Here is a 103955-nt window from a genome sequence, read left to right as displayed (position 1 = left end):
GTCTAAACCAGCTCAGTTGATAATCCCCAAACACGTCATTATGTCACAGTACCTGTCTAATGTAGCTACCTACTTTGTACTATCTAATAAGGTCACCTGTACCAGCAGTTTGGATATCTCCAAATATGTCATTTGTGCATTAGTTCCCTGCAACACTGCATTCCATCACATCAAGAAGTAATGTTCACTTGAGCTGACCTCACAATTATTCACATCAGAGCACACAGTTACATATACAAGGCTATTGACAACCTGACATCTCCATTGTAGCACATTGCTGTTTACTAAAGCAATATTGCATCTGCCATGATCCTGCAGGATTCCTGTAATGTCAGAAAACCAGCTTTTTGGAAGATCTTGCAACGTTCTTGCAGGATCATTTGCCTGGGACATATAATCTCTTGATAACTTGCATTTGGATCATCACTGCTCCGTACATAATTGTTCAGTATTGATTCACTTATCATTGTTAACTCAGCCATCATGGATAACTGGCTTGTTTAGTTGATGTACAGTTGTAGCTGGGTAAGAATGACCATCATTACAACTTGTGTTACAAGCAACCCAGGAGCAATCTTGTGAACTGTAGTTATACCCTAATAGTCAGTTGTTCTAATAGGGTAGACTTCAGATAAGAATTAACCTCTAAATATTAAAATTCCTCAAATTCTGTTAAAAAGATCATTTGCACACTGAGCACAGGACTTGACAGTGTCTCCACATGTACACTCAAACTACTCTAATAGTGTGATCAATCTACTACTACATGTACAGTGTATAAAGTACAAGTAAAGGAAAGGATTGCAAGGAAAGACCAGTACTAGTACCAGCATCAGTAGCTACTAGACTAGTGTTGTGATCATCTGGTTTTGATCCTGCATCATCATTACCCAGCTGGCCATTGTGCCACCCTATAGGTCTCTGATATTACTAAGAAACCTCCTGGCATATTAGAAACCTCCGGTTAGGACCTGCTGAATAATTTATATCAGGGATATTAACTGTGCAGTATTTAGCTAAAACCTAGCTTGTTGATTGTGGGTTTCAAAAATGTAACACTAGTAATAGTTAACACCAAACCATGTTCTAAGTTGGTTAAGAACTACACCCTCAGTTCTTCATAATTTTAGAAACATCGGCTTTGCCTCGAAACCATGCATGAAGAACCTTGGGCTGGGTTACTAACCTATACTTGGAAATTCTTTGATCTTTGGGAGAGAAGTCTTTAAATCACTAAGAAACCATTTTCTCTAAAGTGATTAGAGATCTCCTATATAGCAATCAGGTATCTGTGTATCTCCAGTTGAGGGAGTCTCATACCTCACTAATGATCACATGATCTACTATGCCTCCCTAGATCAGTGAGCTTTAGATAACAATCATTTTGTGTTATGCAAGGTATGGATGTTATACTTAACCCACAATCAATCCATCTATCTACTATATAGCATTAATAACCTCCAGACCACCGAATTAATAGAAAATAATAGCTCCACTGGGTCCACCCTCAAAACACCCTCATCAAACATTTACTGGTGGGGTTGATAATAGAGAAACTAGTACTTAATGATTGTAACTGTATAGGGCTAGAATATTAAACACTTCTTCTTGTCCTGTACATGTACACTAGCTACTATGTCAAACCTTCTGCTGGCATACCCAGTTAATATCACATACTGAATCATTACAAATCAATTCTGTATTGAAAGACCATTCTTCTTTAAGTTGATCTAGCAACTACTGATGTTGATCACTTGATCTAGCTGCCACTGATGTTGATCACTTGTTTGATCTAGCACTGATGTTGATCACTTGCTTGATCTAGCAACCACTGATGTTGATCACTTGCTTGCTAGCTACTACTGATGTTGAAGGATCATTTGTTCAGTCAAAATTGCTACAAAATTTAATCTCATTATTGGCTATATTGAGGGGTAGGTAACAAGCCAAAATCGTCTACGAAATTTCAAAGGTGACTGCTCATATTTCATCTTTCAAGACAAACTTCAATTAAATTTCTCCATAAACTTCAGTAATTTCAAAATTAGTAAATCCGTAAATTTTAGACTCTGTAAAATTCCATAAAATTTTGTAACATTTTCTTGATCGTCAAATTTCATCTTTCAAACTGCACATATTAGTGACACCCATACACCATAGTGACAACCACACATCTTAGTGACACCCACACACCATAGTGACACCCACACACCATAGTGACACCCATACACCATAGTGACAACCACACATCTTAGTGACACCCATACACCATAGTGACAACCACATGCCTTAGTGACACCCATACACCATAGTGACACCCACACACCATAGTGACACCCATACACCATAGTGACACCCACACATCTTAGTGACACCCACACACCTTAGTGACACCCACACACCATAGTGACAACCACACATCTTAGTGACACCCATACACCATAGTGACAACCACACATCTTAGTGACACCAATACACCATAGTGACAACCACACATCTTAGTGACACCCATACACCATAGTGACAACCACACATCTTAGTGACACCCACACACCATAGTGACAACCACACATCTTAGTGACACCAATACACCATAGTGACAACCACACATCTTAGTGACACCCACACACCATAGTGACAACCACACATCTTAGTGACACCCACACACCATAGTGACAACCACACATCTTAGTGACACCCATACACCATAGTGACAACCACACATCTTAGTGACACCCACACACCATAGTGACAACCACACATCTTAGTGACACCCATACACCATAGTGACAACCACACATCTTAGTGACACCCACACACCATAGTGACAACCACACATCTTAGTGACACCCACACACCATAGTGACAACCACACATCTTAGTGACACCCACACACCATAGTGACAACCACACATCTTAGTGACACCCACACACCATAGTGACAACCACACATCTTAGTGACACCCACACACCATAGTGACCACACATCTTAGTGACACCCACACACCATAGTGACAACCACACATCTTAGTGACACCCACACACCATAGTGACAACCGCACATCTTAGTGACACCCATACACCATAGTGACAACCACACATCTTAGTGACACCCATACACCATAGTGACAACCACACATCTTAGTGACACCCACACACCATAGTGACAACCACACATCTTAGTGACACCCATACACCATAGTGACAACTACACATCTTAGTGACACCCATACACCAGTGACAACCACATGCCTTAGTGACAACCACACACCATAGTTCACACATAACACAAAATGTTGTACTGAGAGACATCACTCAATTATAAGCTTAAGTGCACAATTCAGCTGCAATACTGTTAAAATTGTGGTGGGTGATGCCACCTCTATATATTTCTAAAAATCAAGCAGGTGTTAACAACACCCCTAAGGGGTGTTATAGCCACTTCCATCGCTCTGTAGCACCCTCGTGAATAAAATCCCACAATTAAAAGTTTCTTTGATAGATTAATAGGAGTACACAATATACAAATTGTTTAGAAAGACGAGCAAGTGTTTTTGTGATCCATTACTGGTTGAGGAATTAAGAGACTCCACCACCATTAAAGCTTCTGAAAAATAAAATGAATCAATCAAAGTGTATTACTATAACACCTGTTGGTGTTACATTTCTTGTAACATATTAGCACTACTCTGTAACACCCTGCAAGTATCATCCTAACACCTTTAGGGTGGTATATTTAAACATATTAGCACTACTCTGTAACACCCTGCAAGTATCATCCCAACACCTTTAGGGTGGTATATTTAAACATATTAGCACTACTCTGTAACACCCTGCAAGTATCATCCCAACACCTTTAGGGTGGTATATTTAAACATATTAGCACTACTCTGTAACACCCTGCAAGTATCATCCCAACACCTTTAGGGTGGTATATTTAAACATATTAGCACTACTCTGTAACACCCTGCAAGTATCATCCCAACACCTTTAGGGTGGTATATTTAAACATGTAAGTGAATCCTTGCTATGATTACTCCCGAATATTTAACAGTGAATTATCATAAATGAATTTATTGGTCCACGCAATATAGCACAGTCGTTTATAAAACAACTTTAGAAATATAAAAAAGATTGGGAGTATACTGAATGGGTTATAGCAACATGACTGTTCAATATTATACAACGGTAATGTTACAAAATGGGAAAGGTCCACGCTGAACACTCAGCTACCAACTCAAAATTTAATGCACCATCAAGGAATTGCTTGTATCACGACGAGTTTCAGCAGCAATTGGTGTTGACTTCTTCACCTTCTTGCTTTCCACATAAGCTAAACTTTGTTTGGTAGGAGGACCGGCTTCTTCAGTTGGGCTTATTACAAAACTTTGATCGCTATGATTGTCATCATTAAAATCATCACGTAGTCGTTCCATTGACTCTGTATGGTGTACCCTCTTGTTATGGCGACAGTGTACTATGTACAACAATAGTATCAGGATTAGTAGAACCATGGACAGAGTTATAGCTGTTGTTAGGACGATCCCATAAATGCCTGGCTTGGTGCTTGATGATGTACTATAACTACAATCCACTGTATCTGTGAACAACAAATAGGTGATGGCTGTGTTGAGACAATAACTTGTAATGTTATAAGTCATATGTGACCGGATCCATGCAAGCCACTAAAAGCCAATGAATGAAATATTTCTGTATATTATTAAAATTTTTGTTATTTTAAAAACGTTTTGTTCTTAGCAAAGGAAGGGACTAACAATAACTTGGATATCATCTTATTTGCCTTCACAAAAGGAACTCGAAAATCTTTGTTTTGTTGCAGTAGACCCAAGGATATAAAAGTTATGGGTGTGTTTACGTCACTTCAAAACAATAGTAAGTTATCTTCACTAATTCACCTTTATATGCAGTGAAGAAAAATGATACAAGCTAAAACTAACCCAGTAACTGATTTCCTTATTCATGGCAAACACAACAGTACAAATTCCAACTCCGTATGCCTGTCTATTTTGCTCATTACTGACAAAGTACCTGTACTTTATTTCCCTGTACAAATTGATTTTTCTGTTGTTGCTACTTTGTAGAGCTGTAACTCCCAAAGTTATTGGCACATCAGGCTAGAACTTTGCTAGAGCATATAATTGGCTAAGTAGATAAGAAATAGGAATTCAATATTGCACGATTATGATCCAGCTGTTCATATACGATATCAACAGCACTGGATAATTTTCATTTGTACATGTAAGGGACATACCCCTTTCAAATTTAAGAAATTTGTTATTTCTAGCAGCCCAGGGGCCAGCTACATTGTCTTCCAGCTGTTTGACAACCGTAGAGCTCACCACAGGAAAAGGGTTTTACAATGTTCTCACAGCCACCTGTATTTCAACCAACACAATATGTACGGAACTACGACTAAAGTTTCATTGGATAATGTGTGTCCTTATTCAGAGAGGTTGTTGTTAAGACAGTTACTATAGTACCTCTCATTTCAGGCCCTATCAATTCTGGTTGACTACTGCTTGGACGATTATCTCGTAGCTCACAGGTAGTAGGAGCAAAACCAATCCTTAAGTTCTTCCGATCATAAATGACATCATAACCAGTCAACAGATCAGAGCCAAGAATAATACCGGTTGATCTGCTCTTAATCCCAAACACAAAAAAGTCACAATCATCTCCACATGGTAGATTGAAAGAATCATAATGTAAAGGTGCTACTTGTCTGAGGTACAACTGCAGAGAAGAAGTATGTAATATTACCAGTTAAACAATGTGCACTAAATAACCTTATATGGTGGACACTTTGAGACCAGATGAAATTTTAAAGAGAGGTACATGTCCTTTACATGGAGGGTCCTTTAAGAGAGGTTTCACTTTATTGGTATTTATTACCATGACAATAAAGCTCAAAGGTTGAGCAGCCATTGACATTACAGAACATCATCTAACACTTCCTACTATATTTGGTAATACACTACTAGTATATTAAAAATTGTTAATTTAAGAATGAAGTAGGGATGAAGTAGGGATGAAGTAGGGATGAAGTAGGGATGAAGTAGGGATGAAGTAGGGATGAAGTAGGGATGAAGTAGGGATCCAAGCGATAAAAAATAGTGAAACAAGAGATGAATGATGTCCCTACATTGGCATGTTATATCAATTAGTTTGTTCAATGCCAAAGAAGGGATTTTCTTACTGAGTTATGCTGTAATACCATCATCCATCTCTTGTTTCACTACTTTTTATTGTTCAGGCTGTTCCTTTTTCACACCCCTACTATTACTCTAGCTGTATTTATAATAAAAGGTGAAATATGAAATAATAACAGGCTGACTCGAGATACTCTAACACAGCAATCACCCTAATAGAACAGTCACACAACTTCGTAAATGAAAATTTAAAAATGAAGTGGGGATCCAAGCAAGATAAAAGGTGCAGAGGGCATACACCCGTAGGAATCCCAAAAAAGGCACATCCCACTGGTGAGTTTGTTATTGTGGCGCAAAAATTGTGGCTGTGCACTGCTTTGTTTAGCCTCCAGCCTGACTGACTGTGGTCTGCTTTGTTTAGCCTCCAGCCTGACTGACTGTGGTCTGAGGCAGACAAGTTTCGGTGATTGTTTAAGGGTGCTCTGTACAGTCCGCTTATATGGCTTCCCATGAAATTTAATTTGTTCTATAACTTACGAATGGTTTTAGCAAGTGTCCTGTACTTTTTTACTGGATATAAGCTAACACTAGTACACAGTTTAGTCCAAACCCAACTACTAAATTTGCTTTAGAACATGAGTTACAGTTTTTCCCTTTATACTAGAACTAGTCCTACAGTTTACGCACAAGAGCCTTGATACTTTTATGATACACTATGCTAAACAGCACAATCCATTGTGCGTTTTTATTTTTGTCTTTTAGCTTCTCATTCATCACATATTTATCTTTTGGGTTGACACTCCCAGAAATCCTTTTCTTTATTTCCATGTTGCTCATCATCTGAACTTGCTATTTAAAAATGGCAAACGCTCTTCTTTGGCAAAATTACTAAAGTAGCTTGTGTGAAAATTTCATGTCCATTGGATTAAAAATGATGGAGTAGTTCTAATTTAAGTGAGAGGGTGTAGAATAGCAAGATGCGTACGCTTGTTGCTATGGGATACCTAATTTATGGGTACTAAAATGTGTCAACATGTCACAGACTAATTAAGTGACCAAAATATTTATTTTAGTGCAAAACAGACTATGTCTTGGGAAGCTTTGTACGAACTGTACAGAGCACCCTTACAAATTCTATAACTGGCTGCCAGTAAGTTGGAGTAGTCCATGATATTAAATCACAGTAAAACAATAAGAAGTGTTATATCCCTACTGCTCATTTCCGTTATGGTATCTTGAGCACAATAGGGATATAACACTTCTTATTGTTTTACTGTGATTTAATATCGTGCACTACTCCAGTTTGTTTCAGTACTTTTTATCAAAGTGCTATGGTCCTTACTCTAGTTGAAAATTCCAATTTTTTGTGTACTTGTTTGGTGCTATATTTGGCAATATACTAATGGACAACAATTAGTTTTTCTACTACATTTGGTAATATACTAATGGACAATAAGTAGTATACACAAATAACAGGGATCACATGACTCACTTGTGGAGGAACTTTCACACCAAACTGCAGTGACTGGTTGTTATACAATGGGAAATATAAGATGATGTCAGGGAACATGTCATAAAGATCGTTATTTCCTATACGCCATGCCAACTGCTCATTGCCACTCCAAAAGCTGTCTGTCACGTTAAAGTCTGGATCTTCCTACAATACAAGCACAAAAAATACAAATGAAGCCATATAACAAATCCTAAACATTTAAAAGTACACAAATAGTTTACCTAACAGTAGCAGTCTGTGACAGAGGATAAAGATCATTTCATAAAGGCAAATTAAATATAAGTAAAAATCAAGAAATCAAGATCTAAACACCAAATCAAGATCTAAACATCAATTTAAAATGTTTATTGACATTTGATGAATTAAAAGTTGTCGACCTCACGTAATAGTGGTGATAGTTGTCAACCTCACGTAATAGTGGTGATAGTTGTCAACCTCACGCAATAGTGGTGATAGTTGTCAACCTCACGTAATAGTGGTGATAGTTGTCAACCTCACGCAATAGTGGTGATAGTTGTCAACCTCACGTAATAGTGGTGATAGTTGTCAACCTCACGTAATAGTGGTGATAGTTGTCAACCTCACGTAATAGTGGTGATAGTTGTCAACCTCACGTAATAGTGGTGATAGTTGTCAACCTCACGTAATAGTGGTGATAGTTGTCAACCTCACGTAATAGTGGTGATAGTTGTCAACCTCACGTAATAGTGGTGATAGTTGTCAACCTCACGTAATAGTGGTGATAGTTGTCAACCTCACGTAATAGTGGTGATAGTTGTCAACCTCACGTAATAGTGGTGATAGTTGTCAACCTCACGTAATAGTGGTGATAGTTGTCAACCTCACGTAATAGTGGTGATAGTTGTCAACCTCACGTAATAAGTGGTGATAGTTGTCAACCTCACGTAATAGTGGTGATAGTTGTCAACCTCACGTAATAGTGGTGATAGTTGTCACGGTGATAGTTGTCAACCTCACGTAATAGTGGTGATAGTTGTCACGGTGATAGTTGTCAACCTCACGTAATAGTGGTGATAGTTGGTACAAACATGAGGATTTTGTCTGACATGACAGCCCGAGGACCACATATCAGGCAAAAGCCACAATGCTCCATGTTACAGCTAATGTGTAACACTTCTGATCCGATTATGGCTCAGCAGATGGTACAATTGGCCATGATAACTTAAGAGATATCATGGAGAATTTCATATCATGGAGAATTAATATTTCAATCAGTACTACTGATGGCACTAAGGCCTAGACAGGTAAGCTTGCTAGTAGAAAGGTTATTTGTAGGGTGGACATTTTGTGTTGTCAGTGATGTGGGTGTGATCTGTATTCAAAAACATGCAGAAAAGCTTGCTACAGCACTAGTTTTCACCTTAGCTGAACATTTTACAATTTATAGGATAGCAAGGATAACAAAATGCTTTCTATCTGAGTAGTTTATTGTGATTGGTTTTCCTGACCAAATCCAAGTGATGCATACTGATCATGTGAGTATTAATCAATCCCTAAAATTGACTTTTCACTGCCCAGTTGTAGCCCAGGTAACTGCGCTATATTGTAAATGTAGCCCAGCTGGCTCCTTTGAGCTGAGGTGTGAAAGTTTTACATAATAAATTCCCTTTTGTCAAAATTTCCTGTTCTGATAACCTTTGTCAATTTCAAACCAGAAGGTTGTCAGGTTATTTAAGTTAGAGTTAAAGCACCGCCGTGTGTGTACGGAAAATACAGTATGAGGGGGTGTGTCGAGAGGCTAATACAGCATGAGGCGAAGCCGAGTGCTGTATTTGCCTCGAGATACCCCCCCGAGTACTGTATTTTTTGTACACACAAGCAAGGCGGTACTTTAATTAATTAAGTGTTATATTGTACTTCCTGGTCGCGTCTGGCTCGGAGCAATTTTCTCTAGTGCTCAAACCGCTGCGATTTTCGGTGATAAGGATATCAGTAAGTGTTTAACTATTCTATTTCTAGTCGTAGAACTAACTAATAGGATTAGTTTAGCGATTTACAATGTCACGCACATGATCAGTCGTGCTGTCTTAGTGGAGTCATGTTTAAAAAGCTTCGTGATCAGACGATCAGTAAGTGTTTATACAATCTATTCCTAGCCGTAGAACGAACTCGTAGGATTAGTTTGGCTGGTTTTAGCAATTTACAGTGTTGTTTACGTAACATTCCACAAATAAATTCTCCACATAACTGTACTGTATTTGCCCAATTAGCTGCATAACTGTACTGTATGACTCACACAGTACAGTTATGCAGTTGATTAGTACTGTATGGAGAATACGATACGCGGCATCGCTTTGATCCTCCCACGCAAAGTATAATATACTGGTTTGGAGAATAGTGTGTCTGTCCACACCCACTAGAGCTGTACCAATATGGGTTTTTGGCATGTACCGATATCTGATTTGGATACCACCAAAAGAAGCTGATAACTGATAGTCAATCCAATATTTGCATTACAAACAAGTCATAGATAATCTATGCAAAACATGTGGATATATTCATTGCTCACTCTATGCCTGTGGTGATAGCAGCTTCGTTTACTATTGTACAATCCAGACAATTAGGCACCCACAACATTTTTATGCATACTCCCATGAAGCCTTAAACAGATATTTCTGCATTACTCCACATTTTATGCGCTTTTGTGAAGGCTGGTACAGTAGGTTTCCTTGGATATCCTGTGACTGTTCTTTTATATTGCAAAGGTACTATATAACTGCTCTGATAAACTTTCCAGCAACAAACACTATAGAATCACGAGTACTTGTATGGCTTCTCGTAGCGTAGTGCTTGTTGTACAGTGAACAATAAGCCACTCCCACTAAACAGCCACATGGATAACGTAAAAAACCAATATTATAATCCACGTATATACAAACTATTGCTGTATAAATATCGATTGCGATATCGGTCCTCCTACTGTTCTGTACTGATACCGATATTGGTAAAAGATGCCATATCAGTGGCCGATATATTTTGGCCAATCTAATTATCGGTATAGCTCTAACACCCACATGAGCAAACAAGCATTGAGCTACAGAAAATTAAAGTTGTGTATGTACTGTGTAAGGGTTCTGTTATTGCGGTGTTTACTTGAGAAAGTGCTAACTGGGTAGCATGACATTAACTGGGTAGCATGACATTAACTTATTACACAGTGTTTTGTTGGCACAGCCAAAATCCTATTAAAACAATTACACAGAACTTGAGATACAAAAATAGTCTGTAAATACTGCTCAATCATGATCAACTAGCTAGTTCACATGTACACACTGCTATCACTCACCTTGCATTTCTCCTTCAATATCTTAACAATGGCATCAAACATGACCTCATTAATGTATATATCACTGGTACCACTGTCTACTATTGTAGAATCTCTGTTGAGCTGTTACCATAGCAACCATGTAACTATGACAATGTGGTCATCACTAACCTCACTACATTCTAATGGTAACATTGTCCCGGCAATTGAGATGTTGCTTAGCAACACATTGTAGAACTGTTCCTTGACAATCGGTGTATACATATAGTTGCCATGGTGATGACTATCATCAGTACCTCCTAATATCTGATGAACAAGGATGTTAATGTGATCACATGATTTATGCCACACCCACCAGTTCACCACCTGAGGGTACAACTGTATCACCAAACACATCCCGGGCTGGACACAGCTTCATTGAGAAGAGATCAGAAATGTTGTACTCTTGTTGTATTGCTGTATACACTGACTGTATCCCATTGGGACTAGGCTGTAAAGTGAAGGAGTTATTATCCACTTGACTTATCATTAGAAATTAAATTTGCACTTGATGACCACCTCATTACCCTCATCCTCATTAAAGCACTTAATATTGTACAAACTACACACAGACACACTACACACACACAGACAGACACACACGCACCTTCAACAGGCTATCATAACCTATTCCAAGTATTCCTTGCCAGTCAGTAATATCACTGAAGAAGTTCACAGATGTTTCAATTATTGCTACGGAGACGTTGTTCAAAGTAAGGCTGCCTAGCAACACCCTATCATATCCCATATATCCACTGAACTTTCCCTGGGAATATTCAATGGCGACTTTCTTACTTGCATTGTGGAACGTTCTGGACCTGTTGAAGTGTGTAACAGTGAATGATGTAGTGTGTGATGTAGTGTGTAACAGTGAATGATGTAGTGTGTGATGTAGTCTGTAACAGTGAATGATGTAGTGTGTGATGTAGTGTGTAACAGTGAATGATGTAGTGTGTGATGTAGTGTGTAACAGTGAATGATGTAGTGTGCAACAGTGTGTGTAACACTTACAGGTGTGGTGTATGACAGTGTGTAACAGTGACGGGTGTGGTGTGTGACAGTGTGTAACAGTGAATGATGTGTGTGCAACAGTGTGTGTAATACTTTCATGTGTGGTGTGTGACAGTGTATAAAAGTGATGGGTGTGGTGTGTGACAGTAAGGGTTGTAGTGTGTAACAGTGAGGGTTGTAATGTGTAACAGTGAGGGTTGTAGTGTGTAACGGTGAGGGGTGAAGTGTGTAACAGTGAGGGTTGTAGTGTGTAACAGTGAGGGGTGCAATGTCACAGCTTACACAATTAGAGATATACTTACTGTTTGGGGTTGAACTTGCGACCAGTAGTTTGTGTTGGCCCGGCAACCACTAAGTTGCTACTGCCAGTGTCTACTAACAGACGGAGCTGTAAAATGATTGGACAAATTAATATATATGACAATTATGTCATACTCACCAAAACAGGGGGAGTCCCTATGCTGACATCCAAGTAGAACCCTGTATCTGGGTCACCTCGTAATTCCAACCTTTCAAGGGAATTCCCCATGTTTACCATCACCAAGACAACAGCAAAGTAAACCAATACAAGCATCTCTCCTACATGAAGTGGACCACACAACTAGTAGGGAAACAAGGGAGGCCACCTACACTTGCAGATATGTGACTGGATCTGCAAAAACCTGACACAATCGCGCATTTTTCGAATTCCTGTTTATTAAATATTTATAAATTTATTTAGCCAAGTGTACCCTCTGGCAAAGTTTTAGCTTCATATGCCAATAACTTTGGGAGTTACAGCCCTACAAAGTAGCAACAACAGAAAAATCAATTTGTACAGCAAGTATAGGGAAAATACATTACAGGTGCCTACAAAATCAGTTGTAACTTGCCAACGAATGGCAATGTGTTCAATGCTTTATACTGATTTTAGGCTCGTGCAATTGTGGTGGGTTTTCACAGATCTGGTCACATATATTAGAGAACATTTAATCCCTAATTCAGTCTATTCCCAAGGGGATTAAAATATATTCACTATCAAACTTAAAATTCATAATTTTTCCTTATACTTGTTTGTTTACATTTTGCAACATTATCGTTCACACAAAGGAATGATCAATTACAAATGGAAACAGCGCAGACACTGAAATCATTTTAATAAAAAATATATGATGAATCTGACATTAGAACGGAAAGAATGGTGCATGGCTTATTGTTTATACCTGAACAAGTTCCCCAGATATCAAATACTGAAATAGCAAAGTGGCCACTACGTTTTATTTTCAGCTATGTTCAGCCCACTACACAGTGTTACACAGTGTTACATAGTGCTACAAAGAAACACTAGAAGGACCTCTGCAGTAAATCCAGTCATAATGAAAAACTTGGATGATTCCCATCAAATGTAGGGAAGCCATCATGTGGTGCTACCATGAATTGACACTTTTTGCTGTCAGCAAAGATGAATGGGACACAAAGGAGGACACTGGTAAGTCCATGAAGAATGCATTGTAGTACTGCAGTATGCCAAAAGGCACATGTCCAGCTGAAGCAACGTTGAACAGTGAAAAATCAAGCTCGTAGCCTTAGTTACGCTTGTCTGAAGACATCAGGCAATCACTCAGTAGAAAATTCTAATTTTAAAAAAATCCATAGCAACTTGAAGCATTTCGAGTTGATCTGAAAGCTTGTTTGGGCTTAGTTTTACCTAACCAATACCGTCTCATCGTTGTCAGGGAAAGTTGAGGCTAGTTTTTGGGTGTTTTTCCGCACACCCAAACCATTGTGGTCTACTATACAGTACTATCATACTATATGATGAGTTTGACAGGACATAAGTCATATTTGACAGGTCAAATAGCAAATATCACCTAAATATACCACTGTACGTTATAGCTAAAGCACTGCCGTGTGTGACTGAGATACTGATCTGATTATCAGTGGAACATAGTTTGTATAACCATCTTCTATCTATACACGAGAGAACTTCCTTTAGCCTATAATTATGTCTTCATATCAACAACACATTTCATATCAACAGCTTTGAATGCTAATTGCTTATCATGTCACACTGAAACAGGTAAATAAATGTCTAGTAATCGTGTTGTACTGCTTTAGCCATTTTACAAATCAGTTGATCAAGTAATGCCCAGTTGATCAAGTTGATCACGCCATATCAGGTACATGTCATCAGGTGTAATAATTCACAAGGGACTTCCTCACATTACACCTGAAATAACATTTCTGATGAAATAACATGATGGGATATCATTACTTGTTACTATAGTAACAAACACTAGGATAATAAGATTTCAGGAAGACCTGTTACCATCAGTGTATCACATTTCAGTACTGAATGTCTTCCATCATATAATGTGTCAAGGTTTAAAATATTACTGAATGAAGTGATGGGGGTATTTTGGCAGTGAATAACCATCAAAACATTCCATCACAGACAGACTTCCTTTAACAGAACCACTATACAGTGGATCCTTCCATATAAGGACTTCTATTGTCTGGGTACCTCCATTGTCTGGACAGCCATGTTTATTGATATTGACCATAATGAAGTTTTGTTCAGATGAAAGGACGAGCCTAAAGGTTATTGTTTACCTGTTTGGTGGCTTGTCTATTCTACTAATAGTAACTACCACTTGGTTGCTAGGTAATAATGCATTATACAGTCAGGGGAGTGACCATGAATGCTCTGTAGTGACTTCCCCCTCTACCCACTAAACTGCATAGCACTACCTGATATCAATAACAACACTACTTGTATTTGAGTTACAGTCACTATAATATGTTATTCTTAGTTATGGACATTTCTGAGATACAGACGGTAGTATGTACCAGACCACCCGGATAAGAGAAGTTCCACTGTAACAAGGACGATTTCTCAACCAAGGCCCAGAGGTGTGTATATGTGGCCAAATGCTTTTTAATTCCAAAGATTCTGCTACAGAGAAGTGTTCACTACTCATCAACTATCACTGTTACCATGGAAAATAATTTACTGTACTTGTAATGACGTGATTAACATTTTCAAATAAAACACATCAAGACGATAGGAATATTTCTGGTATGCAAATAGTTTGATATAACTGATCAAGTCTTTTCTTCCCACACACGACAGTTACTCATACAAAACAGACCCCCCCTCCCCCATACCATTAATATGTGATGATGTCATTGTTAATTGTACAGGTGATAGTGTGGTAGATATTTGACCTACTATTAACAACAGTTACCAATACAAGGTATATAACTCCATGAAGGAAAAACATCTTAGAGCACTCCAACAATAAACATAAAGTAGGGATTTTCCCACATTGCTACAATGCCAAACAGGGCACATTGCTAGTTGATCACACATTGCTAGTTGATCACACATTGCTAGTTGATCACACAGACATCAATGTGCTGTATAGACCCTGTATAGCGGGATTTAGTAGCGAGAAATTTTTTAACAAATGCTAAATTAAAATTTTGCATCAGTTTTAATTAGATGTCATAAATATTTATTGGGTGACTGAAATAAAATTACGCGAGGTGCTTAGTGTCAGAGTTGAACATGTCTATTATCAATTACTTATCAAAAGGGAAGGATCCGTTGTGCTGAACTTTCAGCATCTATCATAGCCTTCCCATGCAATCATTGTAACAAATCACAAAGTCGAGCTTGTACCATCACGATCTTCGGACAGACAGAAATAGAGCAATGTGTATGACGACAAACTACGAGGCCACAGCTGTTAGTTGATACTTGTTGCAGTGCACGCACGATACAAATTTTTGCAGAGTTGAAAATGGGCGAGGTTATAATTTAGCAGTTGTTCTTATTCGCTAAATTTTATGTCACTAATGTTTTAATTCGCAGCCTTTTGTGGACGCTACAAAAATTCGCTATACTGTACAGTAGAGCAACTTGAGTGTTACAAACTGTTGTAGTATAGCCACTTTTACGAGGTTTCAGTACACCAGAGGGGTTTGTCACTGGTATATTTGTGGTCCATACCTTGAGTTGTAAGAATGTAGTATCACCTAGCAACCAAATGGTAGTTATTGCTAGTACAATATAAACAAGACCAGCTCAGACTGGTTCACCTTTGTACTTTGAAAGGACATTGTTCTGCCTATGGTTCGGAAATGGCAGGAATTTGTCCATTGTCGTACCATTTTCATCAGCTTATAGCTACCATATTTCTTGTTTCACTACATTTTATTGTAGAAACTCTACTTCATTTTTCAATTAATAATTTTTATTTTTATTACACTAGTTTGTTGGTAGAGCATAACACGTGTTGCTGTGACTGTTGTATTAGAGTATCTCATCACCCAGTAGATTAAACTAGAGGGTGTAGTACAAAACCTTGTTTTCTATGAAGCTAGATCATTGAGGGGTGTGGTCTCAACACTGATCACTAGAGGTGTGGTGACATGTTCTGATCATTGAGGGGTGGTCTCAACACTGATCACTAGAGGTGTGGTGGTGACATGCTCTGATCATTGAGGGGTGTGGTCTCAACACTGATCACTAGAGGTGTGGTGACATGTTCTGATCATTGAGGGGTGTGGTCTCAACACTGATCACTAGAGGTGTGGTGGTGACATGCTCTGATCATTGAGGGGTGTGGTCTCAACACTGATCACTAGAGGTGTGGTGACATGTTCTGATCATTGAGGGGTGTGGTCTCAACACTGATCACTAGAGGTGTGGTGACAGCTCTGATCATTGAGGGGTGTGGTCTCAACACTGATCACTAGAGGTGTGGTGACATGTTCTGATCATTGAGGGGTGTGGTCTCAACACTGATCACTAGAGGTGTGGTGGTGACATGCTCTGATCATTAAGGGGTGTGGCCTATGGTGATCGTTTTACATCAGCTGCTATCAGCACCTCAGATAGTTTGGTGGCATCTAAACATACCTCTTACAGGGGAAGTGATGATAAAGAAATTTAATGCCTTGGTGTTGCTGGCATGAAGAAGACAATCATTCTTATATGAAGTACTATCCCACTAGGAACTTGTGAGAAGGGTAGGCCTGTATCTTTTAATTGAAGACAAAAGGAATAGTTCAGAATGCACATCCCACCTGTTGGTTTGTTGTTGTGGCGTAAAATGGTGACCGTGCACAGCTCTGCTGTCTTCTAGACTTGCAACTGTGGTCACTGAGGCAAACAAACTCAAGTTTTGGTGATGCATTCTTAAAATTCTACATCCAGTTGCCTGTTCTCTTGCTTTTTGATGTTAGATGGAGTAAGACTACTCTGTAAAGGTGATTTTCATCCTGTATGATTTTTCCATGACACAACATTTTAGCAGTATGTATCACTATAGGGGTGAACCCTACTAAACAAGTAAAGGGCTCAAGCTCGGGCTCAAGGAGCCTCATGATGTACGTGTACAATTTTACTACATACCAAAACTGACTATACTATAACACACAAATTAGACCAGCTACTGCCAATAGAATTCTTAAAATCGTTGAACGTGGGAGTATTAACGAGGTCCAGCATGAAGGGCAGGTCTAGTAGTACAAGGAGAATGCTTATCTTCACACTAAAGTATTAAGTGGTGAGGGAGGAATAGTCTACTATAACTTAATTGCTACATCATTGGAGGGTGATACTCGAGAGTGTCACCCTACACCACAGCTAGTCTACGGAATCGTGGGCTCTATTATCTATGTAGCCCGTCCCACAGTTCGTACACTATACAAGTATACAACACTCACCAGTCACCGATCGTCGTCAGTTGAACAGGACTAAGCTTCGCAAAATACCAGGAGAATACCGCAAATACAATTATAGGGGAAATAATTAAATCACGAGACCACCAAAATTAAATTACATTTTAAAGCGCGCATATTAGAGATGTCGAAGCGCAAGTCAATACGCAAGGAGCAGGACTCCACTCCTAGTAGCAAGAAGACCGCTAAACAATACGACGAATATGCAGATGTCACTAACGACGATCTACGCATGCGACTAAAAGAAGCGGGGGAGGACCCTGGACCTATTAACGATGGAAACAGGTTAATAATCGTAACCTGTGGCGTCACAACACGTCACACTGTATAGAGATCTTTATGTGAGGCTATTAATGAAGAAAGAAAGTGCTGCCACGCCCCTTAAGACTCTGGCCACTACCCGTATACTGACCGCTACACCTACCTCTTCCCAAAGCCCTACTAGCAGTAGCCTGATTGGACGAAGTGGAGGGGGGAGGGGCACTAAGAAGGTAGCCACACCCACTATAACTTGTACTGTTGCTATCACCTAGTTTCAGAACAAGACAACCGAGACCAAAGGATTGGTAGCTGCTGTGTATACTCCTTTTGGTGATGACGGGTGAGTGAGGATCATGTGATCTGTGGGATCATGTGATCTATAGAGTAATGGCAGTTTGTTTGTACACCAGGTAGTCCCCTATGGTACATATCCAAATGTGATACCTGAAATTGATGAGGTAAATGAGGGTATTTCCGGACACTCTTTGATAAAATCACTCTAACATCGTACTCACAATGAGTTAAGACAAACTCTAGGAATCGTTTTAAAGCCTATCTTATGGTGCATCTGCAGTACAAATTTCATTTCGATACAACCAACTGCTGAGGAGTTATGAGCTGAAATTTAACAGCGTGTAAAAATGCAACATGCGGCTAATTCTGGACACTTCAAATAACAAGCATGCAGCGCCTTCCACAGGTTACTAATCGTCTGTCGAAGTATGGAGACTAAAGTACCACTCATCTGTAGCTTATAAATCAAGTAGAAAGTTCATACCCTTTGGGAGAAAGCAACGGTGCGTATTTTTAAAAGTTTATGTAATTCAAAAATATTTTCTTTGTATTTCAACCGAACAGCTGCTGAAAAATCGACTGCCACTCCGTCTGTGCTGCATGGATTATTATGATTTTTGCTATGCAATTACCCGAGGGTATGGTCTTTCTGTAAATCTTTGAAAATTGAAAATATGAGCTTGGGTTGCCTAACATTTTTAAAATTTTTGAACAAAACTACCTGTGATTGCATTACAAATATGTGTTAAACTTCAAGGTGGAATAATGGATTCACTTCAATTTTGGTTTGTAGATAAGCCATAGGACGCTGCATTAGCACACCAAATTATAGGCCCAGGGATTCTACCATTGTTGAGAACGGTCTAAGTGTCCGGAATTAGCTGCAGTTAACTTACTTTATTACGAACCGATATGTAAACTTACCAATATATTATAAGCTTCAAATTTACCAATACTGATATATTTTAAGTGTTGAGTTGCATCCAAACATAAAAGGGTTCAGTATGGACGCTACATTAATGTAAAAACATAATGAAGAAAAGCTAAAAAGGTATTGATTGCCAAAACGTTTTTGTAGAAAGGAAAGAAAGTGAAAGACTAGTGAAGGAAGGTCTGAGCAACTTGCCACTTTCAAACAGCAATTTTAGCTTCCCCACAAGATCAAGTATACAGAAAGCTGAGCAATTGTAGTACTTGTTGAAATATCTGATTGGTGCACTGTAATTACAAAGACCTATTGTCACATTAACAAAATAGTGTACTAGTGTTTGTGTATGTTTTGACGATGTATGACCAACCTTTCTGACATCTCACCTAATGGCCACTGACCATACTGTAACTAATATAGTACAATACCCCCTTGATTATCCAACCTCCTCCGTACCAAGACATGTTTAGTCAAACAGTTTGGACTATCAAAAGCTTATTCACTATTCTATATACAGAGCCAGGTAACCAAGTGTTAGGATAATCACTGTATAGGAGGGCTTACTTGTTTAATCCACCCTAAGGCTCTGACAAACCAGTTTTACAGAGTTGTGAGAAAGTGTGTGACTTTGACAGCCATGCAAAACACAGCTATTTGCCACCCAGTGATCCACCACTCAGGCACTAGAGTGTTGTGTAGGCAAATCCTCTTGGGGCAGGGCTAGCAACCCACAGGAGGTCTCACGAAGAGAGGTCGCTGAACTCAAAGTTCTGTGACAGTTGCTTCCCCAGGTACCCATTGATGTTACAGCTGGGTGGGCTGTTTCCCGGCCACCAGAAGAATGTAAACAAAGTTTCTTGCTCAAGGAAACAACAACAGCACCTATTTGGCATAACTGGGAATCGGACTTGGAACCTTTTAATTACTAGGCCGACTTGGTGGGTGACATCAAAGTAATGCAGACAGACAGATGGACAGACAACTTTAGATGCTGAATCTTAACACACTGCCTGTCACTCCATACAACTATGACATCATCTATAAGATAGGACCAGAAATATCATTTATTTTGTGCTAATAAATTGTTGTGAGAAGGAAGGTTGCATCATAGATATACTACTCCTAATAGGGATTGGAAACGTCATCACATTCCAGAAATAGGCTTGTTTTGAATGTTACGGGTGGTTTCTGTAATTTATATCATATACTAATTTAATTGTCCCCTAATGAAGTTTAAAGGTTTGTGAAAGTGATGTAGAACCTAAGTGCAAAGTGTGCTACCATCTTACTACAGTACCGCTACCATCTTACTACAGTACCCAGGGGCGGATCCAGAGTCTGGAAAGAGGGGGGGGGCACCTTGCTGAAAAAAAGTTGAAGAACAAAAAAAAAAAAAAAGGTCACAACAATAATAGCTAGTTATCCTTTACCGAATATATTATATCACGTATGTTATGTAAAATAAAATCCTATTTATAGCTTCCTAAGTAAGCTACACTTCCCATGAACATTGTGACTGCTTTATTAGAGTGATTGGTGATTGACTGCTCTATTAGAGTATCTCGATCTTATATACATTTTTTTAAGGGAGGGGGGGCACGTGCCCCCTGTGTGCCCCCCCCCTGGTACCGCTACCATCTTACTACAGTACCGCTACCATCTTATTACAGTACCACTACCATCTTACTGCAGTACCGCTACCATCTTACTACAGTACCGCTACCATCTTACTACAGTACCGCTACCATCTTACTACAGTACCGCTACCATCTTACTACAGTACCGCTACATCTTACTACAGTACCGCTACCATCTTACTACAGTACCGCTACCATCTTACTGCAGTACCGCTACCATCTTACTACAGTACCGCTACCATCTTACTACAGTACCGCTACCATCTTACTACAGTACCGCTACCATCTTACTACAGTACCGCTACCATCTTACTACAGTACCGCTACCATCTTACTACAGTACCGCTACCATCTTACTACAGTACCGCTACCATCTTACTACAGTACCGCTACCATCTTACTGCAGTACCGCTACCATCTTACTACAGTACCGCTACCATCTTACTGCAGTATCGCTACCATCTTACTGCAGTACCGCTACCATCTTACTACAGTACCGCTACCATCTTACTACAGTACCGCTACCATCTTACTGCACTACCGCTACCATCTTACTACAGTACCGCTACCATCTTACTGCAGTATCGCTACCATCTTACTACAGTACCGCTACCATCTTACTACAGTACCGCTACCATCTTACTACAGTACCGCTACATCTTACTACAGTACCGCTACCATCTTACTGCAGTACTGCTACATCTTATTACAGTATCGCTACCATCTTACTACAGTACCGCTACCATCTTACTGCAGTACCGCTACCATCTTACTACAGTACCGCTACCATCTTATTACAGTATCGCTACCATCTTACTACAGTATCGCTACCATCTTACTGCAGTACCGCTACCATCTTACTACAGTACCGCTACATCTTACTACAGTACCGCTACCATCTTACCACAGTACCGCTACCATCTTACTACAGTACCGCTACATCTTATTACAGTACCGCTACCATCTTACTCCAGTACCGCTACCATCTTACTACAGTACCGCTACCATCTTACTACAGTACCGCTACCATCTTACTACAGTACCGCTACCATCTTACTACAGTACCGCTACCATCTTACTACAGTACCGCTACCATCTTACTACAGTACCGCTACCATCTTACTGCAGTACTGCTACCATCTTACTGCAGTACCGCTACATCACACTTGCTTGAGCAAGTCAATTGTGAGTGATCGAAAATTTGCTAATTAAAGGGGCGTGGTGCTCATTCGCTTGCGAGTATTTATCCCCTATCTCGCACGGTGAATACTTGCGAGCGAAACAAGTGCCACACCCTTGAAATCAGCGATCGCTCGCAATCAACTTGCTTGACCGAGTGCTACGTTACATTTGAGTGGTACCGTAGCTTTGTTCTACAGCTTTGGCATTAGATTAAAACTTGAAAGACAAACGGTTACAGTAGACAGCAGCTGTGCAGAGTTAGGAGAACAGAAACAGGAGGGTACAACAACACCTAGCCAAGTTGTAACCAAGGAAATATGCAGTGTTTAAACTAGAGGTGTGGCTTACAAACCATACTGTTCAATTTTAATGACCAAAGGGTTCTAAAAAGCCACTTATCGTTGATACCAGAAGGCAGGGCCGCCCACAGGGGGGGCAACTGGGGCATTTTGCCCCGGGCCCCAGGAGGCCCCATGAAGGGCCCCCTGAATACCTGTTTAAAAGATCGATATACGCTAATAGAGCAGTCAGATCTAAATACTCTAATAGAGCAGTCACAGTATTCTTCAGAGGAGCAGAGTAGCAAGCTTATAGATAAGGAGATATGGTTGGTGATGGGTATTTTTTATTTTTTTGGTCTTCACCTTACAACTTGGGTGAAGGGCCCCACTTTAACTCTTTGCCCTGGGCCCCTTAATTTCTCTGGGTGGCCCTGCCAGAAGGTGTAACAGCTGCTACAGGAACAGAAACATACCTTGGTGTAGAAGTGATACTGAAACACACCTTGGTGTAGAAGTGATACTGAAACACACCTTGGTGTAGAAGCGATACCGAAACAGCACGATATGACAAGTTTCTTCTGTGGGAAAGGCCAGTCAGTGACTTCCACCAAAGCAACTTGTATCGCTCAACCTTAGAGAATGTTCACATTCTACTAAACCTACACTGATAGTCTACAGTAAAGAGAAATGTTAGTCTTTTCATGCTCTTCAAAGCGGTAGCAAGTGAAACGTGCCTCTTATCTAACCAGTGACATCAATTGTACAGGTAGTATACTAGTAGGGCACGTGACGCCGTTTCCAATCCCTATTAAGAGTCATATATCTATGGTTGCATCACGACCATCAATTGTGTAGTGTTACCAAACCTTCATGTTGTGTTGTTTACTAGAGAGCTTAAGTTGTCTGTATTACCAAAGTATGTCAACCATCTCCTAGCAACTGGTGTACACCATGTGTTTGGTGAGTGTGTTACCATAGTAACTGTTACTATAATTACACTCCCAGTCAATGGAACTACTGGAGAGGGGCTTTCCCTTACCATAGAGGAGCGTAAACAAGTTGCTGTGGAATGGGTACAGGTTGCTAAGGGCCGGTCAGTCACATGATGTAATAGTTGTTACTATGGTTACACACTTTCAGGCTAACAATAATAGTTCATGTTGGTTGTGAGAATCTGAAGAGCTCATGTGACCTAGCAATGCATGCTGAAGCCATAGGAGCTAATGCTATAGCTGTGATGCCACCATCATTCTTCAAGCCTCCTAATATGGGTAGGGATGTTATCATAATGGTGATGTCATTGTGTTACTATTAATAGATTCACTGATACAATATGTAAGGATTGTAGCAGGGGCTGCCCCCAATACCTCGCTATATTATTATCATCTGCCTTCTTGGACTGGAGTGGACTGTAAGTGATGTTATGGTGACACCATTGGTGTGATGTCATATGACATCACTACAGTTCCAATGGAGCAGTTGTTAGATGCTCAGAGTCTCATTCCAACCCTTAAGGGGATCAAATATTCCACACAAGACCTCAGCCAGTTCAGCAGGTGTCTCACTCATTCTGGAGGGAAAATGCAACTCTTCTATGGCTGTGATCAGGTTTGTGCGTATGTGTGTAATGTGCCTGTATAAATATGTGTATGTCTGTACATTCACATTACAATAGCAACTCTTGGGAGCATTAGCTATGGGAGGAGATGCAGCTATCGGCAGGTGGGTGTGTCACATAACCATGGTAACTATCATACACGCCCACAGCACATACAACTATGCTGGCAAGCTATACAATCGTCTGATTGGTGCAATGAACAAAGGAGACCTTATAACTGCCCAGCTGGAACAGGTATTGTGTTACCATGGTGATGTGTTTATTTGTAGTGTTGTTATAGAGACGAGCTCAGTCGATGGTGTGCATTATATTGAAATATGGACATGGTAAGTGATGTAGGAGAGTGAAGTCTTGTTCAGTTGTTTCTATTGACTAATAGCATTACACCATACTGGAGTGTTTAGAGTATCTTGATCAGTACACCATACTGGAGTGTTTAGAGTATCTTGATCAGTACACCATACTGGAGTGTTTAGAGTATCTTGATCAGTACACCATACTGGAGTGTTTAGAGTATCTTGATCAACAGTGTTGGGCAAGTTACTTTTTAAAGTAACTAGTTACATATTACATATTACTTGCAACTCAACTATTTAGTTACAGTTACATATTACCCATAAAATAAAGTAACTATAACAATATTACATATTATATTACTTTGTGTCCACAGCCCTAGGCTGTCATGTGTGAAACTACCACCTTATCATGTGACATGATTGCGTTGTTGGGTGATGTGAAAATCTTGGTTATAAGTGTAAGAAGCTGGTGAATAAGCTTCATTCAGTACTTCGTTTTGGCTAGGCGTTACTCAGAAGTTAACTAACGAGATTAGCAACTTTGTTACTTGTAGTAATAATATTATGTAATATTAGACTCGTTACAGTAACTATATTACTTAGGTAACGCGTTACATTTGTAAGTAAAGTAAATCGAGTTATATTACCCATTTTTCTAGCGTATTTCGTTATATTACTTAGTTACCACAAAAGTAATAATATTACGTAACGCGTTACTCCCAACACTGTTGATCAATACACCATACTGGAGTGTTAGAGTATCTTGATCAGTACACCATACTGGAGTGTTAGAGTATCTTGATCAGTACACCATACTGGAGTGTTGGAGTATCTTGATCAATACACCATACTGGAGTGTTAGAGTATCTTATCAGTACACCATACTGGAGTGTTAGAGTATCTTGATCAATACACCATACTGGAGTGTTAGAGTATCTTGATCAATACACCATACTGGAGTGTTGGAGTATCTTGATCAATACACTAGATCATGTTCAGATTGTTCAGATATTTGACGCTTCCTGTTTTCAACTTGCTACAAGCTATATATTTATCAAATACTCTAATAGAACAGTCACTGCTCTTTTCCACTGTCTCTTTTACCTGCCTCATGGTAACTCTGTCACTATACAAATTTGCTCCTGTTGCCAGACTTGTATTGCTTCAGTCATCAGCTTTTTGTGTATACAGAAACTTGGCACATGGTCACCATTTTACACCACCAAAACAACAGACTTACTGGTGGGATGTACTTTTTGTGGTTCTGACTGGTGTCTGCCTCCTGCATTTTACCATTTCTTTTACCAATTAAATGATCATCGTCTTCTTGCCAGGGAACCATATTAATTTTCTGTATTGACACTTAAGACGCATAATATTATTTAGATATTATTTGAGGCACTTAACGGATTGGTAGCAGCTAGGCTGGGATTATAAAATGATTACAATGGACCATGGTCCCTTAAACATGCCACCACCATCAGTGTTGAGGCCACGCCCCTGGTAAATAGGGTACCAAACATAGCGGTAGTCACAATGACACATGTATTTTATTGCCTTAGCAATGAGTTAATAAAGAGTGGTATGCGTAATATGCTTTGATGTTTGGAAGATAATGAGCTCAAGGCTTAACGTCTTGAAAACCCACCCACATTACAGATAACAGCCATCCACAAGGAAGCTAACCCATCTAGGTGTCCCCATTAGTTTATGAGAGGACAAAACAGATATAAAACACTTACTAAACCACATGTGCTCTGAACAGACTTTTCTGTGACATCTCTGGATTTGTCCATTCCTTGTAACAAACGTAGCTACAATGTTAGACTCTAATCAAATTGTTTTAAGCATGAGGAATACAGTGGTTACACTTGTACTGGCTTGGGTGACTGATCACCTGCTACAGGTTAATAGATCTAGACTTGAAGAGCATAGTAAATCAATGGTAGAAAAATAAGATTTGCAATGCTTAAGGTGTTTTCAGCTAGCAAGTCTCTAACCACTAAGAGCCTACTAGCTGTTTGCCATCATTATCCACTCTAGCCTCATCTTCAAACTGTAACAGTTTCTGTACACCTGCTTTGTTGTGATGTTATAGGCACTTCACACATTTCACTATAGTACTGCTCTCAGCTCCATTTCTAACTTTACTCAGGAAGCAGTGATAAGGTGTGAGCTCAAGCTCTTCACATGTTCAGTCTTCTGACATACAATCCCACAATCACTACCCATATGTGACAGCTGCATCATAAACAAACGCATGTGACACACATACCGTTCGGGCTACCGTAACGAAACAAAGATTTTCAACTTTCCATCATGAGCTGGCGAATAAGAAGGTGTATAGTTTTAATCGATTTGAGTCTTCCATCTTTGAGTAATGGCCTGATAAAAACTTGCATATTTTATTCTTTGTAGCATGTGTAATTTTACGAATTATTTTGTTTGAAAGAAAAACTATTAATTAGTTACAAATAGCGACACACATAAGAGAATGTACAGCTGTTACTTAAAGATTAGCAGTGAAGTGATTCAGTCAAATGAATTGATCCTACCCTCTGCACACACAATGTCAATAGCTGCAGATCCTTTGAATTTCGTTTCTCTCAATACGCATGCTTGTCGGGAGCGTAGGGAGGGAGGGGGGGGGGGGGTTCCAAGGGATCCAGGAACTCCCCCTATAAAATTTAGGCGTCTGCAAGCAGGACCCTAGCACACCATTTAGTGTGGCCAAAATGAGTGAGTAATATAGTGTAATGGCACAGCACAATAATTCAAAAAGCTTGCATTTATCTCTCAAGGAAGGATTTACAGAGGTAACATGAGCCCTCTTCAAAACTTGTTAAGATTGATACACTCTAATAGAGCAGTCAGATATATACTCTAATAGAACATTCATGTAAATATCCATAATGAAGTTTTTCTGACATTCTAACATTAAATACAAAACTGAGCATGACCTTATACTGCTGTAATTTGATGTGCAGTGTTTAAAGATATAGAACTCTAGACTCTCCAGTAATTTATTACTTGTGTTATGTAATATGAATCCATGCCATGCATGTTTGTAGTTATGTTTGATTGTAAGTCATTCCATATGTATCAGTGGATTTATGGTTCCTATACCAGTGAGATATAACCATCACTTACAGATTACTATATGTGTCTCTATGTGTTATACTGTCTGTTTCCACTAGGTAGATTTATCTAGTACTAGCTTCACCCCAGGGGCACTTGTATGCATTATAATTAATATTTGTACCTTTTGCATAAAATATAGCAATTTGGCCCATTAAAATATTGAAAGTCTCTCAGTGGCTTGGAGCTGTGCCTCCAGACCCCTACTTCTGGTAAATCAATATGTTGGAACCCCCTTCAAAATATCCTGACTACACCCCTGCTTGTGCCGGTGAACAAGTTGGGTTTTTGCTGAGACGGTCACAGTTAAGATGGTCCCTTTCTAAGTCAGTTAGGAACCTCGGGTTGGGTTCTTATAAGTAGTGAAACAATAGGCTACATGAGGTCTACTTGGCATATAACAATGTCCTACTTGCTACAATGCCAGGTAAGGATTTTCCCTCATAGCTCTTTTTTTTATCACTGGAACCCTACTTCATTTAAATTATTATACATATCTCTAGTAGTAGTCATGGTAACAGTGATGTCATCATTACAGGTAATGCCATATCAGCAGGTAAACACATCATGAACTTATTAGGAGTTGATGTGGGGCCTCCCCGTCTACCTGTCTTACCAATTGGTGATGAGGACATGAAATTATTAGAAGCACATTTGAAGGATATTGGGTTCTTCACATGGAACTAACTCATGTATTATATTGTGTGATAGTGTCTTGCAATAGATGTTAAAATTGTGTAGTGAAAACGCGCACTTTAGTTCAGTCGTATTTTAGCGCGTATTGTATTAAAGGTAGTGCCTGCGCACAGATGGCGCAAGTACTCCACTTGTTGCGGAGCGCAACGCAAAGCTGGTCGCTGTTGGGAGGTCGTGTGATGACCACACGCAGGTATTCGCTGGGCAGATCAACTAAAGAGTCCTTCATGTGTGAGTAGTGTGGTGTATAGCTGCACGTGATTACATCGTTCCCGCCCCTTTTAAGACACGGACGTGATAGTCAAGCGAGGTCTGGATACTATCCGGATATGTGTGGTACCTACCAAGACTAGTAACAAGGTATGTGGAGTTCCTTCTTGTTGCCTCCACCCCATTCACTATGTGATCAGCACAGGGGATAAGCCCCTGTGCTGAAGTGATGGTCGGCTATATGAGATTGGTGTAGTTTTCGATGTCATCAAACATCACGTGATCTCAGTTCAACATCTCAGTAAAATAATATTAACCATACAAGTTGTCCACCTTTTCCATATTTGGTGGCTATGAAAAATGGTCCAGTATAGTTTAGGCAGGCAAAATTCACAGTTTATCACCAAAAAGAATTGAGGACTATGAGAACTTTGCTTAGCCACTGACTATAGTACATTAACTGACATAGTAACTAGTGTATTGCTAACCGTGTAATGGCTGCTTGGCACCCTCAGTGATGAGAGTTTTCAGTCTTAACTGAAGCCATATGCACACTATTTGTTCATACACACACTGCTGTAGGACGAATGCTTTATTACTTCACAACTCAGCTGTATCTGAATTTATAGAGCAGTATTTCCCCCAAATACGCACTAATACACACACCCCTAAAATGTCTCATAAAAACCACCATAGCAACAATAAAACCCTAACAGTAGAAATTATAAAAAAGCAACTTCCAAACCTGATTTTTAGTCTGACCTCAGTTGCAAAGCTAACTGACTTGTATGACCACTGTATTATGTCACAACGGGGGCTTATGAGCCACCGAAGGAGCTTGAAACTTACACTGCCTGCCAGGTGCCATCACAATCCAAAGTAGAGGTTTTCCCCAATAAGAGTTATACCAATACTAGAGTTAGGCCATATGGGTCACCAATATCTGATATTGATGTCACTGAAAGAAGCCATATAGTTGATTTCATGATTTGATATTTACATTACAAATTAAAGTGTATTCACCTATTATAACACTTACTGTACAATAACACCTACAGGGTGTGTGGAGTATATAATTTCATGGATCTAATATCACATAGCACCTTGAGAAAACCTGAGAGTAAAAGTCATCGATGCTCCTTCCTTACATTCCTATTAAAGCAGCACTCGTTAATAATCAAGCGTCACTACCACAGGATTACTTACTTCAAGTACCTGTGGCCGGCAGACAAGCTCGTGATGGTTTGTTTCATCATGACACGAGGGACCAGGTGTTGTTTGAGGGATTGGTTATTATTTTCAATTAGTTAGTGAATATGCCCATCAAGACACCCACCTTCTTTGTCACACTGCAAAGTTCCCAGTCTAACAATTGCAGTGCTAGTGTTGAGGTGAGGTAAGCTATAACTCAAACAAGATTAAATTTTACACACAAAATTATAGTCTATTGGAGTATGTAGAAGTAAGGGTTGAAATTAAGGCTCCGGATTTAGTTTGTCTGTGTAGTCACTTTGTTACTACTATATTGTGTGAACGATTAGTTTTGCCATATATGGTATACAGTTTGCCCGTACTATATTTGAGGTGTTAACAACAAATGTGACCAACTGCGTTGCCTAGTAACTACCATTTCCCAAGTGATGTTGGGGATTTCTCTTAATTTGTGTTTTTGTCATGGTTACCATAGGTGAAGCCACATATGTATGGTGTTACCAAGGGCCTGAGGGTGATTGCTCATGACAACAATGATCCGATAGACACACTGGACAACCTGTACATAGAGAAGATAGTTCAAGCATACAGTCCATTCCTGACACACCCTGAGGCAAGACCAGAAACTAGCATTTGTATAGCTGCATTTCTTGAGACCTTATTAGGACATTTGTATAATAAACGTGTACACATTTATTATTATATGAGAGATCTGTAACAACCAGCGTCTGGTTGGGTAGGGTGAACCTGGTAGAGTGATCATGAAAAGTATTAGTGTTGAAGAACCACACATCTTTGGGATCTTGGAAATGATACACGCCAGTATTGATATACGGATAAGTTATTCGATAATATCCGGTTAGTCAAGTTTCGATGGTCGAATACAATAATGGGCAAGGTTGGTCATCCATGCTACTAGTAGTGATAATAACGACCCGTTGTTTAGGTTAAGATTCACTACACGCTGTCTAGCGCGCCTAGTACTGTAGTGAAGACGATACAAGCTAACGTAGCTACGCTGGGCTTTATTCAGAGGGGATTACCCGGTCAGCCTGATGGGTGAGAAATCAGTCACGTAATGTACATCACATTGGTGGGATACTGCAGGTACACTGTGGAGATAATGGAGTCACGTGATGGTGTCCCACTGGAGGACATGTCAGCCCCACCCCCCGATGTGGTGTACGTGATTGGCTCTGTTCAGCAATGATTTGATTGGCTCTGTTCAGCAATGATTTGATTGGCTACAATAATACATACATGATTTAAGAGATATTTTGTACATGCTGTGAAATAAATTGTTTCCTGTCCACTGCCTACCTCATCTGAAGATGTACTATCATGTTGTAAGCATTAAAATGTTTTGTTATACTCGTGTGTTGAAGTTGGACTACAGTTAGGGTTATATATTACTAACAGATTTGTACATGTTGATGTGTTTTCTCAGTGTTACTACATGTAGACACCGTGTATACTAGAGGTGTGAAACTGGACAAAATATCATAACCAGTTACCGGGAAAATCATAACTGCCGGTTAAGGGCTTAATGAATTTTTCTTTACTTTTTATGGTGTACTTAAAAATTAAGCAACGTGCAAACCTCTTAACAAACTCCACAAATTAAGGACACAAAACCTCATAACAAAGAAAAACAATTTGGTCCCAACAAGTCTGGTTAATACATTTTTTACCTCTGAAAGAGGAAAACCTATATTACAGCAAAAAATGGCCAAAATTCTGTGTGGTCCTAAAATGTCCACTGCACATAATAATAATTGGTCAATTAATCAGTTAACTTTCACTGTAAGGTAGTTACTGTTAAATTGCAATAAGTTTATTCTAATAGCACAAGCAGTAATTATTATCATTAATATGATCTTGAGGTAACTCCACAATACTGCAATGTCACATGATGCAGTTGTCGAGTATCAGTGAAGGTGTGAACACTTGGTTTGACCTTACTTCTACCAATGACACACACTTTACTACCGTACATGGCACTCAAGCTGTATCTCATCCTACTGCTCACATATCAATTACAGGCCAAATATCCTAAATACACTACAAACACAGTACCACATTATAAATATAACATCCACCCCCAGTCAATGTAGTTGGTTTCCATGGTGATACTTGACTGATGACATATGATCCCCTCCAGTTACCATGGTGATAGTATTATTGCAGTTCTTCATGAGCTTGTTTAGTTTTCAACATTGTTTGTCTATGACATGTTATTGGTTAGTGTGGTACAATAATCAATAACCACTCACAACATCTTATTAATACTCTGTAGTTCCTCCATCTTCTTCTCTGCCTTACTGATCCACTCTTGATAACGCTCACCCCACTGTTGCCGTAGCTACATGGGCGACACCCCACCAATGTAATAATGGCCATTGGATTGGATAAAATGTTAGATACTTCACTTAACGCTACACCACGAAGACAAAAAAAAGACATTCATGTTTGATGAAATAAAAGGTACGAGAGTAAAAGTACAGTTTAGTAGGCCTAGGAATTAGAAATAAAAGGCTGTCACACAAGGGAGGTCATCTACACGTACAGCTATACTAGAGACATACTTTAGCCTGTCAATAGTATAGTGAGCAGAGGGACTGTAGCCCTGTAAAAAAGATTAAGGAGGGGCTTAGCCCCCCCCCCCCCCCCTCCCTAAAATTATCTATTGAACAATTGTGCTGACTGTATTACACCAAATAACTAACTATATCTACTTGCAATTCTAGTTAATCAACTGGATTCTATAATGAATCAAGATCGATATACCATAATAGAGCAGTCACCTTAATACAACAGTCAACAAATATAATATTAATGTTGACTGCTAAAGTCACTCTCAGATTCAATTTTGAGAGTCTAAATCTCATTAGGCGACAGCATGTACCAGAACCCTTTATAGGCCCACTGGATACTAATATAAATGCCTCAGATCGAGATACTCTAATAGAGCAGTCACTCTAATATAACAGTCAAAATAATATCAAGAGTTCAGAATACATGTGTCATATACCCCTGTAGAAGGGTGTATTGTGAAGTTACAATGTAACACTTCTGAGTTGAATAATTAATAGTTGAACATGATATTGTTAAACACATGCCTAACAACGTCACTAGCAACCAAATTAACTCCAGCTCTAAGTGTTTCTCACCAAACTACAATAGTTTTTTCATGGGTTCAGATTGCATCTTTGCAGGTCTTTCGTGAATGCGGCTATCCTGAGCGTCGTGAGTGTGAAATGGTGATAATGATTCTTGTACTTCTATGGCTGCTCATACGTCACAAACCACAACATCTTGTCGTTACATCACAACTTCACAATACGCCCTTCAACAGGAGCATATGAGCTCTTCTCAGTATATTATGAATTCTTGATAATATTAATAGATTCTGATAAACTGCTAAAATCACTCCCAGATTGAGAGGGCCTAATTTTCAAATTTCCTGGTGATATGCCCCACAGACCCCCGACATGCTTCACGTGGTAAAGTGTTTTGGACACTGAGACATTTAATCCCCTGGACAAGTCTAGTTACCCCCCCCCCCCCCCCCCCCACACACACACACACCATTAAATAAAGGTGTCTACTCCGCCCCTGGGTGTAGATGGCCTCCCTTCTTTCCTTACTCTAATATAAGCTTTCTAAATGTTACTTACAGATATTTTGTTTATTATTTTAGTAATAACATAATTCTGACCTATCACATACCACATCAAAGCCAGAATGGTACCAATCACATTACCCAACTATCAGTTACTAAACTGGTGTAACTACATTATGTAAATTAAATCGCTGAAGCTGTAAATATATTAGTTTTCACAAATCAACACAAAGGAGGAGTAAGGTAAGTCTATAATGTATTGTAGCTGCTAAAAGCATATCTCAGGCTGAAGTAACATGACACAGTAAAGAAATCAAGCCTGTAGCCACACTGAAGACATCTGCCAGGCAGTCAGTCAGTCAGTTAGTAGAAAAAGCAGTTACAGGAACTGTTTGGAAGGTTTGGAAGGTTTCTCTGAAGGAATTTATGGGCTTGGCTATGCATAACCCCTATACTGCCTAGCTGTCAGTGAGGCTGGTTTTTGGGTGATATTCTCAGGCAAGAAAACTCAAACCTCCATGTACCCTAGTACTACTGATATTCAACTGTCAAATACCCCCTATCATTACTAATATAAGAGCCCCTTGTAATTGTAGCTCCTCTACACACTAAGATAGCCACAATTAAGACACTACCTAATATAAGAGCCCCCTGTCATTGTAGCTCCTCTACACACTATGATAACCACAATTAAGACACTACCTAATATAAGAGCCCCCTGTAACTGTAGCTCCTCTACACACTAAGATAGCCACAATTAAGACACTACCTAATATAAGAGCCCCCTGTCATTGTAGCTCCTCTACACACTAAGATAACCACAATTAAGACACTACCTAATATAAGAGCCCCCTGTAACTGTAGCTCCTCTACACACTAAGATAAACACAATTAAGACACTACCTAATATAACAGCCCCCTGTAACTGTAGCTCCTCTACACACTAAGATAAACACAATTAAGACACTACCTAATGTAAGAGCCCCCTGTAACTGTAGCTCCTCTACACACTAAGATAAACACAATTAAGACACTACCTAATGTAAGAGCCCCCTGTAACTGTAGCTCCTCTACACACTAAGATAGCCACAATTAAGACACTACCTAATACAAGAGCCCCCTGTCATTGTAGCTCCTCTACACACTAAGATAAACACAATTAAGACACTACCTAATGTAAGAGCCCCCTGTAACTGTAGCTCCTCTACACACTAAGATAGCCACAATTAAGACACTACCTAATACAAGAGCCCCCTGTCACTGTAGCTCCTCTACACACTAAGATAAACACAATTAAGACACTACCTAATGTAAGAGCCCCCTGTCACTGTAGCTCCTCTACACACTAAGATAAACACAATTAAGACACTACCTAATGTAAGAGCCCCCTGTAACTGTAGCTCCTCTACACACTAAGATAACCACAATTAAGACACTATACAATTACCTATACAATTACCTGTTGACTACTGTATAGCCTAAATATTTTGATGGGGAAAATTTTTGCTGATTTCGTGATTTTCAAAAATTTTAGCCTTGAAATATTTAGACCTCCATATACCGTATAGCCTAAATATTTCGAGAGGCAAATATTTCGAGGTTGAGCAATGTTGCTAAAAATAACGTGGATTTGCAAACACTCCAAAAATGTATTAGACTATATGGAGGTCTAAATATTTCAAGGGTAAAAATTTTACTGATAACACCCAAAACCGTGAAATCAGTGAAAATTTTCCCCCTCGAAATATTTAGGCTATACGGTATCTAATACATTTTGGGAGTGTTTGCAAATCTGCAAAATTTTTTTATTTTTTGCAATATTGCCCAACCTTGAAAAATTTGCCCCTTGAAATATTTAGGCTATACGGTATAAGAGCCTCCCTGTATCTCCTCTTCATGCTGGGACACCGCTATTAAGACACCACCTAATTTAAGAGCCTACCAGTAGTCGTAGCTCCTCTTCACACTGGGACCACCACTAGTAAGACACTATCTAATGTAAGAGCCCACCTGTAGTCTAATATAAGAGCCTACCTGTAGTTGTAGCTCCTCCTCACGCTGAGACCACTTTGCTTCCTTCACACTTAGTTGTTCTAACAACTGATCACACTTGCTCCTTAGCAACTGGTTACAGCTGGCTAGCTGAGCATTAGCAACTACCACACCATCAAGTTGACCTTGTAACTCCTTCACGTTAGCTGTCAATGCTTCAATATCATCAGCCAACTGTCTGTTCTTAACTGTCAGTGCATCATCTTGTAGTCTATCATCCTTGTTGTTCTGTTGCTATGGTGATGATAATATCACATGTGTATCATGTGATTATTACTCACATGATCCTGTAGTGTTTGTAATTGTTGTTGTAACTTAACAATTTCCTGCTCATGTGATCTCTTCTCTTGCTCATGTGATCTCATCAACTCAGGCATCTTGTCTTCACATGAGCACTTGTCACTGGTAACATTAATATGACTACCACTGTTACCATGGCTACTACCACTACGTGCCACTAAAAATACAGCACTTGTTAGCATAGTAGATCACATTATCTCACAGACCTGGCTTAACCACGCTTCCTTTCACAATGGTAGTGTTCTTAGCCCGCCTCAACGAGTCCAACCTGTTCTTAAGTGTGTACACCTCACCTTCTAGCTATAGAACAGGTAATATATAACATGTTTACCTTGTGCTTAACCTAGTGTAGGAACTATTAGCTGAATACAGGATTGGTAGGCAGAATAAAAATACTATATACACCACACACATCTAATTTACTAACTTTGGTGACTCATAACTTCAGATCAGTATAAGCTATTGACTTGAAATTTCGTCAGTGGTAAGTGCCAACATTGGTGAATCGATGATGAAAGTTTCAGCGTTGTACATTGTTTAAAACCTAAGTTATGGTATTTCAAATTCATAGAATTGGATGTGTGTGGAAGACCCCTTTTCGCAAATCCAGTATTATTTACAATGTAGAAAAAAATGCTGGGACATAGTAAAACTTGAGATAACCAATATTTCACCTTGAAACACTCAACTATCATGTCAAAGTTAAACAAGTCAAACATTGTCCAGTCAAACAGTTAGTTTCAACTGTCACAGCATTTATCAATTGGAATATTACAAGTGTCTTCTCTGACAAGCCCCTAGTGTCTTCTCTGACAAGCCCATGCAAACTGATAATACTAATATGGATACTCCTGATATATAACCAACACGGAGGATCGTTCATGGTTGGTTGATAAATGTGAAGACTACTAGTGGCAAACTGGTGACCGCCATGTGTTGTCATTTCGGAATATTGATTTCTTCATAATGGCTTCATAACGGTTTTGTTTTTCTTCACAAAATCACATCATTGTAAAGTACAAACACAGCAATATGAACCTATTGGTTGATATTGGACCATGTGAACTATACTTAAGCATCACTTAAGTGCATTGTGTAATGTATATTAGTTCTGTGGGCTTGTCTAGACTCAGTATAGCTGAAGGGAGTTGCCAGTACAGGAGTGTACCGAGGGGGGTTTCCAGGGGTTTCAGGAAACCCCTATGAATTTTACACACTACTTGAAACATTAAGAAATTGAAACTTCAGGTTTCCAGAATCTGAAATCTATCATGGAACAGGACACATTGTAAACTTTTATCTTAGTGTCTCACATGGTAGCAACACTTATAGCATTATTCTGTATTATGATTTTGGTGAAAAGATCAAGATACTCTAATAAAGCAGTCAGGCAATGTAAACTACTCTAATATAACAGTCACTTAGCTGTAGTGGAAACCCCTTTTCAAAATTCCAGCGTACGCCCCTGCAGTTAGTGATGTAGTGTAGTCCATTTTGTAAGGAGCCACTACTACAGATCAGGAAATACAACACTGATGTTTCACCAGCAAAGGAGATTTGTAGTATCCTATATCATATTGACCTCTGGATAGTCTTGCACAGCCAGACTTGGGTTCTTCCTGATAAAATCTCACGGTACCTGACTCTTTAAAACATAACATTGACTGCACGAAACTATTATTACAACTGTTATCTAATGTATGATTTGCATATCACGCATTGCAGCTCCTTATGCTCGTTGATGTCATATGATGTATGCTTCAACATGCAGCTAAACAATGACCCTCCTCCCACTGTGAATAACAGCTATGATGTATGGACAGTAGTTTCCGGAATTAGATGTAGTCTGTTGTTATGTGGTGTCCGGAATTTGAAAAAAATACTCTAGGCAAATCCTACTCAAGCCTCAGGTATCATCTTTACAGGTTGAGATCTCTGAATTAGTGGTCTGGCTATATGAGACTGGGTAATCTCTTACAGTAACCTTACAAACGCCCCTACCCTGAAGGTGAGACAAAGCCAGCCCACTGTCCAGCAGTTTCGTGTGTGGGCGGGAAAACCCGCACACACACACACACACACAAAAAGTAGGGACGTGACATTGACAGGTACGCACACACAATCACACTCACAGATTTGATCTTCTCCTTCATAATCGCCTCACTGACCATATCTTCGTGACGGGCCCCCTTACCACGCCCTTTACTCGCCATATTCTGCTCCGCTACACGTTACACAATAAGTATGCGTAGTTATCCGTAGCAGTGGTGTCGGTAGTAAAGCCCCTAGTACAGATATGAACGAAAAGGGAAGAAGGCACACGTTGGCCGCACTAGCAGCGGAGCCGTTAAAGACGTTACAACGAATTGGAAATTATGCGATTGATCGGACCATAGGGAAGGGTAACTTCGCCCACGTGAAGCTGGCAACACACGAGCCCACAAAGACCAAGGTATCATTTTCGTGAAATTAGTATTTTATGTGTAGTGTGTCAGTGGAGTATGGTAGGGATTAATTGGAATACTGTGGGTAACGCCTTCTTGTTGACATCCTTATATGTACAGTGATGTCACGTGGACAACACGTGTCAAGGGTGTGTGTGTGTGCGTGGTCAAGTTTGAATTTGTGAAGCTTTGTTCACCTCAACATAAGGACATGAAAGTCTGTTATTAATGAATGGTTAAATGCCTCTGCCAATATTTGTGCCTCTCACAGAATATTTCTGGCAAGAAACTGTAAAGAATTGTGTACCAATTAGATATGTAATAGTAGTAGTATCAAGAGTTCATAATGAGGAGAGTATCCTACTCTCATATACCCCTGTAGAAGGGCGTATCGTGAAGTTATGATGTAACAACAAGATGTTGTGGTTTGTGACGTACGAGCAGCCGTAAAAGTGCTAGAATCATTAGCATCATTTCACACTCGCGACGCTCAGGATAGCCATATTCACAAATGACTTAGCAAGAAACGCCTACAAAGCAGTCTTAACCCATGAAGGAATGACTGTAGTTCAGTGAGAAACGCTTAGAGTTGGTTGCTAGTGATGTCATTAGGCACGTATTCAATCGATATTATGACATCATTAATTATACAAAGAAAAACAGGTGAACTCAGAATTTCTACATCATAACTTCACGATACGCCCTTCTACAGGGGTATATGAGAGTAGGATACTCTCCTCATTATGAACTCTTGATAGTATACAGTAATTAGTTATCTTGTTGTGCCCACAGTGCGATCACTTTGTGGTCGCATGTTGCCCAAGGACTCGTATGCTAATTGTTTTTGTACATCATCACTAATGATGGTTCTCTCTTCATGAATATTTTGAGTTTTAAACCAATGTTAAGTGATTTGGAGATAGGCCTAGGGTGAACTTTCCATAGCCAGTAACGTTAAAATCCTTTACACAGTCTAACTGGTCACAGTATGGTCCATGTTGCCATTAGCCCAGTCCTCACACTAACATGACCCCAACAACACTTAATACAGTTGGTCCGACATGATGTACCCCCAGAGAGGGTTGGTTATAGGGTTATTACTATACTGGTAGTACCATCCATCACTACCATCCATCACTGATGAATGAGGTAAGGAGTGACAAACAATTCACTGGATCAATTTTACTTGCAGTAAAACTAGTTGGCCATTGGCTCCGTGGCAAGCTGTCTGCGCCTTATTGTGATGTTAAAGGATGAGATAATGTTGGTACCAGACTGGGTACATACAAGCAGGAGCGCATCGAATCCTATGGACAAGGGAGTGTGTAACTCCGTACACTACCAATACTACAGGCGAAATTCAAACAAGACGTCCAGTGTTACTATGTATATAATTGGTTACATCATTCTTACATGCAACAGGGATGCACTGAATGGGCTACTACTCCATCGTCTAGTGTGAAAGTAGCAAAGCTGCTTTGATAGAAAGATCATCAAGTTGAAGGAAAAGCTTGGAATAGTCAAGCAGAGTAATTTTGCTTGATTATTGACTATAGAAAGATGTCCTGCTAAGCCTGTGCTACTATTCCTCCATCGTGCCATTGAACTTCGTTTCCATAGCTTCACTTTGTCGCAGCAGAAACGTGACGTATTCGAGCATGTGCCTCCACGTAATATCCTAATTAGGAAACTTTAAAAGTTACTTATTATAGTACACGGCAGCCATGTTTGAATTTCGCTCTTTACGAAGTTACATGCTCCCTTGTCCATAGGATTTGATGAGCTCCTAATACAAGTTAGAACAGATGTAAAATACAGTTTCTTGGATGTAGTGTAAGGGATTGTAGATCAGTCACCACAGTAGGTCACCAGTTGAATATACTTGGGTGCTACTTGAGCTAACTTTTTAAGCACTGAAATTTGTTCTGTATTTTAGATGTGTGACTTAATGCAACCTTTTCCAACATTTTCTAGACATGTCCTCTGATTATAGTACCAATGGTTAAAACCCTCGAATCACTGTGCCAACTGTGAAGGGCATCCAGTGACATTATGTGTGGCAATGCGAAAAGTACACAACTTATGGCCCCTTTTACAGAATTGTCATGATTATCATACAGTACTTATTAAGGTCCTGCCCATAATACTACCACCAGCCTCATGACAGTATTGGTTAGCCATGCCCAGATGTGCCTCCAGAGTGACCTAGCATGTTATGCTTCTAGTGTATCATGAAATTTGTGTGTAATTTGTGTGTGTAGTGTAGTGTGTGTGTGTGTAGTGTGTGTGTGTAGTGTAGTGTGTGTGTGTAGTGTGTAGTGTAGTGTGTGTGCAGTGTAGTGTGTGTGTGTAGTGTAGTGTGTGTGTGTAGTGTAGTGTGTGTGTGTAGTGTAGTGTGTGTGTGTAGTGTAGTGTGTGTAGTGTAGTGTGTGTGTGTAGTGTGTAGTGTAGTTTGTGTGCAGTGTAGTGTAGTGTGTGTGTGTAGTGTGTGTGTAGTGTAGTGTGTAGTGTAGTGTGTGTGTGTAGTGTGTGTGTGTGTAGTTTAGTGTAGTGTGTGTGTGTGTGCAGTGTGTGTGTGTGTAGTGTAGTGTGTGTGTGTGTTTGTAGTGCGTGTGTTGTTTGTGTGTGTGTAGTGTGTGTAGCGTAGTGTGTGTGTGTGTAGTGTAGTGTGTGTGTGTGTGTTTGTAGTGTAGTGCGTGCATGCGTGTGCGTGTGTAGCGTGTGTGTGTGTAGTGTGTGTGTGTGTAGTGTAGTGTGTGAGTGTAGTGTAGTGTGTATGTAGTGTGTGTGTGTGCAGTGTAGTGTATGTGTAGTGTAGTGTGTGTGTTTGTAGTGCGTGTGTTGTTTGTGTGTGTATGTGTAGTGTGTGTAGCGTAGTGTGTAGTGTGTGTGTAGTGTAGTGTGTGTGTGTTTGTAGTGTAGTGTGTGCGTGCGTGTGTAGCGTGTGTGTGTGTGTGTAGTGTGTGTGTGTAGAGTATAAATGTACCACAACAGATTGCAATAGTGATTGAATCACATCACACCCATGTGGAGTTTGAGCACAAAACTACAAGAGACTGAGTTCACATCATGATAACTACTATACATCACACAACCACACAATCATACCTTGCTCCACAAACAAGTGTAAGGGAAAATTAGAGTTCAGTGAAGATGTACACCTTCAGATATACTAGTGACCATTTAGTCCCTGTAGGTATTAGATTGGAGCCCACTAGTATTTCTTCAGGTGCAGTTGTTTCACTACTTTTTATTTTTATGATCTTTTAAATTGTCAATATTTCCTTCTACTTGTAACGTTGTATTTCATGTTGTTATGTATAAACCAATTGTGTTATTCTCCATATATTTACCACTGTGTATCAGTCATCTGTCCTTTTGCAGTGCTATCTCTCACCTCTTAGACTATGGTACAGCTCATTTACAGGGTTACTAAATCACTTAGTCACCTGACATGCTCATTTAGTCACCTACACATGTTCACTTAGTAACCCGCCCTCAAGCAATTTTGTACATGATAAATAATTATAACACAAAAGGCACACTGCAGTATTTGATAATGCTGTAATAGTCTTCTTCTCCGTGTTCCACAAATAATTCTGGACAAATAGTAGACTAAACGGCGTATGTACTGTAGCTTTAACCGTTACTTTGGTTACTGGTTGAATAATTATTTTTGTGGGCGCTGTAAGGATTTCAGGAAGAAACTGTTCCGTTGTTCTACATTGCTCTTTAACCCCACACTCATGCTCTGGCTATAAAGGTATGTACTTTAAACCATAGTCTAAATAAGTTAGACACCGCGACCAACGGGAACTAAGTGATTTAGTAACCCCTCTGGCCCTTAGTAGCGCTACAGCCTCGGTCCATCAGGGTTACTAAATTGCTTAGTTCCCTTGGTCTTGGTGTCTAACTATTATTTAGTTGATATACTCTATATAGTCTATATACTCTATATAGTCTATATAGTCTATATACAAGAGATTTTATGAAAATATATTTCCCTGGTACATCAGTTTGTTCAAAGATGATGTCATTGCACTTCTATGGCCATTGATTAAATGCTGGGATATGTAACTATAGTAACTGGTCACTATGATGGGATGTTGTTGTCATGCTAATTAGCCAATGAGATCACAAAAGCCATACTTTGTTGCCATTAGCAACGGTCCCTTATTATTTTATTGCTAATTACTTTATCAGGTTATAACATGTATGGCTTTGATGTTATGTCAAGAATGTTGTCTTCTCATTAGTTAGAATACAAGTGTTAGGGTTCATGGTACGTATGCCTTTTTGCAGTATGTGGAGTTCATATTATATATACCACCTTATTACATATCAGTCATAACTTAGTGTCCCTAACTTGTTACTTGAGTGGAATCCTTATGGGACTGTACATGTCATGACTGTTCTATTAGAGTGATATGTGTAATGCCGTACCTGTATTGTAAATGGCTTAACTGAATTAGTGATGTGTTATGATATGGTGGATAGCTCATATCTGTATCTACAGCTGTCACCAAGAACAAACCGCAATGCATGGCTTGCTGTTATGCGATTACAATGTTATATAACAAGCTTAGGGGACTGGTAAACAACCCAGCCCAGCTACACTATTATGAAACATATTATATCATTATAGCAACACTGAGTATTGTGATGTCAAGACATACGATAGTGTGTCATGCGGCAAGTGTTGGTGCAAAGTGTGTATTTTATGGGAACCAAGGAAACATTGTTTTCTGTATTTGTAGCCCTATAGTGCCTGTTTACCACTTTTGCTGTGGGAACTCCCATAGTCAAATCCACCCAGCTGTCACTGAGATACACTCCTTCAAAATTTTCCTAGACAGAAAAGAGTTCAGTTACATCACTAGTCACCCTGTAGATGAGAATTCAGTTACGTCACAAGTCACCGTGTAGAGAGTTCAGCTTTCACGTGCAGTGATGTTACAAGTCACCTGATGAGCTAGTGAGTTCCACAGGAGGGTCATTCCATACCAAATCAACAAAAAAAAATCCGGACCCCTTTCAATTTTCATGAAATTTGGCACAAACGTGGCCCCTTTCAAGAAACTTTCTCACACCAAAATCTGGCTCATTTCATAGGTCTCCCTTTAAGTTATGACCACTTAAAGTTTCTGCTGAAAATTTTATTTTGCTTACACATTTTCAATAAAATGACCATAACTTTGTTTGTGATTGATGTAGAAACATCTGGTTTAGATTTTTGAAATCCTTATTAAATTCACTTTCAGGTGATATATGATGTTTTATAATTGCTCAAAGGAAAAGGTCAAACCACAAAAATGTAGCTTTTTCCTTTGATCTTAATTTTCAAAAATATATATTCTTTGATTAAATTTATTTTTGGTTTACATGTTGCTCTAATACCCATCATTCACCACTGTGAGTTTAAAGTTGGGACCAATAGTAGATCATGAGTTATAAGTGTTAATGTGTAGCCTTGTAATCACTGCTGTTTGTATGGTATTTTTCAGTGTAATTTCCAATACCAATTGCAAGTTACCTTATATTGGTATGTCAAAAATCATTTTATGCATTAAAATAGTTAGGGTTGTATTGACAAGGGCTCAGTACACTGAAACCATACTAACAGAGCCACTTTTAAAGCTAAGAAAGTTGGAGTAATAATAAGGCTGCCTAATAAAAGAATCACTGATTATGTTTTTGCTGTAAGTTCAGTGTCCTCCTATATAATAGAGGTGGTCTTATTATAGAGGTAGCTATATTTATAAGGGATTTACTGTATAACTAATGATATTCCAATGTATTCTTTCAATTTTACTTACTGTACAATAATATTCGGCCACAGATTAGGATGATAGTTTCCAATCTTATATGCGTGTATAATGGATGCAAACGACACAGTTATTCATACATATGTACATGTAAAGTGGAATCGAAATGTCATGTCTTAGTGATATCCAAAGCTTCTTGGTCTTAATACCTAGATAGCTGCTTCGTATAGTTGCATTAGAGTAGAAATATTCTATTTTAAGTTGGCCTTTATAAAATGGTGGCCTTTAAGGTAGCTGCTAAGATATGTTACACTGTATATCACTCTTAATCATACTCTGAAAGTGAATGCCTACTACTGCATGGCCACTTAAAGGCCACCTTTATATGTTTGAACCTATAAATAATGCCTTTGCTGGAAAAATGTACACTTCTAAAACCACTATGTATTGTCCTACTCGTCAAATTAGAAATTTGATGGAATAGAGTGGAAAGTGGCCACCTGTATAGAAAGGCCACCACTCCAATAAGGCCAATTTTAAATTGTTACTGTACACTTATGCAAGTATTAAGCAGCTACCTGCACATTAAGGCCCATAAATTTTGGCCCTAAGGTAACTGGCTTAAACTCCATACATCAACTGTATCATGATAAAAATAGCAATGTAGCTCATAATTTGATTCTATAATTGAGAATCATAGAATCATAGAAATGTTCCATAGAAATTACATTGTACAAAGGTTCACTACAGCAATTACACACTGATGCATATCTATAGCTTTAAGTGAAATATACCAATAATCGATTAAAGAAAGGGTCAAGGCAACTAACTTCAAAGTTAAATCAAAGTGTTATAGTAAAAGTTGAGACTGAAACTGGTGCATATTGCATGACAGTCTCTACAATCATTCACACGGAAACTTGATACATTGATATCAGTACACAATTGAATTTTTGAAGGTATAAGTTGAAAGACTGTTAATACTACATCAGTCGTTCATTACTACTTGTTAGAAAAGCTCTAGTAGATTACAATATTGAAACATTCATGCCTGTGTGAACGCAGCTACATAACATTGTTTTATTTGTAAGTGTTTCAAATTACAGTGGAACTTGTCTTAGCAGCCACCTGTAATGAAAGGCCACCTTTCTATTAAGGGCCAACTTTAAATTGTTCAAGTAAGAGATTTGTTCACATCAAACTATATAAATAGCCACCTACATTATTAAGGCCAAAAAAAATTGGCCTTACTGGCTTAGACAGTTTCCACTATAGCTACAATTGTGTATCAAAATGCATACTTGCATATCAACAATCAGCATTAAATGCTAACAGTAGCAGTAGCAGTTACTGTAGCTAGTGAAAATGTCATCAAGTTCAATATTTCACTACTATACAATAGACTTGGTGTCATAATCAGAAACAATATATACAAGCTTGATAAGGGGTAAATTACTTGAGTATATGTATTTAATTACAAGCTTTTAATGGGTTTTCTTACAAAACATAAACAAATTAACTTTACTTACAAACCAACAATGTATAAAATAATTGTGACGTACTATTATATAAAGTTACTTGCAATTGGTATTGCATCTTAGCGTATTTGAACCATACAAACAGCAGTGATTACAAGGCTACACATTAACACTTATAACTCATGATCTACTATTGGTCCCAACTTTAAACTCACCGTGATGAATGGTAAGTATTAGAGCAACATGTAAACCAAAAATAAATTTAATTAAAGAATATATATTTTAGAAAATTAAGATCAAAGGAAAAGGCTACATTTTTGTGGTTTGACCTTTTCTTTTGAGCAATTATAAAACATTATACATCAACTGAAAGAGAATTTAATAAGCATTTCAAAACTCTAAACCAGATGTTTCTACGTCAATCACAAACAAAGTTATGGCCATTTTATTGAAGACATGTAAGCAATACAAAATTTTCAGCATAAACTTTAAGTGGTCATAACTTAAAGGGAGACCTATGAAATGAGCCAGATTTTGGTGTGAGAAAGTTTCTTGAAAAGGTCCATGTTTGTGCCAAATTTCACGAAAATCAAAAGGGGTCCGGATTTTTTTTTGTTGATTTGGTATGGAATGACCCAGGAGCTAGATTACAAGTTACCATTTTGGTACATGATAGTAGTATTCATCACAACTATATGAACAACTATATGGCTCAATTGTTTCCAGTCTTCCTGTAGGAAAGAACCAGTATAAGTCAGAACCAGTATAAGTCAGTACCAGTATAGTCAGTACCAGTATAAGTCAGTACCAGTATAGTCAGTACCAGTATAAGTCAGTACCAGTATAGTCAGTACCAGTATAAGTCAGTACCAGTATAAGTCAGTACCAGTATAAGTCAGTACCAGTATAAGTCAGTACCACAGCCAGCTTTGAAACTTGTAATTACACAAAGAAGTGATGTCTATACCACGTGAAGTGACTCTAATATATTCCAAAATAATTTTAAAATGAAGTAGGGATCTATGCAATAAAAAGTAGTGAAACAAGAGATGAATGATGGTATTACAGCATAGCTCAGTGGGAAAATCCCTACTGTGGCATGTTATAAAAGTTATTTTGTTCAATGCCAAAGTAGGCCACTTATCTAGACTGTAGTACCATCATTCATCTCATTTCACTACATTTTATTGCTTGGATCCCCACAATTAATAATTTACTAGTTGTTATACACAGTTAGTGTTGCACGATAATCAGATCGGTTATTGGAAAAACCATATCGGCTGTGTTTTTTGTATATCGGTATCGGATCGGCACCATTGTGAAAAAAGCAGCAGATACAGATACATAGAAACACATGCTCGTGTGCACCAAATGATGTTTACGAATGGATTGAGTTGCATTTTCCTGTATTACAATGTTGTTATTACTGCTTCAGTGTACTGTCAACTGTTGTTGTAGCAATGCCACTATAAACAAGCTAAATTCTTGGTTCTTCACAAAAAAAATCTAGTAAAAATGCTACAAAATAGGCATGTTGTGCTATATCAGATCGGCTATGTTTGTCGGCTTGAAAATATTATCCAATATCGGTTATCAGAATACCGTAAAATCTCATATTGGTGCAATAGTTACGCTATACACAGTAGCATACAATTATACAAATGTGACTGTTCTATTAGAGTGACTGTTCTATTAGGGTGACTGCTGTATTAGAATATCTCGAGTCAGCCTCTACCAAGGGGTGTGGTCACTATTTAGAGATGTACCAATTCAACTTTTCTGAGTTTTACTGATACTGATCCAACCTAGGAACTTTATTACTGATCTACAGATATTATACTGATCTTATATCAGTTATCTATTATGACGACTGATCTTGTGCAGGTAGCTCTTATAATCTCTAATTGGTCCATTGTTAGCTGAAATGATGATCACAGCATTGTTACTGGAGTCACTACCAATGGGGGTGTGGCCTCAATTACACCCAGACAATCAGCAGTGACAGCACCCACAAATATTTTAATGCATGCTCCTACTGAGACTTGCCTGAATGGTTTGTAGGTTGTTGTAGTAGAGATTCTAATAGTTTAGTCTATTTGATATGGTGTAGCACTATTCAATGTTTTCTGTCAAGGACCTCTGGTAAGTTCAAGGATAAGTTTCAGTAATTGCACATATTTATATGGCTTCTCGTAGTTTCAATGGAGAAATGACACTATGCTTATTTCGTAAATGGAGCAGAGAAATAATAAAAGAAACCTATTATGTTTGAAGAAATGGATATTATGTTTGAAGAAATGGATATTAGAAAAATCGGTATCATGAATCGGTGGCTTCAACAGAAAATCGGTTTTACCAATTTTGTTCCAATTGTCGAGATCGGCACCGATCCGATACTAGATCGGTAGATCGGTACATCTCTATCACTATTCCTTATTTTCACCATGCTATCAGTTAGACCAATAAGGAGGTGATGTCATCGTCTTTAAGTAAATAGACTGTTAAGAAGTGTGGTCTGGTGATTGTGAAGTTAGAGATATCTACTGGGTGTCCAGGTGTGGTCTGGTGATTGTGAAGTTAGAGATATCTACTGGGTGTCCAGTACCTTTTACAGTAGTGTAAGGACTTTAAGTTATTTTTTGGCATTGAAATAATGTACAAGGAAAATGATTAATGCTGTGTATGGTATTGTTGGATGAAGAAGACGATGACCAGCCTGATTAACAAGGTACAGAGGGCACACACTCATCATAACCCCAAAAGGCACATGCCACTGGTGAGTTTGTTATTGTGGCGTAAAATGGTGGCTGTGCGCTGCTTCGTTTGGCCTTCAGCTTTGCGACTGTGGTCAGGCAAGGGGGCAGGCAGACGAAGATTCGAGTTTGGGTACTGTTTTTAATCCATATTCTACAAGTAGAAGGAAAATTAGGAATTTTAAGCTGGGTTAGGGATCAAAGAAGAAAAAAGCAGGGAAACAAGGGAACAGCTAAGAAGTTGTGAAACAAGGGAGGTTGCCTATACCTGCAGATATACTAGTGGACATGTAATCCCTACTCTTCAGTGTATAATCATGGGATTACATGTCCACTAGTATATCTGCAGGTATAGGCAACCTCCCTTGTTGGGCTACAGCAGGACCTAGTCTAGCAACACCCTCACATAAACAGCAGGGGGCGTGGCACCGCCAGATTAACCAGTACCTGAATATTCTGCTATAAGCGGATCAGACCGGGATGACCCGACCACCTGACCATATGCATACAGTGGCTGAATCCATAAGATAAACATTTCAGCTAAAAAATGATTGTACAGCAAACACACTTCGTTCTTCTGCCACCTTACACCACGTACAACCTCATGTGCAATGGTGCACCTCCAGTTTTCAGTGAGAGCATTTCACTGCAATTTTATAGCATACCGCCAAGAGTATTTGTTATTGTGTACTCTTGATATCGCCAAATATCAGTATTCGGTGTTGGGTGGTCGGTTGTATGTTCTAGCAATACTAAATTTACTAGATCATTTCCAGATTTGGTTGGTCATCTTGCATCATTGGGAATACCCTTTACAGAGTGTATGAAAGTTTAACAGCAGCTGATGAGTCACTAGTGGACACCAGGACCAATCACCACTGTGAAGTCACCAACACATGTAACACCTAGAAACACTTCTAACTCCACCACATTTTAGGAGCCCATTTTCATATGGGCTCCTACTAAATTTTGTTAATCACAAATGTGTGCTAATAGTTAGTTTACTAATGAGTTACGATTACTTGCTACAGGTTGTACTACATTAAACGCCACAGCTTTGATAATAGCCACACCTCACTCAGGTAAATTGTACTACCATGATAGTGACGTGGATACAACAAGAATCACACCATGGCTGTAAGGGCACCTGAGGAGGTAGCACTACTCTCAATGTGGCTTAACTGGAGCCTGCCAAAACCAGACACGTGACCAAGTCACTTATATACTCCTTTGCTTGGCAGAAATCTTCCGTAAACTCTTTCACCCTACGCCTTCATTTTTCACAAAGCAACGCACAAAGTCACCACAGACTGTCAATGTGTGCACCAAAGTATTAGAACAGTCCTTGCCTTACACGTGATCTCTGGATGAAATTACTGGGATGATGGGTAGCAGCTAATTTTGACATGACACTGGTTATAGCCTGATTGAGTTTTATTCGCATCATTGTTTGGCAAAATTTTTGTTTGTGTAGCTAAAGACTTTACCATGGCTTCTGCTCTCGCTTCTGCTGCTGGTCAGATGTTCGACTGAACAACTCACCAAATGGTCGGTCGAAATGGGAATTTGCTTGGAAAATGGGCAATGGCCAACCGTTATTTCTGGCACTGCATATATGCAGTACTTGCCACTGATAATGTTGTATTATGTACATGACATGTCCTTAGCTGTGTTACTTGAAATGACCCTAGTTGTGTTACTGTCACTAGTTGTGTTACGTGACACGTCCCTAGTTGTATTACATGACACATCCCTAGTTGTGCTCCATGACACGTCACTAGTTGTGTTACATGACACGTCACTAGTGTTATATGACACGTCCCTAGTTGTGTTACGTGGCACGTCCCTAGTTGTGTTACATGACACGTCACTAGTTGTGTTACATGACACATCCCTAGTTGTGTTACATGTAGAGTTGCACCGATAATCGGTTGAATTATCGGTAACAACCGATATTAGCTAATTTTACAAGTATCGGTATCGGCAACGAAGCGGAAATAACTTGCCGGTTAACCGAAACCCACAATCAATCGTTAAGTTGATGACAATGAACAGGTGAAAGTAAAGAAGGTGGTGAATGTAGCAGTAAGTGGTTTGTTGTAACTGTTTTGTAACTATTTGAGTTTGTTTGTTTGCACAAGTGTGGTTGCAAGGCTATAGTAGGCTGTGTATATTTATCGGCCGCCCACGCAATTAGTTGATCACTCTTCACAAAGGGTCTGTAGTCCCACTAAAACACTGTTTGATTAGCTGTTTTATAACTACTTGGCTTCCTTTTCCATGAAAGGAGATAGTAGCAAAACTGTAAAACATTGTAAAAGTCGGCCGCCCACGTAATTGATTACATTATCATTACAAATGCAGTTTATACGCATAAACTTTAGGTGATTTTCTGCTCCTCCTCCTCTGTTCTAAAGAAATGAAGAATATCGGTAAATATCGGCATATCGGTTAAAGGAATAGGCAAATAATCGGTATCGGCAAATGTGAAAAAATGCATATCGGTGCAACTCTAGTTACATGACACTTCACTAGTTGTGTTACATGACACGTCACTAGTTGTGTTACATGACACGTCACTAGTTGTGTTACATGACACGTCCCTGGTTGTGTTACATGACACATCACTAGTTGTGTTACTGTCACTAGTTGTGTTACATGACACGTCCCTGGTTGTGTTACATGACACATCACTAGTTGTGTTACATGACACGTTTGTGTTACATGACATGTCACTAGTTGTGTTACATGACACGTCCCTGGTTGTGTTACATGACACGTCACTAGTTGTGTTACATGACACGTCCCTGGTTGTGTTACATGACATGTCATTAGTTGTGTTACATGACACGTCTGTGTTACATGACATGTCACTAGTTGTGTTACATGACATGTCACTAGTTGTGTTACATGACACGTCCCTGGTTGTGTTACATGACACATCACTAGTTGTGTTACATGACACGTTTGTGTTACATGACATGTCACTAGTTGTGTTACATGACACGTCCCTGGTTGTGTTACATGACACGTCACTAGTTGTGTTACATGACACGTCCCTGGTTGTGTTACATGACATGTCATTAGTTGTGTTACATGACACGTTTGTGTTACATGACATGTCACTAGTTGTGTTACATGACATGTCACTAGTTGTGTTACATGACACGTCCCTGGTTGTGTTACATGACACGTCACTAGTTGTGTTACATGACATGTCACTAGTTGTATTACATGACACGCCCCTAGTTGTGTTACATGACACGTCCCTAGTTGTGTTACTGTCACTAGTTGTGTTACATGACACGTCCCTGGTTGTGTTACATGACACGTCACTAGTTGTGTTACATGACATGTCACTAGTTGTATTACATGACACGTCCCTAGTTGTGTTACATGACACGTCCCTAGTTGTGTTACATGACACGTCCCTAGTTGTGTTACTGTCACTAGTTGTGTTACATGACACGTCACTAGTTGTGTTACATGACACGTCACTAGTTGTGTTACATGACATGTCACTAGTTGTATTACATGACACGCCCCTAGTTGTGTTACATGACACGTCCCTAGTTGTGTTACTGTCACTAGTTGTGTTACATGACACGTCCCTGGTTGTGTTACATGACACGTCACTAGTTGTGTTACATGACATGTCACTAGTTGTATTACATGACACGTCCCTAGTTGTGTTACATGACACGTCCCTAGTTGTGTTACATGACACGTCCCTAGTTGTGTTACTGTCACTAGTTGTGTTACATGACACGTCACTAGTTGTGTTACATGGCACGTCACTAGTTGTGTTACATGACACGTCCCTAGTTGTGTTACTGTCACTAGTTGTGTTACATGACACGTTACTAGTGTACCAGTAACAAGCTCTTGGGGTAGCTGAATATCCTTCACCAATTATGCTGAAAACATAATATGTTAGCAAAAACATCAAACATTATACCAGGCTAAGGTCACGAAAAACTGATTATACGTTTCTGGGTCCCTCCTGATCAGTTTTTGCTAAATGAATTGTTCAATCATCATACAATAATTTATAACATTTCAGATCTGTTGAAAGATTTCATGTCTAGTGAACACTCTTTTCTTATAAAGATACACTAATTTTACACATTAAGTTTATAATTCCATGTACTGCTAGCTGTGTCTAATGTAGTCATTAAACAAGCCTGGTCACCTGGTCACCTTTGAGGAATGGGTATACCCATTCCTCAACCCATTCCTCAAAGGTGACCAGGTGACCAGGCTTGTTTAATGACTGTCATTAAACAAGCCTGGTCACCTGGTCACCTTTGAGGAATGGGTATACCCATTCCTCAACCCATTCCTCAAAGGTGACCAGGTGACCAGGCTTGTTTAATGACTACATAGGAACAGAAACATATAATTAAGTTTGCACGGCTTTTAATAGGGACTTAATACTTGTACCAATTTAACTAAAATTTGCACATCAGATAGCAAACACACTGATACACAGGTTCTAATAGTTCTTGCGCATCGACAAATTTAAAGCGGAAGTCACGTGTGGTAATTATAGTTTGAAGTTCAAAAATAAATTGATTTGATTGGTTGAAATCCTATGCACGTGATTTCGCTTGTTTTTGTTGTCGCGCAAGGTCTCTTAGAACCGCTGTACTGCATTTCATATTAGGTTCTGGCTGATTAATGACACTCTAAAAATATTGTTATACCGCTATTACTTACATGATTACGAGTCAGGAAATTCTGGTATACCCTAATAATACAGTGATATACTCTAATAATACAGTGATATACTCTAATAATACAGTGATATACTCTAATAATACAGTGATATACTCTAATAATACAGTGATATACTCTAATAATACAGTGATATACTCTAATAATACAGTGATATACTCTAATAATACAGTGATATACTCTAATAATACAGTGATATACTCTAATAATACAGTGATATACTCTAATAATACAGTCAGCTTGCAACATCATTTTGAACACTGATTCACTGCATAATAGCTCTTGTTTTGGCTCAAGCCTAATTAGAGTTGCCTGTGGATCATGTGACCACCTGGTCTGAACACAATGATTAGATCTTTACTCCCTGCCGCTGCACAATGGACCCCTCATTGATAGTAACGATTGTTAACCTGTTATGGCTCCCAGGTAATGGAATTGTAAAGTGAGGGTGGGCAATATATACAATATTGTGGTAACTATCATAAGGTATTGCGATAATTACCATGGTAACATGTTCTACAGGTGGCAGTCAAGATCATTGACAAACAACAATTGGATGGGGAGAATCTGAAGAAAGTATTTCGTGAAATAGAAATAATGAAACAGCTTGATCACCCTCACATTATTAGACTGTATCAGGTGAGCTGGGTGCTTATTAAGGGGTGTGACCAAATATTGCTACTGGGTGCCTATTAAGGGATGTGACTTAATATTGGTATTGGGTGGTTAGTGAGGTATGTATCATAATGCTTTCCTTGTAATTGTTTGTCTTTTCAAATCTGTAAGTGGCTTCACTTCATCACAGCTTGTGAGCCCTCGGGTAGCTGCTGCACTTGAATTTTCCTTGTGGAGTTTAAGTAGAGCCATGTTGTGTGTACCGTGTCCTGTGTTAGGTGTGTGTTGTGTTAGACTATCTCTTAATGAATTATGTGCTTTGAACAATTCACTTATCTGATCATTCATTGCCTGAGGTCATTATAGTTTAAGGGTACGACTAGTATCACATGATCCCTACCATCATCACATGATCCTTCATGTTACAGGTACTCGTTAGTTAGTTATTTGGTAATAGTGTTTACGTGTTGAACTGGATTCTCAAAAACATTTAATAACTCACGGATGATGCAATTAAACACAATCTTGAAATTTGACTCATTTGAATATAGTACTGCTTGACCCGCTAATAATATTTTAAAATCTTTTTTTTCAAATGTCTGACATTATTTATGGCCGATCAAAATTTTCACCATACATTTCCTATGAGGAAGCCATAAAACTACACTGTCCATTATAGTTTTCCCCCAAACTTGTAATGGAGCCAAACCATATGTGACCAGATTTTACAAAACCGATCCAAATCACACATCAGGCAAAATCAAACTAACACTACCAGTGGATAGCTACACTATCATACTACTAGTTTTGACCCTCAGTACTACTCAAACTACTCGAGGCTGGTTTTAACAGATGTCTTTTCTGGGTGGTGTGTAGAGTTCGAGTGGCCGGTTTAGGCCTTGTGAAGAACCTGGCTTGGCAAAAATCAGTGGTTTACTGGTGGACAACCTGATAATGTTGGCCAGATGTTTTTCTGTGGATTTTGCTACATGTCAGCCACTAAGGAGCCAGCACAGCCCTGTAATCTTGTCTCTGGACTCCAGTCGTGGTCTGCCTCCATTTTGAGGTCTAACCCTTGCCCACCCCGCCACCCCCCACGCCTTTGTGAGCACTCGTGATACTACTTCACTCGTCCAATTGCTCAGATTTTCTATGTTATTTGGCGGGAAACTCTACAAGCAGCTACAAGTACTGGAAGTGGCCTGAAAGGTAACAGATTGATGCATCTTTTGTGTAAATTTCATACATGTACTTGCTATCCTTGGAGTGGTTTGAATTCTTTAAAATCGTTTATCTCAAAACTTCAAATGTGCAATTTGGATCGTTTTTCCAAAATCCAGTCACATAAATTGTGTGTCTGTTGTTAACACCTTTGCTGTCACCATTAATCGTCTGGTTGACTGAAATGTTAACTCTCTTGAGGAAAAAGCCACTTTTAATTTTTAGCTGTTTTTCAGGATCCATCTCAACTTGTAACATGGGTACGACTCACGAGTGATGCCCAAGTACAAGTGTCTACAAGTATATCAGGCAAACCACAAGTGACCATGTTACAACTAATATATTCCACTTGGATGACTCATCTGCAAGTGTGGGTAACATGTGTTTCAACCCTTAAACCCACATAATCCAGAAAACTGGATTTAAACTTAATAAATATGCATGCCTTGCATAAAGTGCTGTAACTTTCAAAGCGCTGTAACTTTCAAAGCGTCCATCCTATGGCTAATGGTTATGCAATTGACGTCATTCTACTTGCGATGTAACAAGGATTAAAGTGATACCTAGGGGTTTACCCTTAAGCTAAATGGTCAGGCTAAAACTAACAGTGAAAATAACTTTTTGATAAGGAAACACACAAACTTTTTACATGCCTTTACAAAAAGGTTGATAACTCGATGGTTGTTGCTCCTATCACTTTGCAACAACTTCCTTTCTATTTTTTCTATCAGTCCATATATGACTCACTCGTGTGAGTAAACCCACAATCGAAATTAAACACTTGGCAAGAATTTTGAATCACGGAGATGCAACTTGCCACTGTTCACCACTTCATAACAAGTAAGCTACTGTAGTTACAGTGTTCATTACTTCATAACAAATAAGCTACTGTAGTTACAGTGTTCATTTAACCTTCTCCAAGTAGCCCAGTGAATAGACTTTTAATGTACATGTATGTGTATATGTAGGCTGTAAGAAGTAAGTCACCCCACCTAGTGTCGCCATGCATGCCCACATTGTATAAACGTGCATTTCCCTGCGGGTTTAGGGTTTAAGGGAAAGGTATTATTGAGGCCATACATATTAACATGATCATACAAAAAGCTTTGATTGTGGGTACATAATTCAGCACAGAAAGTGGAAACATGTGTACCAAAGTATTTGGCTAAGTGTCACACCCAGTGCATGACATCATTTGAGGTCACTATTACAACAGCAACCTGTCATCATCTTCATTAACGATTAACTACTTATATTTACAAATCCACAGCCTCAACTTGACATTGTTCATAGCCTCAACTTGACATTATCCACAGAACCCAAATGAGGTACAATATTTCATCATGCGAAAAGAGTAATTTTAGCAAAAACATTATTGCTCTAAGGTCAATCTTTAAATTAAGATCACTCCCTAAATTAAGGTCACCCCCTACCACCCTCTAAGCACTAATCACATGATCCCTCTTACAGGTAATAGATACTCCTAGATGGTTATATCTCATCACAGAGTATGCCAGTAAAGGTGAAGTGTTTGGTAAGTGTATATCTTTAAATCACATTCCCAGTTCTGTACCTCATTCCCATGTCAGTGTGTATTCCATATTTTAAAAAATATTGTTAATTTAAAAATGAAGTAGGGATCTATGCAATAAAAAGTAGTGAAACAAGAGATGAATGATGGTGTTACAGCATAGCTCGATGGGGAAGTCCCTACTTTGACATTGAGCAAATATATAGCTAATGTGCCAAAGTAGGGACTTCCCCACTGAGCTATACTGTAATACCATCATTCATCTCTTGCTTCACTACCTTTTATTGCATAGATCCCTACTTCATTTTTTAAATTAACAATTTTTTAAAATACTAGTTTGTTTATTGCAGTTAGCACAGCTAGTAACTTGTAAGCTAGCTATTAAGTTCATGTACAGCTTATTAAAGTACGTACTGTGCCAAAATTGGAAGCACATAGGCCCGTAGTAGCGTGCATAGCTTACCTTGTAGTAGCAGTGGTGCCGCTCAGATCTATGACCTGTCTCAGTATGCCGGATGGTCCGCATTCTATTCACCCGGGCTGGAAGTTGTTCGAATGAACAGGCCCTTTCAGTTGTCTGGAGCTTAGTCTCGACTAACAGGATGAAGCAATACAATTTCCACTCGAGTACTATCCAATCACTCGCTGATCTCGTCGTCCGGCACTGAGTGGCTGAGTCAGTGTGATCAGAGGAACAAGCCGTTGAGTATCAGTCCATCTATTAAGTAACATAACAAATCTCTTCGTCGATTGCAGTCCAGACGTTGGCATAAGTCGAAGTGACAACTCAGCAGCCATTAAGTTTCACGTGCAACACTTGAAATTATAAGTGCCCTGCTCTTTCAGCAGCATAAGCGCTTTCTGAAATAATTTTGTAGTGTCTACAGGAAAGTGTTGATATGGAAAATTAATGCGTTGGTATGGTTTCAATGCTTGAAGAAGACAACCAACCTGATTGAAGATAAAAGGAAAGACAAGGCGCACAGGGCGTACACTCGCCAGAACCCCAAAAGGCACATCCCACTGGTGAGTTTGTTGTTGTGGCTTAAAATGGAGACCGTGCGCTACTTCGTTTGGGCTCTAGGCTTGTGACTGTGGTCAGTGAGTGAGTGAGTGAGATGAAATTTTAAGTTTTAGAGACTTTTAAAAAATTCTATATCCGGTCATCGGTAAATGTTTTCTTGTTTTTAATGCTGTATTTGATGTTAGATGGACTAATATTATTCCGTAAAGGTGATTTTCGTGGCGTAAGATGTCTCTAGGATGATTTTTAAAGGCAGAATTTTGGGTGACGCACGTCACTTTCGGGGGATCCCTACTTAAACAGTACTACCGTACTGTTTGATACCATGCTACAGAATTCTTCATGAGCTAACAGATGACAAGTTTAGTTACCTGACCAATAAATGGATTATAGTCTGTCAAATGTTGCCAATAACTGATTGTTGTTACCATGTTTCCTATCAACCATTATTTCCATTCCCATAATTCCATTCCAGATTATCTGATAAATATTAAGAAGATGCCAGAGGATGACGCCCGACAAAAGTTCCGACAGATAGTGGAGGCTGTACACTATTGTCATCAAAAGAACATAGTTCATCGTGACCTGAAGGCAGAGAATTTGTTACTTGATGAAAACATGGACATCAAACTAGCTGGTAACCATAGCAACAATATGTTGTAGTTGAAGGGGATTAGAAAGTAGTCTTTTATAAAACAAATGTTTGGAGGTTGTACTATCCTGACATCAGGTTATGCTATCCTGACATCAGGTTTAATATACTTTGATCTTTGGAGGATAATGAGGTCTTTAAAATCCGCTAAGAGACCTGCTGGCAGGTTCTTAAAATGGTTAGAGACCTGCTAGCAGAAAAGACCTCAAGCATCACAAATCTCACTTTCGATCATTGATTTGCAATGCTCCCTCCAAGCATAATCAGGCTGATAGCCTGCAGTGGGTGACCAGGCACCCAGGCCGACATGTGGTTATCCACTCTATTCAGGTTATACTATCCTGACATCAAGTTATACTATCCTGACATCAGGTTATGCTATCCTGACATCAGGTTATATTATCCTGACATCAGGTTATGCTATCCTGACATCAGGTTAATTATGCTATCCTGACATCAGGTTATATTATCCTGACATCAGGTTATGCTATCCTGACATCAGGTTATATTATCCTGACATCAGGTTATGCTATCCTGACATCAGGTTGTACTATCCTGACATCAGGTTAATTATGCTATCCTGACATCAGGTTGTACTATCCTGACATCAGGTTATACTATCCTGACATCAGGTTGTACTATCCTGACAATTATATTACAGATAGTAGTTTTCACACTTCTAGGGGGCGTGTGTTTTGATAATCCCTCCAGGCAGTAATGGTCATGTGATCTTTTGTTACAGATTTTGGATTCAGCAACTACTTTCAAGAAGGAGAACTGCTGAAGACATTTTGTGGTAGTCCACCATACGCTGCTCCTGAGCTGTTTGAAGGAACGCAGTACAGTGGGCCACAGGCTGATATATGGGTATGATTTGTATGGCTTGCCTTCCCCTGTTGTGATTGGCTGTCTCCATAGAGTTTGGGGGTAGTGTTGTATGTGCTAGTAGTTGGTGCAGTACCGTTTGATGGACAGAACCTAGCAACACTACGAGCTAGAGTATTAGCAGGGAGATTTAGGATACCTTACAACCTTAGCTATGGTGAGTATTAATTGGGATAATGTGTGATGCATCAAATCTATACAATTACAATGTACACATTGAATATGGAAGAATTTACTGTCATGGAAACAGCAAAATTATAATCTCTATCTCAACGAATATCGTTTTACCATGGGTCATAAATAATCATAAATTTCTTGGCGGTTTATGGTGAAGGTGGAGTACTCATTGTTGGAAGATTTATTCGCCATATTAATACTCCATTACTTTTGTTTATAGTAAACGTATGACGTTGCCATGGCAGCACTTCATGGTCATAAATATCTAAGGGGAGTATTAGGAGATTGTGTTGGGTTCTGAAGAGTGGTAAAGTTGTTATTGCAACAGGTGGAAGGTTAAGGTTGGGTTGAACTTCAGTTTCTTCTTCACCTGGATATAGCGAGCTAATATACACTAGTTAAAGGTACAAGTTAAGAGAAGTGAGTAGGTGTGTAGCGTAGTGATAGAATTGCACAGGGTCCCATGTCCAAGTGTTGCAATTTTTTCAAAACTCAAGTTTTTTGTTGTTTTTTTGATCTCTTGACTGCCGTATGAATAGCAGAGGGGCTTAACTCATTTTTTTTTATTACAGATTGTGGTCGTCTGATACAGAAGATGCTTCAAACTGATCCCAGTAAGCGGCTCTCTCTTGTCAAGGTGTTGGAGCATCAATGGATGAAGAAAAATAGCAACCTCCCTTCTGCCACACCCACACCAGTTAACCAATCAAATCCACCACCCACAAATGATAGCAACATAATCCAATGGGATGAACACGTCTTACAGGTTATGAGGAGCATGTCAATCAACACGGAACAGGCTAAACAGGTTTGCTAGCTAATAATAGTAATGACATCATGTTACTTCACTTTACAGGCGGTCATTAATAAGGAATACAATGAGCTAGCAGCAATATATTACATGTTGAGTGATCAGCATAGAGCAAACAGACTTAACTTGACTGCTAACTTTCGTCGTCATAGTAGTGCCGTACATATGGGGGGATCCCCTAATCAACCAGTACCACAGATTAATATAGTGACTGATAATGGAGCAGGCAATTCGTCAGTTGGATGGAATGAGCCCCAGTTAGACCCGGCCTTGTTAGAACGTTACTTGCCATACCACAGACATAGTTTGGGACCAGTACAGCATCAAGCACTCTTAGGGCTTCACCCACATATGGTTCCAAGTGTTACCACCTCCTTACAACCAGCTAATCAGCTAGCAGTACGGAACACTCGACGCTACCAGCGGCGGAAGTCAGATGGCACTGCCAGTTTAATAGCTTATCGTAACTACCAGCAACAGAGGGGAAACCCCCAGCTAGGTCCCATTGCAGGCAGCGGAGTGTTTGGAGGCGTTGCTAGTGGGAGTAGCAATGCTCTGTTGACATCGGAAGGGGGAGGGGCTGGAAGCATCAAGGAAGGATTGGAGGATTTGAGCAACCTACAAAAATACGGCCGCCTATCATCAACCCAGAGAATGTACTATAACCTGCACCCTACGGGGGGCGTGGCTAGTGGTGCACGTGTATTCCAGCCAATGGAACAAACTGGAGTGTCATTACTACAAGCCCAACTCAAGCCATTCCAAGACTTCACTCAAAATGACCTTCAAAAAATGTTACAGGACCTGAACTTGCAGAGCAAATCACAACCACAAACTGTCGACATGCTATCTAACCAATCAGCTCAGTTAGCTGCAGCCACACCCTTTGTTAGTGAAGCAGCACCATCATCTAATACTGTTACTATGGAGACAGTGGGCCTGAGGCACCAGCCACACTCTATGGGGTTCTTAGTAGCCACAAATAGTCAACTACAGGCCCCACAGTTCTATACTCCACCTCAGCTAACTGCTCAACCACAAGATGTGTCTTATGTCATGGTACCACAACCACCTAATGGACAACATTACACACTCAGTTACTATAGCAACCCCACACCTCACCGCAAGCCAGGGACACATATTAGTCCAGAACTCCATGCTAACATGGTAAATACCCTGAGGCATAATAACGTAATTACAAACCAGTTACCTAGCAACAGTACCCATTGGCAACAACAACAGGTGGGTGTTAACCATGTCAACGGTGATAATGTTGAAGGGCAACAATTAGAGTTACTATTGAACAGTTTAAAGACAGCAGGAATATCATATCAACAATGTGAGGCTGGTGTGTTCAGCATACAACATCGACAAGCTGAAGTTAGATTACATCTAGTACAAGGAGCAGTACAGTTAGTACATGTGTCAGGTAGTGCTGAACAATATCAACTTGTTTGTAGTGACCTGCAGCAATGTTTGACATCATCTGCATAACATCATTTGTAACCAATCATATTGCCCCATTTGTATATAGTCCCACCCCCCTGTACATTTTGTGTTGACTTGCAATTTTCAATTTTTTTGATTTATACAGTTTTAGCTACTACAATGGTAGCTATCAGTAAATGATATGTTCCACATTTCCACTCTGAGTGGTCCATGAACACTGGAAACTGTTAATGTGGACACTTCATTTAAGTCCCTTAGTTGACTTTGATAACCAGGACACTAACACTAAGGTTGGTCCAAACATGTCTCACATGAGCCACTGTATGACAAGTCTCTACTTCATAATCTTTATTCACACTACAGATTAATTACATACAGCTAATTTGTTGTCATGACAAGCACTAACCAGCTGAGGCTGTTATTAGTGTGAACCAACCACTGGGGTGGGCGTGTCAGTAATGATCAGGTACTGTGAGTGGGTGTGTCAGTGATGATCAGGTACCGTGAGTGGGTGTGTCACTATGAACCAAACAACAAAGTGGGTGTGTTCTGGTGTTAAGCGTCGTGAGTACCCAAGCCACAACTAGTCTGATGTGTGATCGTGAAGATGAGCCTCTAAATGTCATGTGATCTGGTCTAGCTAAGCTTGCTATTAATGACTATCTGTTGCTAGGTACTACAGTAAAGTGTATTGTCTTGCTATCAGTTAACAATAATGGGAGCACATGTAATCATTAATGTTAATTTGAGAGTTGCAATTGTGATGTGTGTTCTATTAGAGTAGTTTGTAGGTGTCTCCTCATTAACATCAAAGGTGACTGCTCTATTAGAGTAATGGATACTGAGAGACCCTACGATCAGGATGCCATGTCATGGATTTTTAGTAGATAATAAATTACATACTTCCTAATATGTACATGATGTGTTTTTATAGTGATCCTGCATCTTTCAGTTTTGTTATTAATTCGTCGACATCAGCAACCTTTGATCCTGCCTCTCTTGTGGGTGGGTCACTGACTGCTAACACTTTCAGGCGAGGACTGATATCCACATTATAATCTGATGGTGTGGTGGTTGCCATCGGTTTCTTCTTAGCTTTCTGTAACAAGCAGGTGCACATATTAACTAGTATCCATGGCAACAGTTAGTATGGGGAGTATAGCATTAGCAACTACCTATAAGTGTACACCTTTAAATTGCTTATTGCTATGGCAACTAGTTAGCCAGCAATTTTAACAGCACACAGTTGTGTGATTGTTCTATTAAGAGTATTCTGGTCCATTTTATGTCTCACCCCTCCATACAAAACTACACCAATTGCCTCAGTATTGTTGTGCTCAATACTTAAGTTGGCACTGCTCCTAATAATGATGATACTAGTACAAGTGATTAATGTGTTCAATGGACATGTACGGACTCTAGGTTCAGTTGTATTAACACAAGCTACACCCTAGGTTCAGTTGTATTAACACAACTCTCAAGGTTATACTGAGAAACCTGTTATCATAAAAATGCATATATGATTAGCTGAGTAAAACCTGCAATGCTTGTAAAATTCTATTTGGCTATACCGTATTTACTTGGTTAAACGCCGCACCTCAAATAGTCGCCGCATTTGAATAGTGGCCGCAATGAATGTATCAATTTTGAGTATAGATGCCGCCCTTGAATAAACGCCGCGGCTATTATTCAAGTTTCACGTGTCTGGCAATGGCAGCAAGCAGCTCTGCCAAAAGGAAAAGAAATTACAGTGTTACATTTAAGTTACAGGTTGTTGAGAGTGCAGAAGGCACAACCAATAGGGAAGCTAGCAGGAAATTTGGAGTGGACGAAAAGAGAGTGCGAGAATGGAAATTGCAGAAGGACCGTCTAGAAGATACCGACTCGAAGAAGAGGAGGCTGGTTGGTGGAGGACGTAAGGCGAAGTATCCAGATATTGAAGAAGCACTGGCTTCATACATTGAAGGTTTGAGGTCACGAAACCTTTGTGTCACTACAAGGCAATTCAGCGCAAGGCCCTCGAGTTGAGTCACAGCAGCACTCCTGCTGAACCAGGCAGCAGTAGTAACAAGCCATTTGCGGCCAGTAGAGGTTGGCTCTGCAATTTCATGAAGCGTTGGGGGTTTCATTGCGAAGAAGAACAACAGTAGGACAAAGGCTACCACCTCAGCTGACTGACAAGGTAGTAAGTTTTATTATGAAGAAGTTTTATTATGAAGGCTAGAAAGCTCCGCTTTAAGTACAATTATGAACTATTAGCCATTGGTAACATGGATGAGACACCATGCTGGATGGACATGGCTGGTAACACTACCATAACTCAAACTGGAGCACAATCAGTTCCAATTTTCACCACTGGTCATGACAAAGCCAGGTTTACTGTGTGTTTAACAGGAATGGCAAACGGCAATAAATTAAAGCCTTTCGTTGTGTTCAAAGGGGTCAGAAGGGATCCCCAACTGCTCAGATTTCCAGTTGTTGTAGAGTACAGTAAAAATGGCTGGATGAATGAGAAGTTAACAGAAATCTGGGTAGACAAAGTTTGGGGAACACTGTCATTTCACAGAAGAATGCTGGTGTGGGATGCATACAAATGTCATCTCACTGACTCAGTGGAAGCAAAGGTGAAACAAGCAAGATCAGATGTGGTTGTTGTGCCTGGAGGTTTAACAAAGCATCTTCAACCTGTCGATGTTTCTTGGAACAAACCATTCAAGGAGGCATACAGGAGTAAATATGAGGAGTGGCTTTTGTCTGGTGAAATGTCATTTACTCCAGCAGGCAACATGAGAGCTCCAAGCAAACTTCTTTGTGTGCAGTGGGTGAAGGAAGCCTGGGATAGCCTAAGTGAAGATCTTATTAAGAATTCATTCCTTGCTTGTGGAATATCCGTCCCAATAGGTGGCTCACAGGATAGTCAGATACATTGCATGCAGGATGATGGTGTTGCCTCTGCTGCAAGAGCCCAGGTTGAAGACTGTACAAGGCAGCTTCTAGAACCAGATACAGAAACAGAGGATCCATTTGATGAAGTAGACATACCGGTAGAAGATGAGGAGGAATTAGAAAACAATGAAGCAGTAATTGATGGAGGTGACACTGATTGTGAGACTGATAGCGAGTTATCTGACGAAGACTAGCTGGTACATTAACAGTGATTTCATTGTATATTAACTCACACGAATGACTGTACAATTTATCATTTCTGTATTTACAATTATTTCAATCAATTTTCCCTATTGCTCTGTGCAATAATATTTCCAATTTGTCTATTGTACCAATTTCTTGGTGCCAAAAGTGGAAAATACATGGTACATCTAAACCTCCTTGAACTAAGTCTCTAGAGTATTGTCTGTGCCCAGTAATTTCACACAGTATTGCCCCATGCCTTTCTAAAAAATACCAACATATTCTTGAAATCTCTTGTGGGACATGTCCAACAATAATATCGTCCAGCTTGACTGCTACTGCACATGAATCTTCGTCATTGTCAGTCTCTTGTTCACATACCAACACTTCACCTATAACAGGATTCCATATAGTTTTATAAACATGGTGTCCTCTAACAACAAATTCAATGAAACATTCATAAGTGACAGCATCTCCCATCGTTCCACCTTCGTAAATTCTTTTAATGCACGCCTCGTGCACACCCTCGAGTACATTCGCACTGTATGGCATAGCTTACCATAAATCACACTGTAGGCGCTGAAGACAATTTGCTGAACACATGGCAAAGTACTTCGAATTTGGCCTTGGATTGAATAGTAGCCGCATATAATAAGTGCTCAAGTACAATAAACGCCGCCCTCGAATAGTAGCCACATCAATTTTGGAGCTTGGGCTAATAGTAGCCGTGGCATTTAACCAAGTAAATACGGTATATAAAAACATAAATTTACATCTACTTTAATTTCAGTATGAGGAACAGAAAAGGCTAATTATGCTGCATCTCACGTGATCTGCTGCAGTGATAAGGCATTATAGACGAGTTTCCAAATTTGAAGTGCAGTAGTGTTAACAACTGGAAGACAGTGGCTGACATGAAGAAAGCAAATGGCAAAATAAATTTTGAGCCTATCACAGCTCTAGAGGGCAACAAAAACAGGAAGGCCTTCCATACTTTCAGACAAGGTGAGCAAGGATCCACACATTAAGAGTCAGCACAGAAGGGTGCACATTCAAGATGTAATCGCAGCTGCTCATTTCATATGCTTTAGAAAGAGGTCTAGCATTATCAGAAAGCATTGGAGAGCTAAAGAAAAGCTTTCCTTGGCAAGATGAAGAGGGAAGCTACAACTAAAGTAGGTTCACTGTAAGCAATTTGAACCAGTCAAAAGCCAGGACACTAAAGGAGTCAAAATGATGAAAGAAATGAGCTGGTAATCAATTGGGACCAAACCAGGATAAAATATATTCAGTAGATGATGGCTCAGAAGGGTTACAAGAAAGTTGAGCTCGAGGCTGACAAGAGATACAGCATTTGCAGGCAGCTAGACTTTCTGCCAGTTCCGTGAGTTTATGAAGCTAACTTATTCCAGTGGAGTTGATGCCTGAAGACAGGCTTATATCAAGAGTGTTACTCTCCTGTAGAAGGGTGTATCGTGAAGTTATGACATAACAGTCATGACATAACAGTTATGACATAACAGATATGAGTCCTCCTGTTTTTCTTTATATAACTAATAAATGATGTCATTAATTGATTGAACGTGTGCCTAACTATGTTGCTAGCATGAAAGTCTCCATTTTGTGAAATCACGTTAGATCACGTTAGAGGTTTTTCACCTTGAAAGTCTGTCTGAAGTTTTGGTACAACTCTCATCACAAAAGGCCGAAACTGTGGTTGTCCACTCCTTTGTTACTATAGATAACAGAGAAGCAATAAAATGGCATTAGAGGAATATGTAAACATGGCAGGCTTGACTGAGCTACAGCATACCCTCACACCCTGGGGGAGGGGGTGCGACATGTGTCACGTGTACTAGTATAACAATTCACTACATCAGAAAACATTTCATGTGAGCCAAATAGGTCCTGTACATTATACTGATGGTGGGGATCACCTGGGATTAAGTGATATTCAGGTTATATTTATCTGTACTTTACAGTGATGTGAATTTTGTGACTACAAATGTTCCATTAAGGAGAAACTAGACTTAAAGTAATGATGATGATGAATGGCAGTCACAGACTTCCCACAAAGGGTTACAACAATCCTTTAACGACCATATACAGTCATTCATGCCTGATATATCACTATGAACACTTACCATAAGTGCATTTCTCACTCTGGTACTTAACGTAATTTGATTAGCGCTTGTCATGCCCCCCCCCCCCCCCCCTGCCCACAACTCCACTAGTGAGCTATGTGTTTGGATGATTGAAACTCATTCTGATGTCAACTACTCTAAAAGAACACACAAATACTATCATTGAAGCAGAGAAATTAGTAACTGGATTAGTAGTAGTACAAGATCGAGGTACTAAATAACAGGGTAGTCACCTGATGTGATGACTGGTGTCGCCTAACTCACCCATTTTATAGGTGCTATTCCTGGCATCTGGGTACTTACTTCAATACAAATTAGGGTGGTTAAGTAATATTAGATATCTGTATGTTGAATGTACATTCCATTGTAGATGATGTTATTGTATAGAAGGTGTTGGAGTGTGTTTACTAGTTACACTTACCATAATATTAGGTAAAGTGGCATAACGTGGTTCATTTAGTCTGAGATCTGCTGAAATCACTGCTGGAGTTGCCACAGTGATGGTCTCCAAACCTCCATCAATCTCCCTGGTAACTCGTAACTTGTCCTCCACGACTGTCACTTCTGATGCAAATGTTGCCTAGGAAACAAAACAGCAGATAAAACTTTTGGTATATACAAGATTACTACCATCATCTCCAGGACATGACACTTGTAAAGCATTGTTGCTAGGTAAGTTGTTGCTAGGGTAACGTAAAGCATTGCTAGAGGTGCACCAATATAAATACAGTGCTCCCTTGATTATCCAAACTCTATTATCCCTAACACGTGGGTATCCGAATGGTAGAACCGACTGCTCTATTAGAGTATTTTGTTCTATTAGAGTATTTGAACAGGGCTCTGTATATAAATGAACAGGCTTTGATTATCCAAACCTTTTGATTATCTGAACAAGTCTTGGTCCCAAGGGGTCGGATAATCAAGGGAGTATACTGATATCATATTAGAAATTAGTTGACTTCATAGGAGATATTTAACTGAATTAGCATAACTACCAATGTCTTGTAGCACATATTGGACAAGGGGCCTGAATCAGCATACTCCTTCTTTGTCCACATCTCTTCATCACACCTTCTTCACTAGTCTTTTCCTCCTTACAAAAACATTTTGGCAACCACTGTTTTAACTGTTTTGTAATATTTATTGTCCACAGTGAAAACTTTTAATGTTCAGATGTAACCCACTACTGCAATTATTGATACCAGTTATCAGAATGGATAATTATATGAGAACATTGATATTGGTGTACTTTAAATGTTGCAAAGTTATTTAGAACACTTTATACTGTAAACTAATGATGGCAGAGGGACCAGCTATACCTAAGGATTCTTATAAGTACCCAGTCATGTTTACCTGTGGCCAGTCCAATAAAGCTGCTATCATTTGACCAGTTTGGTTGCTATCATCATCAATGGCCTAAGAGGGTGTGGCCATGGTTACTAAGGGGTGTGGTCATACTAGCTAACCTGCTTGCCCACTATCACCAAATCTGCCTTTTGTTGCTTAGCAACCTCTGAGAGTATCTTAGCAACAGCCAAAGGTTGCAGAGTCTCATACTCAGCATCAGACAACTTAACATGTATGGCTTCATCAGCTCCCATTGCTAAGGCAGTACGAAGTGTCTCCTTGGTAATGAGAATACAATACAACATGTTGCCATGGATACTTATGTTACCTGGCATTTGTCTGGTCCACAGCTGACGGCTACAATCTGATTGGCTATTTTTTTCTCCTTCATTCTAATAGCTTCCTCCATGGCAATCTCATCAAACGGGTTAAGTGAATGTTTAACCCCGTCAGTGACCACGCCACTTCCATCCGGCTTAACCCTGATCTGTGGAAGGTAAATCATTAAAATAACTCAACAATGTTCATGTAACATTCAAACACCATCTGTTGTTGGTAGGTGAGACAAGGTATAGGCATCGACAGTGAAATGAGGTGGACTTGATTACATTGGCTACCTGTACATTGGCTGAACGACAATGATAGCATTTCCCAGTAGAGCTGATAGGAAAAACTAGTTTTTGTTGACACTATCATAATTCTGGCAGAGCCAATCAAAATATATAAACATCACTTGGGATAGAACAATGTTGACAAGGCTCATCTCATTTTTGAAAATTAGCCTCTAAATCTGAGTGTTTTTCAGAAGGGCATCATTTTGCTATTCTATTTCATTTAGACAATGATCCTACTATCAAACATCACTGATCTTTTTTATTTGTAGCTACCAAGCATTTAGTCATGGGTGGGACTACCTACTCTTACATCATGGGTGGGACTACCTACTCTTACACCATGGGTGGGACTACCTACTCATACACCATGGGTGGGACTACCTACTCGTACACCATGGGTGGGACTACCTACTCTTACACCATGGGTGGGACTACCTACTCTTACACCATGGGTGGGACTACCTACTCCTACACCATGGGTGGGACTACCTACTCATACACCATGGGTGAGACTACCTACTCATACACCATGGGTGGGACTACCTACTCATACACCATGGGTGGGACTACTTACTCCTACACCATGGGTGGGACTACCTATTCTTTGTGCCTCACTTCAAGTCTGCCATCACAATTAGTCTCTATCCCATATAGGCTGTCCTTTAGGTACTACAGATGTTATAGGACAGGATGGAGACTGTCCCATGTGCCCCTCAATCCTACTGGTGCCCCTCAATCCTACTGGTCCGTCCTATCCTTTTGGTCTCATATAGTCCCTGGTGGATAATCCTAGCTATTGTCAAACATTTAATGGACAAGAAATAAATAATAATAATAATAATCACAAACTGGATATGTTTTGGGCAGAAATAAATACATACAGTTAGTGTTAGGAGCACAATAAACGAGACCGAAGTTCTTAAACACTGCACAAAGCTAGATGTCACCTCACAAGTGGCTCTGCACTCAGATTGTACACATGCCCAGTCATGATTGGTAGAGCTTAAGTCTCCTACCATGATTACTTGCCATGAAATTTGTTAAGACTACTACACTTCATCAAGCTTAAGAATTACAAATATAATAATCTGGTTAGGCTGAAATCTCATTACTGGTACTCAGCTGCTTTGACTCGAAAGTATTATCATTATTGTTTCCAGATAACATGATTAACCCCTTCATCCCATGTTTGTTTTATGATCAAATTTGAACTATATAGACACTTACTGATTGTAAAACTGATGTGGTTCAAGTCTACAAAATGAACACTCCAAACAAAGACAACCAGAAAACACTTTAAACCAGTTAAAGAACAGCCATGCTCGTGCAATACGGGAAAAATAGCACTCTGGCGTGGTCTCAAGCTGAATACAGCACTCGGCTCCTTATGAGTCAGTCTCCCTCGTGCTATTTTCCTATATCATACTCAGCTCCTTATGAGCCAGTCCCCCTCATGCTATTTTCCTATATCACATTCGCGGCAGTACTTTAACTAGTACGGTATGATAATACTGTATATTAGGGATCATGGAGGTTTGGCTAAAACCAGCTACCTCACAATACCTTCATGGCACCTTGGCAGTATTGGTTAGGTATAACCTGAAACACTTCCTACAAAAATTTTAAAAATTATTCACACGTTTGAAACGGGAACTGTCTCAAGTTTTCCACTGTGATTGGATTGATTGCAGAGATCCTTCTCATAGTATTCTTCATTTGTAACTCTGTGTAGCAGGCTATTCTTCATTTAAAGATGAAAACAACAAGCCTGGCACCATTCTTTCTTTTGATGTGGTAAAAATGTATGCATGGATCACCAGTCATACTACTGTTACAAAGTAAACAAACAAGTACTAGTAAAAGTTAGGAATTTTAAGTTCGATTGGGGATCAAAAGAAATAAAAAGTAGTGAAGCAAGACAGAGGTCACTTATACCAAGAGTATATAATAGTAACCAAGAGTATATAATAGTAACCAAGAGTATATAATAGTAACCAAGAGTATATAATAGTAACCAAGAGTATCGAAAGGGTGTATTACCCTGTGATTAATGATTGCGTAAAGTAACACGGATATTTCAGTAATTGTTCATTTATATTGCCATTAAGGGTTGCTGTATTTAGCCCAATTCGGCCACTAATCAAAGCGAAAACATGATAGTGTTAAAGGGAATTGGCTAATGTTAAAGTTCTGGCACTGTCAAGTGGATCCCTGAAGGCGTGGCAACACGCTTGTTTGTGCAATCATTGTTTTAGTGAGCTGGAGTTATCTTGGGTCCTTACTACACTTCCTTGTACAATAACTGTTGGAATACTTGGTTGAATAACACGGAAAACTGGTGTACAAAGACCCGTTGCCATGTACGCGTAAACAAAGAATTACTGAAATATCTGCGTAAACAAACAATTACTAAAATATATGTGTTACTTTACACAATCATTAATCATGGGCTAATACACCATTCGACACTCTTAGTTTCTATTATATATTCTTGGTTGTACTAGTGGATATTTAATCAAAATTAATTCTTGCTTGTACTTGTTTTGAAATACAGTTGCCTATTAGGCTGTTCGTGATATACTCTAATAAAACAGTCATATCACATAAAGTAGCTATTGACTGCTCTATTAGAGTATTTCTGTGGACAAGACTGTTGCAACACCCGAGTTTACTGAGTTCATTGTTGTTGTACAAGTAAAACATTAATTAATGTAATCATTTGATGATGTAATGTAATCACATGATCCTCTAGTATAAAAGATGTACACTGTTCATTGAAATCTTCAGTCATTGAGTCTTGAAGTGGTTCTGTCACAATAAGGCAAGGCTTATTGGGCAGGCAACATCCTTACTTCAAGTACCAAGTTAAAATTTGAAACCCACTATAGAGAAATGCTCCATTTCCTAATTTCCTATTCTTCTATTTACTGACACCCCCTTTTCCATAGATTATCGTTTATTAACTGATCATGTGATCCAGACTTGATGGACTGACCTTGTCTCCTACCATCCCCAGCACAAAGAATGACATGTAATTGGTAAAATAATAAAACAAAACATATTTGGCCTCACAAATTCACAGACAATAAGCTAGCTTGACGCTTGATGTTTTCATATTTTTTGAGACAGCTGAAGAAAGTGTGGAAGAACTGTTAGAAGGGGCAAGTAGATTAAAGACAAAAACCATTCATGGCGGATGTTCAGGCAAGTCCCCTCTCGAGTACAGATGGGAATTCATCAGGACAACAGGCTGTATTTTGGTTCAATACACACTTCTCAAAAGGGCAAAAGTGACGTCCTTTATCTCATTGTGGTGAAGGGAATTTTGGACAAGAAAGAACATACTCCACAGAAAAGGAAACTGGTGGAGAGCAGGTCATCCATAGCACAATGCCAAGGCGCCCTGAAAGGTATTGGCAATTCATCTAATGGGAGTGTTGTGACCTAGCTCTTTCAGATACCAATTCCATTGCAACGTGGGTTGAATTGCTTAGGCTTGGGCACGAACTAAGGGCTGAGTTAACGCGACCACCACTGGTTAAATGATGTCCTAATGGTGGCAGGTTTCACATTGTAATTTTTAAACAGTGGACCACTCAGTAACCAAATACTGATTTTCAGTGGAGCCCTGTGAGCCAAAGAATAGTACAAAACACAAATACAGCTAATACATACAACACCAAAAATAAACGAAGATGATATTGTTCCAGCAGCCGGAAATGTTTTGTCAGAACTATTGTACCGGCAGTCCACTAGATTTCTCTCACTATCAAGCACACTAGCAGTATGCTATGCTATGCACCGGGTATTCAACTTTAGGGCACATGTCGTCTAGTAGGTTGCCCCAAGTATTCGACTTTAGGGCACATGTCTAGTAGGTTGCCCTGAGCATCCAACTTTAAGGGATGCAAAAAGTAGTATTAACGTTAGGGTCAGGGTCAGCTTTGGTTTCTTTACCTTTGTCTTCAACATAATATAAAAGTTACTCCACTCGGAGACATATAAGGTAGAAACTAAGGGACTTCGGTAGCTGGGAGCCACATAGCACAATGGCTAAGACTCTGGGCTCATGCACTGGAGGTCCTGGGTTCAAATCCCGATTAAGAATTTTGCTTATTTTTCGTTTGAGGACCCTTTTTTGTCTAAGTTTTTTATTCAAGTGACTGCCGGAACAATAGCAACAGCCATATAAATAAACATGTGCAACACAAAGCCAATACAAAGAAATAACACTTAACATCAATGCATTAAGTGCGGGGCGTTTTAAATCTTAGCTATAGTGCATTCAACTCTGAGGTCTTGCACAATAAGGCCAGGCAAACTTGATTACTTGTTTCTCCACAAAAATTCGAATTTCCATGTGGGCGGGAGGTCATTGTTCATTGTTAAAGAAAATGCCCCAAATCAAGCTGTTTGTTACTATAAAGGTTAGCTAAAGCCTTTTAAGAACTAGTACTTACGTTTTACCACTGTTTCTGAGGTGCAAGTGAGATTTGCCGTGCTGTAAAATGATAGCTAGCCTTCTTAGCACCAAAATATGTGTGCACGTGACTGATAACAGCAATAATGAAATTAGAGGCGGTGGTATAAAAAGGGATGCGGGCGGGGATGAGAAACAATTGTCTGGCCTAATAATAATGCACCTATCAATGTAATGCCCGACTACCACTAATACGGGCTGAGGGTGGGGAAAGGTCGGGGATGGTGGGGGAATTGATCACTAAATTTCCCCGATGTAGTGGGGATTTGTCTTCACTAAAGAAATTCACTCAGACAACAAAGGTGTGTGCTTTCAGTTTAGGAAGGAGTGTCTCGGGTGCTAGCTATTACGTTCATACTAGAATCCACTCGAACTAACTCATCACTAGACCAACGCCACACGACCGTACAAATCCCCTCCTAGCCCCAGTATTCCCGGGGTTTGCAGGTCGAGACTTGGTCGGGGTTTGTATCGCCAGTATTCCCCAGTAGGTGGGGAATTGTAATTTTCAGTTTTGCAAATCCCCACTTTAGCCCGTATTAGTGGTAGTGGGGGATTACATTGATAGGTGCATAATATAAGTCTCGTTGTTCACCAAACAGTTAGAATACAACCACACACAGCAAAGACTGACCTTCACAGCGTAGTCAATTACTCTCTTACACCCGACCAATATTCTCATCGGTTTACTAGCCATCTCTTTGCCAGTTTGCCTCCTTTCTGCCAGCTGTAGTTACCACGTGAGAAATTTAGTATTTAGCGGCGCGGTTACACGTGACGCCAGATAAGGCACACGTGACAGTGTAGTTAGCGAGATGCAAAGAGAAGGTGGACCAGCTATTACTCAACGCTCAACAAGTCTCAACCACACCGCGGCTACTATTGCTCGTAGTAAGGACGCCAAACAAGTTCTGGTTGGATTAGGATTCCCGGAGCATCGCGCGTAAGTTACGTATTAGGCGTTAGAAGGTGTGATACTGTTATTGTCGGTAGGGAGAAGGCTTTGGCTGCTACTGGTGGGAACAGTGTACAAGACGCGGCAGACTGGTGAGCAGTTGTTAATTTGTGCTAGGCTAACATCTGGGAGCATTATAGAGAGGGAAGGGTGTAAAATACAATCTTATGTCTGCGTGTGTAGCTTGTGGTAGCTGTAAACAGCTTCCGTCGAGTGTAAACCTGTAGTAAGAAGACTGTAGTGCATTTTACTACTCCGGCGTTGTCAGGAATCGTTTCACCATTCAAAACAGGTTAGCCCTTGACTTTGTGACTGTTAAAGCAGAAGCTATACTTATGGTGGTGGAAATTTGCCCATTATGCTCCTGATTATGCTCCGTTATGCCAGCATTGAAGTTGGCTACAAGTTAGCTACAACAAGTTAGCTGAGATTGTCTGCTGACATGAGACAACACAACGGATGTGTTGTAGGACTTGTAATACTCCAAATTGAATGCACAAGCACCTCCAAATTGAGGACACTATTCTAAGTGTGCAATGATGTGTAAATGTCTTGGTAAATAGTTGTTATCCATATATAAACATGTTGCCCATATATGAATACTACATTACCCATATATAATAATGTTATGATACTCCTACCATAAGAGTGTTATTGTGTGGGGGTATGTCACTACTAGTGTATAGTGTGTTATTGACTGTGTCACTACTAGTGTATGGTATGTTGTTGACTCACTACTAGTGTATAGTGTGTTATTGACTATGTCACTACTGGAGTATACTATGTAGCCCATTATATTGACAACACCATATATGGTAGTGCTCCTAACCAGCTTAACATTTATTACTACCATATCACCTAACACACATACACACACAAAGCCATACCTTTACAGCAAGTTAATGGCTTCTACACAACACTGGGAACTTGCAACTTATAAGTTGATTATATGTGGCTGGTGAATTAGATAGCTCACATGACTCAGGATTCAATGTTCCTTCCTACACCCTGTTCACTCTATCTGGTGTGTTGGGTTGTTAAACTAATGGCTGTATACAATCACTGATGGACTGGACTCAGGTATTTTCCAAAATATTTGGGCAACTGGTTGTAAGTTTGCTAGTCTCATGTAGTTAGACCATTCCCCCGCACGCACACACACACACACACACACACACACACACACACACACACACACACACACACACACACACACACACACACACACACACACACACACACACAAGGTGTGATAATGCCAATTATCAACAATGTTCAGCTGCAGGTATGTTGGAATAGCAAGACAGTTAACTGTCACCAGTTGATTTAGCTGACTTGATGACTACAACTTATATTTAGGATACATGATTACTACATACACGTGAATTGTATGGTTTGTACTAATCTGGTGCTGCTGAACTTTTATTCCACTTGCTGTTTGATTAGTTGGGTAACTGCGAGCACCGCCCAACTAATCACTGGCATAAAAGGGTCAGCAGTGCCAGACTAGGGGACGGCAAATAAACCATCTGGTCACTGCTGCATGCATTCTGTGACCACTGCCGGAATGTTGGTAGAGCCAATCAGATTGCTTTGCAGACTCTATGACAATACAAACACCAATTATTCAAATTGTTGGTTTAATAAAGGACTGAACTTAGATTACAAACTGTTTTTATGAAAGTTTAACAGCGCCATGGGCTTAGTTTAACAGTGCCATGGGCTTAGTTTAACAGTGCCATGGGCTTAGTTTAACAGTGCCATGGGCTTAGTTTAACAGTGCCATGGGCTTAGGATCTTTGTTCCCCTAGTACAGGACTCTTTGAAACGCTGGTAAAAGAAGGACTATGGTTTGCTACGGATTTGTGAAATGGCAGAATTGTTGAGGAAGGCCTTCAACAATATTCACCATGACGTTATCAGTAGAATTTTCACCTCAGTCTGTTCAAAGAGGTGACTGGCTGGCACGACTATTACATCATCCTTGTTATTACATCATCCTTGTTATTACATCATCCTTAGCACAAAAAGATATCGGGTGATGCAATCTACTGTAATTGCATTCCAGTGTGTTCATAAAAAGTGTGCAACTGTGACCAGACGTTTATTTGCTGCCTCCACACTAACTGTCTGGCAGCGAGACTAGTACTAGACTAGGTTTGTATTGCATGATAAGACAAATGGTAGTCATACAATGGAGATTATGCCAAAAGAGGGCAAATTGCACACAACCCTAAGATGAACAGGCAAGAAAGTTCACCTATATATTTTACGTTCAATGTGGCAATAGCTACAACCAGTTGCCCAAATATGTACAAAAACCTGAGTCTAGTAGTCCAGTCCAGTTATACAACAGGTTGATCGACTCTTAACTGCATCCACATGTGCCGAATAATAAAAATGAGCTAATACTAGCACACAATAATTAATAAGCTTTTGATGATTTAACCTTTAATAATTGTAGCATATAGCCTGTGGGCTGGTGACACCATGGAGGCCTGGGGGGGATGAACTGAATATTTTGACTAGCAAATGAACTCCTAATATTACCATCGTAAATACATCAGAAGTTTGGAAATTAACTAAATAATATTTCTTTAGTTTCTGTTCAACATTAAAATAGTCCAAATTAAAAACCAACACTAGGGGATTGCTATCTTGGATTAAGTTCTGAATTATGTACATAGATAAACAGTGATTAGGGCAAGCAAATTGCCAGTGTATTTGTCGTCCATCTGTGTGTTTGTTCAGTGTGTTGTATTAGAGTAGAAGCTTTATTACTAGAGGGATAAAATTGCATGGTACAAATAGAGACACAGAAAACAAAATGGCTTATTTCACACTTACAGCATCCAGAAAATCTACATCTATGATTAAAAATGAAGTAGGGATCTATACAATATAAAGTAGTGAAACAAGAGATGAATGATGGTATTACAGCATAGCTGGGGGGGGGGGAATCCCTGTGTTGGCATGTTATAACAATGATTTTGTTCAATGCCAAAGTAGGGATTTTCCCACTGAGCTATGCTGTAATACCATCATTCACCTCTTGTTTCACTACTTTTTATTGCTTGGATCCATTTAATATACTAGTTGTTGTTATATACATGTGTGACTGTTCTATTATGGTGACTGCTGTATTAGAGTATCTCAAGTCGGCCCTTAAACCTACTAGGGATGTCTATTTTATGAATACAGCTACACCAATAATAATGCAGTGTGTCATCGTGATAGATTGTTAAGAGGTGTGGTCTTGGTGTTCAATTGTTATTAATCAACCAAGATTGTGTTAATAGGCGTTGCAGTCAAATTACAGGTATCTATGGAGCATTAGTGCTTCAATAAGTTTGTGATGTCTAAATATGCTGCTTAAGGAAAGTGTTGATAGGGAAAATTAATGTCTCAATATGGTTTCATTGTATGGAGAAGGAAGAAGACAAGCCTGATTGAAGATAAAAGGAATGACAAGGTACAAGGGCACACACATCGGAACCCCAAAAGGCACATCCCACTGGTGAGTTTGTTATTGTGGCGTAAAAGTCACCGTGCGCTGCTTTGTTTGGCCTCTAGCCTTGCAACTGTGGTCAGACAGGCTGGCAGGTGAGCAGTCAGATGAAAATTCGAGTTTAAGTGATTATCTGGCCACCTGTAAGTTTTTGTTTTTGATGCTGTATTTTACTTCAGTTGGACTAATACTATTTCATGATTTTCGTCATGAATACTATTTCGTGATTTTCGTTTTGTAAGATGATTCTAGGATGATTTTTATTAAAAACGGCATTTTAGGTGGCACGCTACATTTTTTTGGGGGGGGGGGGGGATCCCTACTTAAACAGTACTGCCATACTGTTCGATAGGTAGAAAACTGTATGAGGCTTTGTTCGTTACTGCTGAAGTAAATAAGCAACTTGCATGATTGGGCAGCTACCACTGTGCATCTGAAAAATTATATTACTGACATCATGACATCATATTACTGACACCATACAGACACCACCGTTGTTTACACTGAGGAACTGTGTGTACCATTGTCCTGCTTACAGATTGAATTTGTTCAGTTAGCAATTGAATTTGTTCAATTGAATTTGTCCAATTAGAATTGGAATTCATCGCGTTGCTACAAGAATACTGTAAGTTGTCTTCAAGAAAACAACCGCTCATCACGAAGTGAATCTTTTTTGCCTTACACTTGAGACACTATAAGGTAGTTGAAGCTACAAAGGTGATAACCTTCTGGCAAGTTAATTTGCTTGTTCGCGGATACGCCCATTGCTAATGGCAAAATAAAGTTGTGAATGTTGTCGAAAAAGTTGTAGCAGAGGAATTATCGCCTAATATATTAATTGTTTACTACGGTTGTACCTGAACAAGATCTTGTAGCAGCTGCTACATCTTGTTGTGGCTTTCTCCAGCTGCCAATCTTGTTGGATGAATTGTAATGCAAAAACATAAAGTTGGGACGAATTCAGTTGCCAAGGGGACGAATTCATTTGCCAAAACCACAAATTCAATTGTAACAAGTAACATGTTCCCATACTGTTCCATTATACCACTGTACCAGATGTTCTCCACCTCATTCAGGCTATTACAACATGTATTTGACCCGACGTTGGACAAGCTTGCTCCTCGTGACTACATCGTGTATGCTTGTCCTGGAGGAGAGCTAGGATCACAATTAGATGAGTTTTATCATGCCTCCCTTATACAGTGTGGATGGAATGGATCACACAAGTCTTTCCCTCATGTTACACTGTGTCAGTTCTTTAAGGTAAGTAATCATCATTATTTTGGACTACGATATGTTGTGTTCACCTGTACCCTTGTTTGTGTTCACCTGTCCCCATGTTTGTGTTGACCTGTCCCCATGTTTGTGTTGACCTGTACCCTTGTTTGTGTTCACCTGTCCCCATGTTTGTGTTCACCTGTACCCTTGTTTGTGTTGACCTGTCCCCATGTTTGTGTTCACCTGTACCCTTGTTTGTGTTCACCTGACCCCTTGTTTGTGTTGACCTGTCCCCTTGTTTGTGTTCACTACAAGAGTTCCTGTGATATAAAACTCTATAAGTGCTCATATAAACAAACAATTTCATGGAACAGATTGATGCACAGAAAACAAAAAGGTGCATCAAAAAGGTCCCAAAAGTGAAAAAGAAAAGTTATGACTTAGGCAGGGTTGAGCCCAGGTTGGTTACATTACTTTGGGTTAAGAGAGGTGTGCAAATTACCACAGCTGTTTGTCTGTGGTTTTGACAGGAAATACCAGTGCCTTCATCACCCTATAAAGAGCAAACAAAAGTATGTATTGATTTGCTACCACAACATTCGAGTTGCCAGATTACAGGCATTTAATTTCGCTAAAATCCTGTACCAATACATGCTTTGAATATCAAGAGCTAAAAGTATAGTTTTAAAAAGTGTGCACAAAAGGTACTGTTTAGTAGAAACAAAAACGGGTGGATTCAAATCCACAACCTACTACATGCTAGTCAGGCATGCTGTGGTTATCAAAGGAATGTAGGTCAAGTTAACTACATGCTAGTCAGGCATGCTGTGGTTATCAAAGGAATGTAGGTCAAGTTTTCTCCCCACACTGTAGAGAACAAATGGAAGCACATGTGAACTTGTAATAATAATCTTAGAGTAGCTGGATGGCGAGTGCTTTGTTTTGAGCATGAAATGTTAATGTATTAGTGTTGTTTTAGTTTACTAAAACTAAACCCTATCATACAGTACGATAGTACTGTATAGTAGGGGTTGGTACCTGTTGGTAGGGATGTCCGTTAGTGTCCTAGGTCTTGCAGGGACTATACATGGTCTTGCGACAGTATGGGTGATTATAGGTTGGGATGACCTTCATTCTCTGATAGGATAGAAAGGACTTGTCTTGGGACATTCTGTAATATCAATTGTCCGGGCAATCCTAGACATTTATGCAGGGGTTGGTAAGAAATCATATGATTTCATGAATTTTCGCACCTTATAAAACGACCTTGCGATAAATTTTACCTGAAAAAACCACCTGGAATGCATTAGTACTTTTATAATGATGCTGCACCTTGGGTAAACGAAGCGAAAAGTCGAACGTTTCAATGTACAGTGAGTTCTAAAATTTTTGAAATTCACCTACATTTTGTCTGTCTGCCTGCCTGTTGTAAGACCCGGTAGCGCTAGGTGTACGGCTCCAGAAATTTCAGACAGTCAAGGTAATGACGGCGGATTCACGAATCTGTTGTTCCTTCCGGTTACGTTCTGTCCACTGCACCATGCTGTTTGCTTTCATCACTCATCCGCTTCTTTGTTCCTCTCGAAGGATAATTAATAGTTACGGCACGCGCCACAACCCTAACACGTGATTTTAACGAAGTGTGAATCCATGTGCGTAAGATGATGGTGAACGGGTGTAGTACCCAAGGAGTTGTCTCTAGCATTTATTAACGCGTTTTATGTAGTCTTAATTCTTAATTACCAGTTTAGTTTTTTTTTTGTAAGGTAGCTAACTAATAATGTCTTTTGAGGGGCAGATCCACCTCGGGATCCAGACTTCTAAAAGCGAGGGTTCCACTCTTATAATGGTGGACTCTCCAGCAATATTTTACTGTAAAATCATCAACATTAGAAATGCAGCTGAAGCCTTAAACAGTTGCTGTAATAACTTTAAAGGACAAAACGATAATTATTTCTAAAGGTGCTTGTTGTGTACGAAGGTAAAAGATAGCTGCTTCAAGTGATATCTATACTATGTGGAAAACAGAGTATAATATAGCTAGCTAGACAAAAAAAAAGTAAACAAACTAGCTATTTAAAATTTTTTAAATTTCGAAAGGAAGTAGGGGTTGATATGATATACATGCTACAAAAAGTAAGGAAACAAGCTCAAAAATATTACTGCTGGAATGAGAAATGATCCAGCAGTAAAAAGTAAGGAAACAAGATTAGACGACTACTTGCTAAAATGAGACATACTTTAATGCCTACTTTTGGCTAGCATCTTGAAATGAGACCATCAAATTAGCCAAAAGTAGGGATTAAAGTGTGTCTATTTTAGCAAGTAGTCGTCTAATCTTGTTTCCTTACTTTTTACTGCTGGATCATTTCTCATTTCAGCTGTAACATTTTTGAGCTTGTTTCCTTACTTTTTGTAGCATGTATATTATATCAACCCCTACTTCCTTTTTGAATTTTTTAAATAGGTAGTTTCAGTAAGCATAAATTACTTTTAGTGTACTATACTAAACCAAAACTAAAAACGTTTATCTGAATTTTACTAAATCTAAACTAAAACTAAAACTCAATTTCCTTTATTTACTAAACTAAACTAAATGACTTTTACACTAGCTATATTGTTTTACTAAACTAAAACTAAAACCTATTTTAGTAAGGGGTGGTCCACAATTTTCAGCTGTTTCGCGAGCGTACAAACTGTACGCTAGGGGGAGAGGGGTAAAATCACATGTATGCTTTTTTTTAAATGCTGATCACGTGAGTTGGCAAGAAATCTGAATGCAGTGATATGGCTCTAGTAAGCCCTACTGCTACTTCGTGCAATTCAGTGTCCAATTAAACGGTGGACTAAGTGAGCTCATGCTGTTAATGCATGGGCCCAAGCCAACACGTGTGCTTTGGAGAACTCTGGAAAACAGTGCCAGGGCTAGCTAACTACCAATGAAATGAGGCTTTATAAGCTGAAGGCAAAGATAAACCTCATTGAATCATGTTTCAAATTACAGGTAAGAACAGTTATCAGCATGATAACACATACTACAGGCTTTATATACTTTTATAACAGTACTTACTTAGTTTTAGTCTAGCAATTAACACTGATAAACGATTACAATTGAGTAGCACCTAGCTATACTGGCTGTTGCTTTTGTTTTCTACCTGTAGAAAGTGTTGTTGTGGGTTTAGGAATACTATTGGGTATGGGAGGCTGGATTATGTGGGTACTAATTTGTTCACACTACATAGTTGTGGTAGTTGTGGTAGTTGTGGGTTGCCCATAGAGAAAACCTGTCTCTGCAGAGTGGGGGTTATGAAAATCCGGACCGGACCGGACCGGACCGGACCGGACCGGACCAAAAGTCAATTCTACAGGTAAGCAAGATTAGCCATGTTATAAATATTTACTGCTATTTACATCCTCTATAGCGCTTATACACCACTCACCTTGCAGCAACTCTGCCAAGCACGCGGTCGCGATGGTTGAGCAACACGAAATATCCACTGTAGAACAACTAACTAAACTAAAACACTTTCTAATGTACTTTACTACATGATCACTACAAAGCTACGTGTTCTCCTGCTGTACTTGCATAGAACTGGCACACATGAGTGGCTGCATGAATTTGTTAGAGTCATGAATTTCACTCTAGAAATCTATACTGAAATAATTTAAGTACTGCCTACCTTGCTTAACTCCATGTGTTATCTATCACCAAATGGATTTCGAGACAAGTTTGACATTTTAACTGCTAATTTAGTTTCAATCACTTTGCACCGCATGACTCTAATAAATTCAGGCAGCGACTCGTGTGTGTGTGCCAGTTCTATGCAAATACATACAACAAGAGAACACGTAGCTTTGTAGTGATCATGTAGTAAAGCACATTAGAAAGTGTTTTAGTTTAGTTAGTTGTTCTACAGTGGATACTTCGTGTTGCTCAACCATTGTGACCGCGTGCTTGGCAGAGTTGCTGCAAGGTGAGTAGTGTATAAGCGCTATAGAGGATGTAAATAGTAGTAAATATTTATAACATGGCTAATCTTGCTTACCTGGAGAATTGACTTTTGGTCCGGTCCGGTCCGGGTTTTCATAACCCCCCTGCAGAGTACCCACATCTCCTGACTCCAGTCCACCTCAGACTATGGTGAAAATACCCTACAGACTATAGTACTGCTGTTGCTACTGCCAGTGATATGGTTTTGTATGACCATATTGAAGATAGCCAAGAACAAGTTGTTTCCATGATGTGTATGTACACATTTGCAAATGTGCATCAGGTACTAATGCCCGCTGTGTGGAGGAACATTTCCTTCAGGGTATTAGCTTCAAAAGCATCTAAATGATAAGTTGCTCATCTAAATGATAAGATGCCTAAAAGACAAAACAAACACCATACATGAATTTTGCAATATTAAAGTATCTGGGTGTTTGTTCTGCTATACAATATATTCATGTGTCAACATTTATACAGTACACTTTTGGCTGGGGGAGGGGGTCAGAAAAAAAGAGTACTCTTTGTATGCTTGCAAAAAAGCTGAAAATTGTGGACCACCCCTAAGCATAAATTACTTGTTGTATATTATACTAAATCACAACTAAAAGTGTTTAATATGTTTCTGGTCCTACCAATTCCCCAAAATTGACCAGGTGACCTGGCTTTTTTTTTTTTTTTTTTTTTTGCAACTGTTGTGGTACACTACAGCTGTACTCATGAAATTAAAGTTAGTGCATCTTTATAAGAAAAATGTGTTTACAAGACATTCAACAGATTTATGAATATTATTATTATTATTGTATGGTGATTGTGCAATTCATTCAGCAAAACAATATGACCAGGAAGGGAACCAGAAACATTATAATTAACTTTTCGTGGCCTTATCTAAAGTTTACTAAAACTAAACTAAAACTATAATGAAAGCCTTTACTACTAAAACAACACTAGTATGTATATTAAGGATCATGGAGATTTGGGTTTTCTGGCCAGAAATGTCATCCAAAAACCGGCTTCACAATACCATCCTGGCAGTATTGGTTTGGTAACCAAGTGCCTTTGGTAGTACAACTCTAATGTGTGACCGTCTCAGCGAAAACCCGTCTAGTACGCACAAGCACGCATATTGAGAAAAACGAAATTTTAAAAAATTGATGAAATTACGCGTTACAAAGAAAATTTTACGCAAGTTTTAACTGAACCATTACTCAGGAAAGGAAGTGTTATATAAATCGATTAAACCTATATACCATCTTATTCACCTACTCATGGGGAGTTCGAAAATCTTTGTTTCATTTCTGTAGCCCCGATGGTTTGTGTTTCACGTGCATTTGTTTATGATGCGGTAGACGTAAACAAAATCGTTGCCATTTCTTCAATAAAACTGCCTTTATACGCCTATGCGCAAGCGACTGTAGGGCTAAAACTATACCTTGGATGATCTGCCAATCGATGGTGAACACTGTAAGCCAAATCCCAACTTTGTAGATTAATCCAAACAGAAGTTATGGCTGCTAATGTTAGCGCCTGTAGTTTATTTTTAGTATAGTCACTGTACAAATCACTTTCCTTGCTTTTCCTACTTCTAGCGCTGTAATTCCAAATCTACTCACCATAATCGACTGAAAATTTGGTGAACCATTCCTTGCACTATGCTGAGAAAATAAAAGGAAATTTGGGTTGTGCAAACTAGTCGGGTTTTCGCTAAATAGTGGAACCCCTCTAAGACGGACACCATTGGGGAATTGAAATATGTCCTTTATATGGAGGTGTCCTTATTTAAGGGGTTTCTAAAATTTTAAAATAATCTATTTTAATGCACGAGACTAGACCAAGTGGTGGAGCAAGATGGGTTATGGTACCATGTGGACCAGATATGATCAGTTTAATAGCAACAGAAGTGATGTTATTGAGCATGGGTTATCTATGGTGTGGCCTCTTCTACACTATCCACAAATTTTTTTTATTCATGCTTCCATGAAGACTTGTCCAGATTATGTAGTTTATCCTGTAGTGTAGTTTATCCTGTAGTGCAGTTTATCCTGTAGTGTAGTTTATCCTGTAGTGTAGTTTATCCTGTAGTGCAGTTTATCCTGTAGTGCAGTTTATCCTGTAGTGTAGTTTATCCTGTAGTGTAGTTTATCCTGTAGTGTAGTTTATCCTGTAGTGCAGTTTATCCTGTAGTGTAGTTTATCTTGTAGTGTAGTTTATCCTGTAGTGCAGTTTATCCTGTAGTGTAGTTTATCCTGTAGTGTAGTTTATCCTGTAGTGTAGTTTATCCTGTAGTGTAGTTTATCCTGTAGTGTAGTTTATCCTGTAGTGCAGTTTATCCTGTAGTGTAGTTTATCCTGTAGTGTAGTTTATCCTGTAGTGTAGTTTATCCTGTAGTGTAGTTTATCCTGTAGTGTAGTTTATCCTGTAGTGCAGTTTATCCTGTAGTGCAGTTTATCCTGTAGTGTAGTTTATCCTGTAGTGTAGTTTATCCTGTAGTGTAGTTTATCCTGTAGTGCAGTTTATCCTGTAGTGTAGTTTATCTTGTAGTGTAGTTTATCCTGTAGTGCAGTTTATCCTGTAGTGTAGTTTATCCTGTAGTGTAGTTTATCCTGTAGTGTAGTTTATCCTGTAGTGCAGTTTATCCTGTAGTGCAGTTTATCCTGTAGTGTAGTTTATCCTGTAGTGTAGTTTATCCTGTAGTGTAGTTTATCCTGTAGTGTAGTTTATCCTGTAGTGTAGTTTATCCTGTAGTGTAGTTTATCCTGTAGTGCAGTTTATCCTGTAGTGGAGTTTATCCTGTAGTGCAGTTTATCCTGTAGTGCAGTTTATCCTGTAGTGTAGTTTATCCTGTAGTGTAGTTTATCCTGTAGTGTAGTTTATCCTGTAATGTACCACTCTGCGTGGGCAATTCAAAGGCACCGCCAGTACCATAATTTGTATATTGCACTGCTGCAGACCGCAGCGAATGCATTATAACTTATAACGCACTGGTTGCGGTTTTGTAGACCACAACAAGTGCATTATAAGTTATAATGCACCGACCGCAGTGCAATATACAGATATTGCACTGGCTGCAGTTTTGTGCAGCATAACACAAGTGCCGGTGGCGAAGACCACTACGACACCTCACCTAATAGGTGGAAAGACACTTCACAGATTACTCGAATTCTTTTATAGCCTGACATGTAAAGGTCGATTGTGGGCCATAACATCACCAATACGTATAATGTTTACAAGCAGCCAATGGCGATCGAAAAAGCCAACGCGGGTGGCCACAACTCTAGTCTACATATATATAAACATACTTATACACCTTACTAGTCTGGTGCCATCTTAGCCCAGATTAAACTGTAGTCCACTTCGACAATGACTCATACAAATATATTCTAAATAATACTAACCTTTACGTTCGATTGTGGTAACCAGTTTTGTCATGCCACCAGATTCGAGTTTAGCCAGTGTGAATAGTAAGAATTAGACTAGTATCGTTAGTAGTTAGGTTTTGTTTACTTAAACCATCTATTTAGCTGATTTTTTTCACTCGAGAGAATCACTATGGCGATTAGTCTGGTGCTTAGTCTATATGGCACGCTGGCATGCTGAGCACTACATGATGAGAGTGGAACAGCGAATGCAGGTTAGTGATATAACCCATAGCGTACTAGCTTTCAATGTGGCTGCAGTACTGCAGGGGGAACGTCATCGCAACGTCAGGCTTGGTTACCCACAATAGATGTTAGAAACCTGGCCTTTATAAGTGTTACAGCTGTCTTGTGAGACTCTCCCCACCTATTAGGTGAATGGTACATAACAGTTATACAACGTGCACTCGTGCTCTACCTGTATAAACGCACTTGCCTTCGGGCCTGACGGCCCTCAGGCTTGTGCGTTTATATCAGGCAGAGCACTCGTGGCCGTTGTATAACTATATAGTGGAGTTTATCCTGTAGTGCAGTTTATCCTGTAGTGTAGTTTATCCTGTAGTGTAGTTTATCCTGTAGTGTAGTTTATCCTGTAGTGCAGTTTATCCTGTAGTGTAGTTTATCCTGTAGTGTAGTTTATCCTGTAGTGTAGTTTATCCTGTAGTGTAGTTTATCCTGTAGTGTAGTTTATCCTGTAGTGTAGTTTATCCTGTAGTGTAGTTTATCCTGTAGTGTAGTTTATCCTGTAGTGTAGTTTATCCTGTAGTGCAGTTTATCCTGTAGTGTAGTTTATCCTGTAGTGTAGTTTATCCTGTAGTGTAGTTTATCCTGTAGTGTAGTTTATCCTGTAGTGAAGTTTATCCTGTAGTGTAGTTTATCCTGTAGTGCAGTTTATCCTGTAGTGCAGTTTATCCTGTAGTGTAGTTTATCCTGTAGTGTAGTTTATCCTGTAGTGTAGTTTATCCTGTAGTGTAGTTTATCCTGTAGTGCAGTTTATCCTGTAGTGCAGTTTATCCTGTAGTGTAGTTTATCCTGTAGTGTAGTTTATCCTGTAGTGTAGTTTATCCTGTAGTGTAGTTTATCCTGTAGTGCAGTTTATCCTGTAGTGTAGTTTATCCTGTAGTGTAGTTTATCCTGTAGTGTAGTTTATCCTGTAGTGTAATTTATCCTGTAGTGTAGTTTATCCTGTAGTGTAGTTTATCCTGTAGTGTAGTTTATCCTGTAGTGTAGTTTATCCTGTAGTGCAGTTTATGCTGTAGTGTAGTTTATCCTGTAGTGTAGTTTATCCTGTAGTGTAGTTTATCCTGTAGTGTAGTTTATCCTGTAGTGTAGTTTATCCTGTAGTGTAGTTTATCCTGTAGTGTAGTTTATCCTGTAGTGTAGTTTATCCTGTAGTGTAGTTTATCCTGTAGTGTAGTTTATCCTGTAGTGCAGTTTATTCTTAAAGTGCACCAGCTACTATTTTCAAAAGACCTGGGTAAGAACATTATGATTAACAGCAGTACCAAGAGTACATAATAAAAATAAGGAGGGAGAGTGTCTAACTGCCAATACAGCCTGTACAAAATCACTGCGTATTATTGAATAGACAATGATCTTTGAACAAATTAACACTTTTACTGATGATAGAGATCTGTTGATAGGTGTTGAGTGCTGTTGATAAGTGTTGAATAATGTAAAGCTTTTGCTCTACCAATGTGTGGATTGTCTATAATACGCAGTGATTTTGGCTGAAGGTGTCCTAGTTAGACACTCTCCCTCCCTATTTTTATTATGTACTCTTGGCAGTACTTGTATATGAATTCATATGGCTTCTCGTCAACTTCGGCATTTGGTAGACTAGGCAATACAGAGACAGTGTTTTCTGCATTAAATGATGTAGTTTGACTGATTGTTGTAACTGGCAATGAACCTTTCGTACTTGTGTCTGCAATTAGTGAGGTGTTGTACTGTAGTGCTTGCCATGTCTGGGAATTGTGCAGTGTCCGGTTTACGGAATAGAGAGGTGTCCACTATTGAGGGGGCATTAATACACACAGGTATTGGAAGTTGCATTTGGGACTTTATTAATTGTCTGTTATAAAGAGGCTGTCCACCATTCAGGAGTGTCGGGGTTCCACTGTATATAAATTGTTATGGAATTTAAAAAAAAATATAGGCATGCCTGCCTGCCTAACAAATACGTAAATTAGGAATTTTAAGTTTGATTGGTGATCATAGAAAGAAAGTAGGGAAACAAGGGAGATCCCCTACACCTGCAGCTATACTAGTGAACATTTAATCCTATGGGTATAGACTGAATTAAACGTTCACTATTCAGGTGTAGGCAACCTCCTTTAAAATTCCTTATACTTGTATGTAATATATACATGGGGTGTATACACACAAAAAATTGGAATTTTCAACTATAGTAGGGACCATAGCACATGCATCGATAAAAAGTACTGAAACAAGTTGGAGTAGTGTATGATATTAAATCACAGTAAAACAATAAGAAGTGTTATATATCCCTACTGTGCCCAAGATTCCATAACGGAAATGCACAGTAGGAATATAACACTTCTTATTGTTTTACTGTGATTTAATATCATGCACTACTCCAGCTTGTTTCAGTACTTTTTATCGATGTGCTATGGTCCCTACTCTAGTCGAAAATTCCAAAAAAAATTTGTGTACTTGTTTGTTAACTTTTTTTTGACTGGTGAACCCACGCATACCACGAAAGAAATGGTGCTGTGCACCCCAGCTTTATCAATTGTCGTCTGAAAAGTGAAGTATCCATTACGCTTTGTTGTCGGCTATGTTCAACCTGTTACACAGCAGTACGAATCAAGAAATGTTTGAAAAGCACCTCTGCAATCAAGGTATCCACTATGAAAAATACGGATGATTTCTGTTACAAAAGGAAGCCATCACGTGCTACCATCAAATTGACACATTTCGCTGTCAGCAAAGATGAATGGGGCACAAAGGAGGACACTGGTAAGTCCATGAAGAATGCATTGTATGTACTGCGGTATGCCAAAAGGCACCTCTCGGGCTGAAGCGGCGTCGAACAGTGAAAAAATCAAGCCCATAGCCTTAGCTGTTATCGAGTTACGCTTGTCTGAAGGCATCAGTCAGTCAGTCAGTCAGTTACTCAGTCAGTAGAAAATTCTGTTAAATGATGTTTTTTTAAATTCCGTAGCAACTTGCTGAAAGCATTTCGGGTCGATCTGAAAGCTTGTTTGGGCTTAGTTTTACCTAACCAATACTGCCTCCTCATTGTCTTCAGGGGATATTGAGGCTAGTTTTTGGGTGATGTTACTTTGTGGGCCACACCCACTCCTCTGTGGTCCCTACTATGATATAGATGACACTACATTATGTTTGTAGTCGTATGGCAGGTAAAAATGTGACTTTATTTGTTTGTAGTGGACAAGAAGGCTTTATAATGGTACTGATACTTGCCGTACAATGTAGTGATATCGGTTGGCATCTGTGTCAGTTACCACCACTATGGCATATTGGTAAATGATCCAATCACTGATCCCTGTACAATAATGTGTTGTGTATATTCTATTAGACCTAGTACGCACATGCTTAATTGTGTGTACACAGTAACCTCATTGTACTTCTGTAGTGATGTCATTTGTTTGCTCACATGGTTGAATATTCCAATGTAGTGTGAAGATCACATGATGCCTCACGTGATCCATGCCCTCAAGGAGTCCTATACTAGTCACACCCACACAGCTCCTGATACTGTAGCAACACAACGGTTTTTATCCCAAGGGTATATTGGATTGTTTCTTGAACAGGAGGCATCTGATTGGCTGCGTCGAGTAACAACAAGTTTCAGTCAGGAGATTAAAAAACAAGGTCAGTAATAATAAGGTATTGTATACAATATAATACCGTATAAGGTATTTAGTGCAGCACCTAAGACCCTCTAATTAAGATAATTGTTCACTTTTTGATAACAGCACCAAATTTCTTATGGGGTTTGTAGCACGTGTACTAAGTGATTTTAGAAGGGGAGGCATGCAAAGGGTCCTTTGGAACCCTATTTTTTGGACCTTGACAACAAAACTATTTGTTTACATGGAAAACAATCAATATCCTATTAATTTAAAGTTTGGTCTAAAGCCTGGATCTGGTATTAGACCAGTACAAAGCCCGCAGCTGAAACATGATAGTCCATTAAAATGCCACATGAAACAAATTGTTTTCTCAGCCTGGCAGTAAACAAAATGACTGAAAATGCTATTTTCAAGAGGGTTTATTAAAGTTTTGCATTTCCAATGCACGCAGCTCTGTAGTATCATGTACAAGGATCTGTATCGTTTCTTTATTGAAGGTGTATAACAAAAGTTATCGAATGATGAAGTTTTAATTGGTTACAGATGGACATAAAATCATTGGAATATCAGAGTATATACCAAACAACAAGTTATCTCTGCAATATTTGATCAATATTGCAAGGATAGTTGTTTGATTATGCATATACAGAGGGATTTCATATACAGAGGGATTTCATATACAGAGGGATTTCATGTACAGAGGGATTTCATATACAGAGGGATTTCAATAATGTAGAGAACAGTCGAGAAGCGGAACACAAGGCCTTAAGGATGATCACGTGATTATGTCCCATCAAACATACGCAATCTTACAACACTATCAGGCGTGATACAAGTGGGCGTGTGTGTGCAATAGTCACGTGTGTGCGTAGTGCCTATATATTGTATAAGTGTTCTGTCTCTTTCATCCCCCCACCAAGCATGGTGTGGCTGGATAGTCACACATGCTGATATTAGTGCCAAGTAGGGTCTTCTATCAGGCGTTGCGGTGGTCTGTGCAGCTGGTCTGATCGACGCATGTCTGCTGTCTGATCCTGGGGTGGTTCGTGACGGTTGCGTCCTGTTGAATTAGGTTCTTCGTGTGGTAGGGAGACATCTAGCTGGTGTGGGTTCCTCTCAGATGCATCCAGAGATGCTGGAGTGCGACGTCTTGGGAATCTTCGGTTACGTACCAGTACATGTCCACCCTGGGTCTTGATCGAGTATCGGCAATAGGGACTAATGTGAACTACTGTACCGTATATGTCCCAGAGCTTTGTCCTCGGATTTTGAAGGGCGACGTTTGATCCCAACTGGATGTCAGGCAAGTTTCGAGCGTGCGCATTGTAACATCTCTCTGATTGTTCTGAAGTGTGAGTTGCTTGTTTCTCTGCGTCTGCCACGTTTCGTTGCCACTCTGGTGCAAAGGAACGTCGGTGCGCTGGTAGTGTATCCTGTATGGGTCTACCGTATAGCTTTTGCGCAGGGGACTGTCCATCTCTGCGGGATGGTGTATTCCTGTATTGCAGTAATGCGCGGCATATCACATCTGTGTTCAAAGACCTCCTCCCCCAAGAGGTGGCGATTAATTTCTTCATAGACTTCACCGTAGCCTCAACTTTTCCATTATTCTGTGGGTAATGTGGGGACGAGGTCTTATGGGCAAACCCCCAATGTTTGGAAAATTTACTGAAGAGGTTGGATGTGAACTGGGGGCCATCATCAGACCACACGATGTCTGGAACAGCTGTACGGCAAAAGGCTTGAGTTAAAGCTTGGGTTAAGCGCTGTGTGGATGTGTTGAGCTGCATCAGGATAATGTCAGGCCAGTCGGTACAGCAATCTACTATGATGAGAAACTGCTGGCCCCCGTAGCTACAGAAGTCCATTGCAATCTCCTGGAACGGTCTTGCGGGTCTGGTTGGACATGATGTATTCCTTGTTATTCGATGGAAGCCGGTCTTGACACATTTTGCATGAAAGCACAACATTATCGATATCGTTATCGATTCCAGGCCAATAAATGGATAACCTAGCTCGCTCCTTGGTCCGTACTGATCCCTGATGGGACTCATGGAGGCTGATTAACACCTGGCGGCGCATTGAGGCCGGGATCAACAGGCGACAGCCATAGACAATCAACCCATCATCCACTGAAAGGTGAAGCTGTTTCCAGCTCAGTGTGTGAGTCCAGTCCGCGAGTCCAGTCCGTGAGTCCAGTCCACGAAATACATTAGGCCGAGAAATCTTGCTTGTTACCATAAGGATTCTCCATCACCATCTTCAATGTCACTGCTTGTATTGTTTCAACTTACCAAATAAGTTGTATGGCTGTGGCAAAGTTGCTATAGACTTCTTCCAATTTTGCCACAACATTTCCATCGTGTCAGGGAGTGGAAACTGATGATAAATTTTCCGTAATTTACTTCTGACATCATATGTGACCGTCTCAGCAGCAAAAACCCAACTTGTTCACACAAGCATGCGTATTGAGAAAAACTAAATTTAAAAATAATTGGTAAAATTATGCATGCTACAAGAAAAATATGCAAGTTTTTATCGGGCCAGTACTTGAAGAAGAAAGACTTAAATCGATTAAAACTATACACCATCTTATTCGCCTGCTCATGGAGAGTTCGAAAATCTTTGTTTCATTTCTGTAGCTCCAACGGTATGCATGTCACGTGCACTGCGGTAAATGTAAACAAGATCGTCATCATTTCTTCTACCAAACTGCCTTCATATCCATATGCGCAAGTGACTACAGAGCTAACACTATACCTTGGCTGATGTGCTAATCCATGGTGAACATTTTAAGCCAAATTGCAACATTGTAGACTAATCCAAACAGAAGTTTTGGCAGCAAATGTAAACGCCTGTAGTTTATTTTCAGTATATTCGCTGTGCAAATTGATTCTTGCTTTTCCTACTGTCTAGCGCTATAATTCCAAAACTATTCACCACAGAAGGTGTTACAGTGTATAGTAGAGTTTGTTACAGTATATAGTAGAGTGTATAGTGGAGTGTGTTACAGTGTGTGGTAGAGTGTGTTACAGTGTGTAGTAGAGTGTGTTACGGTGTATAGTAGAGTGTATTACAGTGTGTAGTAGAGTGTGTTACAGTATATAGTAGAGTGTATAGTGGAGTGTGTTACAGTGTATAGTAGAGTGTGTTACAGTATATAGTAGAGTGTATATAGTAGAGTGTGTTACAGTATATAGTAGAGTGTATATAGTGGAGTGTGTTACAGTGTGTAGTAGAGTATGTTACAGTGTGTAGTAGAGTGTGTTACAGCGCACAGTAAAGTGTTAGTGAGCTGACATCTAAGGACAGAATAGTGTATGAAGCTACAATTGCACCAGGGGGGGTAGGTCATGATGTCATAATGCGTTTGATCTTACGTAAATGAATTGAATTCCATTCATAATTACATGATGCAAAACTTAATGTACCGGCTTCTTGCATAATTGTAGATGCAGAAATTGATTGAATTTACTACTAGTGATTAAGAATACAGCGAACAACAATACAGGTACCCGAAAATAAAGTTAGCATTTATTTCAAATAACACGCTATTGCAAAAATCACTGTAGTTTCGCTGGGGTTAGGTAGTTGAAACAATTTCTATACTAGTGACCTACTATTTCTGACAATAAATATAGCACTAAACTTCACAGTTTACTGGAACTAAACTCTATGGAAAAATGTACAGTACGCATACGCCACGCAATTATTGTGATGTCATGACCTACCCCCCCTGCAATTGCAGTAGCCATCTTGTTTAATGTTCAACTATGTTCTGCCCATTACATAACCCTACGGTGCACACAGAAACTTGAAGATCACCAGGAATCAAATCTACTGTAACACACTCTACTGCACACTGTTACACACTCTACTGCACACTGTTACACACTCTACTACACACAGTTGCACACTCTACTACACATAGTTACACACTGTAACACACTCTACTACATACTGTTACACATTCTACTACTCACTGTTACACACTCTACTACACACTGTTACACACTCTACTATATACTGTAACACACTACTACACACTGTTACACACTCTACTACACACTCTACTACACACTGTTACACACTCTACTACACACTGTTACACACTCTACTACATACTGTTACACATTCTACTACTCACTGTTACACACTCTACTACACACAGTTACATACACAATGTCACTCTTACAGGTATAACAGTTGAGCCACACCGGAAACAGTTACACATCACATTAGCACATCAGTACAGACCGGACCATCAGTCTGCCCTGGAGGCATTATGTCGTAAGATTAACCCTCTGGCCCCTAACAACTGGGAGTTAAGATTGTATTCTAGAGATGAACGCCTAGCAACAGCCGAGGTGAGTAGTTATCATGGATATAGTATAGTGTGTATTTATTGGAATGTACAGGTTTATCGAGTTGTGTACCAGTTTACCCCATCCCACAATGATGAACTTGAACTATTGGATGGTGACTATGTGTTTGTTCCAGCCAATCAGACATCAGAATCTGAGGGCTGGATGAGAGGTGTGTCCATGTCAACTGGTTTATCTGGTATGTTTCCTAGCAACTATGTGGAGCGATGTCGTGAATCTGACTGTTGGGCTGTGCACAGGTGAAATGGATCATGTGATGTCACATGATGTTATGTTAGGTCACATGATTTCTTGTGATGTTACATGATATCTTGTGATGACACATGATGTGTAGTGATGTCACAATGTCTTGTGACATCACATGGTATCAGTCATGTGATCTCGTGATGTCATGTGACATCACATGATGTGCTGGTCAACCTGTGTATCCCTATATCATGTGATCATGTAATTCCTTGTAGATCTTTCCTGGTTGCCAAGGTTACCAGTGATGTCACATCACAATGTGACAGCAAGTCATTGTCACGACAACAGAAGCTTACACCTCTATCAGAGCCAATGTACGACAATGCTAACGGACTATTACCCAATGCTTCAAATGAGAATGAAGTTATCTATGCAAAAGTTAACAAGACCAAGAAATCAAAATCAATTCCAGCAGGTCCGCGGGGTTTATTCTTATTCCGTCATGCTGAACGTGTTGATGTGACATTTGGTAAACAATGGATTGAGTTATCATTTGATGGTGAAGGGGAATACCATCGTAAGAACCTTAACATGCCCAGGGTAATCCCCTTCAGACAGTCAAGCCCTAAGAGTTTCATTGGTGACTCACCGATTACAGAAATGGGACTATATCAAGCTCGGCTTACTGGAGAGGGGTTAAGAGAACAAGGAATTGAGTTCAGTCATGTTTATTCCTCGCCGTCATTGCGTTCTATACAAACTTGTCAAGCTATCCTTGAGGGGATGGATGCTGACCCTTCAGTGAAGATCAACATAGAACACGGCTTGTTTGAGTGGCTAGCTTGGTGTCGAGGTAATGTCCCTCAATTTATGAGTCTTAAAGAACTGGAACAATTTGGGATCAGAGTCAACCATAGCTATGAGACACAGGTGTGTATTGTATTAGTTTGTATTGTATATCCAGGTGTGTGTATTGTATACCCAGGTGTGTGTACTATATACCCAGGTGTGTGTATTGTATACCCAGGTGTGTGTATTGTATACCCAGGTGTGTGCATTGTATACCCAGGTGTGTGTACTATATACCCAGGTGTGTGTATTGTATACCCAGGTGTGTGTATTGTATACCCAGGTGTGCATTGTATACCCAGGTGTGTGCATTGTATACCCAGGTGTGTGTATTGTATACCCAGGTGTGTGCATTGTATACCCAGGTGTGTGCATTGTATACCCAGGTGTGTGCATTGTATACCCAGGTGTGTGTATTGTATACCCAGGTGTGTGCATTGTATACCCAGGTGTGTGTACTATATACCCAGGTGTGTGTATTGTATACCCAGGTGTGTGTATTGTATATCCAGGTGTGTGCATTGTATACCCAGGTGTGTGTATTGTATACCCAGGTGTGTATTGTATACCCAGGTGTGTGCATTGTATACCCAGGTGTGTGCATTGTATACCCAGGTGTGTGCATTGTATATCCAGGTGTGTGCATTGTATACCCAGGTGTGTGCATTGTATACCCAGGTGTGTGCATCAAAACTACAAACACCATGTTACTCACCATTAAAATTTTGGGTAAAATCGTGCTATTTTTCGCTGCATCCTTCCATCCCAGAACTTTACTCTGTGCCTTTAAAACTATCTCTTCATCGACTTCCTTTGCATGTCGATACAGAAAAGGCCATAACTCAGCCATAGTTTAACGTATCATCTTTCACTGGGCGCCATCTTGCTCGTCACATGATGGCGATTCAGTTGATATACAGTAATCACATGATTGACAAAATGGCCGACAAGAACACTAACGATACGGACTTGAAAGGAACAAAATGCTCAATGCTTCGTAGCGGGTGAGTTCTTTGTTGTTTGTTAAAAGTTTACATACTGTTACAAAGGGCAAGTAAGAAAATCTCTTCTAAGAGATTGGATAAATACTTCGCAAGATATGCCTGTTTAAAACCATTTATGTAAAATGGCAAAAAAATATTGTGCATTTTTCATCCGTGTTTTTATTAAATCCAATTTTTCTGGATTATGTAAGTTTAAGAGTTAGTGTTTTATTGTACTTCCTGGTCGTCTTGGTAGTACTTCCTGGTCGTCTTGGTAGTACTTCCTGGTCGTCTTGGTAGTACTTCCTGGTCGTCTTGGTAGTACTTCCTGGTTGTCTTGCTCGGAGCAATTGTCTTGGTAGTTGTACTGGATCACTTCAGTTTTCAGTGATCAGACTATCAGTAAGTTGTCATATAATCTATTTGTAGTTATAGAACAATTTGGTAGGATTAGTTGAGCTAGTCTTAGCATTTGACTGTGTCACACACGTGATCCATCATGTCGTCTGTGTGTGGTTGTTGCTTCAATTTTTCGTGTTAGACTATCCATGTAATCTATTTCTAGTCACACAACCAACTGGTAGGATTAGTTGGGCTAGTTTTAGTGATTCGCAATGTCATGTGATCAATTGTGCTGTCTGAGTGAGGTTGTTTTCGTAACATTCCTTCCATAACTGTGCTGCATAACTGACCAATTTGTACTGTATGGAAAATACAGACACTTTGATCCTCCCACGCAAAGTAGCTATACACATGTGACTGTTCTATTAGGGTGACTGCTGTATTAGAGTATCTTGAGTCAGCCTTTCACCTACTAAAAGGGGTGTGTGTGATAGAGGTGTGGTCTCGGTGCTTGTGCTCAATCATTATTAATCAACCAAGGTCATTAATAGGCATGGCACTGAATCTATCATGAAGTTACAGGTATCTAACAGAGCGTAAGTGTTTCAATAAGTTTGTGGTGTCTAAATATGCTGCTCAAGGAAAGTGTTGATAGGGAAAATTAATGTCTCAATATGGTTTCATTGCATGAAGAAGAATACTTGGAAGATAAAAGGTGAGTTTGTTATAGTGGCATAAAATGGTGGCTGTGTACTGTTTCGGCAGGCAGGCAGATAAAAATTCAAGTTTTGATAATTTTTTATTTTTTATTTATTTTTTTACAATTTCGGCTTCCTGTAAGTGTTTTCTTGTTTTTGATGCTGTATTTGATGAAGGGACTAATATTATTCCATAAACTCTATGTGTGAGAGTGGCTATTTGTAGTAGTCTATTAACAACATTCTTTATTAGGTGAACATCAAGGACCTCAGATTACGGGAATCATGTGCTGACTATTACAAGAGAAGCCATAACATTGCTCGTATTATTCTCAAGATAGCTGCCCAGCCAGGCTCCAAGGTGTTAGTAGTGGGACATGCTGGTACACTGGAGGCTTGCAGCAGACAGTTAGTGGGTGGGGCTCCTCGGAACACTCAAGAGCTGACAAAGATAGTCCAGAGTATTCCGTACTGTGGACTGTGTGTGTGTCAAGAACTTGATGAGAGTTTGGGTAGTGGCTGGGCACTAGTTGATCCACCCCTCCCTCCTTTAACACACGCCCCTAATGTTAGATTTGATTGGAGACTACTAAGAGACTAGTTTGTGTGTTTGTACGGCAACATGGACATGCTTATTTTTATTATTACTGTATGATATAATTGTGAACCACACATTGTGTATAATGGTAATTAGGGGTTCCACTGTGACATGATGTGTGTGTTGATGTATGATATAATTGTGAACCACACATTGTGTATAATAGTAATTAGGGGTTCCACTGTGACATGATGTGTGTGTTGATGTATGATATAATTGTGAACCACACATTGTGTATAATAGTAATTAGGGGTTCCACTGTGACATGATGTGTGTGTTGGTGCATAAGAGGTGTGAAACTGTAAATGTCATGACTGATAGACCTTAACTGCTGGTTACATGACATGCAATACGGACTACACACGTCACTACACAGACTACACATGTCACTACACAGACTACACACACATCACTACACAGACTACACACGTCACTACACAGACTACACACACATCACTACACAGACTACACACATCACCACTACACAGACTACACACATTACTACACAGACTACACATGTCACTACACAGACTACACACACATCACTACACAGACTACACACGTCACTACACAGACTACACACACATCACTACACAGACTACACACATCACCACTACACAGACTACACACATCACTACACAGACTACACACATCACTACACAGACTACACATGTCACTACACAGACTACACACATCACCACTACACAGACTACACACATCACTACACAGACTACACACTTCACTACACAGACTACACACATCACTACACAGACTACACACGTCACTACACAGACTACACACACATCACTACACAGACTACACACATCACTACACAGACTACACACATCACTACACAGACTACACATGTCACTACACAGACTACACACATCACCACTACACAGACTACACACATCACTACACAGACTACACACATCACTACACAGACTACACACGTCACTACACAGACTACACACATCATCACTACACAGACTACACACACATCACTACACAGACTACACACATCACTACACAGACTACACACATTACTACACAGACTACACACGTCACTACACAGACTACACACATCATCACTACACAGACTACACACACATCACTACACAGACTACACACGTCACTACACAGACTACACACGTCACTACACAGACTACACACGTCACTACACAGACTACACACATCACTACACAGACTACACACATCACCACTACACAGACTACACACATCACTACACAGACTACACACATTACTACACAGACTACACACACATCACCACTACACAGACTACACACATCACTACACAGACTACACACACATCACTACACAGACTACACACACATCACTACACAGACTACACACATCACCACTACACAGACTACACACATCACTACACAGACTACACACATTACTACACAGACTACACACATCACTACACAGACTACACACATCACTACACAGACTACACACATCACTACACAGACTACACACATTACTACACAGACTACACACGTCACTACACAGACTACACACGTCACTACACAGACTACACACATCATCACTACACAGACTACACACACATCACTACACAGACTACACACATCACCACTACACAGACTACACACGTCACTACACAGGCTACACACATCACCACTACACAGACTACACACATCACTACACAGACTACACACATTACTACACAGACTACACATGTCACTACACAGACTACACACACATCACTACACAGGCTACACACATCACCACTACACAGACTACACACATCACTACACAGACTACACACATTACTACACAGACTACACACGTCACTACACAGACTACACACATCATCACTACACAGACTACACACACATCACTACACAGACTACACACATTACTACACAGACTACACACGTCACTACACAGACTACACACATCATCACTACACAGACTACACACACATCACTACACAGACTACACACGTCACTACACAGACTACACACACATCACTACACAGACTACACACGTCACTACACAGACTACACACATCATCACTACACAGACTACACACACATCACTACACAGACTACACACGTCACTACACAGACTACACACATCACCACTACACAGACTACACACATTACTACACAGACTACACACGTCACTACACAGACTACACACGTCACTACACAGACTACACACATCACTACACGGACTACACACACATCACTACACGGACTACACACATTACTACACAGACTACACACGTCACTACACAGACTACACACGTCACTACACAGACTACACACATCATCACTACACAGACTACACACACATCACTACACAGACTACACACACATCACTACACAGACTACACACATTACTACACAGACTACACACGTCACTACACAGACTACACACACATCACTACACAGACTACACACGTCACTACACAGACTACACACATCATCACTACACAGACTACACACACATCACTACACAGACTACACACGTCACTACACACACATCACTACACAGACTACACACATCACCACTACACAGACTACACACTTTACTACACAGACTACACACGTCACTACACAGACTACACACGTCACTACACAGACTACACACACGTCACTACACAGACTACACACACGTCACTACACAGACTACACACACGTCACTACACAGACTACACACACATCACTACACAGACTACACACATTACTACACAGACTACACACGTCACTACACACATCACTACACAGACTACACACGTCACTACACGGACTACACACATCACTACACAGACTACACACACATCACTACACAGACTACACACATCACTACACAGACTACACATACATCACTACACAGACTACACACATCACTACACAGACTACACACACATCACTACACATCACTACACAGACTACACATACATCACTACACAGACTACACACGTCACTACACAGACTACACACACATCACTACACAGACTACACACATCACCACTACACAGACTACACACGTCACTACACGGACTGTATGCACGCACACATAACTACACATATTGAGCTACATCACTAAGAGACTGGTACATTACATCATACCCACCTGTATACTATGGTGGTAGGTAGTGTAAACACTAAGCATTCTCCCAGCATCTATTTTCCCATACATTTTTTTTGGATCTAATTGATGTTTTTGTAGCTGGATTGGTCTAAACCATCCATTTTATCAGTTCAGTAACTTCTTTACAATAGCTATATTATAGAAATGAAAATTTCCATATAAGGATCTTGTGTATACAAGACGACAATAAACTGCCATTTATATTCCTATTCTTTCATGCACCAATGAGTTCCCATTATAAAATCACTATAGAATATCTTATTCTGCTCCACTGCTTGTAGCTGAACCATTTATTATTACTAGGACTGGGTCACACACAACCAAGTACATGCACCAACATGACAACCCTCTGGTGAGGCTATGCACGTGACTGGGTGGTGAAGGTATGATTAAAATAACTGTGATCCCAAATCAACTCAATAAGGCACAATAGTGGCATTGTAACTTGAGGCCACCAGTGCTGGTACATCATTGGTGTGGCAATGGCACAGTGATGTGTACACAGTGTATATGCATACAGTGATGTGTACACAGTGTATATCCATACAGTGATGTGTACACAGTGTATATCCATACAGTGATGTGTACACAGTGTATATGCATACAGTGATGTGTACACAGTGTATATGCATACAGTGATGTGTACACAGTGTATATGCATACAGTGATGTGTACACAGTGTATATGCATACAGTGATGTGTACACAGTGTATATACATACAAAACATATATTGTGACTATCCAATGATTTACCAAAAAATCTATCATAATTTTGGTAAAAATTATTGAAAAAATATTTTTTGCATTTAATCCTAACTGGATTATTCTATGATTACATCAATATTGTCAGTTGGTCACTGGACAGTAGAGAACTAGTCCTGATCATGATTGCTTAATGTGTGTAGGAGATTTGACCCAGTCTGCGAAAAGGGGTCTTATAGCCTTTCCAAATTGTCAAGTTTGACTTATCATAACTCCCACATGTTTCCAACCTATCACCTTCATATTACACCAAGTCATAGTGGTATGTTAGGGGTATAAGGGGACCACATTTCAGGGTGATACCACATTCACAAGTCAAGTTACAGGTAGCAAAGTACATGCAATCGAAGAGGCTATAAGGCCCCTTTTTGCTGACCTGGTCACTAATGCAATATGTGGAGTGGTGTATGTGTGCCAATAATGAGTACAATATAATTAGCTGTAACTCATTGTTTATTACTATATACACTTTTCCAATAATAAGTTTAAGATACTCTAATACAACAGTCAGGAAATACTAATACAGATAGCCCTGAAGCATAATACAAGTACACAAAAATAATCGGAATTTTCATTTGTTTCAGTACTTTTTATCAATGTGCTAGGGTGGTGTATGTCTCATCAGTACCTGGGTGGTGGTGGTGTATGTCTCATCAGTACCAGGGTGGGTTAGTGCATGTCTCAGTACCTGGTCGGGGTGGTGTACGTCTCATCAGTACCTGGTCGGGGTGGTGTACGTCTCATCAGTACCGGGCCGGGGTGGTGTACGTCTCATCAGTACCGGGTCGGGGTGGTGTACGTCTCATCAGTACCGGGTCGGGGTGGTGTACGTCTCATCAGTACCGGGTCGGGGTGGTGTATGTCTCATCAGTACCAGGGTGGTGGTGGTGTATGTATGCCTCAGTATGAGGGTCAGATGAACATGTTCAGGTACCAGTCTGGTGGGGCATGCCCCAATATACTGGATGGGGACATGTTCTGATAGACTATATAATACACATTCAATGAAGCAAGGGTAGTTAAAAGTCCTGAAAACTAAAAATCGAAAGATCTAGAGTTGACTATTATCAGTACACAACTACTACCACATGTGACAGCCATACTGCATGTTGGTGATCAAAGAAAGGCTAGGCTTGTTATAGACTTAGCTAGTTAATTGAGTGACCTACAGTAAGAACTACAATCAGTTCCTTGGTGACTGCTGATTGGCTGTACAAGTATAGAGATCATTAAATAGCTACATCACAAAGCTATTGCACTTACTATCCTCAGTTTCCCTCATTTCCAATGTACTCATGATTGTCGTTCTCTAACCCATAGGTCACGATTGTTTTTCTCTAACCCCTAACCCATAGGTCATGATTGTCGTTCTCTAACCCCTAACCCTTAGGTCATGATTGTCGTTCTCTAACCCCTAACCCTTAGGTCATGATTGTTTTTCTCTAACCCCTAACCCTTAGGTCATGATTGTCGTTCTCTAACCCCTAACCCTTAGGTCATGATTGTCGTTCTCTAACCCCTAACCCTTAGGTCATGATTGTCGTTCTCTAACCCTAACCCTTAGGTCATGATTGTTTTTCTCTAACCCCCTAGGTCATGATTGTCGTTCCCTAACCCTTAGGTCATGATTGTCGTTCTCTAACCCTAACCCTTAGGTCATGATTGTTTTTCTCTAACCCCCTAGGTCATGATTGTCGTTCCCTAACCCTTAGGTCATGATTGTCGTTCTCTAACCCCTAGGTCATGATTGTTTTTCTCTAACCCCTAACCCATAGGTCATGATTGTTTTTCTCTAACCCCTAACCCTTAGGTCATGATTGTTTTTCTCTAACCCTAACCCTTAGGTCATGATTGTTTTTCTCTAACCCCTAACCCTTAGGTCATGATTGTCGTTCTCTAACCCCTAACCCTTAGGTCATGATTGTTTTTCTCTAAGCCCTAACCCTTAGGTCATGATTGTAGCTCTGTTCTGCAAAATGCCCCTCGGTTCACTAATTCAAAGATCAAAGTGGGCTAGAACAAAATGAGTCTGTTACAAGTGCTTTGAAGGTATAGGAAGTCCATTAGTGTTGACATCCAGCTGTGTGCCACATGCCATAAATTTGATAATAGTAGTCCTCGACAGGCTTTGCCTTCTTACCTGTACCCCCAATAATAATAAAACTAATAAAATTTTCACAGTAACTGTTGCATTATGTAGTGTGATAAATTGTGTAGCTGCTGTTATACATGTAGTTAGGTATAGTGGAAGAGTCAGAATAACACAAGTACAGATCACAGTGAAGTATGCAGCTTACTGTATGCATATCACGGTAAGATATTTATCGTACAAAAAAGTCGTAATCA

The 103955-nt window shown here is 39.6% G+C and overlaps 6 protein-coding genes across 9 annotated transcripts; 3 read left to right on the top strand and 3 right to left on the bottom strand.

The window, feature by feature from the left end:
* Window positions 1–4046: 4046 nt before the first annotated feature.
* On the bottom strand, window positions 4047–17847 carry LOC136251865 (beta-secretase 2-like). Of its 2 annotated transcripts, XM_066044270.1 has the most exons (10): window positions 17735–17847; window positions 12459–12598; window positions 12322–12407; window positions 11616–11826; window positions 11325–11459; window positions 11141–11275; window positions 10991–11092; window positions 7663–7827; window positions 5502–5754; window positions 4047–4600 (listed from the first exon to the last, which is right to left on the bottom strand). In XM_066044270.1, the coding sequence occupies exons 2-10, from the start codon at window positions 12591–12593 to the stop codon at window positions 4245–4247; spliced, it is 1578 nt and encodes a 525-aa protein (XP_065900342.1). In that variant the 5' UTR covers window positions 12594–12598; window positions 17735–17847; the 3' UTR covers window positions 4047–4244. The 2 variants fall into 2 exon arrangements, with proteins under 2 accessions (XP_065900342.1, XP_065900348.1); XM_066044276.1 differs by lacking the exon at window positions 17735–17847 and having other exon boundaries at window positions 12459–12619.
* LOC136251880 (N-acetylneuraminate lyase-like) lies at window positions 17825–30226 on the top strand. The gene is made up of 14 exons (XM_066044284.1): window positions 17825–18034; window positions 18081–18240; window positions 18289–18350; window positions 23222–23292; window positions 23338–23425; window positions 23473–23603; window positions 23651–23743; window positions 23798–23940; window positions 24008–24054; window positions 24100–24184; window positions 24231–24276; window positions 27923–28311; window positions 28367–28440; window positions 29978–30226. The coding sequence occupies exons 1-12, from the start codon at window positions 17874–17876 to the stop codon at window positions 28069–28071; spliced, it is 1236 nt and encodes a 411-aa protein (XP_065900356.1). The 5' UTR covers window positions 17825–17873; the 3' UTR covers window positions 28072–28311; window positions 28367–28440; window positions 29978–30226.
* Window positions 30227–31503: 1277 nt separating this feature from the next.
* On the bottom strand, window positions 31504–37902 carry LOC136251901 (uncharacterized). Of its 2 annotated transcripts, XM_066044299.1 has the most exons (6): window positions 37609–37852; window positions 35683–35776; window positions 35458–35633; window positions 35159–35410; window positions 31776–31864; window positions 31504–31726 (listed from the first exon to the last, which is right to left on the bottom strand). In XM_066044299.1, exons 1-6 carry the CDS (start codon window positions 37687–37689, stop codon window positions 31681–31683), a joined length of 738 nt encoding a protein of 245 aa, XP_065900371.1. In that variant the 5' UTR covers window positions 37690–37852; the 3' UTR covers window positions 31504–31680. The 2 variants fall into 2 exon arrangements, with proteins under 2 accessions (XP_065900371.1, XP_065900376.1); XM_066044304.1 differs by lacking the exons at window positions 31504–31726; window positions 31776–31864 and adding an exon at window positions 34973–35102 and having other exon boundaries at window positions 37609–37902.
* Window positions 37699–61158, top strand: LOC136251836 (serine/threonine-protein kinase SIK3 homolog). Its single transcript, XM_066044244.1, has 8 exons — window positions 37699–37928; window positions 53176–53292; window positions 55960–56023; window positions 57520–57681; window positions 58439–58563; window positions 58615–58738; window positions 59331–59566; window positions 59615–61158. The coding sequence occupies exons 1-8, from the start codon at window positions 37773–37775 to the stop codon at window positions 61061–61063; spliced, it is 2433 nt and encodes an 810-aa protein (XP_065900316.1). The 5' UTR covers window positions 37699–37772; the 3' UTR covers window positions 61064–61158.
* Window positions 61159–61881: 723 nt separating this feature from the next.
* LOC136251889 (electron transfer flavoprotein subunit beta-like) lies at window positions 61882–73532 on the bottom strand. The gene is made up of 6 exons (XM_066044293.1): window positions 73367–73532; window positions 67967–68125; window positions 67758–67916; window positions 67645–67707; window positions 66713–66871; window positions 61882–62117 (listed from the first exon to the last, which is right to left on the bottom strand). Exons 1-6 carry the CDS (start codon window positions 73427–73429, stop codon window positions 61947–61949), a joined length of 774 nt encoding a protein of 257 aa, XP_065900365.1. The 5' UTR covers window positions 73430–73532; the 3' UTR covers window positions 61882–61946.
* LOC136251848 (ubiquitin-associated and SH3 domain-containing protein B-like) lies at window positions 73506–97851 on the top strand. Of its 2 annotated transcripts, XM_066044252.1 has the most exons (8): window positions 73506–73675; window positions 73726–73779; window positions 78272–78458; window positions 89483–89678; window positions 93857–94026; window positions 94078–94283; window positions 94506–95160; window positions 97356–97851. In XM_066044252.1, the coding sequence occupies exons 1-8, from the start codon at window positions 73548–73550 to the stop codon at window positions 97701–97703; spliced, it is 1944 nt and encodes a 647-aa protein (XP_065900324.1). In that variant the 5' UTR covers window positions 73506–73547; the 3' UTR covers window positions 97704–97851. The 2 variants fall into 2 exon arrangements, with proteins under 2 accessions (XP_065900324.1, XP_065900331.1); XM_066044259.1 differs by lacking the exons at window positions 73506–73675; window positions 73726–73779; window positions 78272–78458 and adding an exon at window positions 88484–89326.
* The last annotated feature ends 6104 nt before the right edge of the window (window positions 97852–103955 follow it).

This window comes from Dysidea avara, chromosome 1 (genome assembly GCF_963678975.1).
Source record: "Dysidea avara chromosome 1, odDysAvar1.4, whole genome shotgun sequence".
Taxonomy (NCBI): Eukaryota; Metazoa; Porifera; class Demospongiae; order Dictyoceratida; family Dysideidae; genus Dysidea; species Dysidea avara.
This window is presented reverse-complemented; position numbering and strand designations above follow the sequence as displayed.

Bases quoted from the DNA above. Each gene is read 5' to 3' on its own strand.
- LOC136251865 (XM_066044270.1), bottom strand. From the start codon at position 12,593: ATGCTTGTATTGGTTTACTTTGCTGTTGTCTTGGTGATGGTAAACATG. The intron at 11,827-12,321 runs GTAAGTATATCT...ACACTTCAACAG, and splicing joins CGCAAGTTCAACCCCAAACA to GTCCAGAACGTTCCACAATG. The intron at 5,755-7,662 runs GTGAGTCATGTG...TCTTCTCTGCAG, and splicing joins GTGTGAAAGTTCCTCCACAA to TTGTACCTCAGACAAGTAGC.
- LOC136251880 (XM_066044284.1), top strand. From the start codon at position 17,874: ATGTCGAAGCGCAAGTCAATACGCAAGGAGCAGGACTCCACTCCTAGT. The intron at 23,744-23,797 runs GTAAGTGATGTT...ACATCACTACAG, and splicing joins TTCTTGGACTGGAGTGGACT to TTCCAATGGAGCAGTTGTTA. The intron at 24,185-24,230 runs GTATTGTGTTAC...GTGTTGTTATAG, and splicing joins TAACTGCCCAGCTGGAACAG to AGACGAGCTCAGTCGATGGT.
- LOC136251901 (XM_066044299.1), bottom strand. From the start codon at position 37,689: ATGGCGAGTAAAGGGCGTGGTAAGGGGGCCCGTCACGAAGATATGGTC. The intron at 35,634-35,682 runs GTCTGTGAGATA...CTGTATTTTTAG, and splicing joins AGGAAGCGTGGTTAAGCCAG to TGGCACGTAGTGGTAGTAGC. The intron at 31,865-35,158 runs GTAGGCTCTTAT...TCGCCCATGTAG, and splicing joins AGGAGGAGCTACAACTACAG to CTACGGCAACAGTGGGGTGA.
- LOC136251836 (XM_066044244.1), top strand. From the start codon at position 37,773: ATGAACGAAAAGGGAAGAAGGCACACGTTGGCCGCACTAGCAGCGGAG. The intron at 57,682-58,438 runs GTAACCATAGCA...CTTTTGTTACAG, and splicing joins CATGGACATCAAACTAGCTG to ATTTTGGATTCAGCAACTAC. The intron at 58,564-58,614 runs GTATGATTTGTA...CTGTCTCCATAG, and splicing joins GGCCACAGGCTGATATATGG to AGTTTGGGGGTAGTGTTGTA.
- LOC136251889 (XM_066044293.1), bottom strand. From the start codon at position 73,429: ATGGCTAGTAAACCGATGAGAATATTGGTCGGGTGTAAGAGAGTAATT. The intron at 68,126-73,366 runs GTCAGTCTTTGC...TACCTTCCACAG, and splicing joins TAATTGACTACGCTGTGAAG to ATCAGGGTTAAGCCGGATGG. The intron at 67,708-67,757 runs GTTAGCTAGTAT...ACACCCTCTTAG, and splicing joins TGGTGATAGTGGGCAAGCAG to GCCATTGATGATGATAGCAA.
- LOC136251848 (XM_066044252.1), top strand. From the start codon at position 73,548: ATGCAAAGAGAAGGTGGACCAGCTATTACTCAACGCTCAACAAGTCTC. The intron at 73,780-78,271 runs GTGAGCAGTTGT...CACCTCATTCAG, and splicing joins GTACAAGACGCGGCAGACTG to GCTATTACAACATGTATTTG. The intron at 89,679-93,856 runs GTCAGTAATAAT...TCACTCTTACAG, and splicing joins TCAGGAGATTAAAAAACAAG to GTATAACAGTTGAGCCACAC.